We start from the raw sequence: 144179 nt of genomic DNA on the forward strand, positions 1-144179 counted from the left end.
ATTGGAAATTTTGTAAAAACGTTTAGTTACTTAAATAATTCATTATACTTATTAATGAGAAAGGGTTGCCCTATCATACCCGTTCGGCTAACGACCCTCCACCAATCAAGGAAGCGGTGGGTGAGAGTGGACACCCATTAAATGACCATTTTATAGGCCATAACCTTATACCCCTTTATAGATCGGCTTCGTGAATGAGGCCTACTAACGGTAAGACTAGCATTTTAGATTATACATATATACATATTAATCTTATAATATTATAAAGTATAAGGTCGAATTTTAAACTTGTAACATTCTAGGGTTTGAAATTTAAATAGTTCAAATTAAACATTTTAATCACAAATTTTAAATTTCAAAACTTGAGGACAAGTTTTGAACTTTTCAAAACACAAAGGATCAAATAGCAAATAATTTTAAATTAAACAATTAATTTAATGATTAGCTAAATTTGACCTAATCAAGATTATTTAGAAGATAATTCACCAAATAAATTCAAATAATCAAATATTATCAAATAAGGAATTTATTATTTAAATAATTGGTAATTATCTTTGGTTTTGTTAAGGAAATTGACAAATAGGTAATAAAATTCAGATTTTATTAAACCAAAACAATTTAGGAACTATCCTTAAGCAAAACAGCAAGAAATCCCGAAAATCTTTCTATTTGACAGCTAAACTCGTCGACTCCACATTGGAACTCGTCAAGTTCATTAGCCAGTTAGCATAAAAAACGATTTTAAAGCTTGAACAAATAAACAAGGCATCAATACAATAGAAACCAAACAAGGCTCTGATACCACTGATGGGTTTGAGCCACAAGAACATCCTATGTGCTCATGCAAACCCTAATGCTTGGATCTAGGTTTCTCTAATTGTACATGAATTCATCCAAGTCTTTCTAACCCTAGATCTAATGATAATAATTCGAAATTATAATGACCAAATAAGATTTAGAAGATTACCTCTTGTTGCTTGCTTGAATCTTCTTGTCTTTGATGCTTAGAGTCACAAGTGTAAGTCCTCTAATGGCTTACAAACACCAACTAGCAAGAGGGTAGTATTTGAGAGAGGGAGGTGTGACAACCCTATTTTTCCCAAAAAGCATTATAAACACTCGAAAGCTAAAAACAACGAAATTAACCTCGAAAATAAAGTGTTCAAGTATCTAAGTTGGGATGCATCGAATATTAGATATCATGCCAAGGTTTCCAAAAACATAAAGAACGCTCAAAACCGGGTTACATTGAAGAAATTATAACCACTCGTATATTTACGACGCGACGTTAAAACATTTTTTTGACGTAAAAAGTAGAATCTCAATAAAATGCATTTTTAAGCCTTAAGTATCTAAACAAAAGTCGTAGATCTCGTTGAAAGGTGAACGTACATAAAAGGATCGCCCAAATTGGACCTCGTATGAAGAAGTTACGAATTTTCAAAGTTTCGTAACAGTAGTAGAGGGCTAAAAACTCGGATTGAAGATCGAGTGTTATTTAGCTAACGCAACCTAAACGAAAGTTGAAGATCTCCTCAGTAGTAATAAAACAATAAAAAGACAAACGAAAACCGACGTCGAATAAAGGACCTATGAATTTTTAACGAACTTTAGGAGGCCCGGCCTATTAAAAATATATCATTAAAAATAAAGTCAAAACTAGCCGACGGAGTCTAAAGGAAAGTTGTAGAGCATAATCTCACCTACGCGTGGATATAAAGAACGCGAAAAACGGAGCTCGTACGCAAAAGTTACGGAATTTAGAAGTCGGAAGCAGGGATTACGCCCCGCGTACTCTGGGAGTACGCCCCGCGTACTAGACCCAGAGTCGAGTCCCATCGGCCCGCCCAAGCTACGCTTAACTAGCCAGGAGTCGTAAGCCATGACGCCATATTACGCCCAGCGTAACGACGTACGCGCCGCGTACGTGAGTACGCCCAGCGTACTCCAAAATTACGCCCCGCGTACTCACTCTTCCAGCACTATAAATAGATGGCATGAGCTCGAGTCTTTGCACACCTTTCTCAAATCCCCAGTTACTCTCACACACTTCCAAGCACAAGAAGCTATCCCGACGACCTCGGTTTCCGCACTCGAGCCCCGACGAAAGATTTACGCTGCAGAGATTCCCGAAGAGCCCGACGACGCAACCATCCGCGGACGAAGTTCTGCTCAACCCTAGCCTCTCTCTTCGAAACGAGTGAGTTCATACCCCTACTTTTCAATTCTTTTCACATTTTAGGGGGGGAAATACAAGTACATTACAAATCAAAGTATTATTTTTATAATATCGTTCTTATAGAGTGTTGATACAAAAATAACTTTATGTTTTAAAGGGATATTATATCACCAAGTTGTTATTACCAAATGGGAACATACTTTTGACAAACTATAATGAGCATAGTATTCAAGTGATTCATACATTTTACATATACATCTCGACAAATGAAATGCTTTCAAAAGAAGTACAGTCTTTTATCATCGTAAAATCTGTTTATACCTAGTAATGTGAGACAGCTTCACGTACGTTCGAGTATGCATTATTAAGTCCTGTATTATATACCATAATCCCTTGTAGGGGGAGCGTGATACTTGTGTATAGATCTATACGGGATTGACAATCCCACACCTAAGCTGTTAGCTACAGCTAGGCCGGCGGGCCTGGGGTGACAAATGTCATAACAGTTCCAACGCCTGAAGAACGTTGTTACAGGCCAACAATGTCATTAGCATGGTTATAAAACTCACATAAAAGTATAAAAACAAGTTAGATTTACGAGATTCATACATGCATTTCAGTTTTCCATTTTATTGTTAATACAAATGTTATCACTATTATTCAAGCATGGAAAACACTAATGCACTCCAACACGGGAAACTTTTCAAATCATCTATAGAAAATATTGGATTTTCTGAAAACCTCGTTCATCGATTTACTATCAAAAAGGACATACTTTTCAATGCAAAACACTTATGAACTCACCAACTTAATTGTTGACACTTTTTCGAAACCACTTGTATTTCTCAGGGAATCAGTAATACAGGTAACTACCAGCTTTTGGAGAAGGAAACACTAAAGATGTTTTATTATTGAACATTTATCATCTCATTGTAATATTCTTTTGCTATTATGTATAGCGCAACAACATACGTTTTCATTATATATGTGATGGTTGTGTTACTTTCTTTACAATATTCAATGGTTGTGATACTACGTGAAGTCATCCACCCCCGAATGTTTCCGCCATTCTGGTTTGGGGGTGTGACAGATTGGTATCAGAGCATTGTTTATAGTGAACTAAGTATATCGAACCACATACGATATACAAACTATAAATGCAAAGGGGACCAAAAACCCTCTGGTGAAGCATTTTCATGAACAAAATACATTCTTTTAAAGATATACATTTTTACAAGCATGCATAAATCTCGTATCATAACAAGTTTTACTAAAAAGTATTACGGCAAGTTACGACACTACGATTGAGCCTCGGGGTATGTAATCATGTCGAGAATAAATATAGCCTGATCAACTATATTTATCCTGGATTTGACCAACGTACGTCGAGGAATGGTCGTAGTGGACAACAAGCCGAAAACTTACCAAATACAAAATTGTTCTAGTTTCGCCAAGTTGAAATAGTATAGAAGTATTATTAAAAATAGTTGTACAATAAAAATTATAGTTAAAAATAATAAGTCGCTAAATAGAAATTTCTTTTCTTATAACGTTCTCATACATCTATCCTAGTACAGACAAATGGCCGGGTTCCATTTACCAGGAGATCCCTACTACCCAAACCAAGGCAACGGCGGTTGGATAGAAGAAGACCCGGAGGAAGACCCAGAGGAAATCGAAGAAGAGGTCGAGGAAGAATTCGAAGTCGAAGTCGGAGAGGAGTTCGAAGTCGACGAAGAGATCGTGGAGATTTCTAGCGGGACAGACTCCGAGCCAGAAGTGTACAACCCTCCCATCCCTCATCCTCCCGTAATCAGACCAGATCAACCGGGACCCATCCCCATCTGGGGAAGCCACCTCTACTACTGGAGCCGCCAACAAGGTGTACGCCCTCCATTCGGCATGTGTCGGGATTTTTACAACGTCAGTGGGGGAGGCTCAGCAGATCGAGCACTTCCTGTCGTCGTGAATGCTATAGCTAACCAGAACTACCAGGCGGACCAACAAGCAGCCAGAGTTCGTGAAATCAATGCTGCTACCCAAGGTAACGCCGCTGACATCTGCCGTTTGGAAGGACTACATGAGAATACCCAAATCTACACGGGAACACTTCAGAACCAAATGATAGTGGCTCTGGCAGAAATAAGAGGGATGAAGGAACAACAAGCGGATTTTGAGAGGCGACTAATGGGAGTCAAGCGGTCGGATGCCGAGTCTAGCTCCAAACGCCGCAAATAGAGCTTGTTCGATGCCCAACAATTTTGTTATAGATTAGGATTTCGGATAAAAGTTTTTCCTTTATTTCCCTGTTGTATCCGTAATCGGAGATCTCTAGGAGGATCAAATTTTTCCCGAACAAGATATGTAATGTAACACACCTCAAGTGTGACCTATATGAATGAATATGAAGTATTTCTTATTATATACCTCTCAAAAATTACGAGTTTTAAATTTCTATGCCTACCTCGAAACCATAAACTAAAGTCAAAACAAATAACAACTAACACACGATTGTCAAAACATTAGAAACTTATAATATTCATTCTTATTTTTCTCTACCAGAACATGCCTCCTCGTAGATCAACACGCAGAAACTCAACTTCAACACCACCTCCACCACCTCCTCCAATTATGGACACCGTTATGTTCCAGACTGCTGTAACCGCTGCTGTAAATGCAGCAATGGCTCAAATGAGCAACAACGGATCGGGGGGAGGAACAGACAGTTTTACAAATGGCCAAGGTCAAAGCCGTTCAGGGGTATGCACTTACAAAGACTTCACCAACGGAAAACCTATTCCCTTTTGCGGGACTGGGGGGGTATTGGCTCTATCTCAATGGATAGAGAAAACAGAAGCTGTATTCGAAATCTGTGCATGTCCTGAAGAAAGCAAAGTAAAGTTCGCCGCTTTTACTTTCTCTGAACGCGCCCTGACATGGTGGAACGGCCACGTCCAGACACTAACCCTGGTGGTGGCAAACTCCATGGGTTGGGAAAACCTGAAAAGAATGCTCCTTCGAGAATACTGCCCAAGAGGCGAGATTCAGAAGCTTGAACAGGAACTGTGGAACCTCTCGATGGTAGGATCGGACATAGCTGGTTACACCAACAGGTTCAGTGACTTAATAACACTTTGCCCAGGAATGTTAACCCTGGAGAGCCAGAAGGTTGAGAGATACATTTGGGGACTATCACCCCAACTTCGAGGAAGTGTGCTAGCTTCCAGACCCTTGACTTTCGCCAGCGCCAAGGAACTAGCGCAATCTCTTGTTGATCATGGTGTCTGTCAAGGAGTCGCGGCGATTATGGCTGAACCAACCAAAGGGAACAGCAACAATGAAATCAATGCCAACAACAACAACAAGAAGAAATTTTGGAACAAAAGGAAGGGGCAAACTTCACAAGAACCTTCAAAGAAACAAATGGTTACGGTTTATGCTGCTACTACCCCCACCACAACTCCTGCTACCTCTGCGCCAACAAAACCATATGCAGGGATTCTGCCCAAGTGCAGCAAGTGCAACTACCATCACCATGGTATTTGTCGCGAGATGCACTGCAAGAACTGTGACAGGAAAGGGCACACAGCCCGTTTCTGTAAAGCACCGGCACGACCAATTACTCAGGTTCCTGGAACTGGGGTAAGCCGGGCATGTTATGGGTGCGGAGAGACTGGACACTTCAGGAGGGATTGTCCCAAGGAAAGGAATATTGGCGGTGTGGGGAGAGTGCTGGCAGTAGGACAGAGAGAAGCAATAGCGGACCCCACGGTGGTTACGGGTACGTTTCTACTCAACAACACTTATGCATGCATACTTTTTGACTGCGGTGCGGAGAGAAGTTTTGTGAGTCATAAATTCAAACACCTACTTAATCAAGAACCCCAACCACTCAATAAAATATTCACTGTAGAAATGGCAAACGGTAAAACAGAACACGCAAACGATTTATACGTAGGGTGCACACTAAATTTAAACAAGCACTTGTTTCAAGTCGATCTTATGCCCATTTCCATAAGAAGTTTCGATGTCATCATCGGTATGGACTGGTTGAGCCTTCACCATGCCGATATCCTTTGCCACGAAAGGGCTGTTCGCTTAAATCTGCCAAACAGTGAAACTCTTGTCATTTATGGCGACAAACCTAGTTCAAGTTTACAAATCATTTCCTGTATTAAAGCACAAAAGTATCTTCGTAAGGAATATCATGCCTTTCTAGCCCACGTAGTAGACAAGAAACGAGAATCGAAAAACATTAAAGATATTCCGGAAGTCTGCAACTTCCTGGATATTTTCCCAGAAGATCTTCCAGGAATCCCACCGGAACGTCAAGTCGAGTTCAGAATCGACTTAATCCCCGGGGCTACCCCTGTAGCAAAGTCGCCGTACCGTTTAGCTCCAGCCGAGATGCAGGAACTATCCAGTCAATTAAACGAGCTGCTAAGCAAGGGATTCATCAGACCAAGTTTCTCACCATGGGGAGCGCCAGTCCTATTTGTGAAGAAGAAGGACGGATCCTTTCGCATGTGCATCGATTATCGGGAGCTAAACAAACTCACAATCAAGAACCGATATCCCTTACCGCGCATAGACGATCTATTCGACCAACTGCAGGGGGCAAGCTACTTCTCAAAGATCGATCTAAGGTCTGGTTATCACCAACTACGAGTACTGGAAGGAGACATCCCCAAAACGGCTTTCCGAACACGTTATGGTCACTACGAATTTGTGGTAATGCCCTTCGGATTGACGAATGCTCCAGCAGTGTTCATGGACTTGATGAACCGAGTATGTCGTCCCTTCCTGGACAAGTTCGTGATCGTGTTCATAGATGATATACTCATCTATTCAAGAAGCCAGGAAGAACACAGCAAACACCTCCGCCAAGTATTGGAAACATTAAGGGCAGAGAAACTTTACGCAAAATTTTCCAAATGTGAATTTTGGATTCGGGAAGTGGATTTCCTAGGACATGTTGTAAGCAAAGAAGGAATACACGTGGACCCCTCCAAAATAAAGGCAATAGATAGTTGGACTACTCCAAGAACCCCTACAGAAATCCGGCAATTTTTGGGACTCGCCGGGTATTACCGAAGATTCATACCGAACTTTTCAAAGATTGCCAAGCCACTTACCACCCTAACCCAGAAGAATGTGACCTTCGACTGGGGAGAAAAACAAGACAGTGCATTTCAGACACTAAAGCGAGCCTTATGTAGTGCGCCCATCCTAACCTTGCCAGAAGGAACGGAGGACTTCGTGGTCTATTGTGATGCTTCAAACCAAGGACTTGGGTGTGTCTTAATGCAAAGAGGGAAGGTCATCGCCTATGCCTCAAGACAACTAAAGACGCACGAAGTGAACTACACAACGCATGATCTTGAGCTAGGAGCAGTCGTCTTCGCTCTGAAGATATGGAGACACTATCTCTACGGCACAAAATGTACCATCTTCACTGATCATAAAAGCCTCCAACATATCCTCAACCAGAAGGAACTCAACATGAGACAGAGGCGATGGGTAGAACTACTAAGTGATTACGAGTGCGAAATCCGATATCACCCCGGAAAGGCTAATGTAGTGGCTGATGCACTCAGTCGGAAGGAGTACTCAGGTCGCCGAGTGAAATCCCTAACTATGACAATCCATTCACACCTGTTCACGCAAATCAAGGAAGCCCAATTAGAAGCCTTGAAAGCCGAAAATGTGACAGGAGAAGCCCTAAGAGGAATGGATAAGAACCTTGAGACCAAGAACAACGGAATTCGTTATTTCATGGATCGAATTTGGATACCGAAGTTTGGTGGATTCAGAGAAATCGTTATGGACGAAGCCCATAAAACACGATACTCCATACATCCCGGCTCCGATAAGATGTATCTCGATCTCAAGAAATTGTACTGGTGGCAAAACATGAAAGCCGAAATTGCTACCTACGTAAGCAAATGCCTAACATGTGCCAAAGTCAAGGTGGAATATCAGAAGCCCTCGGGTTTATTACAACAACCAGAAATACCCGAATGGAAGTGGGAGCGGATAACCATGGATTTCATAACAAAGTTGCCCAAGACAACAAGCGGACTCGACACCATTTGGGTAATTGTCGATAGGTTAACTAAGTCAGCACATTTCCTACCGATCAAAGAGACGGATAAATTGGAGAAGTTAACAAGAACATACCTCAGAGAAATTGTACGACTGCATGGTGTGCCCATGTCCATTATCTCGGACCGTGATAGTAGATTCACCTCAAGGTTCTGGCAGTCGCTACAAAAAGCTTTGGGGACAAGACTAGACATGAGTACCGCTTATCACCCACAAACCGACGGCCAGAGTGAGAGAACTATACAAACCCTAGAAGACATGCTGAGAGCTTGCGTAATCGACTTTGGCAAAGCATGGGACACACATCTACCATTGGTCGAATTCTCGTACAACAATAGCTACCACACCAGCATCAAGGCTGCCCCGTTCGAAGCCCTTTATGGCCGCAAATGCAGGTCACCTTTGTGCTGGGCCGAAGTGGGGGACACGCAACTAGCAAAAGGACAAGCAACTGACAACACGCTCACTGGACCAGAAATCATAAGGGAGACTACGGAGAAAATTGTTCAAATCCGAGAACGTCTAAAAGCATCAAGAGATAGACAAAAGAGTTACGCAGATAAGAGACGCAAACCCTTGGAATTCCAAGTTGGAGACCATGTCCTACTCAAAGTCTCACCTTGGAAAGGCTTAATACGCTTCGGAAAACGTGGAAAACTGAACCCTAGATACATCGGACCATTCGAGATCCTTGCCAGGATCGGTCCAGTGGCTTACAAACTTAGACTACCTCAGGAACTCCACAACGTACACCCTACCTTTCACGTATCAAATCTAAAGAAGTGCTTATCCGACGAGACCCTTGTCGTCCCTCTAGACGAAATTGCAATAAATGAAAACCTTCAATTTGTGGAGGAACCAGTAGAGATCATGGATCGGGAAATCAAAAGGACTAAACAAAGCCGCATACCCATTGTAAAGGTCCGCTGGAACGCCAAGCGAGGACCTGAATACACCTGGGAACGCGAAGATCAGATGAAACAAAAGTACCCGCATCTTTTTCCTAAAAATGTAAACTCTATCTTAGATTAAATTTCGGGACGAAATTCCCTTAACAGGGGGATGATGTGACAACCCTATTTTTCCCAAAAAGCATTATAAACACTCGAAAGCTAAAAACAACGAAATTAACCTCGAAAATAAAGTGTTCAAGTATCTAAGTTGGGATGCATCGAATATTAGATATCATGCCAAGGTTTCCAAAAACATAAAGAACGCTCAAAACCGGGTTACATTGAAGAAATTATAACCACTCGTATATTTACGACGCGACGTTAAAACATTTTTTTGACGTAAAAAGTAGAATCTCAATAAAATGCATTTTTAAGCCTTAAGTATCTAAACAAAAGTCGTAGATCTCGTTGAAAGGTGAACGTACATAAAAGGATCGCCCAAATTGGACCTCGTATGAAGAAGTTACGAATTTTCAAAGTTTCGTAACAGTAGTAGAGGGCTAAAAACTCGGATTGAAGATCGAGTGTTATTTAGCTAACGCAACCTAAACGAAAGTTGAAGATCTCCTCAGTAGTAATAAAACAATAAAAAGACAAACGAAAACCGACGTCGAATAAAGGACCTATGAATTTTTAACGAACTTTAGGAGGCCCGGCCTATTAAAAATATATCATTAAAAATAAAGTCAAAACTAGCCGACGGAGTCTAAAGGAAAGTTGTAGAGCATAATCTCACCTACGCGTGGATATAAAGAACGCGAAAAACGGAGCTCGTACGCAAAAGTTACGGAATTTAGAAGTCGGAAGCAGGGATTACGCCCCGCGTACTCTGGGAGTACGCCCCGCGTACTAGACCCAGAGTCGAGTCCCATCGGCCCGCCCAAGCTACGCTTAACTAGCCAGGAGTCGTAAGCCATGACGCCATATTACGCCCAGCGTAACGACGTACGCGCCGCGTACGTGAGTACGCCCAGCGTACTCCAAAATTACGCCCCGCGTACTCACTCTTCCAGCACTATAAATAGATGGCATGAGCTCGAGTCTTTGCACACCTTTCTCAAATCCCCAGTTACTCTCACACACTTCCAAGCACAAGAAGCTATCCCGACGACCTCGGTTTCCGCACTCGAGCCCCGACGAAAGATTTACGCTGCAGAGATTCCCGAAGAGCCCGACGACGCAACCATCCGCGGACGAAGTTCTGCTCAACCCTAGCCTCTCTCTTCGAAACGAGTGAGTTCATACCCCTACTTTTCAATTCTTTTCACATTTTAGGGGGGGGAAATACAAGTACATTACAAATCAAAGTATTATTTTTATAATATCGTTCTTATAGAGTGTTGATACAAAAATAACTTTATGTTTTAAAGGGATATTATATCACCAAGTTGTTATTACCAAATGGGAACATACTTTTGACAAACTATAATGAGCATAGTATTCAAGTGATTCATACATTTTACATATACATCTCGACAAATGAAATGCTTTCAAAAGAAGTACAGTCTTTTATCATCGTAAAATCTGTTTATACCTAGTAATGTGAGACAGCTTCACGTACGTTCGAGTATGCATTATTAAGTCCTGTATTATATACCATAATCCCTTGTAGGGGGAGCGTGATACTTGTGTATAGATCTATACGGGATTGACAATCCCACACCTAAGCTGTTAGCTACAGCTAGGCCGGCGGGCCTGGGGTGACAAATGTCATAACAGTTCCAACGCCTGAAGAACGTTGTTACAGGCCAACAATGTCATTAGCATGGTTATAAAACTCACATAAAAGTATAAAAACAAGTTAGATTTACGAGATTCATACATGCATTTCAGTTTTCCATTTTATTGTTAATACAAATGTTATCACTATTATTCAAGCATGGAAAACACTAATGCACTCCAACACGGGAAACTTTTCAAATCATCTATAGAAAATATTGGATTTTCTGAAAACCTCGTTCATCGATTTACTATCAAAAAGGACATACTTTTCAATGCAAAACACTTATGAACTCACCAACTTAATTGTTGACACTTTTTCGAAACCACTTGTATTTCTCAGGGAATCAGTAATACAGGTAACTACCAGCTTTTGGAGAAGGAAACACTAAAGATGTTTTATTATTGAACATTTATCATCTCATTGTAATATTCTTTTGCTATTATGTATAGCGCAACAACATACGTTTTCATTATATATGTGATGGTTGTGTTACTTTCTTTACAATATTCAATGGTTGTGATACTACGTGAAGTCATCCACCCCCGAATGTTTCCGCCATTCTGGTTTGGGGGTGTGACAGGAGGAGGCACACAAAATCGACTCTAGGGTTCTTAGAGAAGCAATCCCCGATTTCTATAACCTAGGGGATCTATTTATATTGTGAGCAGCTAGGGTTTCAGTCAAAACCCTAATGGATAGCTTAAACATTAAGTAGCCCATGGAACCTTCTGGAATGAGACCATGGACGAAAATATGATGGGCTCCCATCATAATTTCGTTCACCCCTTAGCCCATTAGGTTTCCCAGCCCAAAATACAACTATCAAACATTTGACAGTTTAAGTCCGGTCCCTTTATTCAATTAATCTCTTTTAGTCACCAAATTAATTCCTAATTAATATATGACTAATATTAATCAAATAATATGATTTCTCATTTAATATATTATTCTTATAAGATATTAATAAACCATAATATCTTCTCTCTCTTCATAAGTTACCCTGTCAAGTTGTTATGGTGAAGACAACCCAAAAGGACCATGCACAACCGGGTCAAGTACTTACCAAATATAGTTATGGGCGTAGACACTAATCCAACAGGCATGAAACGATTCAACTTTGGCCAGAGATCTAGAAATAAATCATTGTTTCTTTGTTTGCCAACATACGGGGGTTTATGAGAAAGTCAAATACCTGGTGTGAGAACGTCGCATAAATATTGGTTTGTGTATAACACGCCTTAATGCTTATATCACCCTCTTCAGGTGGAGAGTTCCTTGGCCACGGGTTTATTTCAAGTAACGTAACACTCTTATGGTGGAATCTATATGCCTTTGGTGTGGGTTTCCTAAGAATTGACCGAATATATTAACTGCAAAGAAAATATCCATATGTTTTTTTGTAAGTACAACAATCTCCCACTCAGTCGTATGTATTATGCAACATCAACCGGTGGAGGTTTTGTTGTTAACCAATATATTTCAAAATGTCTAATGTGTATTTTCGCTGACTTAACACTACATATGTCATTTATTTCTTGTACGTGAAGAGGGATTGGTCTGCATGGGATTGTTGAAAGTCGAGATCCCTAAGTGAATTTTAGAACCTGTGATACCAGTTTTTTATATTTGTCCCCACGATAAAAGTCTAGTGGTTAATGTGTGAAATTTCAAATAAAAGGTTCGAGATTCAAACTCTTGGACATTCAGATGGTATGTTTACCTTCTTTTTTTTTTTTTTTTTTTTTATAAATAAACTAACATCAAAAGTATTATAAATTTATACATGTTGATTTTTATAGTTGTCTTAGTAGGTTTCCTTTTTAATGTATGTGTGTGTGTATATGAATGTATATATATATATATATATATATATATATATATATATATATATATATATATATATATATATAGGGTTAGGTTAAAATGTGGATGACATTTATTGTGCGGACGTGTGTGGAAAATGTTATTTTATGAGAATAACTAAGAGAATAAGTTGTTACTAATGTGAATACATTCAACCTAACTATTGTTATCATCATGCATTCTCATTAATTCTTATTTATTTTTGTCCTCACGTATCGTTTTTCACTTATTTTTATTTTTATAGAATACGATTATCAATAACACATTCTGACCGAATGAGAATCATACAAAAAAAAGTCTGTAATACCCATATAGACGATTTAATTAGTGAGAATACGTGATAATGACAATAGTTATGTGAGGCCAAAAATATATCATTACCAAACATCATATTTTCTTAGTCTTTCTCACATAATAGTATTGTCCACACGTCCGCACAATAGATGTTCATCCACATTTGAATCTTGCCACATATATATATATATATATATATATATATATATATATATATATATATATATATATATATATATATATATAATCAAGATCAAATAAGAAGGAAATTTTTGGTAGGAAGGTAAGAAGTTTTTTTTCTACATATTTTTTTCGCAAACAAACAAAATGAATCATTAGATGATTCATTTGTAAGATGATTCACAAGAAAAAATTCTCAAAAAAACATCTCGATAATTCATTTATACAATGATTTTGTTGTTATTCACTAAAATTGTCACAAAAGCGAATTTTTTCTTAATTTACTTAAAAATGAATCATAAAGATGTTTTTTTGGGAATTTTTTCTTATGAATCATCTTACAAATGAATCATCTAGTGATTCATTTCTTTTGTTCGTCAAAAAAATATGTAGAAAAAAAACTTCTTACCTTCCTAAAAAACATCTCGATGATTCATTTATACAATGATTTTATTGTTATTCACTAAAATTGTCACAAAAGTAAATTTTTTCTTAATTTACTTAAAAATGAATCATAAAGATGTTTTTTTGGGAATTTTTTCTTGTGAATCATCTTACAAATAATTCATCTAGTGATTCATTTCTTTTGTTCGTCAAAAAAATATGTAGAAAAAAAACTTCTTACCTTCCTATCAAAAAAAATTTCTTACCGGATCTATATCCTATAGAGTCAAGATCAAATAAGAAGGAAATTTTTTCTTGTGAATCATATTACAAATGAATCATCTAATGATTCATGATTCATTTTGTTTGTTCGCAAAAAAAATATGTAGAAAAAAAACTTCTTACCTTCCTACCAAAAATTTCCTTCTTATTTGATCTTGACTCTCTCTCTCTCTCTCTCTCTCTCTCTCTCTATATATATATATATATATATATATATATATATATATATATATATATATATATATGAGAAAAATAAATATACCCTAGAAGCTATATAAACTTAGGTACCCAAACCCACCATACTATATTGTTTTTTCTATCATATATGCATTGTAATCGTCCAAAGTTTTTATAATTTAACTCCTAATTTGATTTACTTCCAAAACTTTTAGAATTTTCATTATTATTTTTCTCTTACGTCACACCTTTTTGTCGAACATCTATTAGACTATATATATGATAGTTCCTAACAAAAATGATGTTAGAGGAATACAATGGTGAATGTTCTAAACTTTTTGGAAGTAAATCAAGTTAGGAATTGATTTATAAGAACTTTGGACGATTATAATGCATATATGATACAAAGATAATATAGTATGATTAGTTTGGATACCTAAACTTATATACTTTCTAGGGTATATTCAATTTTCAATATATATAATGAGTATTAATTAAATTTTCAACATTTAATACGCATTAATTATTTTTTTAAAATAACTAAAATGATTGGTCCATAATCAATCCTACATACACAATAGATAGTAGAAACATTTGAATATATATATATAGAGAGAGAGGGGGGGGGGGGGGGGGGGGGGGGGAAGATGGGTATATTGTAACCCAAAGGTTTTCCATATTTTCTCCTATGCAGAATACTATCAATTTAAAATTATATATATACAAGCTAAATAGAATGGCATATTTCTCTATTTTGGCTAATGCTTTTTTCATTATAAATATGTTCAAGTCGTGATCATAGTGTTGCCATTCCTTTTGATTTGTTCTTAACAAACAAGTTGCATTACTATAATAAATGTCGGTTTGCATTTACCTTCAAAATTAGTTTTTTGATATATTTTTAATTTTTAAAATAACTAGCTAATATGTTATTGAATAAATATTTTGTCAATTTGCCTGATGTTTTTATTGTCATTTACTTATTATATAAACTTTTAAATTTACAGAAAATATAATAATTATAGTTTTAATTTCTATAACTTTTAATTTGCACGAATTACATTTTTAATCGTTCAATTTTAAGAAATGGTTGAATTTCACTTTAATCCTTGTAGAATTTATGTATTAATTCCATTTTTGGTCACTATGGTTTTAATATGCCTTAGTTATACATATTTGGTCAGTGTGATTGGCAATAAAAAAAACACCGCATGTCTTTTCATAGGAATTTTGGCCACAAAAGTCATATGAACATAGCACATTATTTTGGCTAACCATGTTAATTTTTTTAGTCTAATGTGAAATTACATATTTGTCTATTCTACTGTATGGACCATTTATGTAATTTGTCTATTATATATATATATATATATATATATATATATATATATATATATATATATAGGGCCAGTCCAGACGGTGGGCAATCCGGGCGACCGCCCAGGGCCCACATCTCCAGGGGCCCAAAATTTATGGTTTATATATAAAAAAAATTATCATCTAAATGAGTTTTAGGACGTAAAGTTGGTTCAAACTCAAATTAGCTCAAAAGATAAACGATTTGACTTGTTTTTTATTGCTAATTGAACACGTCTATATCAAAGAATAAATAATATTTTTTTTAATCTTTATTATATTTGTCTTTGAGGTACCCTTTCTTTCTTTTCGCCCCGGGCTCCATATACGTTTGGATCGGCCCTATATATATATATATATATATATATATATATATATATATATATATATATATATATATATATATATATATATATATATATTGTTTTTCTAGACAACACTCCAAAAAAATGTACCCATGATTTGTATTTTTCAGGAAACATGTCTAAACCTTGAAATTTTTGATAGATGGTCATTTTTGAGTATCTTTCGTTGTGTATTTGATTCCTCCGAAAACTAAAATGACTATGTTATCCTTTTAATTTATTTGTCCTCTTATTTTTCATCTTTATTGAATATATTAAATAAAACAATCAAATAAGACGCCTACCCCACCCCTCTCCCCCTCCCCCAACCAACATATTCTTAATCTTCTCCTCCTCTCATTTATACCTTCTGCCGCGAATCAACCCGCCCACATTGCCCCCACCGTTGTTAGACACTAAATGAGCTTCACCCCTCTCCACTTTGATACATCTCTACTCCACACCCTTTTTTTTACCGTTTATGTCCTCCTTATACCTTGAAATAGATTTAAGGGTTGTCGACCCTAAGACCGCCACACCATACACAAAATCTACACAAAGAGGAGAATTTTTCATTTTCTATCCGCTATGAGAACCCCTCGAAGTCTCCTTAGACTTCCCACTTGTGTATCTTGAGAAAAGGACTTGAACATTCAAGAAAATAAGAAAACTGAGGAAATCCAGGGCTTGAAACAACCAGATGAAGGAAAACAAATGATTAACGTGGAGGGGTAATGAACTCACGAAATTAGTGGCAATGGAACATCTCATATATGATGAAATCAGTGGCGATCATGTATCTTCTGGCAAATGCGACATTCATTTGACATAAATCAATAGTGATGGTGCATCTCTAAGGTGATTAACTTACAAAATTAGGTGTTCTTCTATGTGATAATCAGGAAGTTAACAGTGATAATCAGGGAGTTAACGGTCTTGGTGTTTACAATTAGAAAAAAAACACAACTACCACCCTTTTCATGTTAGTCTATACTTCTCCATCTCTATTGTATGAATTTGATGCTAATCCATGAAATTGCAAATTGCACTTTATATAAGTCGTTAGTGGAGTGTGTGTGGTTAACCAACACACTAACATGGACTAATAAATGGTGGCAATGGGTGTCTTGTAAATTATCATTGATTAATGGAGCATGTGTGGCTAACCGGCACATTGATTAGATGATAAATGACAACGAGAGTACTAAACTAATTTGCATGGTTATTCATATCTTGTTTGTGATCCTCAGTATCCCAGTCACAAATGGAAGAGCATAATCAAGATTAAATATGCCATTGAATAATTCAATGAATCTCAAAAGATTTAGGAATTTCATTAAAAACCTAATTCGTTCAAATTTTGTTTTTCTTGGTGAAATTGGTAAATCGGCATTTACCTACTTTTATTTATTTCACATCTAGATTACGGAATCCATCTTCTAAGTTGTGAATTATCTAGTTGGACCCTAGCCTTAATATTTCATTTGGGTGTTATATTAAGGATTACTTCTATCTAAACTAAAACTTGTCCTTCTTCTCTTTTAGATGTCAACTACCAACGATGCTTCTGGTTCCTCTAACTACAACAAATCCTCAAAAGTGCTCTTCATTTCGAGGACAAAGAGTATGTGCTCGAAAAGGAACTTGTCGAGATTGATGACACCAAAGCTACTGTCATAGAACTAGCTGAGTATAGCAAGCATTGTAATGATGCGACTAAAGTTGCATGCATCATGGTGGCTACTATGACTCCTGAGCTTCAAAGGTTCTACGAGGATTATTGGCCATACGATATGAACAATGACTTGATGGAAAAGTACCATCAACGAGCTCGTCAAGAAAAATATGAGGTAGTAAAGTCACTCATCACTAGCAAGATGAAAGATTGAGAGTCTGTCAGTAGCCATGTGCAAAGAATGCAACGATACGTGGAGAACTTGCTAAAGTTGAATGTGAACTTTGATGAGCAATTGGCTATTGACATAGTCTTACACTCATTTCCCAATTGTTATGATCAGTTTGTCTTAACTTATCATTTGAACAACCAAGAGACCACATTAGCTCAACTTTAGAACCTCATGTGAACTACTGAAGCATGAATGAAAGGAAAAAGTATTACCTCTACCCCTGCTATTGCTCCTATCTTGTCCATTGGGCAAGGAAAGGTCCTCCTAAACAGAATTGTAAGGGAAAATCCCAAGTTGGTTCCTCAAGCAATGGATCCAAAGGAAAAGCCAATTTTCACGCTCCCAACCCCCCCCCCCCCCCCGGCGCGTCTCTGATCCTAAAGAGGTTGCTTGCTTTTACTGCCACAAGAAAGGGAATTAGAAACGAAGTTTCCCTAAATACTTCCAAGAGATAAAGGATGTCAAAGTGAGGCCAAACTCAGTAGGTGTTTACACTATCTTATCTAAAAACTCATCATATTCTCATTATTGGGTCCTTGATACAGGATGTGACTTTCACATTTGTTCTGATTTGCAGGGGATAAGAAAAAGTGAGGATGTGGAGTGTGGGGGAATAAACTTGATCATGGGCAATAGGAGACCGTCACTTGTTACCAAGATTGAAGTTTATAACTTAGTGATTAGTAGTGGGTTGTGTTTAGATTTAAATAATTGTTGCTACTCTTTAAAGATGACTCGAAACATCATTTCATTTCATGCTTTATATAAACAAGGTTTTAGATATTCTTTTGACAATGATAATGGATCTATTTATGCTTATAAAAATGGTGTATTTTATTTTGAAGTTTTACCTTGTAACGGCGTGTATGAGACTGTGATGGTTGTAGACAATTTAGGTAATAGTGTTTTGCAAATTGATTCGTCTAATGGTTTAGACAAAGGATGCTTGTGGCATTGTCGACTTGGACATGTCAACAAGAAACACATTGCCCAATTCTAAAAGGAAGGAGTGTTGGAATCATTTAACTTGAAGTCAGACGATACATGCGAGTCTTGTTTACTTGGAAAGATGACAAAATCACCTTTCACTGGTTTTTTTGAAAGGGGTGAAGGGTTGTTGGATCTCCTACACACATATGTGTGTGGGCCCTTATGATCCACCACAAGGGATTCAAATCGATTCTATATGACTTTTATTGATGGTTATAGTAGATATGGATATATCTACTTAATCAAGCATAAGTCATAAACCTTTGAAAAGTTCAAAGAATTCAAACAAGAAGTTGAGAATCAATTAGGCAGCAAGATCAAGATGCTCAGATCTGATAGAGGTGGTGAGTATCTTAGTATCGTATTCCACAACTACCTCAAGGAATGTGGAATGTTTCACAATTGACACCTCCTAGGACACCACAACTTAATGGTGTGGTTGATAGGCGTAATTGAACCTTGATGGACATGGTTCGTTCCATGATGAGTCGAACTTCACTTCCAATCTCATTATGGGGGCATGCCTTAGAGACTACCACCCACATTCTTAATCTAGTCCCAACTAAGAAGGTTGCCAAAACACCTTACGAGATGTGGACAGGGAAGGTTCCCTCATTGTCACATATCAAGGTTTGGGGTTGTGAAGCCTTCGTTAAACGAAAGACTCACGGAAAGCTTGAACCTCGAAGTGAGAGATGTGTTTTGATCAACTACCCACGGAACTCCTTTGGATATTTGATTTACAAACCTAGTGAGAACATGGTCTTCGTAGCACGAAGGGGAGTCTTTCGCGAGAGAGAGCTCATATGCAAAGAGGACAGTGGGAGTACAATTGATCTTGAAGAAATTCAAGTGTCAACCAATGAAGAAACCTCTAATACTAGAACTCAACCTGAAGAAGAAATTCCAGTCAAACCAATTGATGAGTCATTACCTATTAGACGTTCTAATAGAGCTAGAATGCCACCTGAGTTTTATGGTTTTCATATTAGTACAGATGGCGATACATTTATCAGTGATAGTACATGGGTAAATTTAGATGAGCCTTCTAACTACAAGGAAGCCATGGTGGACCCTGAGTCTGCCAAGTGGAAAGAGGCAATGGACAACGAGATCAAGTCGATGTATGACATCCAAGTTTGTAATTTGGTTGATAATGTGCCAGGTCGCAAGATAGTTGGGTGCAAATGCATCTTCAAGAAGAAGACCGACATGGATGGAAAGGTGCACAATTTCAAGACTAGACTGGTTGCGAAGGGCTTTACTCAAAACCCATGGGTTGATTATGATGAGACCTTCTCACCAATAGCTAAGATTAAATCTATTAGGATAATGTTAGCGATAATTGCGTTTCATAACAACCTGTAGCGAACCTGACCTTCGACCTTTCGGGGAAAAAGCTCAACATCTGAGCACACTCAATTTCGGCTGTCCAACGTCTGGATGCAATGGGGTCCTTCACCCCAAAGAAATCTGGTGCCCTACATCCCCTGAAATCCTTAAAGGAGATTGTACGGGCCCTCGAATGGCTAGCAGCCAGATTGGCCCTAAAGATCCGAAGACGATCCTCCATCAACTCCGTGATACTTTCCTTGATAGACTCGAACATTATAGGGGCCACATCAAGGATGCCTCGTATAATCTCAGATGCAATGAACTCTCGCAAACCCTCATCAATTGGTTCGGAGCCCATTCCCGAACCAGATCCAGATCATGAACCTCCTGCTTCATGACGTGTCATCACCATACTGAAACATAATCACATACACAATTAGAATACACACGAGAAGGTTCACATTCTTGAGTTTCCCATATAAATCCTACGCTTCTAGTAGTACCGGCCCAATACTACCTTCCACGTCTATCTATACTCTCCTCAAGGACTACCTCGACTCCTCCAAGTTGCTCTTCCAAACTAAAACACTCTTAACTATAAGGCATCCTATGCATCAACATATCATAAGGGGTCCCTAAGACTCCATTCCTCACCCGAATCTGTTATCAGCTGTAGAAGGAACTTCTACAAGTACTACATAACTACTGTATGAATATAGTCACATGCTACCAGTACTAGATAATTCTTTGGATGATAGGCTCCACCCTATAACAGTTAGACTCAAACAAGAGTTGTGCAATAGTGTTAAACCTATCCTTCTAAAATTATCCAATGATTGTAACATGTAACCCGATGCATTCATCCACTAGTTAGTTAGTACCAATAGAACTCCCTAAAGCACGAAGCATGCAGCATTCAAGCATCAGGTAAGTTAACTCAGAACATACCCTATACAGGCCATCATAACAAGTAACTGGTATAATACTAGCATGGAAGTCTAAGAGCTCATACAAATAGGCACATACAAGCATCTCTCCTAGCATTCTATCATGAAATCCTGAGCGGATCCTAAGTCCTTATTCTAGCATGCGATTCGCATATTATAGCATAAACATATAACTTGTATGGGTATTTGGGGAAACTTACTTGATCACGGTCGATTGAACGCATCACACCCCTTGTATTTTATTAAAATCTTTAGATCTAAATGTTTTTTTTGTGAAAAACATACCAAACCCTCGATTTGAGTCCAGGCACACCCGAGAGTATGGCTGAATCACTCAAACCAAGGCTCTGATACCAACTTGTAACATTCCCCTCTGGCACGTTTCATAATATTGTCCGCTTTGGGCTCCCGACATGAAAACTTCCCAGGGGGTCTCCCATCCCTGGTACTATTCTCACCGAACACGCTTAACTGCATAGTTCTTATGTAATCTGCTTCCCTCACGACTTTAAAATGCATTGTGATAGGGAAGGTATACACACCCCTTATAAGTAAATGTTTCGTTCTCCTTCCCAGTTGATGTGGGATCTAGTGCAGCTAACCTGCCCGCCTTCACACCCCCCCCCCATTATAAGTTTTGGCATCCCCGTCAAACACATCGACCCGTGCCCCAGCTCTAATACCAACTTGTAACATCCAAAAAATACAGATAAAATATTTGTTTATAAATTCATTCCATTCATAAGAAACTGATACCAAAATAAAAAGTCATATTGTAGCATGACATCAGCGTACGAATCCTAAAATCACTAAGTGTGGAAAAACATGGAGTGATGTTGTGCAATCAAGTTGAGCCCTTCCCCTTCGAGCTATAGATACCTGAAACTAAAACTAAAAACTATAAGAATAAAGCTTAGCGATTTCCCCCAACATACCACATACAAATCAAACATACTACACACCATACTAAACAAACATGGTGCCAAGCATATCTGGGTGTCGGCTTGCCCATTTGGTCTATTTCAATCGGATACTGCCAAGCATATTTGGGTGCTAGCCTACCCCTTCGGTCTATCTTAACCGGATACTGCCAAGCATATCTCGGTGTTGGTCTTCCCCTTCGGTCTATTTCAACCGGATACCGACTCTATTTCACCCCTACCAATACCACATACTATCATAACAGTAATCACTAAGTCATCATACACATATAGACATGACCGACAGTTATCATAAAGACAATCATTATGCTATAACATAACTAGTGGGTCTGCCTTGGTGCCTTCGACCCACGGCTACTGCGAAGGAAGACTCACCTCAAACTGTGGGTATCAAATCGTACTCAGTGGATGACTCACTAACTCCTCTCCCTATCGCATAAGCATAAAATCCTAATTAATAATTAGATCACATTCCAACCTGAAGGTCCAAATCCCTAATCCCCGACTTAAGGCAAAAGGTTCATTTACCTTTGCCTTATTGGGCCTCCTCCCTCCAAGGCCCAAATCCATAACACCTAAAAGTGTCGAAGCCAAACCAAAAAGGCTTCTAAGGCCCAATATGGACCACAGACATCTAACATGGTCCTAGGGCCAAAATGCATTATTACAACAGGTGGGCTTGAGGCCCAACCTAGATAAACCCAAAACCCAACAAAACTGAGAGCTCAAAAATCCATTTTGGCCACTACTTACGTACGTGTGGTGTACATAGCATGTACGCCCAACGTATACAGTCTTTGACTCGGAATCGGGGTGTTGACCTAATACGAGTAGCGTACATGGTAGTACGCCTAGCATACTGGTCAGCCAAACCAAAACCACCTGCATGACTTATTCCGTTAATACCTAACGCCCAAAACTTAGATCCAGACCCCTAGAAACGTCCTAAGCCATAAAATGTCAAACTTTATGCTTTTGCATGCATGGATGGGGCTCAAAACATGAATCAAGTCCATACACACACTTGGTTGGTCTCTAACACTTGCATGGTTAAGGCTTAACCATCAAAATCCAATTTTTATGACTCATGACACCTCCAAGAGCTCAAAAGGACAATTCATATGGATTGAAGTTCTTTAACTCCAAGAATCCAAACTATGGGACCAAAAGATTACATTTACCACCCTAAAACTAGATCTAAGCATGCAATGGTCAAGGTTCAAACTTTATACCTTCCAAGAGCTGGAAATGGTGCTAAACTTCTGGATCTACAAGCTCCTTCCTTGCCCTTGCTTCTTCCCAAACTTCCTTTTTCTTCAAAACCAACAAAGATCAAGAAAATCACCAAGGTAAGCTCAAAAATGCATGCAAGAGGGTTAGGGTTTGAGTTTAACACTTAGAGGACAAGGGAGGTTGAGAGGGAGAAGAATATGAGGGACTTAAGGTCTTTAAATAGGGTGCAAACCCTAAAAATTAGGGTTTGCCCCTGCCATGAGTACGCCCTGCGTAACCCCACGTACGCCCAACGTATGTGGATGATGCTTGCGACAAAGATTCAGCTAGTACGCTAAGCGTACTCAAAGAGTATGTCCCGTGTACTAGCCAAACAACCATTTTTGCAAAGATTTAGCTTGAGGAGGGTTGAAAAGGAAACTTACAATGGTATGGATGTTACATCAGTAGATAATTAGGATATCTGATGATTGAAGGGTATTTGTGGTAATTCTGGAAAATAAAGAAAGAAACTTTTGTGGGTTTTAGCAATGGTTTGGATGTTTCCAACTTAATTTAAAAAACATTATCGTCTTAATGAGTTTTAATTAACAAAAAAATGAAACATGTCCATATCATCTAAATAACGAAATTATTTTAATGTATGATGTTATTTGTGAACTTCTTTTCCAAAGTTCAGTACTAACTTTTTTTATTATTTTTAGATGATGTGGACAAGTTTCATTTTTTTGTTCATTAGAGGTCATTAAGAAGACATATTTTTAAAAAACATATTGTTAATGGAAAGTAGATTGTCGTTTTCTTTCATATATCGCCCATTTATGTATTTCATTTAAATATGGACCATTTATGTAATATTTTTTCAAAAATTGACTATTTATGTAATATACAATATTATATGTTTAATAAATATTAAAGTACTACTTTTAATGAAAAAGTTAGTCAACAATTTACTTGGTTCTCTTATTCGGCCAAACAACATTTACCCATCAAGACAATAAACCCTAACAATATTGGTTACAGAGCAGTTTCCCACAAACATATGGCTTTTCCGATTAGAAGGATATGAATACTTACCTATGTGACGTCTAAATTAGAGTGATTAATAAGAAGATATGTTTGTGGGTGATTGAAGACGAAGCAATTGAAGTTCTTTCTACCTCTCAGAAGAATAGTATCGGTGCAGTAGCAAAGCAACAACAGAGGAAACAGTTCAGTAGAAGGTTTGGGTTTTGAAATCTTGTAATTTTTGTTTTTGATTTCATAAAGTTAATGAAAATTTTGAACATTGGATTTTAAATTCGTTGGAGGGAAGGATAAAAGGATTTAAAAATAGTTTTTGAATTTAGGATTTAGTGAAACGATATAATGAAATACTTACCAAAAAATTATTATCAATATTCAATGATTATATTGTTATTTTTGGATCGAGCTCAATTATCCATCTCTGTATTTTCGGATCAATATTATCAATAGATGTTTGGTGCTTATTGTTTATCTATCTTCTTCTCAGATTATGATGTCCACATATTTGATTATAAAAGACAAATTGATATATATATATATATATATATATATATATATATATATATATATATCCTAATTATCAAATTATTTACTTAGAATTATAGTTACTTATTCACTGCATTTAGATCTCTTGCTTTATATGATCTTTTACACTGGCACCATTTCTATTTAAATACGATTTTAAACATGGAGAATTTATGTGATCTTTTACATAGGCACCATTTCTGTTATCATATTTTTTTTCTAGTTCTTTGTCACCTCTATGGTATTTTTTGATGAAATGGCAATGTACTTTGATTTAGTTTTTTGCTTTTCTGTCACTTGGTATGGTTTTTTCCATGAAAGAGCAATGTAGTTTCATTGTTTTGGAATTTTTCATCTGGTTATTGTTTTGGTAATCAAAGTAATCAAATAGAGTACTTAAAATTTTATTTCTTAATATCTTCTTAGTTTTCCTACCAAAGTTGACTTAGTAAGCAACCTATCGCAAATAACTTTACCATATTTCTCTACATAAAGAAGTTTCCTTTTGTCTTTAAACATATATAAACTTTAAGTTTCTTTAAACAATCATAAATTAATCATTTATAGCATCCTACTCTGTAAAATGGCCCCTTTTGAGGATTTCAAAACGGTGTTTTCTTATATTTGTAATGAAATCGGGATACTATATAGAAAATAAAACTACATTGTTATTTAGTATCGATAATTAAGGGTGTTTTTTGAATTTAAGGGTAAGATGTACATACATTCAACTCTTTTACTATCGGGCTATCTGGAGTTATTTTTTTAAACTCTTTTAAGCTCCTTTTATGTTGCTACTTCTTGATATGATCAAAGCTTCGAACTATTTAATTAGTTGATTTATTGTCTATTATACTTTTTAGGTTTGTTATGATATCTATTTTGTGAATTTTCAATGTTGACTGATGTTAATTTACATGTTTTAGTTATGATTATTAGTCTATTATGATGTTTTTCCTCATGCAACAACTGGAATTGATTCATTGGTATATAGGATGATGTTGATCAAGTAATTCAAAGAAAGCCAGAACTAACGGTCACAAGGATAAAAAAACCTGCATTTAAAACATCTCAATGTGTTCGCTCAGTTAAACTCTAGAGTTCAAGAAAGGTCCAAGTAGAAAATGTCATTCTTACCCTTTCACTTCATTTCTATTATGTAACAAGCGATGTTTTTGTTTAAATTATATAACAAATGATTTGCTTTGCAGCTTGAATAGTTGAACTCCTAAGCAGGTTCATTTTAGTTACTCCAGGAGCTAAGGCTTAAATACAGAAAAATGATCAACAACAAGTTCATTTTATCAGTTGTATCGTTAATATATGAATTTAATAGATATTTTTTCTTTTTTTTTTATAAAAAAGTTAATTTAACTTGTAAGACTAAAAACAATGTTGGTGGAATATTTATGTGGTTTTTGCAAATTTAGTATTTATACTTGATGTTTAAAATATCAAAGAAAGTGGTATGTAAAATTAAACATATAACTAACTACCAAAACACACATATGAATGTAATTTTTCAATAATTTAGGGGAAAAAGCAATGTACTCTAAAATCAGTTGTATCACAAACGAAATAACATAGCAAACGACATTATAGGACTGAAAAAAAACCAATGTAGTTTCAAGAAACAATTATGAAAACCATCAAGTCCCAAGAAAAACCCATTCAAAAGCAACAAAGTTAAAATCTAAATGGATTAGAAGTCTACGATTTAGAAACAAAATTAACCACGAACTAAGTTTGTTTGTAGAAGTATAATGTATTTACTTTTCTCTCGTGGGTACCAAAAGAGGTGTTGGTTGTTCATATGGTGGTGACAATCGATCAGTTTTAGAAGTAAACAAATTCTTTATTTTATCAAGATCTATGCATCTAGCAAGGTTTTTTTTTCAAGTCAGTTGGTGTAGAAATCAACTTTCTAGGACTTGTTGCAGTTGAGTTGTCCCTAGCACATGGTGTTAAATTTGCAGCTGTCTGTGAAAAAAATCATCCTAGAAAATTTTTTAGTTAGCTGTTATACATTAAAATGAAATATTTGAAAATTATAATTTAAAAAGTACAACCTTGAAAACTTTAGTCTCTTGGGAACCAATATCTGAAGAACCAATCAAGAATGAATCAGAGTTACCAGGATGTACCATAAGAGTAAAACAAAATGCTATCGAGTCAGATATAGTTAGGTCAATGGGGTAAAAAATAAAGATAAGTGTTGAAAAAAAAACAATGGAATAAGATTCTTTTTCTTCTGGTTCGTCAATTATTTCTGCATTCTCAGTTAATCTTGTTATCCCATAAACATTACTTTTATTATTGACATTGTAACTTGTTATATTAATCTTAATTGTCAACTTCTTGTCCACCACAACTTTCAACTCCATTGGAAACAAATCCAAACTGATACGAAGCTAAGATATAAATAAATATTGTTAGAAAATTTATATGTAAAATATGTAATATATAACATAAATAAGTAATTAACTACTATAAAAGAATACCTTCTTGTATTTTTCATATAACTCGTTAGCTGTAAATTTGAACTTCTTTGATTGTTGATCAAAGAAGGTTAAAGTCAAGATTCATGTGTTGTCTTGAACTCGAAGTGGGATTTTAAATCTAAATAAAGTATAAAATTATATTATATTACACAAATATGATAAACATATATTGTTATTATGTAAAATAAATATGTAATACCTTGGAATAATCGAAATATGGATATTTTTTTTCATATAGGATTAACACATTCATAAGTAATGATTTTGTCCACTTCATGAGAACCATCAACCTTATCAACAGGAGACCGTTTTTCTCTTACTAACTTTTTGCAGTTGCTACAAGCAAGGTAATACCAACGTATGTCTTGATGTTTTCCCTTAACAGTACCAACAATAATAATCGTTTTTTCCTGGAAATTTAAATAATGTTCAATGTTAATAAATGTTAGTTTGCGAAAGTGTATGTTAGGTCAGTTATAACAATATACTCTATTTGTTTGTTACACTTTTAAAATAGGAAATACAAGTGCATTAAACTAACAAATTTAAAAATAATGTCAAGTACCTCCAAAGGTTCAAACAGATCATCAATGTTAGAAAACAAATGATTTTTCAGAAAGTCATCGTGTTCTGTGCCTTGTTTTGATGCAAGCATCTTGATTCCACTTGATGAAAGTTGTTGTCCATTTTGAGAAACCAATCTATTCATTTATAACAAAGAAATGAAGTAAATTTATTATAGTATAAAAAAAGTAAATTTGAAAATACAATGGAAAGTATAAATGAAAGTACTTCATTTTTGTAGCTTGTAATTTCATTGAAATCATTGTTTATGATCAACCTACTAACATCAAAGTAGTTGGATAAAAAGGACGAACTGCAAAAAATAATAAATGATTATTTAATTATATATATATATATAATTTTAGAAAATGGTTGTTAAAAATAATTACAAACCATTAATTCACTCTGGCAAACTGAACAATAACAACAACTGAAACAAGGGTGTTATTGTTATCAAGAAATCACACGTGTAGTAGGCATTCTAACCCCATAAAGTTACTTTAACCTTAGTATCCCTGAAACAATAAACAAATATTGGAGATAATATAAAAGAAGTTGTATTATTTGAATGAAATAATGGTGAATACTCTATATCTTGAAGATGCAATACCGTTTTATGTTTTGATTTATCTTATTCATAGGTATCCATACTCCCATATTCAAAAATGTGTCCAATAATATCTACAAAAGCAATAAAATATAGGCTTAAGTTAATAAAATGACCAATTTTGTATTCCAAAGAAAGAAAGTAGGATGTTATATAACAAATTTTCATACTAAATGAGCTAACCAAAAGAGTTTGACTCTAGGATGTTGTTCGAAACGATCGTATTGAAGTCAACAAAATCAAAGTCATGTGCAGATTCAATAAAGTTTTCACAAGCTTTAACAGTTGTATCGAGGTAAAGTTAAGTTTTCTTTCCAGACCAGTAAACTTAAATTTTGAAGTATTTGTTGCCACATTTGGTTTCTTGATGTATATTAAACAATCTTCTTTAAGATAGCATTGGAATTTTGAAAACCATTTCTTAACACAAAATGCATGAATTTTGCTTCCCAAAAAAAGCAACAAATAACAAATATTTAAATATAGTGGTTTATGAATATGAATAAATTGTTACAAAAATAATAATTAAATATATGCATCTTATACCTCCTCGTCCATCAGAATCATTTATATCAAGTATGTGTCGTTTGGATCATATTTTGACTTTTGAGTCCAAAGACATATAATCTGAACTTTTATTGTGAAATCCTCATTGATTGTGTCTTCCTATATAGGAGCAATATGGTCCATTGTACCTTTCAATTAAAAAAAACTTGTATATTTAACAAAAATTAAACAAAACAAGTGAATAAGGGCAATGTACTAATTTGGTTAAGCGATAAAGTATTTAACAAGAAGGGAAATATTCAAAGCAAAAAGTAAGAATAACAAAGTAAACTAAAGGTTATTTATTAAAAAGTAGGACAAATTTATATGAAGTGATGTGAAAGTATAATGTTATTAATAGTAAGTCAAGTTGCTTTCGTGGTGGATTTGGTCTTTAAAAGAATCGGATTTCAGATTTTTAGAAAATAACCATTTTGTTCAAATTAAAATATCATGCTATTTAGTTGAATTTATAAGGACCAAAACCAAAAATATTCTGGTTTTGGAATAAACAGAGTAAAATCATACACCACATGTGGAAATAATACTTATGCACTTCTCTTTTTGGTATATAAAAGACAAAACATGATCAACATAATGATGATATTACCTTTTCAAAATTTAATAATAGAAAAATTATAAAGAACAACAACGTATTTTACTCTCACTACTATATAAGCAATGTACTTCTATCAAAACATCTTTGACTAGTCATGATTTGGAATCACAACTGCTAACAAGTTCTATTTTTTATTCTTAACTTTAGTAACTATTCCTTAATTAATGTTGTTTAAAAGTTTCATTGATCATGAAAACTGATTGATAAATATATTAATCATTGTAAAAGAGAAAGTGATCATTTTACATAGTAATTTTTCTTCATGAAAGTCAACATCAGATTGTTTTTATGTTAAGTGTTTTACTTTTAGTTTGTATGAATATGTGTATTAAATATTTTTGTTACATTGTTGCTTTAGAAAATTATATGTTACACTAAGGGTGTTGTATGATATGATAATAATAATTTTTTTTTTGCTAAAATTCTATTTTCTGCATACATTCCAACCATTTTCTAGAAAAACTTAAAATTGACAACAAAAATTATATAGCATTGTACTTTCATAAAATCTTATTTCTGCTTTTTTGTAAGAAACATACATGAAAATGAAAAACTTTTATGTTGTACATTATATAACATCATATTTTTGGGAAATGAAAATAACCCAACAGATATGAGTAAATATTAGGGGAAAAAGGGTCCAAATCTAATGAAGTCAGATGAATTCGTTGTATATTGACTTCATTGATATTAACGACTTCATAAGATGAAAGAACATGAATGTGTTGTATTAAGTTTACCGGTAAATTAAGGGTAAAAGGGATATATTAAACGAAAAAACATTCAGTTTTAATCATTCATGATATTGCAAATGTATATATTCAAACAATGAACAAACACCGCTTTTATGAGAAGATTTGTACCTGATATTGCACTCCACAAAACATGTAGAACTGCTGAATGCACAAATAATAAAGAAAAAATGATTGTATGATATATAAAGTCAAGCTTGGAAATTGATACCAAACAGACAAATTTAAAACAAGAATTAAAAGAGGAAAAATGTAAACGTGTATATGTATATATACGAATGGGAACTGTAAACCCAGTTTTTTATATGTGAGATAGAAATATCGGTAATTTAGGAATGTTTAAATGTTTAAATTAAGAAGAGATGATATTTCATTATTTTACTAAGTATGAGACCCATGTAATACATGAGTTTATTTATAAAAAAAACTAAATATAAAATTCTAAATATTTGAAAAGTTTGAATTTATAAAAACAATGTGAAAAATATTAAATTATAAAAATTATAAGTGTTTTTTTCTCTAAATTTAAACAAATAATTTAGATAAATAAATAAAGAAAATCAATGAAACTTTAATTATAATTTTAAAATTAAAAGCAACGTTCATTAAGGAAATCAACATGCATTTATTATTGCATTTAAAAACTATGTGAAATTATTAAAATAGAAAAACCATAAAATAACATGTAAAACAAAAATTAATTCAAAATAACCACAAAATGATATTTGGAAAGTTGATAAAAGTGTGACAAGTGGCAAGAAAACTTTCATTTATTAAAGTATATTGTTTTAAATGGAATTCAAATTGACTGCCCTGACTTCTTGGGATTGATATTCCGTAGATAGAGTATGATAGAGTGTAACACATATTTTTATCCAGATTTTTTGCATATATATATATATATATATATATATATATATATATATATATATATATATATATATATATATGCTTTAATTGAAACTTCAAATTTGAAAATTCCAGAAAAAAAGGAAGACACACTAAAATTTTCGAATGGAAAGGCAAAGTCGGAATTTAACTTTCATGTTTTTAGCGAGAAAATTCAAGGTGAAGGTGCTAAGGGAATGCCACATGGAGTTTTGGGTAATGTTTTATTGGAAGAGAATATATATATATATATATATATATATATATATATATATATATATATATATATATATATATATATATATATATATATTCAAGGTAAGAGTTCATTTGAGAAAAACATAATTTTGTGATACCGTAAGACCAAATTTTTTTAGTGAGATATTCTAATATTCTATTGTTCGTAAAAATAGAATATGGAATATATTTTAACATTATATGTTTTAGAATATTTCAATGTAAAATATGTTAAAATTATTGTTTTAGAATATTAGAATATTACACATATTTAATTTTTATAAACACTAAAATATTAGAATATTTCATTAGAAAAAAAATAGTCTCACGGTCTCATAAAATTATTATTTTTTATGCATTTTTTTGATTTTTAGGGTTTTTTGTTTTTCATAGAACCTAAACCTATATATATATATATATATATATATATATATATATATATATATATATATATATATATATATATATATATATATATATATATATTTCCAAATCACAGTTGTAATAAAAAATGGTTTATATTAAAGACCGTCCTTTTTCAGAGAACATAAGTTTATATTATTATAGAAAATCATTTGTTGATCTTTTTAGTAATATTATGATGAATATAGATATAGTTTTGAGTATGAAATTATTCTTCTTAAAGAACGAATGAGTAATGAATAATTATAAATTATGCTACATTGCATCACTTCTTTCCTAACCATGCGGTATATAATAAAGTCGTAACGTACCAATTATAGGTTTTGTCCGGTTCATTTTAATGCGATTTTAAAAATATCATTGTTGTTAAACATCGTAAATTATTTTGGACGGTTTGGGTGTCGTTTATAATTACAAGATCTTTTCGTTTTTATAATATAAGAGTACATGAAAGTTACTGACGTTGGGTATCTCGTGATTCTATTTGCTGAGCATCACGATCAAGGGTAGCTTAGTTGTTATTGGTGGCAACATTGGTCCAACATCGTGGCAATATCCAATATTTTAAGTCGGGTTTGACGAAAATGTTACAAAAGTTACTTTGTCAAATAATCAATCTGGTAGATGATTATACTACGCGGAGTGTGGCCTCGGTAAGACTCAACAAAAGCCGATGTACGCTCTATAAACATCAAACCACCAACTCGGCATACCGAGTTAGGTAGCCAAACTTGGTAACATCTAGTCGATGAGAGAGAGTGTGGGCGTTTACCATTTTAAGAAAACTATCTATTTTTTAACCTATTTTTTAACCGTTTTTTTTTAATTCAAAATTTACCCATTTTTTCTACCTATATAAATACCATTCGCTACCATATTTTATACCACACTACATTCTTTTATTTTTCACTTAAAAAGTTTTCATATTTGTGAAAGAATTGTTTCCCTTTTTTAACTCAAGAACTTCAAATATTAACAAAAAAATACCCAAAACACAAACTTAATACCTTCATCACCTACATTCATCTGAAATCAAAGTGATTACTATATTTATTCACCTCCTAATTTCCACTATCTCGGTGCATACTACATTACTACTCATATCATATCCAAAACCAACCAGAATTCCAAACTCAACTACAATTCCAACCTTAATCTTAATCTCAGCCTCAATTGCAATTACAATCTCAAGTCCAATCACAAATGGAAAATGACTTCAATTCATTTGATCATCTTCCCAACTCGTCATTCAAATTCCAATCCCAAAACCAAATCCAAACCTAAACCCAATTTCAAACTCAATTACAACTCGAAGACATACCCGAAACGGATTCCATGCCGGAAACGATTCTGTCGGATCCCAAGAAAACTGGAAAGGCACCTACCAAGCAATGGATAACGGAGGAAGAAACGGTGTTGGCTGGTGCGTAGGTAGATGTTTCGGATGATCCAAGGGTCAGGAAAAAACAAGATCCCACCTACTTTTTTCCAGAAAATTACTAGGTGTTTTCTCATGGAAATGAATCGTGAAGACTACAGGAAAAATGACCGAATTTACTCAAAGCGGAGAAACGAAAATGGCAAATATGGTGAAAATGATGAATTAATCTTGCAAAAAGCTCTTTCATTTTACGGGAGTCAAAAAGGGACAACTTTCAAATATCTTCAAGTTTGGAATATCATGAAGCTGTCAAAAAAGTGGCAAGATATCAAAAGTTTGGAAACATTCACGGATGGTTCTTCTAAATAAACAAAAACTTCTGAAAGAACTTATAGTCAATCGTCCAATGTGCACGTCAGGATTGACGTCAATGAATGGGAGTCTATTGAGGTTTCAAGAGCCACTTATCCTATGAGGAGAGACCAATCTATGTGGCGATGACAAGTGGTTCGAGTGACATCGATCATCTAACAAACAAAATGGACAACATGAAGTCGATGTTGAAGCAATACTTGGTTGTCGCACAAGAGAAGGAAAAAATCGTGTCACAGAGATTTTAACAAAAAAAACAATAGCAATCTTACCGGACGCGAAAAAAATTGGCGTTAAAGGCCAAAAAGTAAATTGCAAAAAGATATAATATATAGGTTTTGTATTTAAATTTCTAGGTTTTGTAAGTTTAAATTTTATGTTGTATTTTTTTTAGGCTTTCTAGTCTCATGAAATTTTAGTTTTTATAAAAGTAATTTATTTTAAATGTTGTATTTTTAGTTAGTTTTAGAAAAAAAATAAAATAACATGGTACGCGTCCTAACCCATACTCTCTAAATGACACATTCTACCTGGCGCCTACATGGACTGTAACAAATATGTCATCACTCTATCTAAACTTATATAGTTGATAAATATCCTATAGATGAGTATATAATTGATAAAGTCCGGCTTTTAATACAACTAGTTGATATGTTGAATTGCATATATATATATATATATATATATATATATATATATATATATATATATATATATATATATATATATGGTCAAGTTCATATGAGACTATCATATTTTGTGAGACATGGGGACGTAATCTTAACAATTCATTTTGAATATCAAAAAAAATATTTTTAAAATGCAAAATGAATTTCTTATAAAAAAATATTATTTTCATCATTTATATTATCCAAATAAAATAAAAAAATTACCTTTTTTTTTTCAAAATATACATGAAATATTATAGTAGAATGTTATATGCTATAAATATTTAAATCAGATGTTTAGAATGTTAGAATATCGTAGTAGAATATTAAACTATAAATATTAAAAAAATTCTAATACAATATTAGAATATTCTAACAAATCTAACAATTCTAGTAGAATATTAGAATATTTTAACAGTATATATTAATTTTAGTAAAATATTAGAATATTCTAAGATTACAAAATTTGATTTTATTATTTACAGTGTAATATTCTATTAGAATATTTCATGTATATTTTGAAAAAAACGGTAATGTTTTTTATATTATATATATATATATATATATATATATATATATATATATATATATATATATATATATATATAAAATTAAATAACAAAAATAATATTTAAAAAAAGAATTGTCCGATTTTTCCTTTTATTTTACATTTTACAGTTTTTTTATCCCCAAAATGAGCAGTTAGGATCGCATCCCTATGTCTCACAAAATTAGCATGATCTCAATCTAACTTTATATATATATATATATATATATATATATATATATATATATATATATATATATATATATAATATTTAAAATATTTGATAATGAATATTATGATATATTTGTAATATTTTATGGGATCAATGAATTTATTAATTAAGTTATCTTAAATAATTTTTTAATTAATTATCTTAGATATTTTTTAAAATTTTAGGTTACAATGTATTAATAGTCTCACTAGATACTAAATTATAATATAAACTTAAACAATAAATTAGTATATAAACTAATTTATATGTCAAATATACTTTTTGCGTAAACTTTCAATCTCTACGACCTTCGACTGGAGGGTGGGGGTGGGAAACTCTCCTCATTTTTTGTGGGCAACAACACATTTTTCTCATTTTCCTTTCCTTCACCTAAACCTAAGGAATGTGTGGGAAACTTCCCTCATTATTTTTTATTTTTTTTTAAAAAAATATATTTCCTACAAATATTTTACTCATTTGGTAGGGAATTAAAAACCATAAGTTTTGATATATTTTTTGATAATTTTTAATAGGTATATAATTTAATAAGTATTAAAAAAGATAAAAAAAAATTGGCTAATAGGAATATAAGAGAAAGTGCGATAATGGGCTCCCTCACCTCTTTCTCTCACCACCTTTCCCTCAGTCAATGAGCGGTGTTCAGGTGATAGGGAAAGATCCCCACATCCTTTCCCTCACCCTGACCGTCCGACCTTATGGTCTATGAAACTTTCAAGGGACTAAGAGGGAAGAAATAGAGTCGTTCTAACCCACTTAACTCATTGTTACATCAATTTTTATTTATTTTTTTATTTTTTTGAGATTGGCCAACCCATAATACATGAAAACAGTATCTTTTTCAACCCACCGTCACATCACTATTTATAATTTAGTTTATTTGGAAAATTCAAAAAAAAACATAGCATTTTTATAATTTTTTAAATCTTTAAAATAAACCTTTACTAATTTTAAACCAAAAAATATATTCAACAATATTAAAAACAACATTTAATTTTAAAACCACACTAACATTAAATCCTAAAACGAAAAGCAAAAACTAAAATAAATACTTAAATTCTAAAGAAAATGATGATTTTTTAAAATATTCCAAGTTGTCTAGTGACGAAAATCTTTCATGTTAAGGTATTCGCAATACTCATTTTGTGATGCATTTAAAACTTCTTCGATGAAAACTGTAGGCTCGCGGATATTCATCATGAGGGAGAAAATAACATTATACTCTTTCACTTTTACTTTCATATCTTTCCATTTTGAAAAAAAATGTGTTGAACGATCCAAACCCTCTAAGTTGCTTCTTAAAATGATCCAGAACTGATCACTAGAAATATGACGATCCATGTTGACTCAGGTGCCTATTCTCGAATGTATCAATGTATGCTCGAGCCAACGCTACTTCCTCGATCTCGAACCATTCTACAGATACAACTGGTCTAGGTATGAAATACATTTTCAAAATTTAAGTTGGAATTTAGAGAGAATAGAGTAAAATATAATGGAGTTTGAAGAGAAAGAGGTAGAGAATGTAGAGGAAAATGGAATGGAATTGAAATTGGTAGGTAAAGGTTTTTAGAATACATACATACATACATACATATATATATATATATATATATATATATATATATATATATTAATAAAATGGAGCCATTGAGAGGATTCGCAGGTTACTTAACCAGTGTTACATGTCAGAACTCCAACCCATTGCGCGACGAAACCATGTCCCCGATGGTACCGCCATCCCGATTCCGGCCACCCCGAGCCACATCGACCGCGATAATGGGATATGTTTTAGGGTGATTTGGCATACATACATACCAGTTCAATTATTATGATTGGGTTATTTTTAGGTATCCGTTGGAAATTTCTAGGTTAAAAGAAGTGTTAGAAAAGTTGACGTTATATTTACTCATGATCGGAGGTGAGTTCATGCGAATTAATGAAACTAAATACATAATTTTGTTGATGACTTCAAATGACTTGAGCTACGGAGCTCCAAAATATCTCTCTCTCTCTCTCTTAAATATTATTTACTTTTTTCATAAAAGTGGTTTTAACATCCGTTTTGAAGGTATTATTCTTTTGGTTGATTATTTTAAGTCTTGATGTTTTTGAGTTTTTGACTGACCGCAGCGTGGTGATGTAAGGCCACTATGGTACGACAATGTCATTTAATGAGCGACATCATGTAATTGGACCATGGTATTGTCAGGTATTAGCCATGGTGCGGTGGCAGCTGGGTTCAAAACCCTAGCTCTCAGGCCTTGGGTCCTATTTAAGAAACCTTATGATTAGGGTTGCCCTCACTACCGACCTCCATCCCCCAGAGAGTGAAACCTTGGTGTATGTGTGTGTGTTATTGGTGATTTGCATGTTTTCTTGACAAGTTCAAGCTCTTAAAGGCTCTTGGAAGAGGAGGAAGGTGTTCTAAGCTTGTTGTTGAAGTCGTTGTTGATAAAGGGCTGATCTTTCATCATATCTAAACTCCAAAAGGTATAAATCTCATACCTTTCTCCTTAGTAATTTACTTTTCATGCTTAAGAGTTAATTTATGGTCTTTATAAGAGGATACTTTGGATTCGGAGAAACTCCAGGGCCTTGGATGTTGTTTGAGGTAGTCTCTGGACCTTAGGTTCCCATAAAGTTGGATGCTTACTCAAAACTCAGCCATGTATGGACCTTTTGGGTCATTTTAGTCCCCATAAGTGTTAGGGTTTGAGATATAAGCTTCTTGAGGTTAGGGAATGGATAAAGTTTGAAACTTTATCCACGTACGTGTTGGATTAGTTGTCTAAGCCCATAACTATAATTGGTATGTACATGACCCGATAATAGCATGGTCCTTTTGGGTTGCCTTCACCGGAGCAATTTGATAGGATGAATATTTGAGAAAGAGGTTATTTGTGATTTATTAATATATTATAAGAATAATATATTAATTGAGAAATCATATTATTTAATAGGTATTGATCAAGAATTAATTTGGAATTAATTTAGTGATCAAAAGAGATTGATTAAATTAACGGGGACTGATTAGGTAAATCAGTAATACATATAGTGTGGGATAATGATTCATGTTGATTTGGGATGGACTAATTCTATGTGAAAGTCCATGAAGAGTTAGTCCAAAGGGCCCATCAAATGAGTTATTGGATTAAAGGCCTAAGTGAATGAATTAGGGTTTACAAGTTGAACCCTAGGAATTCCACACTATAAATGTAACCCCTAGCACTCCAAAAGTTGGCCAAGACTTCCAAGAAGAAACCCTAGCCATTTTTGGGTGCCTCCTAACCTCTCTCTCATATTCCTCCATTGTTATTGGTGTTTGTGACTTATTAGAGGTATCACATTTGAGGTACTAAGCTCTTGAAAAGTTAAATTATACAAGCTACAACAAAGAGGTATTCATCTAACTTGTTTTATGTTGTAAATCTCAAAATTGTATGCTAGTTAGGGTTCATGCTTTGGATAATATGAAAATTGCATGTATAACTTGAGAAAACTTAGATCCAAAGCATTACGGTTGTATGTGCACCATAGGATTGTTATAGTGCTCAAAACCCATCGGTGGTATCAGAGCCTAGGGTGTTTTTTGTTATATTGATGCATTGGTTAATTGTTCAAAGTTGAAGAAACTGAAATCTACTCTTTGCATGATGAACTCGACGAGTCCATGATGGGACTCGACGAGTTGGATCATCTGTTTGCAGATTTTTGAGTTTTTTGGCCAGAGTTGGATTAGGATCATTACCACAAACTGTTTTGACTGATAAAAATCGTTTTTTATGATAAAGTAATGATTACCCTCATCCAATTGAAGGATAATTGTCAAATTTTGAGATAATTACTTGTTTATGTGATAAATTAATTACTCGTAGAATTTGATGTGGATTATGTTGCTATATGAAATTAGATTAGGTCAATTTTGTGATATAGATAAATCATATGATTGATTTAATTGTTTTCAAATTGATCCGATAAGTTTTGAAAAGTTTCAAAACTTGCCCTCAAGTTTTGAAATTTAAAAAATTGATTAAAAGTTTTAATTGTGAAATATTAAATTCTAAATCCCTAGTATTTAAATGTTTAAAATACATCCTTTTGGTTTCATAATTTAAATTTAGAATTGAAAGGTTTTAATTTTGGCTTTGTTCATAATTAATTAAAAGTTTAATCAAAACAGTATTAATAAATCCATAATAAAATGGTTTAAAGTTTTAATTAAATTAAAAGTCTAATTTATTTAAAAGATTAAACCTCCTAGTATTTTAAAGATTTAAAATACACCCTTATACTATATGTAATGCCCCATTTATGGTATGTGATTTAAATATAGTATTTTCCTTCCTTAAGAGGAACTCGACGAGTCAGTAGCCCGACTCGTCGAGTAGAGACGGGATTTGCATGCATTTTAACTTAGCGACTCGACGATTCCATATTCCGGACTCGGCGAGTCCGTTTGTCAGGAAGAAACCCTAACTCCCAGGGTTTGTACCCTATTTAAACGTCATTATAGCCTCCCACCCCAGCCTCCAACACCTTTAGAGCATTTCTCTGTAGAAACCCTAGTCCCTATTGTTGAGCTTGAGTGTTTTGTGATAGCTTGGGAATTTTAAAAGAGAAGGAAGGAAAGAAGATCAATAGAAGAGAAAGGAGATCCAAGAACTAGCATCCATATGCTTCATATTCTGGTAATAAAGTTATTACCTTGTTTATTCTTCCATTAAACCCTCTTTTATGCTTGTTTATGTCTCTTTTGGAGCTTTATATGATTTAAACTAGAGATTTGAGCTCTCCTTAGGATGGAGACCATAGATCTAGATGTTATTGAGCTCTAGGAACTATGTAGCTACCTTTATGCATATATAGCCTTGTTCCAAACCCTAAGTGCTTAGTGTTGGATGATTTTGGTGTTTTAGCCCCATTCTCGTGTGCATGCATATAAAGTTGGAAACTTTATGTGCAAAACCAGCCCTAGAAACCCAGATCTATGAATTGGATGCACTATAGTTGACTAGAATCGACTGTATAGTAATGGCATGCAGGAGACTTGGCGAGTCCATATTCCGGACTCGGCGATTCCAAGGCAATCTTCTTGTCTCAAGAACAAACTCGACAAGTTGTTCATACAACTCGGCGAGTCACAGTCTGGACGTGTTCATATGATGAAGGAGAACTCGACGAGTTGTTCATACAACTCGGCGAGTCAGACGAAGTTAGATTGGACGTTAGTATGGAAGAAGAACTCGTCGAGTTGTTGCCAAACTCGACGAGTTGAAGCGAGTAGAGGATTAGAAATGGTGTTAGGGGCTTGGCGAGTTGGCGGCCCAACTCGCGAGTCCGGTCAACTGAAAGTTGACTTTGGCCAGGAAGTTGACTTTGACCAGGGGTAAAGTAGTCATTTTACCCTGAGAACAGTTATCAGTATCTGATTTAGTGTTTATGGGATTTGTAGCCGGGGAGTTCCAGAGCAGCAGTTAGCCAGTTTCAGATTTAGCATCTTAGCAGCCAGCGTTACGAGGTGAGTCTTCCTTCCAGTTGGAACGGGTCTACGACCACAATGCCGGCCCGTTTAGTTAGCAGTAGTTCTGGACTCCGGTCCGATGCAGTAGTTCAGTTTGCTTGATGTCTTTGTAATTAAAGCAAGTCGTTGTGTTATGTGTCCCGTACTTCAGTCCGATGCAATATGCGGTATATGTGTTTATGCTAGTAGTTATGATTATGCTATGCTATGTTCAGTTAGTTTCCGGACTTTGGTCTGATGCAGAGGGCAAGGCCTTGGTTAGTTTCGGACTTCGGTCTGATGCAGAGGGCAATGCCCTGGTTAGTTTCGGACTTCGGTCCGATGTAGTTTCCGGACTTCGGTCTGATGCAGTGGGCAAGCCCAATAGTTGCTTTATATGTTATTGTATGGTATGTGGTAGTTTGGGGGAGCTTACTCAGCTTCGTGCTAACAGTTTCAGTTTTGGTTTCAGGTACTTCCGCTAGCAAGGGGAAGAGCTCGGGATGATGGCATGACACACACCACAGTTACAGTTTTGTCCTGGGAGTTTTATTAAGATATTTTGATATGATATTGACTTCAGTTTTGATTTGCTACAATTGCTATGGCTTTTGAGACATATGATTCATGGTTTTATTATATAACACTTGATATTGTGGTTTTTAGTAATGTGAAAACAAAAATTTTGGGGTTGTATTTTTGGGACGTTACAAGTTGGTATCAGAGCCTTGGTTTGAGGGATTCAGGCACACTTTCGGGTATGATTGGACTTAAACTAAGGAAATGGTAAAAGGTTTTCAAAAAGAAAAATGTTTTCAAAAGAATTTTTGAAAAAGAAACTTAAAAGAAAAGAGTTTTGAGAAAGAGAAAAGGGTGTGGTGCATGCGATCAGCCGAGCTCAAGTAAGTACTCCTGAATTACCCATACACATTTATATTATGATTATTTGTTTCAGTTTCAGTAGAACAACATGCTAGAATAGGACTAAGGATTTAGGAGGATGCCTTATGTGCGTGCATATTGCACTTCAGCTTCATGAGAATTGTATGCTAGTGTTGAGTAGACAGTAGTAGGATAGCCTGTTAAGGTTATGTCTGATAGTATGAGCTTAGCATTATATGCTAGTACAATTTCTCTTTATGAGGATAGATATGCTTGAGTAGTTTCCTGTGTCCGAATGATGCTTGCTTTGTGCTTTGTGGGACTCTGAGTGATAGGAGTTAGCCATTAGGTGAATACGTCACGTCACATGTGATCAGGGTTGAATAATCTCAGAGTGCTGGATTTGGCCTTATTGCGCAGCTCTTGTCTGAGTCTAACCGTTGTAGGGACGAGTCTTTTACTCGAAGGATTATCTGAGCCTCGTCACATGTGATGGTATTTAGGTGATGGCTAATTGGTATTACAAGGAGTCCTTCAACAACTGAGGACGGGTTTGGGTGGAGTCAGAGGTTTCCCTAGGGTAAGCCTAGGATGAGAGTAGCAGAGATCAGTAACAATAGTAGTGACTTGGTGGAGTCGAGGCAGTTCTTGAGGAAAGTACGGATAGATGTGGAAGGTAGTATGGGCATGTACTACTAAAAGTAGAGGATCCGTACTTGAACTAGGGAAGGCTGAGATGAGACCAGGAAACTTGTGGTAGTAGTGATCCCTTGAGATATATCAGTGTTTCTGACGTTTATCATGATGTGTTTTCAGAATGGTGGTTTTACGCTTTAGGCCAGCAGTCGGCAGTTCAAGAGCCGATGAGGGATCAGGATCAGGCTCGGGGGCCAAGCATCTAGATGAAAAGACAAGAGAGTTCCTCACCTCAGAGGTTACTCTCACTATACGTGAGCAGACTCCTGTGATCTTCGGTTCGATCAAGGAGGGTATTCTAGAGCTGATGGACGAGAGGTTGAGCACATTCCGTGTTGAGGTGGCGGCCATGATGGGGCCGCGCACACTCACCTTTAGGGAGTTCTGGGCTTGTGGAGCTCCAGACTATCATCGAGCTGGCATCCCATTGCGAGTACCAGGTGGTTGGCAGATGTCGCCAATGCGTTCCGCACCAGCAGATGTCCCAAGGGGGACAAGGTCAGACTAGCATCCTGTCTTCTGAAGGACAGGACACGAGATTAGTGTTATATTAGTGTCTAAGTCTATAACTATTTTGGTATGTACTTGACCCGATGGTGCATGGTCCTTTTGGGTTGCCTTCACCAAAGCAACTTGATAGGATGAATTATGGAGAGAGAGAGAGAATTAATTATGATTTATTAATATGTTATGAGAATAATATATTAAAGGAGAAATCATATTGTTTAATTAATATTAGTGAATATTTAATTAAGAATTAATTTTGTGGCTAAAAGAGATTAATTAAACTTAAGGGACTAGAACTGTCAATTGTATGATAGTTGAATATTGGGCTAATGACTCCATATTAGAGGGATGGACGAATTCTATGGGGAAACCCATTAGAAATTGTCCAAGGCCTCTAAGAAGGGAGTCCTTGGGTTGCTTAGGGCCTAAGCAGTCAAATTAGGGTTTCCTTGTTAAATAACCCTAATAGCCTCACTATTTAAGGATCCCTAGAGCACCAAAAACGTGGCTAAGAGTTTCCTTAGGGTTTCTACACGTTTTTGGGTGCCTCATCTCTTATCATTCTTCATCCTCTTGCTCTTGGTGTTTGTGATCCATTAGAGGAGTGACACTTGTGACTCTAAGCTTTCTAAAGTCATTATAAGGAGGATTTGAGATTGTTATTGCTACATAACAATCAAGGTAAGATCTAAACCCCATTCTTATGTTAATATGATTAATTGTTTGCTAGATCTAGGGTTTATAGCTTTGGATATTCAATTTCATGTTCATTAGACAAACTAGATCCAAAAGTTATTAGGGTTTGCATGTACACCATAGGAATGATGTTTTGCTCAAAACCAATCAGTGGTATCAGAGCCATGGGTGTTTGTTTGATGTATTTGATGATATTATGGATTATCCTTGCTTAAAGATCGAAATTTAGGGTTTCTGGGGGCTGGACTCGCCGAGTCCATAGATGCACTCGCCGAGTCCATAGACGACTCGACGAGTCAGCTGGTTAGAAAGAGGGAAAATCGGGATTTTGTGCTATTTTGGCTTAGGATTATTACCAAAAACGTTTTTGATGAATAAAATACGATTTTTATTGATTTTGGGTGAATATCCTTACCAAAATAGAAGATAATTACCAATTAATCAAATATTTGTTACCTTATATGATTAGATTTATTTATTTGAATTATTTGGTGAATTATCTTGCAAGAATTTGGACTAGGTCAAATTAGATAACCACCAATTAATTGTTAATTGCCTTATTTGAATTTTGTGATCTAGAGTATTCTTGACAAATTTTGGAAAAGTTTCAAATTAATCCCTTTAGGTTTTATAGTTTAAATTTGAACTTAAAAGTTTGTTTTTGAAATTTAAATAAGTTAAACCCTAATGTTTTGAAACGTTTCAAAACTTGCCCTCAAGTGTTGGAATTTAAAAGTTGATTAAAAGTTTAATTTAGAAATGTTAAATTCTAAAACCCTAGTATTGTTTTGAAAAGTTCAAATCACACCCTTATGGTTTTATTAATTAATTAAGGTATATAATCAAAAGAGATTTAATAAATCCATAAAGTTTTGGTTTACATCTAATTAAATTAAAAGTATAATTTATTAAATTAGACCACCTAGTATTTTAAAAGTGTAAAATACACCCTATACTATATATAACATTAAACGTCTACTATTATATATGTATGAGTAAACAGTCGGTCTTACCGTTAGTAGGCCTCATTCACGAAGCTGGTCTATAAGGGGTGTTTAAGGAAATTTCCTATAAAATGGCGATTGAATGGGTATCCACTCTTACCCACCGCACTCTTGACTAGTGGAGGGTCATTAGCCGAACGGGTAGGATAGGACAGAAACCTTCCATTATAAGTATAATGAAGTACAAAAGTAACTAAATGCTTTTAAAAAATTCCCAATCTTAGTTACTTCAGGAAAAAGTGAATTGATGCAATTCCATGAAATTACACTTTGTGCCCTTGCGAAGACGTTAGTGGAGCGTGTGTGGTTAACCGACACACTAAATGGTTCTAAGCAAAGGTATTAAAGGGTGAGTCATTGTTTGTCATAGTTCGGTGGAGCGTGTGTGTTTAACCGGCACATCGAATAGGTGATTGTAACATTGGGGGCACCATGTAAGTTTGCATGGTTATTCATACCCTGTTTTGTGATCCTCGGCATCCCAGTCAAAAATCGAGGGGCATATCGAGATTTAAACATGCCATTGAAAGGTTCAGTGAATCTCATTAGATCTAGGAATTTTCAATATATTTAACACTTAAATTTCTTTTTCGTTTTTCATGGTGGAAATTAGTGAATCGTCATTCACTTACCTTCAAATGTTCTGCAATTTGGGTTACGGCATCCCTCTCCCACGTTGTAGAGTATTGTGTTGGGTCCTAGCCTTAATATCTCATTTGGGTGATTTATTAAGGACTCAATCAATCAACTAACTTGAATTTCTCTCCCGTTTTGTAGATGTCAGAGTATGACAACTATGGTCTTCCCAAATCCCGTGGAACAAGCTTTTCACATGAAGATGATACTCCACGATTCGATCGAGGAACACGAGATCATGATTCACTTCCTCCACCTCCTCCTATTGTTCTCCCTAACCCACAAGTTCAAAAGATTGAAAAGTTCAAACTCACTCAAGCCCTTTTGGCAAGTAAACATAAAGAAGGAAAGTCAGTGTGTGCACACGTCCTAGAGATGAAGTCACACATTGATAGGTTAAGAATGATGGGATTTGTTGTATGTGAGGAGCAGGCTGTTGACTGGGTTCTTCAGTCACTTCCTGACTCATATAGGGAGTTCGTAAGAGAGTATTATATGATGAACCACTACGTGACCCTCATCGATCTCACCTATATGTTGCTGCTGAATCAACAATGATTTGGCACACTGGAAAAGCAAAGTTGATTGGTAGATCTGCCTTCCAGACCTCTATAGATATAGGCAATGGCAACGAAAGGCATGCCATGATCGAAAAGTTTGATCATAAGAGAAAGGCAAAATCAGAAGTAGTTCCGTGTGCTGTTCCAAAAGAGTCAATTTGCTTTTATTGTCAAGAGAAGGGGCATTGGAGACAAAGCTGCCCTATTTACCGAAGAGATCTAAGAGATGGGAGAGTCAAAATGTATGGCTCTACTTTAAAATCCATTAACTAACTCTTTTAAGTTCCTATTATAGATTCTTAATACATGATGTGATAAGATTGCATTTTGATGTTTTGAAGGATCGAAGAAAAGAGAAGAAGCTTAAGGGAAGGAGTTAGCTGAATCTAATCGTGAAGAAATGGATTTTGTTCGCATTGCTTGAAGATTAGATTCTTAAGCTACTACTTGGAGTTAGAATAGATTGCTTAGGAATATGTAACAACATAGTTTTTCATTTGAATTGCATTGTAAGGACAAATTTTTCCGCAATAAAATAAATTTTGATTTTATATTATTTATTTATCCTTGCAATGGCGTGTATGAAAAATTGATGTTTGTAAGTTTCTATTATAAGCAATAATGGATTTGATTCTTAATTATGTTATTTGTGGAAAGGTCAAGAATTTACCAAATAGGGAAAGTTTCTCATCGCCCAAGTTTCAATTGGACAGAAACTTGGAATCATACAACTTGGTTGCATGATGAATGAGAAATTTCATTTTTGGAAATTAGACTAATTTGTTGACAAAGTGTCAAGTGAAGGACTAGGAGATCGAGTACATAAGGTTGTGTTTTGATCAATTCCACCACAAGAGTAACAAAGATATTTGTCATGATTTACTAAGGTTAAGTAAATATGATTATACTTATGAAGATTAAGTGTAATTCTCAGTTGATTAAAAGAGTTTCAATAAATAGCAGAACGAATAAAGAAGAATCAAGTAGGCAGAAAGATAAAAGCTTCTCTACTCTAAGAAGAAGGGAGAGTACCTTTTATTATGTTTTATGATAGGTCTTAATGATTAAGAACCATATCTCAATTGATCCTCTAAGTGAGTCTTAGTGCAGTTGTATGTCTGAGAAGAGGAATCAAGAATTGAAGAAATGGTTAAATCAAGAAGTCAATCATACTTCGTTCCAAAACCAAGTCTTAGAGTTAAGATTGTGACATTGAGTGACAAGTCTCAAGAAGTGTTTTGTTTTGATAAAAGCTACACTAACTCTTGAATATTTGTTTGTCAAGAAATGTTTATTGACAAAAGAATCTTATATGTCAAGGAGTCAGTGAGAGTCTTAATGGTCTTGAAAAGTTTCAAGAACTAATCAAGAATAAACCTTATCGATCATCACTAGCACACGACTTGTGGTTTACAACCTATCGTGTTGACATTATTTTGTTTCTATGCCTTTCCAATTGAGTTAATTATGCATGTGAGTTCTATGAGTTCTCATTTGAATGCATAAAAGGCAAGCACCTTGATCAATGAAACGTACATTGATAGGAAATGGTGAGCTGCTTAACTACTTGGAAGACATGGTGGGCACTCGTGTTACCATAAGGCAAGATATCAAGATTGAGAAAGTTCAGTCCATATGAGTTTGGATTTGTCGCAAACTTTGGTTTTGACAAATTCACATGGATAAGAACACATACACCATTAAAACCTAAGTGTCATAAGATTCCCTCCTTCATGAAAATGCTTGTGAGGAAATGCTTTCACTAAGAGAGATTTTAAGAAGATAGTGATTGTGAAAATTGTATTCTCGAATCCGATTATGGTAATGGTATCCCTTTCCATAATTCGAATTGTGAGATTTGACAATTAGTCTGAATTGTTTAGACACACATATGAGCTTTCTAATGCAAAGGTGTATAAGTTTGAGAAGCGATAAAGGATTATCAAAGCATTAGGTATTAGAAACATGAACTTAAGAAATTCAATAGGTATTGTTTTCTGGAAGTTAAGTTGTTTTCTGAATACATGTCAAAGCTAGTGGGAGCATAAGTGTTATGCTTATATGATAATAATCATCATGATAGTGGGAGCATAAATGTTGTGCTTGTATGATTATTAAGGCAAGTATTGCAAGTTAGCAATATTAATTATTGAAAACAAGAGTTATACTTTGCAAAGTCGTAAGGGTTGAAAAGTTGTTTTGCTATAATTAAGGGAGAGAATATTGTACTTCGTTTCAAAATCTAAAGCTTAGATTGAGAAATTTTAATAAATTTAGTCAAAGGATACATAGTGTGTTCTTAAATTTCGATTATGATTATGATATCCCTCTTCATAGTTCGAATTGTAAGAACGAGACACATAAAATATTATGGCAGAAGATTGATAAAGTATCATATCTTTATGTAAGACATTATGCATCGTGTCCTATACGCTTCGGGTAAAGGATCGATTGCAGATGCTATAAAATTTGACCATTCTAAAATTTTCCAAATGTCTAGCGCATTAAGAGGGAAAAAGATCAAGAATCGGTTTTTTGACTAAGATAATTAAACAACTGTCAAAGGACGATCCAAAGCTCGCTGAGGATTGGTTGCTTGTGAGTAGTTGGAAGTATGGTATTGGATGGACCATATCGACATTATTATGAATAGATAAGATTCTATTAAGAATGAATCGTCATATGGAAAATATGGAAATGTTTCCATATTGGGAGTTGGATATTGAGAATCTATATCTAGATTAGAAACTTTTATGCAAGAAGGATGTTCAAAGGAATGTACTTTGAGTGAGAGACATCATATCTATAGAATTGTTTCTGATAGAGATTAGCCAAGTCTTGATGATTTTGAGCTATGACTTTACGAAAGAATCATTGCATAAAATGTTAGAATCTAGCATAAGTAACAAGAATTTGATATTATTATACTTATGATAAGGATTGGGAGTTGTGAAATGAGTATGATTGGAAATGTGTTCATTTGATCTATTTCAGAAAGTAAGGACCGTAGGTAAACATTGTGTGCATGCTGAGAGCATGGGACAAGTGTAGTAATAATTAAAGTAAGAAGTTGATTACCCGAAACAACAAATAATGAGCAATCAATATGGTGATTAAGTAAAATGTTTTATTTATACCCAGAGTTTGGGGCCATATGGGATTAGTATTATTCTTGTGTTTCACTTTGCATGTTTTGACTTCTTGAATAATTAAATTGGTTCGGAACAATCAAATTATTCGAACGGACCACAGTCGTTCATATGTTGGAAGTAGGTATGAATGAAGACTGTCATGAATTGGAGTGTGGATTGTCTAAAGTGTATTAGACATAAGAAAATGTTTGTTGCAACGTTCATGAGTGCTTATGAATATGATTTGAGCATTGGATTAAACCCACACTCACTTGGATCACTTCATGGATTTTATCATGAGTGATTGGTGAGACGATAATATCTTATATTTTTGAAACCGAGATGTGTGAGTTGTATCTTGCGAGTCGATTACACATTGATAATATGTAAACGCACCAGTAACTTGGTGTCATAAACATTGTTGTGTATGATTCGGTGAGTGAGTGCAAGCAAGCATTGAATCAAAGTTTATCCGTTCCTTTTATCCAAAGTGGGATGAAAGTGATATCTGTGGGCCCCTCGATGATTTAGTGATGGACCCTAAGCGCTTGGCCAAGCCGAGACTAATTTGATGTGTTCAATTGTAGTCTGTTGTCAGTTGTCATAAATCGGAAATCGGGAAACAAGACATAGACAGAGAGAATGATTTAAATCCATGTCTCATATCTATATGATATCTAGAATGGAGGAATATATGATCCCTTATCTAAAGGACACGCTTATGATAGGATCAGAGTTGACAGCGGTTTTTGAAAGCTACGATTGCAGATCAGGATCTGAAGTCATACGCAGAATAGTTATTAGACTTATCCAAGTGGGAGATTGTTGGATTAGTGTCTAAGTCCATAACTATTTTGGTATGTACTTGACCCGATGGTGCATGGTCCTTTTGGGTTGCCTTCACCAAAGCAACTTGATAGGATGAATTATGGAGAGAGAGAGAATTAATTATGATTTATTAATATGTTATGAGAATAATATATTAAAGGAGAAATCATATTGTTTAATTAATATTAGTTAATAATTAATTAAGAATTAATTTTGTGGCTAAAAGAGATTATTTAAACTTAAGGGACTAGAACTGTCAATTGTATGATAGTTGAATATTGGGCTAATGACTCCATATTATAGGGATGGACGAATTCTATGGGGAAACCCATTAGAAATCGTCCAAGGCCTCTAAGAAGGGAGCCCTTGGGTTGCTTAGGGCCTAAGCAGTCAAATTAGGGTTTCCTTGTTAGATAACCCTAATAGCCTTACTATTTAAGGATCCCTAGAGCACCAAAAACGTGGCTAAGAGTTTCCTTAGGGTTTCTACACGTTTTTGGGTGCCTCCTCTCTTATCATTCTTCATCCTCTTGCTCTTGGTGTTTGTGAACCATTAGAGGAGTGACACTTGTGACTCTAAGCTTTCTAAAGCCATTACAAGGAGGATTTGAGATTGTTATTGCTACATAACAATCAAGGTAAGATCTAAACCCCATTCTTATGCTAATATGAGTAATTGTTTGCTAGATCTAGGGTTTATAGCTTTGGATATTCAATTGCATGTTCATTAGACAAACTAGATCCAAAAGCTATTAGGGTTTGCATGTAGACCATTGGAATGATGTTTTGCTCAAAACCCATCAATTGGTGGGAGGAGATCGGGCATGTTATCAGAGATGGCGCAGCTCTTCATGTGATGACCTGGACTGATTTTACTACCAGGTTCAGAGCCGAGTTTGCATAGGTTATTGAGGTACAACAGTTAGCCAGGGAGATTCAGGATCTCACCCAGACTATAGAGACAGTGGCGGAGATTACCGCCAAGTTCAGGGAGAGGGCTCTTCTCGTTCCTCAGTACACAACTGATGAGGAAATGAAGAAGGCCAGTTATCATGATATGTTGCGGAGTGATATCCGCCAGTTTGTGAGCCGGTCCAGCTGTAAAACGCTTGATGATATGATTGCGAGGGTGAGAGAGAGAGAGAGATAGATTTGGAGATGGAGAAGAAAAGGAAGCCAGAGGCGGCATCTGGCACAGGGAGTTCGGGAAAAAAACCCAATGTATCAGATCACAGATCTAGAGGACAACAGAGCCACAGTCGGTGTGGTAAGTGTGGGAGATTGCACGATGGGGCGTGCAAGGCAGGGTGTCCCGGTTGCTACAAGTGCGGTTGGACCGGGCATATGAGTAGAGATTATACAACTACTCCCACCAATACCGCAACATCTGATTTGATTTACTTCCATTACAATCAGAGGGGACATAAAAAGTCCCAGTGTCCAAGTTTGGCAGCAGCAAGGAAGGTGGCGGCACCTGCCCCTACTAGATTGAGGATTACAGATGGTCATCAGGGCCGAGGTGAGGCACTAGTGGCGAAGAGTAGAGCTTTCCAGATGATAGCAGAGGAGGCGCGAGCGACTCCTGATGTGGTGATGGGTATGTATTTTTCCTCTTGTCTCTTATTTGATATTGTTTGTTTCTCATAGTTATATGTTTTCATATAGGGTCGTTCTTAGTGAACGACATTTCAGCTACAGTATTGTTTGATTCGGGGGCCACCCGATCATTTGTTTGACTTGTGCTTAGCAAGAGGTTTAGTAGAGCTCTAGGGGAGCTTGATTGTCCACTGATGACAGGATCGTCAGGGTCGTGAGAGTGCATAGGGGGTGTTCGCTGCAGTTATTTAATGAGTAGTTTTCAGTGGACTTGGTTCCTATTCCCCTGATACTGAATAAGGTTATAATAGGTATGGATTGGCTGAGCTCCAATGGGGCAGTGATTGATTGTGAGTTGTATTTAGTGAGGGTTCGCACTCCCAGTGAGGGAGAGTTAGTGATTCAAGGCGAGCGACCACAACGCGGACCAATTCTTTGTTCAACAGCGAGAGCGAGGCACTATGTTTTAGCAGGGTTGCGCGGGGTACATCGCCTATGTTATAGATGCTTGGGGGAAGGGTAAGGCGACAGTTGACGATGTACCAGTAGTGCGAGATTATTTGGATGTATTCCCAGAGGACTTACCTAGGATACCTCCGAAAAGACAAGTTGAGTTTCGGATTGACCTGGTTCCAAGTGCGGCTCCGATAGCCAAAGCATCGTATCGGTTGGCTCCTCCAGAGATGCAGGAGTTGTCTGCGCAGCTGCATGAGCTGCTAGACAAGGGTTTCATCAGGCCGAGTAGTTCATTATGGGGAGCCCCGATCCTGTTCGTGAGGAAGAAGGATGGGTCGCACCGTATGTGCATAGATTACCAGAAGCTGAACAAGGTAACGGTGAAGTACCATTACCCACTCCCGAGGATAGACAATTTGTTTGACCAGCTTCAGGGAGCATCTTGGTTCTCCAAGATTGATCTTCGGTCAGAATATCACCAGATGCGGTTCAGGGATAAGGAAGTGTAGAAGACCGATTTTAGGACCCGCTATGGTCATTATGAATTTGTGGTGATGTCGTTCGGGCTTACCAACGCTCTAGCCGCATTCATGGATCTCATGAATCACGTATGCAGACCGATGCTAGATCGGTCAGTAATAGTGTTCATTGATGACATCTTGGTTTATTCCAAGACTCGGGAGCAATATGAGGAGCACCTGAGAGAAGTGCTAGAGACGCTGAGGAGGGAGAGACTTTTCGCAAAGTTCTCCAAGTGAGAGTTCTGGTTGTGTGATGCGACATCGACCTCCAACGAGTCTTCTGGTCTTCTGTTGCGGTGGAGATTTGGATATCACAATCAGAGAGATGCGTTAGAGCCGTCCCAGGGATTGTGCCCGGGAGCGGACTCCGACGATCAAGTTAGATCAGCTAGAAGATCTGAGATGGTCCTCCATAGATGGAGAGAACTATCTTGGTGTTGGTGGTGGTGTATGGTGGCTGACGGTGGCGGATGGCGGCTGAGCCACCTGGCCGGGGTATAGGGCGGCGGCTGAGCCAAGGGAAGATCCCTCTCCATGGAGGAGATACTATTCATTATATAGGGGAGAATTAGGTCAAGGGGAATTAGGTCAGGCCTTGGGCCAGCCCAATTCAGGCCCAACTAGCAAGGAGTTGGGTAAGGCCACTCTGAGGCGCCATGCGAGACCGTCGGGCGCGCACCAGGAAAGACTGTCAAGGGAGCGCCAGGCCGGGCCGCCGGAAAAGTCCCCAGCAAGGCTGGCAAGGGAATGCCAGGCAGGGCTGGCAGGAGCGCACCAGGCCAGGCAGGCCTTGGACACCTCGTCAACCAGAAGGTTATACTAGTAGATCCAGCCAAGATAGAGGCTGTGATGCAATGGGAGGTCCCGAGGTCTCCATCTGAGATTCGGAGCATCCTAGGACCGGCAGGGTACTATAGGAGATTCATCTATGATTTCCCCAAGATAGCAGTTCCACTCACCCGACTAACCAAGAAGTCGGTGATGTTTCGTTGGGGGCTTGAGCAGCAGGTAGCATTTGAGACCCTCGGACATAGATTGTGCGAGGCGCTGATTCTTACCCTGCCAAAGGGAGTAGAGGATTTTGTAGTTTACTGTGATGCTTCGATCACAGGTATGGGAGCAGTGTTGATGCAGCGAGGGCATGTGATAGCTTATTCCTCTAGACAGTTGAAGCCTCACGAGGCTAACTATTCGACGCACGATTTAGAGCTGGGGGCAGTGGTGTTTGCCCTCGAGATTTGGAGACATTACCTCTATGGGGTCCACTGTATCATTTACACGGATCACAAGAGTTTGAGGTACCTCATGGATTAGCCGAATTTGAACATGAGGCTGCGCCGATGGTTAGACGTGGTAAAGGACTATGATTGTGAGATCCTTTATCATCCGAGTAAGCCCAACGTAGTGGCCGACGCCCCGAGCTGCAAGGTGCTAGCGGACCCGATCAGGGATATTTGTCTGAGGATGACCGTGATTACTCCCTTGTTGGAGCAGATTAGAGAGGCACAGGTTGAGGGCCTGAAGGAGGATAGGCACAAGTATGAGAGGATTATGGGCCGAGTAGCGTCCTTTGACTATGATAGTCGAGGATTGTTGACCCTTCATGGGAGAGTTTGGGTACCTTACTAGGGTGGAGTACGACAAGTTTTGATGGACGTGGCTCATAAGTCTCGTTTCTCCATCCATCCAGGGGCGATGAAGATGTACAGAGATCTTCGACACGATTATTGGTGTCCCTGCATGAAGCGGGACTTAGCTTGGTATGAGGAGAGATGCCTGACCTGCAGGAAGGTCAAGGCGGAACATCAGAGGCCCCACGACAAGATGCATCCGTTAGACATTCCCGTGTGGCAATGGGAGGATATCACTATGGATTTCATCACTAAGCTTCCCAGAATCGCACGTGGAGTTGATTCGGTTTGGGTCATAGTGGATCAGCTGACCAAGAGCGCACATTTCATACCGATTCAGGAGAGCATATCGGCTGAAAAGCTAACCGATATTTATGTGCGCGAGGTAGCGGCATGACATGGAGTGCCTGTATCAGTAGTATCAGATCGAGACGTCCCGTTCACTTCCATGTTTTGGAAGCGGTTTCATGACGAGATGGGGACTCGTCTTCACTTCAGCACCGCTTTCCACCCTCAGACGGACGGGCAGAGTGAGAGGACGATTCAGACTCTCAAGGACATGTTGCGGGCATATGTTCTAGATTTTGGTGGCAGTTGGGATACGTATCTTCCATTAGCGGAATTTTCGTATAACAACAGTTACCACGCAAGTATTGACTGCCCTCCTTTCGAGATGCTTTACGGGAGGAAGTGTAGGACCCCGATTTTTTGGGGTAATGTCGGTCAGAGGGTCATTGGGAGCACTGAGGTGGTGCTCAAGACCACAGAGTTGATCCAGTAGGTCTGTAGCAGACTGTAGACTGCGTAGAGTTGGCAGAAGAGTTACGCCAACATGAGGCGTTCAGACTTGGAGTTTCCGGTGGGCGACATGGTCCTCCTAAAAGTATCACCCTGGAAAGGGTGTTATCAGGTTCCAGAAGCGGGGCAAGTTGGGCACCAGATTCATTGGTCCGTTTAGGGTTTTGTCCTGGGTGGGCCGGGTTGCTTACCGTGTGGATCTTCTAGCAGAGCTTAGCCAGATCCACAACACTTTCCACGTTTCTCAGTTACGGAAATGTTTGGTGGATGAATTAGCAGTAGTACCATTGGAGGATATCCAGGTTGATAGCAGCTTGAATTATATTGAGAGACCCGTGGCAGTCTTGGATCGGAAGACGAAGTCCTTGAGGAACAAGGTAGTCCAGCTATCCAGAGTTATTTTTGGATTCAGCAGCAGAAGACTTCGAGGACGAAGTCTAAGATAAGTGGAGGAGAATTGTAACACCGTATTTCTGGTATGTGATTTAAATATAGTATTTTCCTTCCTTAATAGGAACTTGACGAGTCAGTAGCCCGACTCGTTGAGTAGAGACGGGATTTGCACACGTTTTTAGTTGGCGAATCGACGAGTCCGCTTGTCTGGAAGAAACCCTAAATCCTAGGGTTTGTACCCTATTTAAACGTCATTATAGCCTCCCACCCCAGCCTCCAGCACCTTTAGAGCATTTCTCTGTAAAAACCCTAGTTCCCATTGTTGAGCTTGAGTGTTTTGTGATAGCTTGGGAATTTTAGAAGAGAAGGAAGGAAAGAAGATCAATAGAAGAGAAAGGAGATCCAAGAACTAGCTTCCATCTGCTTCATATTCTAGTAATAAAGTTATTACATTGTTTATTCTTCCATTCAACCCTCTTTTATGCTTGTTTATGTCTCTTTTGGAGCTTTATATGATTTAAACTCGAGATTTGAGCTCTCCTTAGGATGGAGACCATAGATCTAGATGTTATTGAGCTCTAGGAACTATGTAGTTACCTTTATGCAGATATAGCCTTGTTCTAAACCCTAAGTGCTTAGTGTTGGATGATTTTGGTGTTTTAGCCCCATTCTCGTGTGCATGCACGTAAAGTTGGAAACTTTATGTGCAAAACCAGCCCTAGAAGCCCGGATCTATGAATTGGATGCACTATAGTTGACTAGAATCGACTGTATAGTAATGGCATGCAGGAGACTCGACGAGTCCATATTCCGGACTCGGCGAGTCCAAGGCAATCTTCTTGTCTCAAGAACAGACTCGACGAGTTGTTCATACAACTCGGCGAGTCACAGTCTGGACGTATTCATATGATGAAGGAGAACTTGACGAGTTGTTCATACAACTCGGCGAGTCGGATGAAGTTAGATTGGACGTTAGTATGGAAGAAGAACTCGTCGAGTTGTTGCCAAACTCGACGAGTTGAAGCGAGTAGAGGATTAGAAAAGGTGTTAGGGACTCAGCGAGTCCGATCAAATGAAAGTTGACTTTGGCCAGGGGTAAAATAGTCATTTTACCCCGAGAACAGTTATTGGTATCTGATTTAGTGTTTATGGGATTTTTAGCCGGGGAGTTCCGGAGCAGCAGTCAGCCAGTTTCAGATTTAGCTTCTCAGCAGCCAGCGTTACGAGGTGAGTCTTCCTTCCAGTTGGAACGGGTCTACGGCCACAATGTCGGCCCGTTTAGTTAGCAGTAGTTCCGGACTTCAGTCCGATGCAGTAGTTTAGTGTGCTTGATGTCTTTTTGATTCAAGCAAGTCTTTGTGTTATGTGTCCCAGACTTCGGTCCGATGCAATATGCAATATATGTGTTTATGCTAGTAGTTATGATTATGCTAGGCTATGTTCAGTTAGTTTCCAGACTTCGGTCCGATCCAGTATCCAGACTTCGGTCCGATGCAGAGGGAAAGGCCCTGGTTAGTTCCGGACTTCAGTCCGATGCAGTTTTCGGACATCGGTCCGATGCAGAGGGCAAGGCCCTGGTTAGTTCCGAACGTTGGTCCGACGCAGTTTCCGGACTTCAGTCCGATGTAGTGGGCAAGGCCCAGTAGTTGCTTTATATGTTATTGTATGGTATGTGGTAGTTTGGGGGAGCTCACTAAGCTTCGTGCTTACAGTTTCAGTTTTGGTTTTAGGTAGTTCTGCTAGCAAGGGAAGAGCTCGGGATGATGGCATGACACACACCACAGTTACAGTTTTGTCCTAGGAGTTTTATTCAGATATTTTGATATGATATTGACTTCAGTTTTGATTTGCTACAATTGGTATGGCTTTTGAGACATATGATTCATGGTTTTATTATATAACACTTGATGTTGTGGTTTTTAGTAATGTTAAAACAAAAAATTTTGGGTTGTATTTTTAGGACGTTACACTATATAAAATTAAATGTCTAATATATTATATATGTATAAATTAAAAGTTAGTCTTACCGTTAGCAGGCCTCATTCACGAAGCTGGTCTATAAGGGGTGTTTAAGGAAGCGACCTGTAAAATGACCGCCATTGGGTATACACTCTTACTTACCACACTCTTGACTAGTGGAGGGTCGTTAGCCGAACGAGTAGGATAAGACATTAATTCTCATTAAAAAGTATAATGATAATTATAAAAAAGTAACTTAATGTTTTTCTAAATTCCCAATCTTAGTTACTTTAGGAAAAATGTGAATTCGGAGCTAACCTATAAAATTGCACATTACACCTTATTGGTCGTTAGTCGAGTGTGTGTGGTTAACTGACACACTAATATGGGACTAATGAAGGATGCCAATGGGTAGCTCGTAGGTTATCATAGATCAATGGAGTGTGTGTGGTTAACTGACACATTGATTAGGTGATAATTGACTTCGAGCGTACCAAGCTAATTTGCATGGTTATTCACACCTTGTTTGTGATCCTTGGTATCCTATTCACAAACTGGAAGGGCATAATTGAAATTAAACATGCCATTGAAAAGTTCAATGAGTTTCAAAAGATAAAGGAATTTCATCTAAAACTTAATTCGTTTAAATTTCGTTTCCGTGGTGGAATTGGTAAATCGTCATTTACCTTCCTTCAAATAATTTACAATTGGATTACGACATCCCTCTTCCGAATTGTGAATTATTGTGTTGGATCCTAGACTTAATATTTCATTTGGGTGTTATATTAAGGATTGAATCAACTTACTTGAATTTATCCCCTGTAGACGTCTAGTTCTGACAACTATGGTCTTCCTTATCCTTTTGGAAAAAGCTTTCCTAATGAAGATGATATTCCACATGGCGATCAAGTGAAAGATCAATCTCTTTTTCGTGCATTGGTGGAACTGGAAATCATAATTCTCTTCCTCCACCTCCTCCCGTGATTCTCCCCGACCCACATTTTCTTTGACTTGAAAAATTCAAGGTTACTCAAGCCCTATTGGCATGCAAGCATCAAGACGGAAGTAATGTATGTGCATACGTTCTAAAAATGAAGTCACACATTGACAGACTAGGAATGTTGGGTGTCGCTGTTCCAAGGAAGTTGGCGGTTGACTTGGTTTTTCAATCGCTTCCTGAGTCGTATAGTGAGTTCGATAAAGATTACTATACGACAGATCACGACGTGACCCTTATCGATCTTACATATTTGCTGATTGCTGTTGAATTAGCAATGATTTGGCGCACCGGTCAAGCAAATTTGATTGGAAGATCAATCTCTGAAACTTCCATGGAAATTGAGAATGACAACATTAGAAGTCCATAAAAGTTTTCTCATCCTAGTGGAAAGGGCTCAGCCAAGGTCAAACCGTTTGACCAAATGGTAAGAGAATGGCCAGTTATGGAATTGTCTCATGCGCCGATGCAAAAGAAGCCATATGTTTTTACTGCCATTTGAAGGGACATTGGAAGTGAAGCTGCCTTGACTACCTGAGAGATCTAATAGATGGTAAAGTCAAATTGTATGACTCTACTCCAGGTAAGTCCATTATCTAACTCTATTAAGTTCCCATTTAGTGATTCTTATTACATGATGTAAAGTTACATTTTGATGTTTTGCATAATCAAAGAGAAAGAAGGAAGCTTAAAGCATGCTGAGTCTAATCATGTAGAAGTGGATTTCGATCGCATGGTTAGATGATCAGATTTTTGAGTGGCTGCTTAGGAGTTATGATAGATTGCTTAGGAATATTTTGAAACATAGTTTTCATACGTATTTGCATTGTAAGGACAAGTTTTCTGCATCTTTATAAATAAAGAATTTTTTTTTATTTTTGTCTTATTTTATGATATCATTGAAATGGCTTTAGTGAAAATTGGTGTTTATATATTATTAGCAATGTTGGAAATAAATTTGGTTCTTGGTTATATCGTTTGTGGTAGTGTCGTAATTTACCAAGTTTGGAAGGATTCTTATCACCCAAGTTTCAACTGGACAGAAACTTAGAATCATGCAACATGTATTGTGTGATGTATGAGAACCTTAATCTTTCGAAAATTAAGACTAATTCCTTGTTCACATATATATGTGAGTCAATTGAAAGACTAAAGGATCTAGTACACATTGATGTGTACAAGTCAGATCCACCACAAAGAATGATATAGATTATTTGTCCTGATTTACTAATGGTTCAGTAAATATGGTTATGCTTACAAGTTTAAGTATAATTCTAATACCTTGAAAAGTTTCAAAGTACAAGTAGAATGAATAAGAAGAATCAATTAGGCAGAAGGATAAAAGTTTCTCTAATCTGAAAGGAATGGAGAGTACTTTAGTGTCGTGTTTTATGATTATCCTAATGATTATGGAATGGTTAAAATCAAAATGATGGGTCATACTTCATTCCAAAATCCGTTCTCAGAGTTATACTCTAGTTACTCCAAGTTGTACTTTGAGTAACATGTTCTAACTAGGTTTATAACACCTCATGAAATGTGGAGTAGAAATGTTTCTTACTCTTACACATTTGGAATTGATAGTTGTGATGTTTTGGCTAAAACAAAGACCAACTAAGACCAATTGAATGAAGTATTTTTCCTTGATAAGAACCCGCACTAACTCTTGAATATTTGTTTGTCAAGGAATGCTTCTTGAAAAGAGAATCTTATATGTCAAGAGGTCAGTGGGAGTCTTAATAATTTTGAATAGTTTCAAGAACTAATCAAGAACAAACCTATTGTTTACCACTAGCACACGACTTGAGGTTCGTAACCTTTCGTGTTGACACATTCTTGTTTCTTTTCCATTCTAGTTAATTTGACTATGCATGTGAGCTCTATGAGTCCTCATTTGATCGTATAAGGTAAAGCACCTTGATCAGTGAAAGTACATTGATATGTGTGGGTAAGCTGCTAAATAATTTGGAAGCAATGGTAGGCCCTTATGCAACCAAATGGAAAGAAATTAAGATTGAACAAGTTTAGTCCATATGAGTTTGGATTGGTCACAAACCTTGTCTTGTGATTATGGGTATAACGAATTCACATGGATAGGAACACATACACCATAAAATCTAAGTAACATAAGGTTTCTCTCCGCTTCATGAATATGATTGTGAGGAAACTCTTTCACTAAGTGGATTTTAAGGTATTAACAGTTTTGATTGTGTTCTCAAATTCGAGTATGATTACGACATCCCTCTTCATAGTTCAAATTGTGAAAAATGGAAAATAGTTTGAACATTCGAAATTTATTATTCTAAGTTTAGAAATAGTTTAGACACACATATGAGCTTTCTAATTAAAGGTGTATGAGCTTAGATAAGGATTTATCGAATCATCTCATATCAGGAATCTGAACCTTGGTAAGAAAGTCAAGAAGTATTGATTTCTGAGTACATGTCAAAGCTAGTGGGAGCATAAGTGTTATGCTTGTAAGTATGTAATTATTATGCTAATGGGAGAACAATTATTACGTTAAGTGTTGCAAGTTAGCAAAGCTATTTATAGGAAACAAAATTTTAAATTTGCAAGGTTGTAGAGGATGAAAAGTTGTTTCGCTATAAAAAGTCTAAGGGAGAGGAACTAATACTTCATTTAGAATCTAAAAGCTTAAATTGAGATTTTAATAGAATCTAGTCATGTACATATGTGAATGTTATGTTGAAATGATTTAGAATAAGGAAATTCTGTATGTGGAAGTATTATAGCAAAGGACTGGTCAAGTATCATATCTTTATGTAAGACATTATGAATCGTATCCCATATGCTTCGGGTATAGGATCGATTGCATATGCTATAATATTCACGTGTTCTAATTTTCCAAATGCCTAGGGCATTAAGAGGGAAAAAGGAATAGAACTTGATATGACTAAAGAAGTTAAACAACTGTCAAGGATGATCTAAGGTTCGCTAAGGATTGGCCGCTTGTGAGTCGTTGGAAGTATAGTAATGGATGGACCATATTGATATAATTATGAATAGATAGGATTCAATTAAGAATAGATATTCATATGGCAATATGAAAATGTTTCCATTATGGGAGTTGGATATTAAGAATCTATATATAAGATTTGAAACTTTTATGCAAGAAGGATGTTCAAAGGAATGTACTTTGAATTTGACACTTCACTTCCATGGAATTGTTTTGTAAAAAATCTCCATTGGAATGTTTTGTAATATCATTGGCAAAGTCTTGGTGACTTTGGTGCCTTGACATTACAAAAGGATCATTGCATGTGAGTTTAGATCTAACAAGATTCTAGTAGTGGCAAGAATTTGTATTGTTACACTTGTAATGAGGATTAAGGAGTTGTGAAATGAGCATCATTAGAAATGTATTCAATTGATTTATTTCACAAGGTAAGGACCATAGGCAAACATAGTGTGCTTGCTTGGAGCATGGGATAACTAATGTTTTAATTCAAGTATTAAGTTTATTAGTCGAAATATTATACAATGAATAATGTGTAATCAATATCGTGATTAAATAATAAATTTTTTTATATTCAAAAGTTTTGAGACCGTATTAGATTAGATTATTCTTGAGTTTCAATTTCCATGTTTTGACTTCCCGAATAATAAGATTATTCAAACAACCACAGTCAATCATACTTTGGAAGTAAGTAATGAGGTAAGACTATCATGAATCTGATTGTAGATTGTCTAAGTGTTTAGACATAGCACAAGTTTGCTGCAGTGTTCATGAGTACTCCTGTAATAAGATTTGAGTAATAGATTAATCCCACGCTCATCTGAATCACTTCGTGGATTTTATCAAACAGAGACATATGAGTTGTAGTTTGCAAGTCGGTTGCGCATTGATGATGCGTAAACGCACCAGTAACTTGGTGTTATAAACCATAATGTTGTGTGTGATTTGATGAGTAAATTGAGCAAGAATGTGAGTCAAATTTTATCCATTAATTTTACCCAAAGTGGGATAAAAGCGATATTTGTGGGCCCCTCGATGATTTAGTGATGACACTCTAAGTGCTTGTCCAAGCCCAGACTAAGTTGATGTGTTCAATTGTAGTCTGTTATTGGGCGTCATAAATCAAAAATCAGGAAACAACACATGGACAGAGAGAATGATTATAATCCATGTCTCAGTCCATATGATATCTTCAAGAATGGAGGAATATTTGATCCCTTATCTAAAGGATGTGTTACTGATAAGATCAGAGTTCGACAGCGGCTTTGGAGAGCTACGATTGCTAATCAGATTTTGAAGTTACATTGATAATTATAGTTATTAGACTTATCCAAGTGGGAGACTATTGGATTAGGTGTCTAAGCCCATAACTATAATTGGTATGTACTTGACCCGATAGTAGCGTGGTCCTTTTGGGTTGCCTTCACCGGAGCAATTTGATAGGATGAATATTTGAGAAAGAGGTTATTTGTGATTTATTAATATATGATAATAATAATATATTAACTGAGAAGTCATATTATTTAATTGGTATGGATCAAGAATTAATTTGGAATTAATTTAGCGATCAAAAGAGACTGATTAAATTAATAGGGTCTTATTAGGTAAATCAGTAATTCATATAGTGTGAGCTAATGATGCATGTTGATTTGGGATGGACTAATTCTATGTGAGAGTCCATGAAGAGTTAGTCTAAAGGGCCCATCAAATGACTTATTGGATTAAAGGCCTAAATTAATGAATTAGGGTTTACAAGTTGAAACCCTAGGAATTCCACACTATAAATGTAACCCCTTGCACTCCAAAAGTTGGCCAAGACTTCCAAGAAGAAACCCTAGCCATTTTTTAGGTCCCTCCTAACCTCTCTCTCATATTCCTCAATTTTTCTTGGTGTTTGTGACTTATTAGAGGTACCTCATTTGAGGTACTAAGCTCTTGAAAGGCCAAATTCTACAAGCTATAACCAAGAGGTATTCATCTAACTTGTTTTATGTTTTAAATCTCAAAATTGTATGCTAGTTAGGGTTCATGCTTTGGATAATATGAAAATTGCATGTATATCTTGAGAAAACTTAGATCAAAAGCATTAGGGTTGTATGTGCACCATTGGATTGTTATAGTGCTCAAAACCCATCAGTATGGCCTAAATCGGTCCAGATTTGAGCTTTGGAGATATGGAAATAAGGGTTAAGAGTTTAATGTGTTAAGCTAGTTGGATGATGCCACGGCGTGATGGGTTATTGAGTCTTGCAACCGTTCTACCTTCTTGTTACCACGGTGTGGTGGCATAAAGGTTGACTTTAATCGTTGAGTTTTCAACTAAGTCTAACTTTAGGTGAAACTTAAGGGTATTATGTCATGGGTTGACAATTGAAACCTTTGATTACATGTTTAGGTGGTATTTGTACTCGTCTCCTTGTTTTTCCAGCTATATGAGTTTTCTACTTTATCTATGAGGTGAGTATTCTCATTGTATTACTTATATCATGTGGTGTAGTTGATTTGTTGATAACTTTGGGCTGTTGATAGCCCAAAGGGTTACTGATAACACATAGTTGTTAGAGTTATTGATAGTTCAAGACTTATGATAGCCCACGGGGCTGTTGATAGCCTATAGGGTTGCTGATAACCTATAACTATTAGAGTTGCTGATAACTCAGGGTTGATGACAACCCATCATTGTTGTATATGTTTAGTTGTGTTGTGTTATATGTGATATTATGGGGAACTCACTAAGCTTTCGCTTACAATTTTGGATTTATATGTTTCAAGTACTTATGATTTTTGGGAGATGATTGTTATGATACCCTGATTGTGATTTCATATTGTGAAACATATGTTTTTAGTGGTGATTTATTTTTATGAAAATGGATATTATTATCATTAAAATTTGAAAATATTTATATGGTTTTTGGGACATTATAATTTGTTATCAAAGTCCTGTTTGAGGGATTTTGATGAATACTCATGTGATTCCAAACTCAAACTAAGGATCTGCATAATTTTCACAACTATTTTTCTAAAAATAAATTTAAGGAGGAAGAGGATGTGTCGCGTACAATCAGCCGAACCCCAAAAGAAAGTGAACCCTAAAAGTATTCATACTTGTTATGTGAATATCTGTTGATATGTGTATATCTAAAACTGTATGATAGTGAACATTATAATATATGATGCCTGATAGCCTAGGGGGATTTCTTGTATGTTAGATGGGATTCACATCATACTGTATTTTATTAGTGTGTGCATCATAGTTGTACATAACTAAGATTTTATAGCCCGAGAATGTTTCATTTAGACTTAATTCCTAATCCTTATCTGGTTGTGGGCTTAGGGTAGAATCAAGTATTCAACTGTAGTAACATCCTGTTTCAGATCGTCTGTGACCAGGATTCGTGGGCTGCAAACCAGGCATTGGGAGGTCTTGGGGTTGCGACGAGTTGCTAGGAGCTTAGGGCATCTTGTCACCTTTCCGTGGGTTTGAGGTTCATGGGAATCGGTGTTAAATCGAGGAAGCGATGGAAGTTTGATGGTGTGGCAGGATAAGTCCCTCATTTGAGAAAAGTGTCAGCTGAGTATGCTGGGCGTACATATGTGTACGCTTAGCGTACTCATGTGCGTGATTTTCAAGAGGAGCCACCTAGTATGTTGGGCGTACTAGTCCCAGAGTGAAAACCCTAATTTAGGGTGAGCCCCCTATATAAAGGATATGATGGCCTTATTTCTGGCCACAATTCTCAGACATCAAACCCTAAGTGTGCCCCAACCCTCATTTTAGAGCTTGTGAGTGCATTTGTGAGCCTTTGAGAGTGTTTGTGTGTTCTTGAAGAGAAGAGAAAGATTTGGAGAAGAAGGAGTGGGAGTCCAAGCTCTTGGATCTGAGCAAATCTGAGTTGGGAGCTTCATATAGATGTATAAAGCTTCAAACTTTACCACTCTTTTGTTATATGCATCGTAGATGAGACTTTTAGGGTTTTCTCCCAAAAAGGTGGAGAATTTATGAGATCTTGAATTCCAGAGACTAGGACCAACCCCTTTTGAGTATATTAGTGGTGTAATGTCATAAAAATATAATCTTGGTCGTTGGAATCAAGCCATGCCTGTGTTATGAGCTTTTTGAGATAAGGGAGTGAGTGTTTTGGGTGTTTGTGACCTTTCCAGCCATGCAAAGGATTAAGGTCACTGACTTTATGGAGTAAGAGCCGTTAGGGAGTCTAGATCTAGGATTTGAGTTAATGTCTTAACTGATTAAGACCAATGAGTAGGAAGAGTGAATATGGGGAGTACGTTGGGCGTAATTCCTGAATGCCCCGCGTACTGCCCCAGTGTCCCCGATGGCCAACCTGGATTTGTGGGTACGCAGAGCATACCAAGGGAGGTACGCCCCACATAACCTCACTGTGGACTTTTGGGCTAAGTCTCATTTTGGGCCTTGAGTGTTGGGCCTGGAGTTTGGGCTTGTTGCAATAGGGTATTGGACCAGAGGAATATATATATATATATATATATATATATATATATATATATATATTCGTGATTGTGCCCTTGAGTTGGGCGTGCCATTTAGTTTTGAGAGTGGGCGTCGGGTAAGCCCATTTATTATTGGGCCTTGGTGGGCCCAATGGGTTTTAGGCTATTAATGGGCTAGTTAGTGGTCTTCATTTAGACCTAATGGGTTAGAGTATGGACTTAGTTCCTAATTGGGTTAATTGTGGGTTTTGGCTTAGAGTTAGAAGCCGGTGCGCAACAACAGTGTTTTGAAGGGCTAATCTTCATCCGATGTGAGTCTTCTCACTATACTTTACCTAGAGTGGTACTTATGTCTGATCGGAGGGTCTTATGTGCTTACATGGAGTATTATGTTATCTGCCTTATGTTGTATGTTGTGCATTATGTCTTTGTGATTTATGCTATGCGGAGTTTTACAAACCGGACCAGAGGGTCCAACGAACCGTGGGACTGGAGGGTCCCACTGAGACACATTGACTGGAGGGTCTTACAGTGATATAGCCTCGAGTGGCTAATGAGTTGTGTGTGTGTTATTTTAGGGAACTCACTAAGCTTCGTGCGTACCGTGTTATGTGTTATGTGTTTCAGGTTTTTCTCATCGGCTCGATTGTACACACCAGAGAAGGAGTTATGTTTTGAGGATCCAGGATTATTAATCAAACAATTATGGAGATGTGTTTTGTAAACTAAACAAATGAGATTTTGTGAAATGCGTTATGAAATCTATATGATTTTAAAATGAAAATTTTGTTTGGAAATTTACGGTGTTACAAGTTAGTATCAAAGCCTTGGTTTGAGGGATTCGGATGTACCTTCGGGTATGTCCGGACTCAAACTGGGGATTTGAGAAAAAATTTCAAAAGAAATGATTTTTCTAAAATGAGGAAGAGTTTCTAAGAGAAAACGAGAAGAAACAGTATGTACAATCAGCCAGAGCCTGAACGGCGATTTCCCAAAACACCCTTACTTATTTGTTTGTGTTATGAGTTCTTATTGAGATATTAGTAATGCATGCTAGAAGATAGTCTAGGTGTTTTGTATTTTAGGGCTAAAGTTTCCTGATTTGTTATGCCTTAGCCTAGGAATGTTGCTATCTATGATGTGCTTTGAGTAGTGTGCGGAGTAAGAGTATCCAGCAAGAATCTTTTAGAAATAGAGCTTTGAGGAGTAATCTAGGAGAGATACCTAGATGAGCATCGGAGGAGCCTACTGAGAGAGTAGTTAGACGCCCGCAAGGGGTAGAATTTCTTGAGTTCGGTGATAATTTTCGAGAGCGAGTAGAGCAATAGAGTTGTAACCTAGAGTGGTTTTACGTGTTAGTGGAGATTATTCGATGCCTGAATGTCACTTTCTTTGTGCTTTGTGGAACTCTTCATGAAGGGAGGTAGCTACTAAGTGAATATGACGATATTCAGGAGGTAGATGACTGGAATCATAAGGAGATCTTCAGCAGCTGATGGCGGAGAAGTGAGGGGACTTAGGAAGAGCCTAGGGAGTGGCCTTAGTCAGATGAGTACGCTGATAGAGGAGAGTATTCGCTGGGAAGCAACCAGGTTTAACGAGATTGGTGATCGAGAGGGTTGAGGAGCTACTTAGGAATTCTGGGACGATACGTGTGGAAAATACGGTTAGATGTGGCAGGTAGTATGGGCCCGTACTACTGAAAGAAGAGGACCCGTACTCGAAACAGGGAGAATACCAGAGATTCTAAGTAGAAGATTGAGAGGAGATAACATGGTTCGAGTACCATGATTCGTGGCGGTTAGTGCTTCTGGTTTTACCAGTTGTCCCATGGTGGTTGACTAGTCTGAGATCAGGTGATAGAGTGTGGGGCCAGAGGGCCATGTCGAGCAAGTTTTAATGGAGTATACCTGAAAGGGGAAATCGAGTTTATTTCCAAGGAATTTTATTGGTGAGATGTTAGTTGGAGTCGCAAGGCTCAGGGATGAGTAGAGATGATGCTTATTGGAGGATCGAGGTCTGATTTGAGCCATCGACTGATGAATGAGACGACACATTCTGTGGCAAGAGTTGCATTATTCTCATTTTCCGGGAGAAGTGAAGGAGATATCGAATTTCCGGTTTCAGAGTTTGGAGGAAAACCCCATGGGGGTAGCATTGGTGGTGACCTTTCCATCAGAGTATGTGGTCAATTTGTCTGATGTGAGGTATTTCTGTTACCAAGAAGTCATTAGTGGAGGCTGAGATGGAAGAGACTCAGGAAGGTGCCTTTATGAGTGTGGCACGATTTTAGCAGCAGTTGTAGGTGGTTAAGAGGAATATATCGGGTCGGTGGCCCTCGTTGTTATGTTGTGTATCGGTTGTGAGAATGAGGTTTCGTGCTTAGATGATGATTCTCGTGTCGGGAGGCTGGTTGAGGAGTCAGAGACGTGGTGTGTGATAGGGCATTATTTCTGGACTGAGGGTCAAGATTTTCGGAACAGTTGAGATGTCCGGCGGAATATCGGTCTAAGATTTCTAGATGACTAGAGGCAGTCGTGCTGGGAGGATTTTCTCACACCCCGAAAACCGAAGGCGGAAACATTTCCGGGGTTGACTCCATGTTGAGTATCAAATCCAATGTACATAGTAAGTAAAGTAAATCAAGCATTACATTACATATATGAAAGTTTTACATTCGTTTCAAAAGCATAAGTTATACAAGTGATACATATCATATATAAACATTACGAAACGAGTCTTCTACGCACTTTTTCTTCACCAAAAGAGATCGTCGGGTACCTGTCTAACACGGACCTGAGAATACAAGCGGTTTGAAAATCAGCATAAAGCTGGTGAGTTCATAAGCGATTAGTTTTTCTAAAATTGTACGAGTTCCTTTGTTTTCCTGAAAAAGTGGTTATCCAAGAAAATCCCATATTTTCTTATCTAAAGTTAGTTTCCAAATCAGAAAGTAAAGTAAACGATGTACAATGAAAACATGATTGTTCTTGTGAATTATAGTTCAGTTATTTAACTTGTTACACTTTTCTAGTTTCATACTACGGTTACTCAGAAAGAACCCCATGTTCTCCTGACTGTGTGTGTGTGTGAACTATTACCAATTCTAATTATGTTCAGTGTCCTCCCCCCAGGAAAACCCCATGTTTTCCTGACTGTGTGTGTGTATCTTTACCGATTCTGATTATGTTCAGTGTTCTTCCCAGGAAAACCCCATGTTTTCCTGAATGTGTGTGTATGTGTGCCTGTCATCCTTGATCGTGCATTAGTTTTATTACGTACATAAAACTAATAAATACTCTTAAAGTGTTAATAATCCTGATTGCGAGTCCTTAACCATACTCAGACTAGATATGACTCGGACCAGAGCCAGTATCCTTTTTATGACTTTCGTCACCCTTGAACCTTTCGGTTCGGCTGTAGCTAGCAGCCAGGTGTGGGATTATCAGTCCCGTATAGATCTATACACTCAAGCCACGCTCTCCTACGTTCGGAGATTCTGGTTACAGGGTTAGTCCTCCACTATCTCGTGCCAAGGAAGTGTTACAAGGACGTGTCTCCAATCTTTAAGATTACTCTTTACTTTTCGACTAGGAAAGTAGTATTTACGACTAGCTATGTTCTATGTACCTGTCCTTTACACTCGAGCCTAGGTGTTTTATTAAGGACATTACACTCGAGCCTAGGTGTTATCTAATGATGACTGTCCTTTACACTCGATCCTAGGTGTATTATTAACGACATTACAAATGATATATATGCGTTATCTTATGGTGATTTTCCTTTACACTCGATCCTAGGTGTATTATTAAGGACATTACAATTGATTTGTGTATTATGATTGTATTTATCTATCACACTCGAGCCTAGGTGTATTGTTAAGGACATATAGATGTTTTATGTTTTCTGATGGTGTCTGTCTTTTACACTCGAACCTTAGTGTTTTATTACAGACATTACAATGGTTTATGTGTTCTATCAGTTTAAATGTGAACAATCAAATATAAAGTGTACAATACGTCAATGTATATAATAAGAATTGAAAATCGGGTTAAAACAAACAACTCTGCAAGTTAAAACAGTTTGTTAAAAGGTTTTCAATTCTTAAAAATGTACAATTATGAAACCATTTAACTGAAATCATGTGATTAAGTACAAGATATTCTTGTACTTTTGCTTGTATTCCCCCCCCTAAAAACATTGAAAAACCATTGAAAAAGGGTAGGGGTATGAACTCACCGGACACGGAAGTGTGTCGATTTCGGATGCTAAACGTCGAATCGAGGCCTGATAACACGCGAGGTTCCTATGTAATATGAAATGGAATACAAATATATCTAATTAAATTCATAAACTCTAATTATATATGAAGTCACACTCCAACGAACGAAAACACCTCAAAACGGGTGTTTGGAGTGACCCGGGTGACATCTACGGACAGGAATTGAAGCGAGGGACTTGGGATTTGAGTTTACTCCCCAAGAGTAAACTTCCTAATGAGTTTACGGCCTAAACACTACCCACACATGAGTTCACGGCCGTGAACTGATGTTGGCAAGGGTTATGGAGCTTAATGGGTCACAAATGGCTAATATCACTTGGAAATGCTTGGAATAATTTTTCCTAAGGCTTGGAATTAATTTAAAACATCAAATAATACACTTAAGGGAGTTTACGGTCTTGGCATGGGGCCTATGGCCGTAAACTCTCATACTCCTTTGAATACGTATTTTTAAGGTCCCAAAGTTAATCACATGTGATTCTAAAAATTCCTACAAGCCTTGAAATGATTTTTGGGCCTTGGAGCACATTCTATGGCCGTAAACTCTCAAATGAAGAGTTTGGTTGTGTTTAAAGCCCCTAAACTATTTTTGGTTGGTTCTATGATTTATTCCAAGCCTTTTGGTGGTGTTGGATGGCTTTCTAAGACCTTAAAAATGAGTTTACACCCATGATTGAGGAGTTTACGGCCCAAGCACATGCCTTGGCCGTAAACTCATACAAACCCCTCAAAATTCATGTCTAAGGTGTTCTAGGTCCATTACCAATATTCTAAAAGTCGTATCTAAGTCTTGTTTGAGTCATGGAAGGGTTTAAGGGCTTAAAAACCCTTTAAATATGGGTTTACGACCTAAGAACCTTCCAGGGCTGTAAACTCATATATAAGGCTCTAAATCATGGTTTGAGGCATTCTAATTCCATTTCATAAAGTCATCTAGCCATATTCAAGGTCTAATTGTGGTTTGGAAGGGTTTTGTTGCTCGAAAAACCCCATTAATATGAGTTTACGGCCTAGGACTATTCTAGGGCCGTAAACTCATGATAATGGTCCTAATCCATAGTTTAAACTCGAATTTGAAGGCTAGAGAGGTTGCATAACAAATTAGGGAAGGTACCTTGGTGATTTGAAGCCTTAAACTTGAGATTTTAACCCTTAAATCTAGTTTGAGGAGAGAGGTTGGAGTGATAGTTGTAAAATGAAGCAAAAGCTTCAAAATGAAGACTTGGATCACTTTAAATAGTGTCCAAGTTCGGGACACGGTAGAATTCTACCCGATACCGGCGTTAGACGGGGCTTTTGGTCGCACCCGGCCAACTTGCCGTAACCCGATATGGTTGATTCTAGAAATGTTCCGATCATTAATATGAGGCGTTAGAATGAGTTCTAAGGGTATTAAGACACTCATTAAGTCATAAAATAAAATCCACATTAATGACTTAATAAAATGCCGGAATCGGAGACGAAATCGGAATCGGCGATTGGATGATCAGAACGAGTCACGAAGAGGGTTACATTTAGGGATATAAATTTCGGTTTGTTACAGATTTTGAGATTTTTCCTGAGTTACGGGATATTTGGAGTTGCTTGGTTTCCTTCGGGAAGATCATTGAATATTTCTGTGGTACGTTCCAAGAGTCAAGTGTGATGTACCTGGTGAAACAGTCCATCGAGTAAATTGTTGGTATGCCGTCTGGTGAATGTTCAAACCCTGAGTGGGGGAGAACTGGGCATTCAATTGAGAAGATCAGCAATTCGTTCAAGTGCGGTTAGAGAGCTGGTTATGAAGGACCACGGTGCGGACACATGAAATGTGGGATATTGGTGGATTCAGCAAGGTGCGAGGCGGGATGATGTATGAGTACATGCTTAAGGGGGGATGAGTGAATCCACGGCCGGTGGCCGTTGGTCAGAGGATATATTATGGCTAGAAATTTTCGGATTTGCAAATGTTGAGTTCAAGGCGGATCGGTCGCTAAGTTCAGGGTGCAATAGCTTAGATTTGCAGGTATATTTATAGACTGTAATCTATACCCCAGAAGAGGGAAGCATTTGGTTTGTCGACCAATTTTAGAGTCGGTATGAGTAGTTCCTTTGGGCGGTGATCAGTAGAGGGTGGAGCTTCGGATTTTCGTCAACGTGTATTCAGTCGTTGACGATACCTCCTTGTTTCAATTTGGGAGATGAGAGTATTTCTAGGTTTCGATTTGTGTAAGTGAAATATCAGTGGTAAAGGAAAGTCCGCGCGAGACGCTGTGATGGTGTACAGAGGTACCCGAGTATGATGTCTAATTTTGGTCATTATAGGACTCAAGTTGTGAGATGGCGAGTAGAGTACTGAGTGATTTTGTTCCCGTGGGAACCCATCAGATAATTGTCACCGGGATGAGACTTTCTAAGGGTGTATCCATGTTGAGACTAGTACCTTGCCTGCGAGAACTTACATCAGGAGTAGGGGTGCATAAGTTGGGTGGGTGTAAGCACCTATCTATGTTGAGCTGCGGAGCATGAGTTGGTGAACTCAGTGTGGCGACTTGTGATCATGAGGTTATGAGGTGATAAGAAAGAAAGTGGATCCGGGTGGGAGTATTCACTTGGGATTATCAGGAGAAACCGTGGAGTGAGCCCATGGTGAGTCAGTGAGCGAGAGAGTGTCGTGATACTGCAGGGAGCCGTAGTATTCACAGGTTAGAGAGAGTGTGTTGTGATGCTATGGGGAGCCGTAGTATTCACTGGATAGTGGGTGAGGATTGTGATATTGTAGGGAGTTGTAGTATTCACTAGTCAGATGTGACAACTGTCAAATTCAGGTCATTCTCGGACTCATGCATCCTTATAAAAACCATTCATGCACAACATGCCATGACCTAGTAGTATAAATTAGGTCAAAATCTTGCATAAACTAGGATCCAACTAAAATCTAGGACTAATATACTTGACTCTTACGATTCTAGTAAGTTGTTTAGCTACAATAGGAAATGTCAATACCATAATTAGAATAAAACTCCAAACATTTGTTACAATTGAAAAACGGTATAAAACCCTAAAAATAAATTAAAATATTCTAATTTCATTCCAATATGATAGTGAATATCAAACAATGTTCCAAAAACCCTAAAGAGCCAAAATCCAAATTTATAAACCTTAAAGCTTAAAAACTTTATAAAATTGGCTATAAACTTCCTAATATCAAATTTTTATTAATCAAATTATGGATTATAATCAATGAAATAGAAATTTAAATTATCATACATTAATCATAATTTATTAGTTAAAAACAAGATTTTTAAATAAATCAAGAATTGCTTTAATAAACACTTTTATAAAAATTAGATTTTTATAAAAATTTAGGAGGGAGTTTTATAAAGTTTGAATTTTGGAGAGAGAAGGCTTTAAAGGACTCAAAAATCCGGCCATCCCCTCTCCCCATGCTCTCTCTCTCCCCAAAACTCAATCATTAAGATCTAATCCCCACTCTTCCACTTCTCTCTTCACTCTCTCTCACACTCCACCCTTCTAACACTCAAACTCTCTTTCTCTCTCTCTCTCTAAACTCACGAAAATCAGCAGCCAAGAACACCTCTCCACACTCAAATCTTCATCTTCTAAGGTTAATCTTCAAGGTATACACGAAAATCCTTCACCTTTCCTTACTTTTCCTTCTTGTTTTTAAAGAATTTTCTTGTATTTCTCTTCCTTCTAAACCATTCTTTATGAACATTCATGAACATGTTCATGAATGTCGAGTTTGATGATGATGGTGGTAGGGTTTCACCCAAAAACAACATGCATGTTGTTTAATGGTGAAATCCAAGGACCAAAACCTATGTCAAACACTAAAAATTCGGTTCTTTACAAGTTTTAAAGTTTCAAACACCTTATGCATTCAAGTATTTCTTTAAAAACATCACTATGACAAACATATGTCCATGCATGGTCTTCAAACCGTGATGCATGTGATGAACACCAAGCTAATGAGCTTGATGATCAAAGTACATTGTTAATAGTGCATGTAAACGATTTTGTCTATAAAAATATCTAAATTTATTTTCTGTTCAAACCAAAATTTTTCCAGATTCCCATTGAGGTAATATGAACATCTGGAAAATTTCAAAAGCTTTTATTATTTCCTTGATTTACTAAAATTGTTGCAAGAAAACAAGGGCATAAATCACATAAAATACTTCCAGAGGTCTATAAATCCGGAATAAATTCTTGGATGTCCCCTATGGTGAATAATGACCTCTCATTAGATTTCATGGATTTAGGTTTCTGTTTATTATGATTTTCTATTTTCTTTTTGTTTGGGTGCAATAAATCACAAACCCACTTTAGAGAGTGTGAAAATTGTATCTAACAATTTTATCAGCCCTTAACTGTGGTGGGAGACTCTGAAAAATAATTTCAGAATTTTTCATCATGCCTTACTATTTTTCCCAATTTTTGGTAATTATAATGGCCTAAAAATAGGAAAAATAGTTCTGTTTATCCAAAATTCATGAAATTTTACCAGAACATCATGTTTTAAAGTAAGAGGTTACATAAAAATTTTGGATGATTTTTATCTACTGTAAACTAATTGTCTCCTATTTTCTAAGGTTAAGTACACTTAAATACACTTAAATACACATAAATACCCAAAACCGGATTATACAATATGAAAACCACTTTTGGTATTTTTCCCAGATTACTTACACTGTAAATGATGTTACAAAAAGTTTTGATAATTTATTTTAGCTGTTTAATATTTATTCTTCAATTAATGATTATTTAAGGGAATAAAACAAGGCAAAATAGAAATACCCACTGAAAAATATCTTTTATATTTTTTTCCAGACTATTTATGTATAATTACAGTTAAATAAAAAGTTTGGGTAATTTTGGAAGCGGTTTTCTATTTATTTCAAGTTTTATTGGAATAAATGCTCAAAAATCATAAAATACAATTAAACAGCTTGGAAATCCATTTTTACATTTTTCCCAGCTTAGTTACGTGTAATAACAGTAAAATAAAAAGTTTGAGAATTTTTATTCTTTGAATGCTATTTTTGTGAATTTATGTTGTTTTGAAGACCTAAAAAATTGGAAAATAGTTAACCATATCAAAAATTCAAGGAAAATTTTCTGGAAAACCTATATTGTATTTAGAATGAAAAATACAAGGTTTGACAATTTTTGGAAACTGTTTGATAATATTTTATATTTTTAGGAATATAAAAACACCTTTAAATGTGTAGAAATACCTAATATTTATATTACTAAATCTGGAAAATTAATATCCCAAAATTGTATTAATTGCATGACTTGTAGAATTTCATCATTTCAGAAAAATTGTAACCAATTAATATAAAACCGATATTAGAACATAAATTTGGCATTTCACTATATGTAGAGTTTAGTATATTAGCAATAGATTTCGACATGGAAACTCACTAGTGTGTGTTTGATGTCGTAGGATCCTGGTAGTAAGACGTTGGTGTATTCCGAGGCACCACTTGTATCTACTCGAAACATTATGAGTATTCACGCACTCCCCTATTTTCAGTTTTTATGTTTTGGGGTGGAAAAGCATGTCCAGAAAAACTACTGTTTGCATGTTGTATTTAAATTGATTATTATCAAACATGATTGCTATTGTATTGCTATGTCTCTTTATGTATGTCTATGCAACACGGAACATGAGAACTTATCGTAATAAGGCCCTTCCCTTATCTCTAACCATTAACTCTTTGAGCCAATGGTCATTATGGATAGCGCTATTATGAATTGACAACTCCTCACTCGCCCTATTGCTGGAGTGGATGATACCATATTCATCTATGGAACGATAAGCATAGATCTTGATAGGGCTTCAGTCATAGGTTTGGTTGAGACTCATTGTTTGCTCATACACATACAAACTCGTTTCTCATTATAGCAATAAACTTGTATTCATTAATAGCAATCAACTTTGTTTCTCATTAAAGCAATGTACTTGTATTTACGAAAAGCCTTATTTCAAGCTCGATTTTATAAACTTGTGATCTCACCAACTATTTTCATAGTTGACGCTCGTTTTACATGCTTTTTTTTGGAAATAATTAGTAAGTGGACATAAAGATTCATCATCATAGAGCATGCTGCATCGTGTTGAAGTTATTTATGAAGTTATATTTGAACAATGTTGTTTTGGAAAACTTGTACTTTGTTTCTTTTTAAGCTATGGGTTGTAAACTTTTAAATACTGCTATGGTGATGTATCTTTATCTTTTGCAATGAAACCGTTATCGCTGTCATATCTTACGTTTCCGCTTTAGCGGGGTGTGACATCAGAGTATGGCGTAGAGGAGTTCTTAGGCTTGGGTAGCCTTACCGCTTGAGTCTTCGGGAGCCTGGTTGCCGAACCAGGGGGAGACGGGGGTCTTCGTATCATTCGGGAATTGTTATATCCCAGGTTGAGTGGGGTTTATCATAATTGGAAGGAATTGGAGAGATGGTATGTGCATAATCCGCAAATTTTGGGTCATGAGTTGAGTACCAGATTGGAAATGAGTGGTTCCGGTTCTGTTGTTGAGTCAGACTCTCGAGCTCAAGTCTGGATCCATTCGTATGTTGAATAGGCGTGATGAGGTTTCAGATCCGTATATAGGTTCATTTTAAGGGGGGGGGGGGTTATTGACCTCCATCTGTTATCTTAGGTCGGAGTGGATCAGTTTCGTTGATATGAGGAGTACCACGAGATGCGGGGAACCAGTGGGTGGTAGTCGATAGAGGTCGAAGGTGAAACGATTTCATATGAGTTGTAGCATTTGCTTGGGGTAAAGAGAACTTATTGACTTGTGTGTTGTGATGAGTCGAGATAATTATCATGAAAAGGAAGTCAGTGAGACGTTTTGGTTTGAAATGAGTAACCTTTGGAGGTTCATCTTTTGGGTCGGCAGCTGACCTGATGCTCAGTGTTGAAGGGGATAATTGAGACGAAGTTGGGGGTTATGTCTATAGATATCATAGGATACTTCCAAGCGAGAATGATCTTTTCTTGTGTTTGAGTTTTGAGGTTCTCTCCTTCCGATGAGTTCTGATGGTTGTTCAGGCGGTGGGTCCTTAGGGGATTATGATCTTTCTGTTCCTTTTGAGTTGCGATCGGGATCGATTAGAGGATCAGAGTTGGAAGAGTGTTCTTAGAGTCTATTAGTAGATGGGCGATTAGCAGGATGATGTTTTGCGAGGGTGTTCTGGCAGGGAGATAGACCACTAGAGTTTCAAGTTCTGGAGAGTCAGATAGAGTATCGCAACGGCAGTTGGGTATGTCCTTCTTCGGGGACGGGAGTCCCTGTCGGGTTCATGTGCTTTTGGTGGAGATTGTTGTAGTAGATGGGGTATTTTCGGTATTGCTTCTCAGGTTTGGGTTCGATCTTTGTGTTGATAAGGATGGATTTCAAGGGCCAAATCTAATTCAAGTGGGGGAGAATTGTAACATCCTATTTCGGATCGTCTGTGATCAGGGTTCGTGGGCTGCAAACCAGGCATGAGGAGGTCTTGGGGTTGCGACGAGTTGCTAGGAGCTTAAGGCATATCGTCACCTTTTTGTGGGTTTGAGGTTCGTGGGAATCGGGGTTATATCGAGGAAGCAATGGAAGTTTGATGTTGTGGCAGGATAAGTCCCTTATTTGAGAAAAGTGGCAGCTGAGTACGTTGGGCGTACATATGTGTACGCTTAGTGTACTCATGTGCGTGATTTTCAAGCGGAGCCACCTAGTATGCTGGGCGTACTAGGCGCAGAGTGAAAATCCTAATTTAGGGTGAGCCCCCTATATAAAGGATATGATGGCCTTATTTCTGGCCACCATTCTCAGACATCAAACCCTAAGTGTGCCCTAACCCTCATTTTAGAGCTTGTGAGTGCATTTGTGAGCCTTTGAGAGTGTTTGTGTGTTCTTGAAGAGAACAGAAAGCTTTGGAGAAGGAGTGGGAGTCCAAGCTCTTGGATCTGAGCAAATTTGAGGTGGGAGCTTCATATAGAGGTATAAATCTTCTAACTTTACCACTCTATTGTTATGTGCATCATCGATGAGACTTTTAGAGTTTTGTCCCAAAAAGGTGGAGAATTTATGAGATCTTGAATTCCAGAGACTAGGACCAGCCCCTTTTGAGTATATTAGTGGTGTAATGTCATAAACATCCAATCTTGGTCGTTGGAATCAAGCCATGCATGTGTTATGAGCTTTTTAAGATAAGGGAGTTAGTGTTTTGGGTGTCTGTGACCTTTCCAGCCATGCAAAGGCTTAAAGTCGCTAACTTTATGGAGTAAGATCTGTTAGGGAGTCTAGATCTGGGATTTGAGTTAATATCTTAACTGTTTAAGACCAAATGAGTACGAAGAGTGAATCTGGGGAGTACGTTGGGTGTAATTCCTATACGCCCCGCGTACTGCCTCAGTGTCCCCGATGGCCAACCTAGATTCGTGGGTACACCGAGCGTACCAAGGGAGGTACGCCCCGTGTAACGTCACGTTGGACTTTTGGGCTAAGTCTCATTTTGGGCCTAGAGTTTGGGTTTGTTGCAATAGGGTATTGGACCAGAGGAATATATATATATATATATATATATATATATATATATATATATATATATATATATATATATTCGTGATTGGGCACTTGAGTTGGGCTTTCCATTTAGTTTTGAGAGTGGGCCTCGGGTGAGCCCGTTTATTATTGGGCCTTGGTGGGCCCAATGGGTTTTAGGCTATTAATGGGCTGGTTAGTGGTCTTTATTTAGACCTAATGAGTGAGAGACTGGAATTAGTTCCTAATTGGGTTAATTGTGGGTTTTGGCTTAGAGTTACAGGCCGGTGCACAACAACAACGGTTTTAGGGGCTATTCTTCATCTGAGGTGAGTCTTCTCACTATACTTTACCTAGAGTGGTACTTATGTGTGACCGGAGGGTCTTATGTACTTACATGGAGTATTATGTTATCCTACCTTATGTTGTATGTTGTGCATTATGTCTTTGTGATTTATGCTATGCGGAGTTTTTTACAGACCGGACTAGTGGGTCCAACGAACCCTGGGACTGGAGGGTCCCACTGAGACACATTGACCGGAGGGTCTTACAGTGATTTAGCCTCGAGTGGATAATGAGCTGTGTGTGTGGTATTTTGGGGAACTCACTAAGCTAATTGTTTACCGTGTTATGTGTTATGTGTTTTAGGTTTTTCTCAAGATCGCGGGAAGGCACCGGCTCGATTGTACACACCAGAGAAAGAGTTATGTTTTGAGGATCCTGGATTATTAATCAAACATTTATGGAGATGTGTTTAGTAAACTAAACAAATGAGATTTTGTGAAGTGCGTTATGAAATTTATATGATTTTAAAATGCAAATTTTGTTTGGAAATTTACGGTGTTACAACTGTCTATGAAATGTAGCGTTATGTATGATTATCTTGCCTGAGCGACTGCAGGGTTGGTCAAAGTTTCTTGAGTGGGTGTAGATGTATTAGGCCAACTTGAGGGATGATCAACCACTCTCGATGGAGTAGGTTTATGATGTATGTGTATCCTAATCATTGGGTTTTGTATTCGGGTGGTCTGTGATGATCCTTGAGACAAGGTATGGAAGGTAGTATGGGCCCGTACTATCAGAAGCATAGCACCTGTATGCGTAGCTTGGAAGTCACAAACCTTGAGGTTTAGTCTATCTGTGATGATTGTAATAGTATGAATTGTGTCATTTCTAATATATGTTGGTTCATTTATGTATGGTGTACACGAGAAGATATGCATCAGGAGTTGGCGACCCGGATAGGTCAGGTTTGAGGGATGATGACATTCGTGAGATGATCGCCACTCAGGTGATCGTGGCTGTTCGGGAGGCCATCATGGGTTTCTTTTGGTATATCAAGACCGTGATGATTGAGCTGTTTGATGAGCGTTATGTCGACCTCACTGAGACTGCTACTGATGTAGCGACTACAGTCGTCGCCTTCAACAACACGAACCCCCGAAGTTCGATAGGGTCAAGGACCAAATAATTTCTATAAGGTGGTTATCAAATGTGGAGGGTTGTTTCTTCACTTCTTCCTGTCTAGAGGACTGGAAGTTAGGTGCACCTTGAACCTTCTTCGATTGGGCACGAAGGACTGGTGGAACCTGGTGACTGGTTCTTACTGTAGGATACCATTTTGACGATCGGCTTGTGCGGAATAATATGATCTTGAGATTTAACGATAACAAAATATATGAAGAACATAACGAGATGAGTAATCAAATGATTTACTAGAAAGAGAGAAAATTTAACTATGAAGAACACTTCAATGGGAGAGATCCTAACCGAGAGTTTCTCTCTAAGTAAAACAAAAGACTACATTTTGTGCACGCTAATAAAAATGACCACTCCCTCTCTATTTATAGAGAGAGGTAACTTACAAACAATAAAAGGGAATAAAATAACCTAACTTGTCACTCATAATTTGTGGAGCATTTCCATGCTCCGACAATGTCTCCCTAAATGCTCACAAATGATGAGGGATACAAATACAATGATAAAAGGCTAGAATACATAGTACTAACTAGAAAGTCTTGTAATAAAAATGATACAAAATGAGAACCAAATGCTGAAATGTCTCTGAAACTCTGAAGTGTCTATGATATCTGAGACTGGGCGATGAATATCTTATAGTGTCTAAGTCCATAACTATATTTGGTATGTACTTGACCCGACCCGGCATGGTCCGTTTGGGTTGCACTTCACCCGAACAATTTATGGATAATCTTTTGAGAATAGTACAAGTTATGATTTATTAATATATTATAAGTTCTAATATATTAATATAAGATCATATTATTTAATTAGTATTGATCTATAATTAATCTAGGATTAATTTAGAGATCAAAGATATTACTAATTAAATATGGGCTTCTATATTTATATAGTGTGGGCTAATGCTTATTTGGAATGGGCTAGGCTTGCATGGAAAGTCCATGGAGGTTTAACCCATGGATCTCATGGAAATGAAGAAACATGGGTATTAGGGTTTACATGGAGTAACCCTAATCCACCACACTATATAAAGGAGGCTTTGGTTCTTGAAATAAAACTAGTTGACACTAGTTGAGTGCGTAAAGCAAGAGGGCCGATTTCAAGATAGTAGTGACTATTCTCTCAAAGTTCCAAGTTTGTGGTGATTTGTGATTTCCATTTGAGGCATCCACACTATTGGTGCTAGGCTCTAAAACTCCAATGAATCAACTACAACTACAAGGTAAGTATTTCTACTAGCTTTATTTGATTCAAGTTCCCCATGCCATGCTAGTAAGGATATGAACCTTGGAAAAATAATTATTTGCATGTATCTTAGACAAACATAGATCCAAGGTTTATTAGGGTTGCATGTACACTTAGGAAGTGTTAGAATGCTCAAAACCCATCATATTTGTCGTCAAATTCTCCTAAGCATCGAATTCAACCATCTCCGGTGTTGAAGAGTGAGATTACAGTCTACAGATGTGATCAGTGAACCAAGCTGATAAACTTCAAAAGTGTACCAAGAACTCTTGAACTGCATGTCCCATAATCAAGTCACACTTCATATTCAAAAGTCTGAAACATCTCAAGTTCTCGAATCATAATATACCTAAAATTCTTCAAAAGAATAACCTGCTAAAACTATGACATATCCTGAAGTAGAGTCTGAATAATAAATAATTTGGATCCAGGAATCATCTAGTGAGGTCAAAAATTTGATCATGATGACCGAAAACCAGTGCCATGTCGCATTACTAAATAGATCATTGTCTTTAGAAGTCTCAAAAATCCAATCTCAAACAATCATAAAATCGGATTTGGATCATAACATAATACTCTCTCCTTTTTTTGATAATCAATGCCTGTATATCAAAAATAAATAAATCAAGCAGGATGGAGAGTGTCGGATACCAAGAGCTTCACATGCTCTCCCTAGATGTATGAAAGGTCTCGATAAAACACAAGAATGAGAGTAAAATAAATACTCTCCGGTCATCTGTAGTCGATTAATTATGTCGCTGAAAATTGTCTAAACAAGTACCGAAGTAACAATAAGAACCCTGCATGAAAAGTCTCTCCTCTGATGAAAAATGTTGATGTACCGAAACTACAGTGTCGGAACTCCTGAAGTGGTCTTCAATAAATAAAATCCACTTGCTCAACACACATGGTTCGTCAACCAAAGATCAAGAGCGAAAAGTCATAAAAAGAATTCATAGAGCGAAGGTTGCAAAGCAACATTGTTGATCAGACACAACTGCGGTGAAATCATCGCGAAGAAAAATATGATGTCTGACTGCGATATGGAGGATTACTGGTTCTTAGACACTGGTCCAGGGAATGTTGGTCGAGGGATCTTCATTAAAGGGCAATCCTCATGAAAAGAATAATAAAATTATTCCAATATAATCAACACGAACTAATTCATTATGATGATCGAAGCTTCAATAAATCTTTGAATAATCTCTTTTGTGAAGACAATAAATGAAATCGTGTACAAATTACTCTTCAAAAAAGTGCTTCTGATCATGGGTTGTAGTTGTAACAAAATTGGTGTTAATAAAAATAATTGGTTTTAAAATAAATTAAAAGAATAAATTGGTATTAAAAAAATAATAAGAATGAAAAGGCTAAGGTATTTGTTAGGTTTAGCGAAAGAAAAAGAATGGCTAAATAAATAAATGGTGATAAATAAAATAGGATTATATTGGTGTTAAAAAAGTCTTTAAAAAAAGGGGGCTGTGTTTTTTGAGAAGGGTGAAGAGGTAAGGGTGGTGAAGTATCAGAAGGTGATAGGAGGGCTGATATTTGAGGGGGTGATGTTGAGGAGTAGGCGGGGATGAGGAAAGAAGGGATTTGCAAAGAGTGGGTGTAGCAGGGTGTGCGAGGGTATGCGGTATACACGAAGTGAAGTAGCGAGGAGGGCACCGAGGAGCGGAAAGTTGATTGCGAGGAGACGGACATCAAAGAAGGATAGAGAGGATTGCTCTGTGACATGCTTAGCGAACACATGACACAGGGTACGGGTACAGTCTCTAGTATGCGAGGACGGGCCAACAATGTAGTCGGTTGCAGTATGAGGCTTCAGTGTTGCACAGTGAAGGGTACCGCAGAGGCTGCACATGCGTGAGTTTCCCGCAGACTTCAGTATGGCAATTAGCACCACAGAATGGGCAATTTTTTGGTCAAATTTTGGTCTTCGGTGTTGGGCACCGAGGATGAGCATGCTAACAACAAAAAAACCATTTTTATATGAAATTTGATACCGAATAGGCTATAACTTTGTGTTAATCCATCTAAATGATTTCTAAAGCGTGTGGGGATAAGGTGGGTTGTTGGGAAAGGTAAAAATGGCAGAAAGTAGGAAAGAGAATGGGAAAAACTATAGGAAAAAAGGTCGGTTGATGGGTAAAGTCACAAGGATTGTCAGGAAAGCATGGGTAAAGTAATAAATGGTGGATTACTCTTTCATTAAAAAGAGTAAAAAGACGTAGAATCTTTTAAAAATTCTTCCAATATATCTATTAATTAATAACCAACTTTAAGTAAAGAGCAAGAACATCATACCTTCTGTGAAAGAAAATAATGAATTCAAAAGAATGAGCTGATGATGTCTTCAAGAAAAATCGTTACTCTCTCCATAATAACCAAGATATTGTGTCTTCATTCCATAGCATCAGATGCCTGGAGTAAAATCTTTAAGTGTTTTAGACCCCAAATATCATCTTCCTTCTTCTTTTTCTTCAACAACAAGATACAAAGTTTCATAAACTTGGATTTTTAGCAGAAATATGAACAAGACAGCAGCAACATTTATTCTTGAAATCTTAAAAAAGCTTAAATCAATACTTCAAAAATCGAAAAATCATCATAGAAATATCTAGTTGCGAACCCATAAACTTCTGTATGAAAATCAAAAAATCACAAGATGAATACAGTCGATCGGGAGTCATTCCCTTGAAATAATTGCTTAAATATTCAAGGTAAGGCTCTGATACCAATTGTAGGAATCCATTTTGACAATCAGATCATGCGGAATAATATGATCTTGAGATTTAATGATAACAAAATATATGAAGAACAAAACAAGATGAGTAATCTGATGATTCAACTGAAAAAGAGGTTACAACTATGAAGAACTCGTCAGTGGGAGAGATCTCGACTGAGAGTCTCTCTTTAACTAAAACAAAAGACTACATTGTGTGCACACTAGTAAAAATGACCACTCCCTCTCTATCTATAGAGATAGCTAACTTACAAATAATAAAAGGGAATAAAATAACCTAACTTATCACTCATAATTTGTGCTTGTTCGTGGCGTAGTTCGATAGGACCGTAGCACCGTGGGGATTTCCTCAACCGAACAATCGTTCGATTTTCCCATTCGTTTCTTTAATCCTGCTATGATTTTTTGGTTAGAATTTTTTTTTGGCCGTTATCTTGATTGTGGGCTATGGATGTGAAACATTTTTCGATGTTTTGTTGTTTGCACCTGTCTTTGAAGGGGGTTTTTCGTGAATTGTAGCTCATTGTCACTGACTAGAATTATTGGTGTGCCAAATCCGATAAGGATGTTTTTCCACATGAACTTTATCATGTTCCTTCCTGTAACTGATGCTACTGCCTATGCTTCAATCCATTTTATGAAGTAGTCAACTGCAAAGACCAAGAACTTTATACGCCTTGGGCTTCTGGAAATAGCCCCATGATGTATATGCCCCATTGGTGAAAAGTCCATGGGGAGGTGATATTTCTTAGTGATGTTCATGGAAAGCAGTGCAAGGGGAATACATTTGGTAAGGGTTGCATTTGTTTGTGGCTTCGGTGGCGTCTTGGTGTATTTATGGCTAGTATACTCCCGTGCGTAGTACTTTTCTAGTTAGCACTCTGGCTCCTTTATGTGCACCTGATTCTCTTGCATGTGCTTCTTTTAGCAAATTGTTTCCTTCCTAGCGTGTTATGAACTTAATACATGGTGTCGTGTGGCTTATACTATAGAGTGTGCCTATCAGTATAGCAAATTGCGATGCTTTGATTCAAACCTTTCTGGTGTCCTGGTAGTCTTTTGGTAGCACCCCATGTTGTATGAAGTCGTAGTATGTTGTCATCCAGTTTGGTTGTTCCTCTCTCAAGTCTGCCACCACTTTCATGTCTATGCTTCGAGATGGCAAGACTTCAACGAGGACCTTTTTGACAGGTGATTAAAAGTAGTATATGTTAGGGAAAAAAGAGAACTTACCTCCTGGGGAGGTGATCTTTATCTTTATATAGTTGACTTCAATCGTACTCTTGTCTCTGGGGGAAAGAGTGTCAACCTTGATATGGCCCAAAGTAGGCCAATGGAGGAGATGTCCTTTGGCTCCAACTATGAGCTGTGATTGGTTCAGACAGTGTGTTGGTAATACCTGCACCACTAAGTTTGTCGGTTAACCCTGTTTTGTCTCTAAGAGACTTTCCCATTGTGTGTCGTACTGGAAAGATAGTTGGAGGACTTCCCTCGCGGGCGTAGCCCTCCAGGCTAGTGCGAGAATGCTCCCACCTAGTCTCTAGTCAAGGATTCTAAGGTGTCGTTGCCTGGAATAACCCTATGGTCCGATATCAGTAATGATGTTGCTAAAAGGAGAACTGAATGCTATATGGTTTGATCTATGATGAATCATGCTTTGCTACCAGTTATATTTTTTGGGAATAAACACTTGAAATAGTATAGAAATTTTTAACCTTGTAACTAACTAGGTAGTTTTGAAGACACGTCATGAAATGTGGACTTGGAAAGTTCCCTCACATTTAGGTATGGTGTAGTAAGGTCTTTCGTTAGACGAGAAACCAATGACCAAATTGAATTGAATCTAAGAAGTGTTATACTGTCGGGTATCGACTAAAGACTTTTTATATTTTTTTTTTAAAGACCTATGAGATTGTGTTGCTTATAGCTCAAAATAAGTGTTCCTTGAGAGAAAGAACATATACATATCAAGAAGTCATTGCGAGTCATATTAACCTTGAAGAAATGCGAGATATGACCAACAATTAACCTATACTTGGCAGTGGCTATCAACTTGAGGTTGAAATACTAGTTGAGTCAATTGACATTGCCTTACCGCTTCGCATATCTATTAGAGTTAGAGCGCCTCTAATTTTTATCTAACTGCAGAGGGTCACACGTTGGTTAATGATAAAACACTGATCAATTTGGATCATCTAATAGCTACTAGGAAGCAATGGTGGGCTCTAAGGATGCCAGTGAGAAAGTTCTAAGGATAGCAAAATTCAGTCCATGAAGGATAACCATGGTTGAAATTGCTTGATCCAAAACCTAGTCTTATGACAGCGGGTTGTAATTAGATCTTCTATGTAAAGACTAACATGGATGGGAATGTACACACATTTAAAGATAGTAGGGTGGGAAAGGTTTTCACTCAGACTCAAGAAATTGATTATGAGGAAACATTTTCACTAGTAGCAGATAAAAAGGTCTATTTGGTTATTTGTTAAAATTGTTGCCATCTTTGATTTAAATATATGGTAAAGTGGATGTTCAAACAATTTTCCTCGACAAGAAAATTTTGAAGAATGTATGACACATCCTTAAAGGATTTAAACATATAATATATCTAAACAAGGTGTGTGATCGTGATAAGTATATTCATAGATTTAAACAAGAATCGCGTAGCATGAATTTGTGTTTTCGTAAGAAGAGTCAACGAATGTTGTGTTTCTAGAGGTCCACATAATTCTTGTGTAAATGTCATATATAGTTGGAGTGTCGTTATCTTCCTGGTGTTGCATGTTTATGACAATACTTCTCATTGGAAACACTGTCCCTAAGTTGCAAAGTGGAAAAGCTCGAAATTCTTTCGCTATGATGCACAAAGAGGAAGTGACATTGATACTTGGTATTTGGATCTAAAAGTACGGATTGAAATGTTCAATAGGAGTCAGTTAAAGATCAATGTGTTGAAAGGTTTCAACATGGAAAATTCCTAAGAAAGGAATTTCTCATATGCATCATAGCAAGGACTTGAGTGAATCTCAAAGTTTCGTTTTATTCATGAAAATGATAGGATGAGTCGCGCCTCACATGCTTTGGATATAGGATCGATCATGTATGATATAACTTGTTCTTATTTTGATGTCTTATATGTTTTGAACATCGTGAGATTTTATCAGAAGTTTGCTCAACTGAATCGCTAGAAAACTGTCAAGGAAATTCTAAGGTATTTGAGAAATACTATAACGTCCGCGTTTCCTACTAAAAATAGTCATATTCTATAATAAATTTGGTAAACTATTGTAATCTTTTTATAAATGAATAAGAAATGATTATTCATGCATTTATGTGCTTAAGTGTTTTATATGATGTTTTGGGTATAATATATATAATACAATAAATAAGATTAAAATACGCATCAAAATAGAATAATAATTAGAATAAATAACCTTAATAAAAGATGACGTAGTCACAATAAGGATCCCCGAGATATAACGATCGCTCATATCTGACTTAGAATGAAGAAGTTATGGTGTATTCAAGTTTTGTAATTAAATCGACATTAGTCTACATATCGTAAAAAGTGAATTTTAGATAGGTTGCTTATTAGCCTAAGCAATCTAAATGAAAGTCGTCGTAGTCGTTAAACCGAGAGTGTGCATATATATATATATATATATATATATATATATATATATATATATATATATATATATATATATAACGTCCAAATCTAACTTCGTATAATGAATATATGATTTTTTGAAGTTTCAGCATAGCAGTATACGACTTAGAAATCGAATTTTTGATTGGCCGATTTTTAGCCGAAACAATCTAAACGAGAATTGAATATCTCGGTTATAGGAATCCAACAATATAAATAAAATCGAAAACGGATGCCATATGAGAAAGTTATGCATTTTATATGGGATTTAACAGTCTAAGTCAGTGTGAAATAAATAAAGTAGAAATTAGCCGACGGAATCTAAATGAAAGTTGTTAATCCCATTGATAGCTACACGCGGATATAAACTACATCAAAAACGGAGTTTGAATGAAGAAGTTACATAATTTTAAAACTCTAAAAACCGTTACGCGTACAGTGCACGACGCACACAGAGTTCTAGAAGTAGCGACACAGCCCCGCCCGTTATTGGACAAGTGTCAACTAAGCTATGGTGCCACATTACTAGGCAAAACGCGCATTTCAAAAAGGCTATAAATAGGCCTCATTTTGTATATCCTCTTGACTCCTTACCCCTACAACCCCTCTCTCGAAGTTCTCCCTCTTGTAACCCATTTTTCCTTAAGTTGTCCAGCTTTGCGGTGAAGCCTTGCGACCTCTGAGTTCCCAAAAATAAGTAGCTATCAAGTAGAAGCCCTACCAGTGCATTTTCCATACTTTTGTCTTGGAAATATATGTAAGCTAAATTACATTCATCCTTATTCTAGTGTGATTTATATTTATAGTCATAGTTGTTATGAATCTATAAATATGATTCGTCATTAATTCTATGTCGTTATACTGATTGATCTTCTTACGGGAGAGGTACCTAGAATGGTCACGTTGTCTTGGTTGTTGGATTTCAGAAAGGCTATATGCCAAAATGCTCATGCATCCCAAGTTTCCCACCTAGCTGATCCTTATTTGATAAAACTCTCAGTGTTCATTGGGATTATTGAGCAATCTAGACTATGGATATTATAGTCACAAAGAAAATGAAACTAGACTAAGACTTGGTACCATTTAAATCTAGGTCTTTTGACAGGATAAGTGTTAAGGCGAAGCGCTGCCCTAATCTTGAATCACCTACTTGTATCAGGTGTGTGTGTGTGTAGTTGCTTTCAAGAACATAATTTAATAAAAGTATTTATTTCATGATAACTATACTATTTGCTACTTGTATAACCATAATAGTACTAGTTTTTAGGAATTGTGCTAGATATAGTCTAGGTTGGTTAAGGACTTATAAAAGGTACTTAGTTCTAAATAAATTGGATATTGGTTAGGTCTATTATGAAGGTAGAGTGTGACATCTGAGCAGAGTCTGGTAGTCCTCATTCTTGGATGACCAGAGATGGTGGGTCGAGATCAAATAACTGGCAAGTATGTCTAGTGAATTATTTTGCTAGTGTGGACTTATAACACATAGGAACAGGTAGAATGGAATACCATATCTATCAATTACTCTAAACATTGGTTGCCTTTATATGACTTACACTGGCCAAGTACTCCCTGGCTGTGTAGTCAAACAGTTACTCAAACGATTTATCAGGTTGGGTGATTCATCTAGATAATCTTTACTTTAGGATTTGTGCGAAACGATTGGGCATCATAGATGGTCTTATGGTCTTATATCAGATTATACCAATATTAATCATTTGCATGAATGTTATTTTGTATTATTATTATTATTATATTATGGGCTTGAAACTCTATGCATCTCACCACGTTTCCCACTCATTTTATATGCATCACATGTAGCAAATGTAAGGCTGTCGAAGTCTTGTTAAGATGATGAGTGGAATAAAGGGATGTTCCTGTAATAAGTAGTTTCTGGTTCTATTTTATTTATGCTGTAATGCATGTTTGGATATGAACAATAACATCCTTGAAAGTTTTAATAAAATGAAATAACTTTTGTTATCTCAAAAAAAAATTATAACAGAGAATTTCTGCATCACAATTTATTAAAGCGTAAATAAAATGTTTTAATTGGTTCTGAAAAATGGGGGATGTCACAGTTGGTATTAGAGCATTAATTTAAGCGAACTAGGAATTTTTCTAGATTTATAGACTTAAACATAGAAACTAAGTATGATCGGTGAGTTAAGGTGATAGGATGCTTTAGGATAGATGCATAGATTGTCATAGACTTAAGCTTTAGCAAGCTATAGGAAGATGCCTTAATTGCTAAAATACCTTAACTGCTATTATGTGTTATATATATATATATATATATATATATATATATATATATATATATAGTGGCGATGAGTCTTGTGTGTATGTCAAAGCTAGTGGGAGTATAGTTACTTTCCTAGTATTGTATGTTGATGACATACTACTTATAGGAAACAACATTCGAACCTTGCAGGAAGTTAAGTCTTGGCTTGGAAAGTGTTTCGCTACAAAGGATCTGGGAGAGGCTACTTATATTCTGGGAATAAGGATTTTAAGAAATAGGAGTAGAAGACTAATTGGACTTAGTCAAAGTACATATTTGGATAAGGCGCTAAAGCATTTTAGCATGGAGCATTCAAAGAAAGGGGAGTTACCTATCCAAAGTAATACCAAGTTGAGTAAGACTCAGAGTCCGAGTACAGATGAAGAAATAGCAGAAATGAGTCGAGTCCCATATGCTTCCGTCGTTAGATTGATCATGTATGTTATGACATGTACTCACCCTGATGTGGCTTTTGCTGTGAGCATGGTTATTCGATATCAGGGAAATCCAAGAAAAGCTCATTGGATAGCGGTTAAGAACATACTTAAGTATCTTCAAAGAACTAAGGATTGGGTCCTTGTGCTTGGTGGTAATGATGACTTAAGAGTTACTGGGTATAGTGACACCAAATTTCAGATAGGCAGAGAAAACTTTCGTTCTCAGTTTGGCTGGGTGTTTACCCTTAATGGAGGAGTAGTAACTTGGAAGAGTTCCAAGCAGAAGACCATGGCTGCTTCTACTTGTGAATCAGAGTATATTTCCGTGAGCGAAGCATCGAAGGAGGCTATGCGGGTGAAGAACTTCATTGGAGATCTTGGAGTAGTGCCATCCATTAAGGAGCTGATGGAAATTTTCTGCAATAATGAAGGAGTGGTTGCCTTAACCAAGTAACCAAGAGATCATGGTAGATCAAGACATATCGACAGATAATATCACTTTATCAGACATCATGTAGAAGAAGGAGCCTTGTTGTTAAGAGGGTATCACCAGAGGAGAATCCTGATGATCCCCTCACAAAGGGTCTGAGTAGGATTAAGCATGTTCAGCACGCAGGGAGCATTGGTCTGGAAGATGATATTAGTTTTAGTGATTAGATAGTTATTTAGAAACTTGTAACAAATAAATGTAATTGACATTTGATGATCAAATATAGAGATTTATTTATGAGTATTGTTTACTATCTTTTATGAATTGTTTATCTTTGTGTTCCTTTCACATGTTTTACTTCCCAAATAATTGGATTATTCAAACATCCATAGTTGATCATACTTTGGAAGTAAGTAGTGAATTAAGACTGTCATGAATTGGATTGTAGATTGTCTAAGTGTTTAGACATAGCAATGGTTTGCTACAATATTCACGAGTACTTTTGAAATAGGGATTTACGTATTGGATTAAACCCACGCTCAGTGAATTACTTCATGAAATGTATCATGAGTAATTCTGAGATAATAATATCATATAATCTTTAAACCAAGATATATGAGCTGTTGTTTACAAGTTTGTTGTGCATTGATAATGCGTAAATGCATCAATAACTTGGTGTTATAAAACGTATATTTGTGTATGATCTGATGAGTAAATAGTGCAAGCATATGATTCAAAGTTTATATTTTCCTTTTTCCCTAAGGGGAAAAGCGATATCTTGGGCCCCTTGATGATTTGGTGTTAACTTATGTGCCAGGCCCGGTCAGGACTGAATTGATGTGTTCGATTAAGTTCTTTGTCGTTACAAATCAAAAATCGGGAAACAAACTGTTGAACAATGAGAATGATTTTGTTCCATGTCATTTCTTCACATCATATCTTGCAGAACGGAGGATTATATAATCCCTTATCTTAGGACATGCAATTGACTCGGTCAAAGTTTGATAAAAGCTATGAGAGCTACGATTGCTTATCAGTTTTTGATGTCATACTTGCAATTATAGTTATTAGACTTATCCAAGTGGGAGACTGTTGGATTAGTGTCTAAGCCCATAACTATAGATGGTATGTACTTGAATTCATAGTGGCATGGTCCTTTTGGGTTGCCTTCACATGTGCAAGTAGACAAGATGATTAATTGAGGAAGAGGAAGAATTTATTAATTTTATTAATAAATTGGAATTAATGATTTATTAATATCTTATGGAAATAATATATTAATTAGTAATCATGTTATGAGTTAATATTTAATCAGAAATGAATTTGGATTAAAGGAATTAATTAATAGTGCAGGGACTAAAAGTGCAATTGTTCAATAGTTGAGCAAAAGGATTCAGAACCTTCCTAGGGAAGGGTGGACGGTTTTGTGATGATTTATGTAAGATTATTCTAGATTTTCTAGAATATCTTCTCATATATGGATAATTAAAGGAGGTGGATAATTACCATATTTGAAATTAGGGTTAATCCATAGCATCCTTGGTGCACTATATAAAGAACTAGGGGTGGCAATTTATGACACAACACGACAAAAACACACGACACGAAACGAAATTGGGACAAAACTAAAATTTGAATTCTTGTTCGTGTCGTGTTCATGTTAGCTGTAAAAAACACGATGTCGTGTCATGTCGTATTTGTGTGCAAAATTCGACACGAAATTGACACGATTTAGCAGTTCTTTATCGTGTTTTTTGTGTTTGTTGTGTTTATCGTGTTATATTTGATAAAGTATTCATTAAATATACTAGTTTTTTGTATATGTTATATTTTTCGTGTCGTATCATGTTTGTCGTTTTTTAATTCGTTCGTTTTCGTGTTAGTTAAAAAAACCACAACATCATGTCGTGTCGTGTTCGTGTTACAAAAAACCTTGTCATGTCGTGTTAGACAGAAACACGAAACATTAGCACGATTTGCCACCCCTATAAAGAACCCTTAGGGATATGATTTTCGGCCACTCTTTGGATGAAGCAATAGCCAAAAATTTGATCTCCTCCTCATCTCTCATATCATTCTCTTGCATTGTGTGTTTGTGAGCCATTAGAGGTGTTACACTTGTGACACTAAGTTCTCAAGCTTCAAGATCTACAAGGGAATAATTGTTATTAGAATATAACAATCAAGGTATGTAACCTAACCCTAGTCTTATATGAATTTCGAAAACAGTAGACACTTCCTAGGGTTTCTACTTTTGTGTTCAGGTTTGCATGTTCAATTAGAGAAAACCAAGATCCAAAGCATTAGGTTTGCATGCACATGTAGGAATTGTTGTTATGCTCAAAACCCATAATTATTATGAGTAGGTGACTTTGAGGATTCGGGATGATCCTTGAGGAAAGTATGGATAGGTGTGGAGGGTGGTATTAGGCCCGTACTACTGAAAACACATGATTTGTACTTGAATTGAGGAAAATCACGAGGATTCTAAGAAGTTTTTAGAGGATTGATGTGAGGGTTTCTGATCAGGGGGTAATGGTATAGAATGTTGATGTTTGGATGAGAAACAGAGTCCTCGGAGATTGATACAGATAACGCACGACTGCATGATTGGATTGCCACTTAGGTTTCACAAATTCTACTAGAATAGTTTCCTGGTATCATTGGTCGGATCACTGACAAGCTGATTATCAAGTTTGAGGAAAGGACTACAATTTTTCAGGATGAAGAAGAGATTGTTGAGGCGACTAGAGAATGAGATCTTGATGTGGAGTCACAACAAGGGAAAAGAAGGCGAACACATGATTCAACACTACTGGCAATGGAAGAAGACTTCGATACAACTAACCTTGCTTTGATATCTACGGCAAGTGTGGTGGAACCCACGGGTTTTCTTGTCACCAGTTCAGATGCTTTGAGTGTGGAGAAAGAGGACACGGGTACCATGATTGTAAGAAGTCACAAAGATCTTTTCATTGTCAACAATCGGGTCACTTCAACTTCGGCTAACCTGCGTGGGTGGCATAGGGGGTACAGACCCCACCACCCTAAAAGGCCTAGTATGCTCAAGAGTCATATTAAAGTGATATTACTAAATAACATATGATGGTAATGGGTCACACTAACAACAACTTGATAGAATTGATTATTTATTAGAAATTGATTTTAATAAATATTTAATAAAACTCTTATAATTAAATTGGAAGTTATTTATTTCATGGAAATAATAAATTCCATTAGCAAGTAACTTAATATATGTCATATGGTATGATTTATAAGTCATGTACAAATTTTTTGACTAGTTGAATCCTTTTGTCTTTTTCCTAAAAGACAAGGTTTATATTTTATAAAAGAGTTTATAAAAGTTTGACTTTCTTTCTTCTTCTTTATGTAATTTTCGAGATATTCATAAAAAGAAGAAGGGTATGACTTGTCTAATCATGCTTTAAAGGCATGGGAGACATGTTTATGACAAAGGGGACAAGCTTGCTTAAATTGTGAAGGAGTAATGGTTAATAACTTCACTTTATGCATATAAATAAGAGAGCTTGAACTTGGATTATTGGTTCATTCATTCTTTGATGCAAAATCCAAATCCTCTCTCCCCTCTCATTTTTTCTCTAGTTTTGGTTAGAAAACTTGAAGAACACTTGCATCTTCAAGCCCTCTTTAAGTTTATATTGGTTATGAACTTAAAGCTTAGGGGTTTAAGAGTTTTGGACTAACATCTACATCAAGTTGAGTCATTGTTGGTGTCTTAAAGGTTCCACATTCTTCATCAACTTCCAAGCCTCCCGAGAGGACCCAAAGAACTACAAGGGTTGTTATTTCTTCACCTCTTCTTTGGTTGGTGTTTTAATCTTTCTATAACTTGCAAGAAGATCCTTGGTGTGTATAAAATGTTTATGTTATTTAAAAAAATTAAAGTCTTTCGTTGCCATATTTTTAAGTTTATCAAACTTTTTTTGAACCAAAACCCAACACACCCATCGTCCAACAGGAGGTCAAGGTCGAGCCTCAAGAAATCGTAGTTATGTATTTTGATCTTCAATTTTGTCATCATTTTTTTAAAAGTATGTTCCTGGCTAGTTTTGTGTCAGGGGATAGGTGTCCCTTTTGTATGGTGAGTTTTTTAGACTTTATTTGTGATCATTGCAGTTTTTAATGTATCAGGATGCAGTCCACATGGTGCCTCATAAATCAATGGTAATTAATTGTTTTTGTTGGGTGTGAAGTCGTAACGCTAGGTTCATATTCTAAGGCCTCCATCTTAGGCTTTGGGCTCCTTTATGATTGTTTGGTCATTATTCGAAAGATTATCAAATGTCATTTTCGTATACCAAGAGTCGTGTTTATAGGATATATGGATGAACTGGTTTTAGGCTTTAGCTCAGGAGACATCGACCAATGAGAGAGTTAGCCCTAAGTAGGGGGGCTGACCATTCTACTTGGAGGATTAACAACCGGATTGATTTTGGTGGTCTCAACGCAATGGATCCAATGAAATTGTAATGGGAGTGCATTGGATTTATGAATTCAAGATTAATCGAGATCTTTCATGGATGCGAGGTAATGAAGTATTGGTTAGGGTGCAAGTGTAGGGTTAGTTACTGCGAGGTTCATGCCTTTGGATTTGTGAGTGTGGTCCTCGCATTAGAAGCTGGTAACCAAAAATCTCGCCGTGGTTAGTTGTTCTTTTTTGGGACAAAAAGGATGGGATTAATAGGTGCTTGATTCGCTCTAGTTGAATGTCAGGTGAAGGGTTGGTTGGACCATTGAATCAATTGTTATCTTTAGTATGGGAAAAGTTATTGTCGATCTATCAATCAACTTCAAGGCGGGGTTGATGCGTTTTTGCATGGGCATTTGTTTAGTAGTTGAGATTTTCTTGGGGGTTTTCAAGTTGTATCAGTTTGACGGTGCTTTGGGGTTCAATGATATTTCATTAAGGGTGGAATGATGGATATTTTTTTGACTCCTAGTAAGGGTTCGGAGCTGTGTTGTTCAGATTCCAGGAAGGTCCTCAAAATTATGCAGGATCCCACTTCGGTAGGTCATGTCAAAAGGTTGGTAAAGGATTCGAGTTGATCGTGGTAATGATAACATTCAGGTTAATTTTAGAGTTTTCATTCAAGCAGGAAGTTATTCGATACGTTATGCATTTGTAGGATTTATTCGGTTATTTAAGATTAGGGTATTTCTTTGAGTTGAGAAAGTTTTATGGTTGTGTTATTCAACGATATGGATTGTGATCTCAAGTTGAAATCATGGGGTCTTGTCGCCATGGACTATAGTCATGTACGGGAACTCATGAAGTACTTAAAGGGTAGCTAATTCCAAGTGGGGTAGAATCTCTTGGGATTAATATAAATATTTCCAAGTTTGGATCAACTAGAAGTTTCATATCCAACGATAAGTGGATAGCCAGTTCTGGTTTTGGATTGAGTTGAACCTTATGCAAGGAATAATGTCCATTAGTCAGCTATAATCAGGGGAGAAAATGTTATGGTTCATGATACATCGTTCAGGGACGTGAAGCATTGGTAGGGGCACATCTTGGGTTCTTTACTAGGTTCAGGTTGAGTGTTGTGTAAGGACATATCTGCATGTTCTTGTCTGAGGAAGGTTATGGGGTTCAAAGAACGACCCAAATGCTTGATAGGGTCCAGCAGGGTGGGGATTTGACTTGTATTGATTTTATAAAAGGTATTCTTGTGGGTAGTTGGCAAGACCATGGGATGGGCCCATGGCAGTTGTGGAAGTGTTGTAAGACTGCGGGGTCCTGTAGCATTCACTAGGTTGGTAGGTAGTTGTGGAAGTGTTGTAAGACTGTAGGATAGTCGTAGCATTCACTAGGTTGGTAGGTAGTTATGGAAGTGTTGTAAGACGGAGGGGAAGTCGTAACATTCACTAGGTTGGTAGGTAGTTTTGGAAGTTTTGTAAGAATGTGGGGGTGACTTATAGCATTCACTAGGTTGGCAGGAGGTTGTGGAAGTATAGTAAGTCTACGACTTGGCTTGTAGCATTCACAAGGATGAGTTAGACCATTTAAAGAATGGTTGTGATACTGTGGTGGGCCACATCATTCATTGTATTAGGATAGATCACATGTGGATTTCGGGCCAAGTATGATGTAAGACTACGATTTAGTCGTAACATTCACTTGGAGTAAAATAGAATTGTTGATGGTAGTGTGTTGGTTGGTTAAGTCATCCACTGTTTGGATTGGAGGGCAGTTGGATCCATGTTGGCGAATAGGCTACGTTAGCCTTTTTCAATTAGACTTTTGGTCGGAGTCTCGTTGTGCGACCGTGTGTGAGGTTGTCAGTTTCAGCAATCAGTCAGGAATTTTGCATCTCAGTTTGATTGTAGAACAGTATGGAACCAGGAGATCTCGAAAAGATTGATTTTGCAAACTTTTAGTCAAAAGGATGCAATTTATAGTTTGGGCTCGTGATGGGAGTCACCTTCGTATTTGATAGCAAACTTGTCTACATCGGTGAATGGTCTGTGATTCTGTTTCCTCATCATCAGTGAAATATTCAGGGTCGTAGGGGTTTTGGTTGGTTCAAGTTGCATATTAGAGTCATTATGGATATGGCTGGTCAGTTATGTCTATCTGGAAGTGAGGCACGGTATAAGATTCTCATATATCGAGTGGAGTCGTTGGACTTCCTATTGGTTGGATAAGTGTGGCGTGATAATGTTTGTTGTTTCATAAGGACGTGTGATTTCTTCTAAGAATGGATCCAACAACTGTATTGGAAGGTGGTCATTTGTGCGTGATGATTTCTCAGATCTTTTTTACATTTGGGGTGTTCAGGCAGAAACAGTTGGTGTAGTGGAGAAAGTGGTAAGGAATGATTCCAAGGATGAAATCTAATTCAAGATGGGGAGATTTGTAACACCAATTTTCCATATTGCTTCAAGTTAAGACTTAAGGGATTAAAGATGGAGTTTTTGGGAAAAACTCCATGCCATGATGTGGTGCTTGGACACCCACGACGTGCATAACTTATATGGAACATGTGGATCTGATGAGTGCCACGACTTGGCAGATGTTCTGGCCCAAGCCCAAATTTTTTAGGGTTCCTCTCGTATCTAAGCCCATAATCTCCTAATTGAGTTTCATTTCTCAACCTTCTTCACTCTCAAACCCATGAAACCTTTAACCTTATCCTTTCAATGAAGTTCTTGACTCATTTTTTATGATTTAGTGACCTTGGAAGGAAGAAGAAGGATCTTTTGAGCAAAGATCAAATAAGCTACCTATCCATACTCCTTGTGTCCATCTGATGGACCAATTGTGAGTTCCCAAGTTCTAATCTTGATAATATCATCCTTATAGATCTTAGTTATATTTCAAGTTTTGGTCCATAGTTAAGTTTTGTTTGGATGGAAGAGATAAAGTTTGTAACTTTATGACTTTCTTGGGTTAAGTTTTGTTTGGATGGAAGAGATAAAGTTTGCTACTTTATGACTTTCTTGGGTTCCTTCGTCATTATATCTTTTGGATCTAGAAGTTGATGTAGTTTTAATTGCCATGCTTGAGTTTTAGGTCACTTATCTCTCTTTATGAACTAGTTTAGAGAAGGACATGCATGGGTCTTGCATGTTCATAAAGTTGGGATTTTTATGGACCTTCTAGGTCCTAGGACCCTTACTGGAAAGTTTAGGAAAAAGCCTTTCATATTAAGGACTTAAGCCATTAAGATTTGTCTAAATGTGTTAGACACGATGTGGCGAGGGGAAAATCTACGACTGAGCTCCTTGGTCGCTGTCACGGTGTGGTGGCATGTCTTACATGGAATGGTGTTTTTTTATCACGACTATGATAGGCGGCCATGGTATGGTCATGGGTTGGCCACAACGTGGAGGTCAACGGGCGTTGACTTTGACCATTGACCTTGACCATTGACTTGTGTTGACTTTTGGTCAAATTGCTAATTTGGTAGGTGAACTAAGGTTTCATCTTGTATGGTTTAGGTGGTGTTTAACACCTATTCCTTGACTGTATGAGAGTTGTTGGATTTTGACTACATTTGCAAGGTAAGTCTTTTCATTATACTATGTAGGGTGCTAGTTGTCTTTGTGATATTTGCATGGAAGACCCTAAGTTTAACCCGTGGCATTTGTATGAAAAATCATGGGGGTAGCCCATGTCAATTGCATGAAAGACCATGGGTTGGGGTAGCCCGTGATATTGGTATGAAAACCCATGGAGGTAGCCCATGACAATTTCATGAATGGCCATGAGGGTAGCCCATGACACTTAGATGTTAGACCATGAGGGTAGCCCATAACATTTCAAGGAATGACTATGGGGGTAGCCCATGACACTTAGATGTTACATCATAGGGGTAGCCCATGACATTCAATGAAAGACCATGGGGGTAGCATATGATATTTTGGGGGGAAAGACCATGAGGGTAGCCCATGACAATTGCATGTATGGTATGTGGTATTTTGGGGAACTCACTAAGCTTTGTGCTTACGGTTTATGTTTAAATGTTTTTCAGGTACTTCCAGTTCCAAAGGAAAGGGCCCGACTTGACTTCACAATATTTCCCCTTGATGATTTTCCGCATTGATGATTGTTATTGTACTATGATGATTATGATACATTTTTACTATGATGGTTAGGAAAAATACTATGTGAATTAATAATCTAAAAATGAAAACTTTTATGTCTGTATTTAGGATGTTACACAAAATCTTGGGTTATGAGATTGATTTATATCCATGTCTCATGTGCATATGATATCTTGTAGAACAAAGAATAGTTGGTCACTTATCTTATGTCCAACGTTTGATATGATTCAGAGTTCGACAATGGATTTAGAAAGCACACTTTGCTGGTTATTTCAAGTCTATATTTGCAGTTGTAGTTGATGACTTATCCAAGTAGGAAACGGTTGGATTAAGGTATCTAAAGTATTAACTAAATTGGTATAATCTTATGAATAAAAATAAAGTTATTTTTGGGTTTCCCTTAATAACTAGAAATAGCTAAAATGATTTTAAGAGAGAGATAAAATGATTTATTAATTTATTATATGATTAATAAATTAATTAGAAATCGTTAGAATTAATTAATTATATCTGGAATTAATTTTGGATTAATTGGAAGTAATGAAAAGTGCAATGGTTGAATTATAATTATTCATAATTCAGCAAAGAAAGAGAATTGCATAACCATCCATGCTATAGACGCTTTTGAGATAGTTTCTAGGGTTTTTAGAAACGTGTTATAGCTGATAAGTATACTGCCTATAATATTTTAAATCTAATATTTAAATATTCAAATCAGAGTTCTTGAGAACATCTGGCAATAAAAGCTTCTTAGCCTCCAAATTCGTGGTTAACAATTCAAAGAAGGAGAAATATGAATTTCTCTTCTTACCTCCTGTGTCCTCTTAATTTCTAGTATTCTAGGATTTTTGGTGTGAAACATTAGAAACATCCACACCATTGGTTTTTGTTTTCCAAAAGAGATTCAAAGAGAATTGTTTGCATTATTCGATTTTGACAATAGGTATGTAATCTAACTCTGTATTTTTTTTCGATTTACATAGGTTAAAATTTTGTTTCATAAGTATGTTGTTTGAGAAAATGACATAGACTTTTAGATTGCATGTACCCATAATATGATTATAATTTTACTGCATAAATATTTTTTTTTAACCTAAAAAGCTTTATCAAAAACACCATTCTCTTTATAGCTATGCTATAACAATCACTCTTTTTTATTTAAACACATCTTTTTTCTAATACACCTAACCAATAAAATAAAGCTCCTGTACTATGCAATATTTAATTGTTACGGGTAACACTGTATTAAAAGAAATATAAAACAAATACTTAAAATAAAATAATTTAAAAAAATTTCGAGCCACCAGTTTAATGATTTTTGTCATGCCACTCCACGACAAGACACGAAAGCAACTTGTAGTTAGTCTACATTTCCCATGTCCGCCGTGTACCTAAATCACATATACTTCTTCATTTTTACTTTGAAAATTATATATATATATATATATATATATATATATATATATATATATATATATATATATATATATATATATATATATATATATATATATGTGAGACAGTCTAATTTTGTAAGACCGTGAGACGCAATCCTAACCACTCATTTTGTAGATAAAAAAAACATTTTTAAAAGGCAAAATAATTGAAAATTTTTTATTAAATATTATTTTCGTCATTTATATTTTCCAAAAAAAATAAAAAAATACCAAAAATAGATATAAATAAAAAAAATATTGTTTTTTACATATTCTAGTAGAATATTAGAATATTCTACGTATCTGACAAATCTAGTAGAATATTCTAAAATTCTAAAAATCATATTAAAATATTTACAGTATAATATTCTATTAGAACATTTCATGTATTTTTCAATAAAACGGTAATTTTTTTATTTTTTTAGGTAAAAAAGTAACGAAAATAATAATTAAAAAGAGTTTTCGGATTTTTATTCCTATTTTATGATTATTGTTAGATTGCGTCTCACGGTCTCACAAAATTAGTATGGTTTCAAATGAATCTAAACACACACACACACACACACACACACACATATATATATATATATATATATATATATATATATATGAGATGATTCACTTGATATTATAAAAAAGTAGAGATCTTGAGATCCAACCTCAGTCATATATTTCTTATTTTCCGCTCTAACGCTCCAGTGTACCGACAACAACAGGTTATGCCTAATCATAAATGATTATACATATATGTATGTTCATAGACTGAGTAATAATAAATGATTATGATACGTGGTGGCAGAAGTGGTGGTGGTGACAGAGGTGGCGGTGGTATAAGTGACAGTGGCGGTGTTAGAGGTGGTTGTAGTGGTGGTTATAGTGGTGGTTGTGGTGGTGGTGATGGTGGTGGAAGAGAAATGAATGGACGGCGTTATATAATCATTTATGATCATAACAGAGTTTTCGCGCTGATACGTCGGAGGGTTAGAGCGGTAGATGTAAAATATGTGACTGAAATTGAATCTCAAGATCTGTATTTTATTTTTAATTTCAAGAGAACTCACCTATATATATATATATATATATATATATATATATATATATATATATATATATATATATATATATATATAGACAAAATTGCAAAAATGGTCCATGTGGTTGGCATATTTATGTGTTTTTGGTTCAAAACGAAATGTTGGTTCACCACTATTCCAAAATTATATGTTTATATTATTTTTGGTCCCTATCACCATAAAAAACTATTATACCCTTATATTTGTTCTTTTTTTTTAATTTTTTTTATATCTATTCAAATGTTTTTCATTAATTAACATTGAGAAAAAGGTCTCTCTCTCTCTCTCTCCCTCTCTTTCTTTTATCGTCTTCTTCGTCCCTTCCAGGACAAAAAACACCACGTAACATAACTTTAGAGCCACCTAAAAAAACCTTAAGCTACCACTATCATTGAAATGATTCCTTAGAAATCAATCAGGTGCAACTTGGAGCAGTTTTCAATCCCAAATGGAGTTCCCCCAAAAAAACAATTCTCATGAAAAATGGGGTCTTGATCTTCTAAAACATCCTAACCCACCCCTTCCCAGCTGGTAACCCCCACCCCTCCCTTTCTCTATTGGATTCATCACACAAAAGAACAACCACGAGCTAAAACCCATATCTGCAACACCTTCCAATGGAGAACTTGAGTCACTATAAAGAATCAGAATCTGCATATTGGACCTTCAAGAAATTGAATCAGAATTTAAAGATTAGGCCTTCTAGAAATTGATGGGTCTATATGGATTTGGGGAAAATCAAAACGGGGTCAATCATGTCTTGGAATTGGAATCACAAACAAGATTTTAACAAACAAGATGCTTAAGCAGTGATCTACAAAGTGGATGGACGGAAGGCGGATCCGAGGGAGCAATGTAAGTAGCAACTTTCGGTAGTATTTCTTGAACGAAGGAGGTGAGGAATGCGAGGGGTGGCATCGATGATAGTGGGGACTGCCCACCCAACTACGGCGACGAGTGGTGGTTGCACGACAGTTCTGCTACTTCCGTCTTTCTAGTCCAATAGTGATTGACGAGGAAGAGAAACAGTACCAACGATGTATGGTGGTGGAGGTGTTCGTAGTTGGGCTTGATCGACCAAAATAGTGGCGGCAACGGGTGGTGTTAGGCAGTAGGAAGTAGTGGAGTGTGACCGGAGCGCGACAGGGGAGGTTCGGTAGTCACTGATCGTCGATGAATCAAGAACTTGAGGGAGTAGGTTATAATGTTGTATAAAGTCAAATAAGAGAGAGAGAGAGAGAGAGAGAGGATGGTATTATTTATTTTTTATTTTTTTATTTGTAATGAAAATAATAATAAAAGTTAAAAATAAAGAAAAAAGAATTATCAAAGGGCATATTCGTCATTTCAGATTGGGTCAGGACTAAAAACACACAAAAATGCCAACCATAGGGACCAAAATCATACAAGTCATCTAAAATTGGACCAGTGATGCACCAACATTTCGTTTTGGACCAAAACTACAGAATTTTGCCAACCATAGGGACAATTTTTGCAATTTTGTCATATATATATATATATATATAAAACAAATAAAAAAATAAAACAATCATGGTTCTAGTAATATGTTTTAACAATTTGCATACTTTAAAAAATAATAAATTATCAATGAGACATAACAATTTTCATACTTGATATACATCAATAAAGCTTTGGCCCAAATGGCACAGAAGACATACAACTTCGGGTTAACATTTTGGTAGATTTCGGGCTTATAGCCCTGTCTAACCTTCTGCCAATATCATAGAATAGAAATCATTCTCTTACGGAGATATGTTCAACATGGCCAGAGGCTACATACCAGTACCAACGTGAATCTAAGTCCTTTCACTGATCACATGGTCAAAGGTATTTTTTTGCTATTAAAAATAGCGAATAAAAATAACACGGGAAAATAACCCGGAATAATAACACTCAAAAACACATAGCACATATAACACATAACATACAATTATTTCTATATATTAAACTCACCGTGAAATAACTGGGGGTTAAAATAGTAATTTGGACAGCACTTCGTTACTATAATTAGCTTTCTTCGTTGAAAACCGGGCTCTACGAAGGTAGAGCTTCAAACCGAAAAAATACATTTCTCGGGCTTCTCGGGCACTTCGGGGCGTGTTTCGGGTGTTAAAAATAATATCGGGGCTTTGAGGGAAGTGGAAATAGCCAAAATATGGAATAACGGGTGAAAAAGTGGCAAAAATCCAAACTTACCCGGGAGGTCTCGCACCCCTTATATAGGGTTGAGGTTCGGATCCGAAGTAAGAGGGAGAGGGCAGGTGACTGCGAAGCTGCGAGGCTCGGTACACGCGGCAGAAGGGCGAGGCTTGGATGCGAGGGTTAGGACAGGTGTGCGCTTCAGATTGTTCCAAAACTTCGGACACGGGGTGAAGTCAGAAGCGAGGCGCGTTGGAAGGCCATTGGACCGCACCCTCGGTAAAATCAGCAAGCGACACACGTCGGACTCAGCTGGTGACTCACCAAGATGGACTTTATCCAGGTGAAAATTCTCGGAAATTGTGCCCAAATCTTCTAAAATCCATAACTTTCACATACGGGGTCCGTTTTTGACGTTCTTTATATGCACGCGTAGGAAAAATTATGCTCTACAACTTTCGTTTAGACTTCGTCGGCTAATTTTGTCTTTATTTTTAATACTATTATTTTTAACAGGCCGGGACAGGAAAATCCGTTAAAAATTCATAATTTCTTCATCTGACGTCCGTTTTCATCAGACTTTTTACCGTTGTACTACTAGTGATGAGACCTTCAATTCTCGTTTAGGTTGTGTCGGCTAAAAATCACTCGATCTAAAATTCGAGTTTTTAGTTGTCTACTGCTAAGCTGAAACTTAGAAAAATCATAACTTCCTCATACGAAGTCATATTTTGGCGTTCTTTTTATCGAACTTCTCGGTTTAACGAATACTATGACTTTCATTTATATTACTAAGGCTAAAAATTAGTTTATCAAAAACTCACTTTTTACGTCATTCGGCGCCGTGCCGGTTTTGTCGCGGATCTTCGATTAGTCATAACTTCTTTGTTATAACTCGTATTTCAATAAGGTTTTCGCCTAAACGTTTCTAACGAGATTATCTACAAATTTCAATAATAAAATTTTACTTATTACAAATTTTATATTTTCATTAAATTTCACTATTTGACATTTGATTAAGACTTCCAATATTTTCTGAATGATTCTAAGCATAGTTTTACTTCATTTCTAGTAAAAACCACCTGTTAGAACTCAACGTTCAAATTCACATAATATTTCGTAATATTATTCACTTTTATAATTTACAACACACGATAACTGAACGTGTATGTTACAAATACCTCTTCCTTTTTAGGATTTCATCCCCGAAATTATATCGATTAAAATAAATGGGGATATTTTGCTCTTATATCATTCTTATTTTCCCATGTACAATTTGGGCCTCGATGGTGTTTCCACTTGACAAGCGCCCACTCTACTTCTTTATTATGTATATTAGTTGTTCTTTCATTCACGATCTCTTCCGGCTCTTCTACATATCTTAACTTATTATCCAATTTTACCTCGGATATAGGAATTGTCTCATCATTGATGCTTAAGCATTTGCGTAGATAGATCACATGAAACACATCATGAATTCCTGCCAAATCTTCCGGCAATTCCAAGCGGTATGCTTGTTTACTAACTCTCTGGATGATTTTGAAAGGACCAACAAATCTAGGGCTTAGTTTTCCTTTCTTCCCAAATCGCATAATGCCTTTCCACGAGGATACTTTTAGCATTACGAAATCACCCACCTGGAATTCTATGGGTCATCTCCTCTTTTCTATATAGGACCTCTGTCGATCCTGGGCCGCTTTCATTCTTTCTCGTACAATTTGAATCTTGTCGGTGGTGTCTTGAATTATTTCAGGGCCTCCAAGGATCCTATGTCTTGCCAACACAATGGCGTACGACATTTGCGACCATATAATGCTTCATATGGTGGAATTTTGATTGAAGCATGGTAACTGTTACTATACGAAAATTTGATAAGAGGTAAGTATTTATCCCAGTTACCACCGAAATCCAAGACACATGCACGAAGCATATCTTCTACTGTTTGGATTGTTCTCTCCGTCTGACCATCTGTCTGGGGATGATAAGCTGTGTTGAGAGAAACTTGAGATCCCAATTCACGTTGCATACTCGCCCAAAAGTGAGAAGTGCAGCGAGTATCACGATCAGAAATGATCTTTAGTGGCACACCATGTCTTGTAACAATTTCATCGAAGTATACTTGTGTGTATTTCTCCATTGGAGCCGTTTCACTCATGGCCAGAAAACGAGCGCTTTTAGTCAGGCGGTTGACAATTACCCAAATGCTATCATGCTGTCTAGCAGTCTTTGGCAATTTGGTAATAAAATCCATGGACAGTTCTTCCCATTTCCGTACAGGAACACTAAGACTTTCTGGGGTTCCATAAGGCTTTTGGTGCTCTGCTTTGACTTGTAAGCATACTAAGCATTCCTGTACATATCTTCCAATGTCTATCTTTAATCCAGGCCACCAATAATCAACTCTTACATCATAGTACATTTTATTTGTACCAGGATGTATTGACAGTTTAGATTTATGGGCTTCATCTAAAATCTTCTGTCTTAATCCACCAGTCTTTGGAATCCATAGTTGATTCTTGAATACTGTTAATCCTCGCGAATCATCAAGTAAAGCATCATTATAATGTATCATCCCTTCTTTCTACACATTTTCTGGCTTTAGGGCCTCTTCTTGCCATTTCTCTAATTCATCTATAATAGTGAATTTTACTGTAGTATGAGTAATAGCATAACACATACTATTAGGATAAACCTTTATGCTAACTGCATCGACAACTACGTTGGCTTCTCCAGGATGATATAGGATTTCATAGTCATAATCTTTGATCAGCTCCATGACTCGTTGTTGTCTCATATTGAAAGTTTGCTGACTGAGTATGTACTTGATACTTTTGTGGTCGGCAAATAATTGGCATTTTGTACCAAAAAGATAATGCCTCCAAAGTTTTAGGGCAAATACCACTGCAGCGAGTTCGAGATCATGAGTGGGATAATTTTTTTCATAATCTTTCAGTTGTCTTGAGGCATAGGCTATCACTTTGCCATGTTGCATCAACACACAACCGAGTCCCAATCTTGAAGCATCGCTATATACGGAGAAATCATCATCACCTTCTGGGAGTGATAAGATTGGAGCATGAGTCAAAAGATCTTTTAGAGTTGAGAAAGCTTTTTCTTGGGCTTCACCCCGTTCGAACTTCACTTCCTTCCGTGTAAGACTCGTGAGAGGTACAACTATACAAGAAAAGTCTTTAATGAATCTCCGATAATATCCCGCGAGACCCAAGAAACTACGAATTTCGGAAGCATTACGGGGCACTTCCTAATTTTGAATGGCTTCGATTTTGATAGGATCCACGGATACACCATCACTAGAAAAAACATGGCTGAGAAATTGAACTTGGCGAAGCCAAAATTCACATTTCGAGAAGTTAGCATATAGTTTCTCATTTCGAAGAAGTTCTAATATCGCACGAATATGAATGACATGATCAGCTTTAAACTTGGAATAGATTAGAATATCATCAATGAATACGATGACTAATTTATCGAGCATTGGGCGGCATACCTGATTCATCATATCCATGAATATAGCAGGAGCATTTTTGTTAAACCAAACGGCATAACAAGGAATTCATAATGCCCATATCGAGTACGAAAAGCAGTCTTCAGTACATCCTGCTCGTGAACTTTCAACTGATGATAACCAGATCTTAAATTAATCTTCGAGAAATAACTAACTCCCTGAAGTTGATCAAATAATTCATCAATGCGAGGTAGTGTGTACTTGTTCTTGATAGTCACCGCTGAATCAATGCACATCCGCATCGATCCGTCCTTCTTCTTGACAAACAATACCAGAGCACCCCAGGGAGAGGTAATCGGTCGGATAAAGCCTTTGTCAAGTAATTCATGCAATTGGATCATCATTTCTTTCATCTCTGCTAGCGAGAGACGGTAAGGAGTCTTTGCAATCGGAGCAGCACCAGGCACAAGGTCAATTCGGAATTCTACTTGCCTTTCTGGAGGAAGTCCAGGCAAGTCATCGGGGAAAACATCAGGATATTCGTTAACAACGAGAACATCATTTACCATTTTCTTCTCCTCTTTTGAGACATCAACTGTGTAGCCCAGATAGATAGAACATCCTTTCGATATGAATTTACGAGTTTTGAGGAAAGAGATTATTTTTAAGATTCTTTGTTCACCGTAGACATAGATAAGATTCTCCCCTTTAATAAGAATAAACACTATTTTTTTCATAGCACAAGAGTTCTGCATGGTTCTTTGATAACCAATCCATACTGAGAATAATATCAAAGTTGGGCAAGGAGATAGGGATCAGGTTAGCAAGAAAATTATAACCTTCAATTTCTATAACACAATCCCTATAGACTTTATCAGCAAGTAATGATATACTTCCCGCAGTATCTACGTGAAATGGTTGCGCGAGTACATAGCAAGAAATTTGAAAGGAATGCGCAAATTCATAAGACACAAAAGAATCTGAGGCACCAGAATCAAATAAGATGTAAGCAGGTCTAGAGTTGACAAGAAATTTACTCGTCACAACATTCAGGTCCTCGCGTGCGTCTTCTGAGGTAATCTGGAATGCACGACCCTTAGCTTTTGGCACCTCCTCCTTTTTAGTTGGAGTTCCCTTTGATTGTTGAATAGGGACTTGACTTCTCGCCGGTTGTTGAACAGAAGCTTGACTTCCCGTCATCTGACTAGTAAGATTAGGGCAAAAACGCTTCTTGTGGCCAGTAATACCACATGCATAGCAAGTAACATCCTTTCTTGGGCAAGCTAGATTTATATGACCCTTTTCTCTACATCCATAACAGACAATGGATTCCTTGTCTATTTTTCATCGGCCCGGATGATTCCTTCCACAAACATGACATGAAGGCGATTGAATAGAAAAAGATTGTGATCTACCGTGTCCACGAGAGGCATTTTGAGTTTGCACTTGATTACCAGGTTCAGTCTGAATGGATTGAGCTGGTAGAAAAGAAAGAACAGGAACAGTTCTTTCGGTACGTGAATGCTTCAGAACAGTAAAAGTGGCACCACGTATTTCTAAGTCATGCTCGCGTTTTTTTAGCATACTCAACGACTTTATCAAATGACAGAACTTATCGATTGGCAACGAAATCGTGGATTTCGTATCGTAGTCCCTCCATGAATAACTGAATTTTCTCATCTTCAGTTGGAATATACTTTGTAGAAAACCTTGCTCTTTGATTAAACTGAGTTTCATACTCATTCACAGTCATTCCTCCCTGCTTAAGCTCGAGGAATTCCTTCTCCAATCTCCTCCTCATGTCTAGAGGACAATACTTCTCTAGCAAATGAGTTTTAAACATTTCCCAGGCTAAATTCTGCTGGTCAAACCCATTGAGAGCTTCATATGTTGCTTCCCACCAGACCAAGGCTTCTCCGATGAGCATTCGGGAAGCATAATTAGCCTTGTCTTCATTATCCACATGAGAAATACAAAACACTTTCTCTACGTTCTGGATCCAGGTAAGAACAACAATGGGATTAAGAACATCGGAAAACTTTGTAGCACCATTACTCTTGAAATCTTTGAACGAGGGACGCTTCACCTCCCTTTTGAAGATTCTCTAGTGGATTTCTATTTTCCTTTATCACCATTCTTTTTGTGTTCTTCGAGAGTCTGTTGAATAACACCGGTAAGTTTACCCAAGAGTCGCTCCTCACGAAGAGATACTGGAGTATTCACTTCCTCGGGTTGAGGACCTCCACCAACCTCAGGGGTATGACTACTAACATGTTCAGCCATTGCTCTGCAATATGGAGTAACATTTTATTTTAAAACATTAGGGTTTATTATTACCTAATACTTTTACTTAAATATTTCCTATGGTTTGTATCCATATACTTACGATGAATCAGTTCATATATTGAACTTCCAATAGTTTAAGTCTAAATACCAATCCGTGGAATTTAGTTCACTCAAACTACTGCTCTGATACCATGATTGAAAGACCCTCACTTTCGTATTTCTGAAAGACCCAAACTTTCATACATGACAATATAGTTACTCAAAAACATGCTACATGCATATTCATAAAAACAATATTTTACATTAATAAAGAGGTTACAAACTACTAGATACAAACCGACTATTTCAAAGTGTTATATATTACATAACTTCCCAGGATTCTATAGCTTTATACATATGGGAGTGCAAAATACAATAGTTTCAAACTATTCATGATCTTCTATCAATACAATAGTTTCAAACTATTCAAAAATCTTCTATCAGTATATAACTATATTGGATGCTTATCTCCTGCAATTTGTTAAACATTAAGAGGGTAAGCGGTGACGCTTAGTGAGTTCAATAATAGATACAATATAACGTTATGCCATATATATACTTCAATATGGCAGAAGCAAAGAGGAATAAGGACAACAAAGGCATATGTGAATCATGTGACAAACTTTTCATATCAATCATTCATATGTGAATCATGTGACAAACTTTTCATATCACTCACTGATTTGATTCAAAGATATACAATCAATGAGATATAACAATTTCCATACTTGATATACATCAATAAAGCTTTGGCCCAAATGGCACAGAAGACATACAACTTCGGATTAACATTTTGGTAGATTTCGGGCTTATAGCCCTGTCTAACCTTCTGCCAATACCATAGAATATAAATCATTCTCTTATGGAGACATGTTCTACATGGCCAGAGGCTACATATTAGTACCAACGTGAATCTAAGTCCTTTCACTGATCACATGGTCAAAGGTATTTCTTTGCTATTAAATATAGCGAATAAAAATAACACGGGAAAATAACCCGGAATAATAACATTCAAAAACACATAGCACATATAACACATAACATACAATTATTTCTATATATTAAACTCACCGTGAAATAACCCGGGGTTAAAATAGTAATTTGGGCAGCACTTTGTTACTATAATTAGCTTTCTTCGTTGAAAATAGGGAGTTTTTCTTGAAAACCGGGCTCTACGAAGGTAGAGCTTCAAACCGAAAAAATACATTTCTCGGGCTTCTCGGGCACTTTGGGGCGTGTTTCGGGTGTTAAAAATAATACCGAGGCTTCGAGGGAAGTGGAAATAGTCAAAATATGGAATAAGGGGTGAAAAAGTGGCAAAAATCCAAACTTACCCGGGAGGTCTCGCACCCCTTATATAGGGCTGAGGTTCGGATCCGAAGCAAGAGGGAGAGGGCAGGTGGCTGCGAAACTGCAAGGCTCGGTACACGCGGGAGAAGGGTGAGGCTCGGATGTGAGGGTAGGGACAGGTGTGCGCTTTGGATTGGTCCAACACTTCGGACACGGGGCGAAGTCAGAAGCGAGGCGCGTCAGAAGGCCATTGGACCGCACCCTCGGTCAAATCACCAAGCGACACGCGTCGGACTCAGCGGGTGACTCACCGAGATGGACCTTATCCATGCGAAAATTCTCGGAAATTGTGCCCAAATCTTCTAAAATCCATAACTTTTACATACGAGCTCCGTTTTTGACATTCTTTATATGAATGCGTAGGTAAAATTAACTTTCGTTTAGACTTCGTCGGCTAATTTTGACTTTATTTTAATATTATTATTTTTAACAGGACGGGACAGGAAAATCAGTTAAAAATTCATAATTTCTTCATCCGACATCCGTTTTCATCAGACTTTTTACCGTTGTACTACTAGTTACGAGACCTTCAATTCTCGTTTAGGTTGTGTCGGCTAAAAATCACTCGATCTAAAATTCAAGTTTTTAGTTGTCTACTGCTAAGCTGAAACTTAGAAAAATCATAACTTCCTCATACGAAGTCAGATTTTGGCGTTCTTTTTATCGAACTTCTCGGTTTAACGAATACTATGACTTTCATTTAGATTAATAAGGCTAAAAAGTAGTTTATCAAAAACTCACTTTTTACGTCATTCGGCATCGTGCCGGTTTTGTCTCGGATCTTCGATTGGTCATAACTTCTTCGTTATAACTCGGATTTCAATGAGGTTTTCACCTAAATGTTTCTAACGAGATTATCTACAACTTTTAATAATAAAATTTTACTTATTCCAAATTTTATATTTTCATTAAATTTCATTATTTGACATTTGATTGGAATCTCATAAGACTTCCAATACTTTCTGAATGATTCTAAGCATAATTTTACTTCATTTCTAGTAAAAACCATATGTTATAACTCAACATTCAAATTCACATAATATTTCCTAATATTATTCACTTTTATAATTTACAACTCACGATAACTGAACGTGTATGTTACAATTAAAATGTATTACGTGGATTCTTAAGTGGCTATTACACCCCCTCCTCAATTAATTAGGGTTCGTCTGCTCCAAAAACTCTTTGATTAACAGTTTGGGATAAATCGATACAACAAATCGAAGGTGAATTTGAAGATTCGAGTTGAAGTCGACTGTACCATGGCATCCTAATAATCTACAGGTATGTATGCTCTTGTAGATTTTCATTACAATGGGGTATTTGCACCAAAGTCGTTGGTATACTTGGACCACGTAAAAAAACTATTCGTGATGTGGATTTTGGTGGATTTATGTACAAAGAATTTCTTTTGTGGATTACGAAATTAACCAAAGGAGACTGTGATAATCTCTACTACTATAATAGAAAGGAATGTTTGGCTGAGGGTATAAGAAGAACTGACAGTGGTGCTAATTATTAAGAGTTTGTAGAAGTTGTTTATAGTGATGCGGAGTTGGATGTGTACATTGATCACCAAAATGAACCAATTCTTGATTGGGCTAATAACGAGGTTTTAGCAGATTATATAAGTGATGATAATGAGTATGACTTTGATGAAGAAGATGACAAGGACTCATAAATTTATGATACTACAAAATATAAACATGAATGTGATGAAGAGGTTTATAGTTTTGACAAAACTGTTGGGGACAAATTGTTGAACAAAATTTCAGGTGACATAAGTGATGATGATGAAGCCAACAATTGAAAAGATATGGAGGTTGTGTTCCTTATCCATGATGAGAACCAAGAATGGGATCAAATGATGCCAGTTGTAGGTATGAAGTTTTCTAACCCGTTATAATTGAAACTATGTCTTACCAACTATGCAGTCAAGAATGGGTACGATTTATGGTATGAAAAAAGTGATAATCAGAGGTTATTGGTAAAATGTTGTAATGGTAAGAAGAATAATCAGAATAAAGGTTGCCCCTTTAGGTTGTGGGCTACCTGGATGTCATCTGAAAAGTCATTGTAGATTAAATCATTAAATGATAACTATAATTTCTCAAGAGTCTTTCAATTTGGGTCCATTGTTACCTATAAATGGATAGGAACTCATTTCATGCGATATATACTACACAAACCAAAGATGAGTACAAGGAAATTGAAAGCTAAAGTCAGCAAGAAATTTAATTTGATTGCAAGTGTTGGACAGTGCAGAAGTACTAAGAAGTACGCATTTAAGGAGATAGAGGATTCTTTAAAAGAACATTATGCCAAAACATGGAGCTATGGGGAAGAAATAAAAAGGACTAACCCTAGATCAACAATGAAGATGGATGTAGATGTCATGCCTGATGGAACCACTTACTTCTCAAAGTTTTATGTATGTTTAAAGGGTTTGAAGGATGGTTGTATTGAGGGTTGTAAGAGGGTAATTTGACTAGATGGTTGCTTCTTAAAGGGCATATGTAGAGGGAAATTACTTTCTGTTGTAGGTAGAGATGCAAACAACCATATATACCCAATTACTTGGGCTATGGTTGCAGTGGAAAGTAAAGAAACATGGAAGTGGTTTATTGAACTTTTTATTGATGACCTTGGAATGGGAGTTGGGCATGGACTAACCCTAATACAGACCAACACAAAGTAATCAATCTATTTTATCTCTATCTTAGTACTACTTAATTTATTTAAGCTTATGTTTTTTGTCTAATGCTAACATGAGTTACTTGAGGATGTGAAAGAAATGGTTCCAGCAGCAGAGCATAGGCAATGTGCTAGGCACATATGTGCCAACTTCATGAAAAGATTTAAGGGCCAATAGTTTAGGAAGCTTTTCTGGTATGCTGTTGTAGCTACTACCCAGGAAAATTTTGAGCAACATATGAAAGAAATCAAGAAATTAGAACCTCTAGCCTATGATCATCTGATGGAAAGGGGCCTTAAAACTTGGAGTACATCATTTTTTCAGACTGATAGGGCTTGTGATGCATATGAAAATGGTATATCTGATAGTTTTAACTCAGCCATTCAAGCTGCCAGGAAGAGGCCACTAATGACCATGTTAGAAGAAATTCAAATTTATGTGATGGAGAGGATTTGTAAATTGAAAAGCAAGGGACAATATTGGGATTTAACCATGTGTCCTTCCATTAGACTGAAGTTAGCCAAGCTTAAGGAACATCAAAAGTAAGTGATTTAATATGTATGTCCTTCTATATGTATGTCCTTATATATATATATATATATATATATATATATGACATTCATTATATGTGTATATGGATAGATTTTGGAAAGTTGTACCATCTGGATATCAACAATTTAAAGTGAGGCTTGGGTATGATGCATATGCTGGAGACCTTGGTAGCAGGACATGTGCATGCAGAGGTTGGAAGTTAACTGGATACCCTTGTATGCATGCATATGCTTGCATTTCAAGCCTCAATAGGGATGCATATGACTATGTCTCACCATGGTTTACCACAACAATGTTCTTAAGTTGTTATAGGTATACAATTAATCCACTCAATGGTAGTGACATGTGGCCTCATGTAGATTACTATGACATCCCCAAAATCACGGCCAGAAAAGACCGATTTTGTTTATGCTTTATAAAAATCAGAGTACTTCATTTTATAAAAAGGTTGCGGAATTTGTTCCCAGAAAAACATGGTAAATACGTTATTAAAACATTTTCGAAGAAACGTATTTATTTCATTTTAAAATGTTTGGGATGTCATCGTTAATACCGAAACATAAGCATAAACAGAACTTACAATGATTTACACTAGTGATCTACATCTCTTTTAAATCTCTCAGTGTAATGTCACTTCACTTCGTCACCTGTGATATACATAAACTGAGTGGGTCGGGTTGGGAAACCTGGTGAGTACATAGGGTTTTCAACCCACAATAATATAATTATTATGTTCAATCAAACAATCAACCCAATTACCCATCCCCATTATCTTCTTTACTCTTTAAGGATTTAACCTAAGAGTCATCTATCCTGCATTCGTTTATTCCGAAGTCCCTTACTTCTAGGGTTATGGGACTGGCACTAAATCCATAGCTGCCAATGTTCGTTCATAAAGCACTAATTCCATAGCTACTATAGTCTATTCATCGGGTACTAAATCCATAGCTACCAGTCTTTATCTAATAGGTACTAAGTTCATAGCTACAAATGTTCAACAGGTACTAAGTCCATAGCTACCAATTCCTACAGGTACTAAATCCATAGCTACCAACGTCTAAAAGGTACTAAGTCCATAGCTACCGGTGTTTGTCCCATAGGCATTAAGTCTGTAGCTGCCAATGTATACTCACGTCATCTTCTATCTCTCATCATTCATCTACCCATCTCATACCCAACATTTTCGTATATATAAAATACGTATACAGTTTAAGTCCTTTAAAACATGTATAAAACGTTCAACCAGCATAGACAGCAAGTATTCAGATAATGTGCACACATAGCACGTAGTTTATATAAAATACTTCATATCTATGTGTAAGATGAAAGTAACTATGCACTCACTTGAGAAGGTGGTGATTCCAAAATCGGGCAGCACTTGCTTCTAACGATTCTATTTTCCTTCGACGAAACCTAGCATTATTATCGCTAAATTTTAGTCTAATATTTAGCGTGACCAACTATTAGTCTTAGTATTATTATTATTATATAAGCGTTAAACAATATTTTCCAACCACTATGTACAGACAGGGGCCAGACATAAAACACCGGAGGGCAGGACCATTTTGGCATATAGCACTTCTGAAATCCAACAACCCTATGCGGCCCTTTAAACCAGATTCCCCGTACCGCGAGTAGTTAAAAAAATATTATAACGACACTTATATAAGTTATAATAATAGCTCAAATATTTATTATAAGTTCATAATAACAATACTAATTTTAAATATAAGCTATATTAAAATAAGGTAAGCATAACTTACTTACAAGGGGGTTTTAGCTAGGAGTCGGGCTCTGCAGGGGCAGAACTTCGTCGCTGAATCTTTCTAAGAAAGATTCGTGCAGCGCTTCAGCGCTCACCTTACTATACTAAAACTACAGAAAGAGAAGTCGAATCACGAGGGACCGAAATGCTCGGGGGATAAGGAGAGAAAGACTCTTGAATCAAGAGAATGGTGCAAGAAATATGAGAGCCCAAGCCTCTTATTTATAGTAATTGAATTTACAAAAACTACCCCCCATAATTACTTAATGACCTTATAGTTATATAAACAACTAAACACCCCTTTATAATACTATTTTAAATAGATTTAAAGATATTTGTACTAAACTAATGTCGAAAGAACTCAACATTAGTCTTATAATGACCGCATCGTCGATACCTTTCTAATGATATATACATATGTATATATATGTGTACGTATATATGATTTATACTTTATTTTAATACGTAAATATGCTATTATAATTTGTAACTCGTTCATACGAACTCCGTTTTTGACGTTCTTTATATCCATGCGTAGGTGGAGACGCACTCTACAACTTTCGTTTAGACTCCTTCGGCTAATTTTGAATTTATTTTTAAAGTTATATTTTTAACAGGCCGGGACAGAATTGGTCCGTTATAATCTCATAACTTCTTCATCCGATGTCCATTTTCGTCTGTCTTTTTATTGTTACGCTACTAATAATGAGATCTTCAATTCTCGTTTAGGTTGTGTCGACTAAAAATCGCTCGATCTAATATTCGAATTTCGGACTGTACACTGCTAATCCGAAACTTCGAAAAATCGTAACTTCTTCATACGAAGTCAGATTTGGGCGTTCTTTTTATCGAAGTTCTTAGTTTAACATATTCTACGACTTTCGTTTATCGAAGTTCTTAGTTTAACATATCCGACGCGAAACTTCGACGGGTCATAACTTCTTCGTTATAACTCGGATTTCGGCGTTCTTTATATGTACGGAAACCCTGTGACATATTCTACAACTTGGTTAAGATTATTTATTCTAAATAATCTTTTTGTCGAAAAGTCGTTTTCGACCCCTATTGCCTCTAAATTGACTAGCCTGGATCTGCGGGCATTACAATTACATCAAGTCATTGCCACCCAAAAGGAGAAGGATACCAGGAAGACCATCAACAAAAAAAAAGAAAAAGTTCAGATTGAGAGGGAAAACCAGGGAAGAAAGCATTCAATCACAAAAAAGGCTCGTTGGTGAGATGCAGCAGATGTAGAGAAACATGGCATAATATAACCAAATGTCCTCAAAAACCAACTGAAGAATCATCAAATCCACCATTATAGAAAAAGAAAGCCAAAAAACATGGTATGTGTGGCATAACTTAACATATGTGAAATTGAATTAACTTTTCAAGTCTTGCAAAACAAGTAAACTGAAGGGTAAATTGGAGCATGAAGTTGAAATGGAACCTGATAGTGAAGTGGATTCTTTTGAAGGTGAATTTGAAGATGATATACAACTTGAAAGTGAAGACGATATAGAAGTAGAAGTTGAAGTCTCAATTCAAGTTCAACCTGAAGTGCAAGCTGAAGCAGAAGCTGAAGTGCCAGTTCAAGTCCAAGATTAAGTAGAAGCTGAAGGGCCAGTTCAAGGTCAAGGTGCAGTTCAAGTACAATATGAAGTACCAGCATTTCAAGTTTTAGTGGGTCGGAGGATAAGAAAACCTTCAGAAAGAATTACAAAATTGAAATAAGAAAGAAGTGGGAGGGGAAAAATGGGAGCACTAGTAACAATCCATATGTTTCGGATTAGCTTTTGGCATCTTGGACTCTTGTTCCTATTTTGGCATCTTTGGCTGACGTCTTTAACTTTTGGAATCTTTTGGCAGTATTGCATATTTAAGTGTCTAATGTTTAACTTTTCAAACATGTTTTGACAGTAATGCATATTTAAATGTGTAATGTTTAACTTTAGCATGTCTTTTGTAACAAACTTGTTCCATGGAATCTTTTACCATCTATTAGAATATTTTAATCATGATACAATCCAATTCCATTACATTTGTAATATTTAGAAATCCAATTCCATTCCAATGTTTCATTACAATTCCATTCCAAGTCCATTCCACTTAACCAATTTTCCATACAATCAAACTTTTCATTTAAAACAATCCAATTCCATTTCATTTGTAATATTTAGAAATCCAGTTATATTCCAATGTTTCATTACAATTTCATTCAAAGTCCATTCCACTTAACCAATTTTCCATAAAATAAAATTTTCATTCAAAACAGTCCAATTCCATTCCATTTGTAATATTTAGAATTCCAAATTTTCCATTACAATGTTTCATTACAATATTACAATTCCATTCCACTTAACCAAAACAACATTTTCATTCAGTCATGATACATCATCATCTACATAATGCAAAAGGATCCCTAATTTAAAACAACATTTTCACATATAATAAAAACAACACAACCAACACAACTGTATGACTAAACAATTTCCAATTGACTTTCTCCAACTCATATATGTTATACAAATTGGTGTTCTTCTCTTCTTCGATCTTCAACCTGCATATACTAATTTCATTCTCTAAGGTATGAAGTTTCCACCAAAGATTATAGTCTTCTTCTGATTTCATACTCTCATGGATTATTCCATCTGTCCTCCCTTCATCCTCATCCACCCATTGCCAAATTTTACATCTTGGACTTTTTCCATTCTTCAAGAAATTTTTAAAAAAGGTTAAATTGAAGGATGAAGAAGCAAAAGTTAACAAAAATTCACAAAAAATGATTTACAGTGAGTTTTGATATACTCTAGATGGTCTTCTAGGATTGTCGAGTGTCCTTGAAATCTTCACATGAGATGGTCATTTACAATCACATGGATGATCATCTAGCAATACGCCTTGTCGTTAGGAAAAAGGAGAAGAAGAAAAGGAAGAAGAAAAGAAGCCATTGATCGATCTAGGGTTCTTTTGGATCAGTAGTCGTCGTATACTGGACCATTTATATTGTAAACGACGACAAAAACGTACACGACCCGTCTAACATGCTTAATTATATCAACATGGACACGACCCATCTAACATGCTTAATTATACGGGCTTGCAGGTTTGTGTGTTAGATTCGGGTTCATGGGTTGGGTGGTTGACCCATGAACCCGTATGTTATTTGTGTAATATTGAGGATCAGTTGATTTAGGGCTCGCAATACGCATAAGGTGATAGGAGTAGTAGAATAACTTAAATCTAATATATTATACGGTGAACCACCTCCGTGGAGCTTTCTTTAAAATGATAATATCATTTCAAAAATTAAAATGATGATGATGATGATGATGATGATGATAATAATAATAATAGTAAATTATACGAGTTGACTTGTGAAGTCATTTACTAACCCGAACATGAATCGTTTATTTGGCAGGTTGGTGAGTCAAAAGATCTCAACCCAAACCCATTTATTTTCATGCCGGTTTCGTGTCATGTCACAGTTTGTGTCGAGAATTGTCACCCCTAGCCCAATGGGTTTAGGTGGTAGCAGATTAAATCCATTAAGTACATAAAAATAAACGGCAATTAGAAAGTAAGTGAAAATATTAAACGACATTATACATGTTGAACTCCTATAAATCGGCTACAGGGGAAAGGAACTCCTCCTTATTGGACTGACGAGAGTATTGACCATTAAACATATATCTAACATGTACATGAGACACAATCGAAACACATCCTCATCCAATGATTTTTCAAATATGTTGAAACATCACCAACTCAACCCCTTTAACTAATGGAAACAACTATATTTTTGGAACTCCGAATACGACATAGTAGTTGAGGAATAATCATAAAACCTCAAACCCTTTATAGAGCAAAATTCTTTCTTCTCAAAGAAGAGCTCATACTCATGTATTTGGAAGAACATTTCACCCACTTCGTTTTGTAGATTTATAACAAGTTCTTTAAAGAACATGTAATGCATAGTCAGTGGGTCGCGTTCTATGTTGTCGGGGATATCAAGACACCTCCTAAAACATGAATTTCAAAAAAGACCCTTGTATGTCAGACACTTTTTCTATGTAATACATACACCATTTCGGACTATGACATCTCGGGGTGTTCATTGAACTTTTGACTATTCATTGTATTATGGACTATTCGTTACATTCCATAGATGATATTCTTGTTCCAAACATGTTGAAATGTGGGTTTAAGAGAAGGGACAATTAAACACCATATTGCTAATTCTATAAGACATCCAAGACTAACTAATAACCTACATAAAGATTCTTTGTTTTTTTTATTCGGAAAAGAACGGTTATTTCAGACTAGTTCATCATATTCGAACAAGGATAATACATTTATGGAGTGTGTTTTTAAGACCCTAACTAGTCAAAGATAACAGTAAAGGAAACAAGAACACATTCGTAACACCACAATATTTTCACCACCGGAGGTCATTTTCGTCCAAGAGCTAGGTCTGAAATGTTGTTCTGAAAAATTGTTCTCATTCCAAAAGATATTTAAGTAGAAGGGACATGTCAACTGTCTGGGTAACGGTTGGTAAGCGGACCGAATTCAAATCTGAAGTAACCCGTTTCGAATTCTTTGGTTATTTATCCAAATTGTAGTGCTGTTATCTTTAACATTAACTTTAATTGTAATGAGGACGACTACGGTTCAATAATGAGGGGGACTATAGTTCAATAATGTATAATTGTGAATGATGCAAAACATAGCGACCATCAATGATGAAATAATTAAAAATGTACCTCTATCCCATTCGAGGTACACATATCGTCTCTGGGAGTCTTATTGATAAGTTTTAGAACCATGGCTAAAGTAGTTTCATGCTCTGCTAAATGCTCATCTTGAGACGACAACTGCTCGCAACATTCACAAACCTCATATTTCAATTGAAGGACCTCGTTTTGCAAGTCACTAATAATTCGGTCATTGTCAGTTGATGAGTCAGCGGTCGACGGTGGTGGTGGTGACGGGTGAGATGGATCATCTATCAGTGCCTTCTTTTCCCGAGGCTCATGGGTAAGAGAGTTTTTGGGTGATGGTGTTAGGGAAGGTGCCATGTGAACTTCAGTGTTGGAAAAATCCGGGCGATCAATCCACGCGTGAGCTAACTATCCACCATTCAGCATGCATCTCATCTTCTGTCGGCTCCAACTTCTGTATGAGTCTATTATCCTGCTAACAAAAATATAAAATTATAAATAAACATAAATTATAAAATAAATAAATATTTAAATAATAAAGTAATCATACGTCGTCAATTTGTAAAAAGTGGTTGCAACTAGTCTTTTGTAAAGGCCTCATTTTTTACCATGCAACAACCCAAGGGATCACATTATGTAGTCGGGTGGTACCAAACAAACTGCATACCTATTAAAGTCTCAAGAATCCATATTTGAATGTTAGCAAACAAATAAATAAAAATTGTTAGAATGTTAGCAAACAAAAATAAATAATAAAATTTTCATCATATACTTACCTTAAAAGCGTATAAAAACTCATGTAGGGTGTAGGTCAAATTTTGAGGTTGGTTCTATTTCAGTTTGTCTAGATGTATAAGTTTGTCAACATTATTGAATACAGTAGATAACTGTTTGTACAATTGATCTCATATTATCCTCCCCCATGGATATCTGCCACGTAAAAAAATTAGTTAACAATTAAATTTCTAAAAATTATTAAGTAATTATAATCAATAATTATAAAATAGACGACATTATACATGTTAAATTCATCAAGGTTGGATAGCACAGCGAAATACTCTTTTGTAACAGGTTGTTTAGCCAACCACTCATTTAAACCCTTCTCTAACAGGTATAGAAGACATACACAAACGGCATCCTCGTCCGATAACTTGTTAAGTGAATGTTGAAACGCCTTCATAACATCGTCTAATTTGATCGAGACATTCGTCGGGACCATAGGAAAGGCATGAGAACGGAAGACGGTGTCGGATGCAGAAGCACGAAAATAGTCACCAAACTAGAAGTCGGTGATACGACAAAATTCTTTCTTCCCGAAAGACAACTTGTAACCCCCAATCTCAAAAACCATTTCATGTACTTGGCTGCGGGGTTCGGTGTCAACTTCGTGGCAAAAGACATAATGTAGAAGCAAAGGATCCTCATCTACATTAGGAATGTCTAACCACCTCCCAAAACATGTATTCCAAAACATAGTCCTGCATCCCGGTCTGTCTCTATATGTCGTAAGAATTTTCTCGCCGATTTTGGGTTTACACGAGAGTGTAATTGATGCATCAAAAACCATATCGTGCTGCACAAATAAAAAATGTGTTATCACTTCAGTCTGAAACGAAAATCACCAATATTATGGACCAATTCCAGACTAGTTCCTCATGTTCCAGACGAGTTCATCGTGTTCCTGAACAATTCCTCGTGTTCTGTAGGCTTCCAAAATGAACTTTTAAGATCCATAATATGACATTTCGATATAAATCAACAATACATAAACATCTAAACTACTTTTCAGTTGATCCTAAAGCAATGACATCTTTAATTTAAACTCCAAAACGTTTTCAATACATTCCGGATGTGTTTTACGAATTCTGGAACAATAACAGTAGATATGTAGTTATCCAAACAAAAATAACCTGAAATACGTTCCGTAACAACCCATTCCGAAGTATGTAGTTATTTTGCAAAATAATAAAAAATAGATTATATTTTTTAAAAACACCCGCAATAAAGAATAAAGGTTAGATTACTCAATTTCACTTTCTAAAGCTTTTCTTCAATAATAAATATACTCATTCTCATCTATTTGATACACTTATAAACATCCATCTTCTAATTTGTTGTTCTTAAAGCGCCCTCGTTATTTATATTGCTCTTATTTTAAACGATTGAAAAGTATTAAATGGTTGATAAATAATCATAAAAATATTAAGTGGTTGATGGTAATATTTGATTAGAATATGAGTACGGAAGAAAGAAAAAGTATTATTAATAAAAATAATATAATATAATACCACTATATATAATTAAATGGTCGATAACTGATAACAAAATAAAATATATTTAACTAATAATTAACAATTTTAAATGATAGATTGTTACCAAAGGGTTTGTAGCCCAGCGGTATCCTGTTGTCTTTTCTTCGTGAAGTTGAGAGTTCAAGTCCTCTTGTGGACATAGATGGATTTAAGGTGTAGTTTAGGAGTAGGTTATATTGTCGTTTCGAAAAAAAATGATATATTGTTAAGAATAAATAATAGCAAAAGCTCAAAAAAAATCTCTAAATATAATTAGTATAATTATTAACCGAACTAAACAATTAATAACTATGGAATTAAGTAATCCAACCATCTTTTAATGTGTATTTGAAAAAAATAACTAAATTTTTTTAGCAAAAATAATCATTATTTCTGGAATTTCCAGACCAAGAAAAACACATTTTTTAATGATTTTGGATCAACATTTCAGATTCTATACTAAAATTTTGAATTTCGAAAAAAAATCCGGAATTTCAAGAACAATTTCGGAATTTCGAGAAAAAAGTTGTTTATTATTTAAATTAAATAAAAAGTTAAAAAAATATAATAATATAAATTATATACAATATTAATACGTAAACTTAGATATTTTATATAAACCGGTAACAAAATAAATAAAATGATTTCTTTGACAAAAAAAACATCTTTTGAATTTGAACAGAATTCCATAATGCAAACATTTCTATTATCATTTTTCAAAAACCAAAAAAAAAATTATTTTTTTAAAATCTCATTTATAATATTTAGCCCTTAATAATTAGACCTGACAAACCTAACGTGTCGTTTCGGGTTCGTGTTGTGTAAAGACATTAAATGGTTTGATAGGGCTTGACCTTAACCCGACCTGTTTAATCATAGTATCGTGTCGTGTCAACCCGTTTATTTTCGTGTCGGGTTTTGTATTAAGGTTTAGACATTGTAAATATGTTGTGTCATGTTTGGTTGAAATACTTTAAAGGTTGGAAAGTAGAAGTTGTGGAGGTAAAAAGAAAAAAGTAAAACAATGGAGTTATAAGATGAAATAACAAAATTTATAGTAAGTTTAGAAAGAAAAATACAAAGAATTAAAGCTATGGAGCAAAAGGGATAGATGGTGAAGATGACTAAAATTAATTAACTTTGAAAATTTGAATATAACTTCTAATTATTGAGTTTGACCCACTACAAGTCTATAACATATAATACAATTATAAAAATATGAAATTTATTATAAATAATATGTAATTAAACGGGTCATATTCGAATCATCTTCAAGTTGAAAGTCTTGACTCTAACCTTACCCATTTAATTATCGTGTCATGTCGAAATTTCTGATCCTAACCCGATAATTTCGTGTTGGGTTTTTATATTGTGTCATGTTTTGTCCAGACTATTAATAATTTAGGAAAAATATTTATTAACAAAAGCAAAAGTAATTCCTTTTCGTACCAGTGTACTAGTTTTCATGCACACTTTACACACCATGTATATGTGTCTCTTCTGAATTAAGTAACTATCGATAAGGAAAAAGTAATTTACCTAAACTTACAACCAAATGTGTGGCAAATGGCGGCCTACCAGACTACCAGTCCGTGTGTCATTGTCCACGTTCTCGTGGCAGCAACTGGCTACCCAATATTGCTGTACCTTTGCCGGCAGCCGCCCTTTTCCACCACCGACCGCATATACTTCCAAACCTTTTTATTTTATTTTAAAATAAATTACAGAAATTATCGATATATAAGATTTTGAAGAAGTACCTCCATGGTATCTTACGATGGGGTCAGGTGGAACATCATACTGTTCGATGGGGTGAGTTCTAGAAGAGGTCAACACATTCTTCGTATTCAAAATTTATAAATTGTTTTTATGTTTTTATTTTTAATTATTATTTAAAATTTATAAAATAACGTGTAAAAGGAGAGTACACCTTCCACAATCTAGCAACTTTTTCAAGGTAAAGGCTTTCAATATTTTAGAAAGCTACAGTGGAAACTTTTTTATAAAGCTTGTAAAATAAGAAGCTCTATGGTATATGGTTAGAGATTTTTCATAAAATGAAATCAGTTTATTCATTTTTTTTATTAAGTATATTGATTGATATAGTGAGACCATAAGAAAAACTATGTAAAAAGTTTTTTTTTATAGTAGGAGTTTGTGAAAGTTTTTTAGGTTGGTGTCGTGACAATAACGTGACACAATTTTTTTTTTTAATTTTTTTTAATTTTATAAATGTGGTTTTCTTAACCGACTTCTTTATAATTTATATTGAATTATAACATTGATCATATTCCAATTGTTTGATTTTGTTTCGATTTTGATCCATGTTGAGTTAAATAGTTTTTATGTTTAATTTTTTATTATTATTTAAAATTTTTTACATAGTAGGAGTTTGTCAAATGTTATTTTTCATAAAAACAATTAGAAAAACATATATGGATTCAAGGTGAAAACAAATTATCGGTAAAAACTCACCCCTACTGGTGAATCCCCCCTTCCCCATCCTTCTCCCGATAACAAACCATGTTACTCTCCTTTTCCCAATCTCTTTCCCCATCGACAAACTATATTGTCTCATAGGATCAGTTTCTTGTTCGATACATGACCAATCAAGAAACTTGATCTCTAAACTGATGTCTATTCTTGTTGATTAAGTTTGAAACATCTTCAATTGATATAAAGGAAACTCTTTGGGCATGCAAAGGGTATGGGTAACTAATTTTCAAATGTTAACGAGTCTATTTTATGGTCCGAGCTACATCTGATTTCATGGAGAACCCCATTTCTAAATTTGAGGTTAACTCTATTTACAACATATGTTCGATAGTATGGCCTTCAGAAACAACAAGATGTTGAAGTTGGATACATAATATCATCATCTATAACATATGTTTCTCTTAATTAATAATAGTAAGAGTGTGTAATACTTCTATAAGTTGAATAAATGATTAAGACAAACATTTTACTTGAATTTATGAAAGGGTGAATGTAAAGTTTGTGTGGGTGTGCAGTTTTGGAGGATGAATAAGGTATACCCTTTGGTTTATGGGATCATAAGTAAAAATATAATCTTTTTTGGCAGAACTAATGAAAAGAACATTATAGTTGACTCGAATGCGAACACATGGATATAAAGATCATTAAAATTTGAGTACGTATAAAGAAGCTATGGTCTTTCGAAGTTAAGGTAAAATTTATACGAGAACGTAGTAAGTCCACTTGAAGTACGTGATGCATTTTCGAAGCTGATTAAAAAATACAGATTTTAAAGGCCAAAAATCGATATTTTATCCGGTTTTTACACATATACTTCCAGAGAACATAAGGTACTACCCCTTATCAGTTATGGATCTAAAAACATTAAATCAAAGGGGAAATTGAAGGGGATTTCACCAAGATTCATACATTACCTCTATATTGAAGGTAACCTCTATTACTACTTGTTAATCCCTTCATAAAATGTTGAATTGAGTTGAGGATGGAGAACCTTATTATTGTATAGCCATGTATATGTTATGAACTGATATGTATAAGGGTGATTAGGGCGGTGTACATCATAATCTACAAGCTTATGGTGTATAATTCATGATTGAATTCTTTATTTTAGATGATGAGTAAGATAAACCCTAATTGGTGAATTGGTGATTTCGTAGAAATCAAAATAATATTTGGATGAATTAAGTGGTAAGGATGAGGATTGGTGAAAGTATAATTAACTTTGGATTAATGGGTTAAGTCATGGTATTAAGTCGTGTATTAGCGAATTGTACCTTATGCAATAATGAGTTGTATATATGCACAAATGAGTATTGTCTTGATTGATTAAGTCGTATAAGTAACCTTATCATGGAGAATAACTAGAATATGAATGCTATTTGTGAATATAGTTTGTATTGTTGAGTTGTGCATTGGTGATGATGCTTATATATACGTATTATTTTAGTGAGTGAATTGGAAGGAAAAAGAAAAAAGGTTGGAATATTAGAGTACCATCCATTTGAACCTTCATAAGGTGAATATCACATTCCTTTTTCTAGATTGTTGATATCTAAATAAGTGGTGTTTGTTATATATGTGAGGAGTAAAATATAGTATTTAAATTATTATTGATTGATATTGTGTAAATAACTATGTATCTTGTGGTAATAAGGTAGTGTTCTAGTATGTGAAATTTGGTGTATGACTTAAAAAATGTTATATACAATAGTTTGATGTTAAATGTGGTGTATATCGAATGGGGTGTGTTACACTTTTGGTAATTATTAATGAGAATTATTAGTGTTATAAGGTAAACCCCATTTAGTGTGAATTGTTGACGAGCCTTACTGGTTTCATAAGGCAATACCCATTCGGTGTGACTTACTAGTAAACCTTATTAGTATCGTAAGGCAATAACTATTGGTGTGCAATAACATTAGTGATATTTTCGAGTATACTATGGTGTCATGAGATAATTCCTATTTGGTATATATATGTTGTTTATAAGTTAATTTATTTTGTGTTGTATGTTTGGTGTAACAATGACGTTAGTGTTAACTAATATTGATATTGAGTTGTTGATAAGTAGTTAGTAAGGTTATCTTAATAACTCGGTGTAATAGATGGTTGTGTTTAATCGGCGGTGTCTAAACAAGGAAAATAAACAATTGTGTTTAACTTATGATGGATTAATACAAAGAAATCTCCATTAAAGTATCAATATTTTGGGCCAAATTACGGTTTAATGATAAATTAATTTTTTTTTACAAAAAATGTCAGATTACCGGCTAAAACTTCGGAATAACCCTTTTTGGCCGGTTTCACAAATTTAGTCTGTATCTTGTCTTTTTTCGTTAATTTGGTCAAAATATTGAGAGTTTTCTGAAGATTACGTTATTGTTTATCAAAAACCAAAACATTGAGACTTTTTGAAGATTAACCTTGAACTAATGTACATTATTATTAACAAATCATTTATAAAAAAAATACAGTTGTTGCTAATTTCAAGGAATGGAAAGCTAGACTAAGTACCACTCCCCATATTTCTTGCTAACAACTTCAATTATGTTCTTCTTATGTATCGTTATAGGTGTCATGATGAGATGCAATATATGGTTGTTCCTTTGATGTTGTTGTTCCTCTGATGTGACATTTTCTCTGATGTCGGTGCTCCTCTTATGACAACTTCTATTAAACTTCTCATTTAAAGTTCATTTTTTCACTCTCGATGGATGTGTGTTAGCCAATGGTTGTTAGCAGATAAGGTATACAGGTTAGGTGATAGTTAGGTTAGAGAACATAAAAAGAACACCAATATGAAATGAACCAATCAACAATAAATATACATTAGACTAAGTACCCCGCGCCCCAATATTGTGTGCTAAAAACTTCAAACTCTCTACTTTCCTTTTATATATCAGGTTGGGTGTCATAGTGATATGCACTATGTGGATGTTCCTTTCATGTTGGTGTTCATCTTATGTTCTCTAACCTAACTACCACATAACCTGCATATCTTACCTGGTAACAACCATCGACTAACATACATCCCTAGAGAGTGAAAAATAAACTTTCAATGAAAATTTAAATAGTTGTCATAAGAGTAACACTAACATCAAAGGAACATCAATATAAGAGAAACACCAACATCAGAGGAACACCTACATAGTAAATCTCAACATGACCCCTTTAAGGATACATAAAAAGAACGTAATTGAAGTTGTTAGCAAGCAATATTAGGGGTGGGGTACTTAGTCCACCTTTCCATTCCTAGAAATTAGCAACAACTATATTTGTTTTGTTTATATATGATTTGTTAATAACAATGTACATTAGTTCAAGGGTAATCTTAAAAAAAATTCTTAATATTTTGGTTATTGGTAAAAAATAATTTAAGACTTTTTGAATATTAATCTGCAAAATCAACGGAAAAAGATAGGATACCAGATAAATCTGTGAAACCAACCGAAAAAGGTTATTTCGAAGTTTTAGCCAGTAACCTGTCTTTTTTATTAAAAAAAATAATTTTGGTTTAATCCATAGACTAGCCCAAAATATTTGGATTTTATCGTATATTTCCCATTAATAAACAATCGTATCTAATAAACTACCACATAATAGACTGTTGAGTTTAATAACTAGTGGTATGAGATATAGTTATACTTGTTGGATTGATTTGTTGGAAATTGATGGGGATGGTTGTTCTAATGTTAATATTTTTTATAGAGGTGGTAGGTGAAAATCATACATGATACACGTGGAAATGGATATCTACCTTGTGATTTAATAATGGCAATGCTCTATGCAGGTGGCTACGGGTATCCATTTGGTGTCAGTGTTAGCCATATATTATTAATCGTGACAATGATGTAAGTCGTAAGTTGAGTACCTTGTAGTTACAGTCGAGTATGTTAATTATATTATGTTCAGTATAACTATGTAGTAATATTAATAAGGTGTCAGTTACTGCATAAAGACTACTTTAGGGTGCTGTTTAACGAATAGGCCAGTCACACAACGGGCATTTCATGATTACATATGTTATGTTGGTGGACCTTATAATGTGAACATTGGTGTTAATACTCGATGAGTTTTATGGTATGATCAATTGAAAGACATTATGATATTAAAATGGTGGAGTTATTTATGATAAAAAAAATGTTGAAAAGATTATATGTGTATAATGTGTAGATTTTTCACTAAGCTCTTTGCAGCTTTTTATTTTGTTGTTGTGCATTTCAGGTTATAGACTTAATCAGGATGTAAAGTTGTAACAGAGAGATGGTAACACCCGGTTCGGACCGCCGTTGTAATTTATTTTATACGATACTTAATGATAGATACTTATATCTAACTATTTATCATTACACCATCTGACTTTATATTTTTAAAAAGCAAAAATTTTAGGTGTACTTTCTTTTAAAAACTCGTGTATTACATCATCATCTTCATGAACACCTTGTGTTCTTTGATAGGACAATGATGGAGGTTGATGACATTGGTGGGTCATGCATTATGACAAAGAGGATGATCAGAAGGTCATGGAGAAGTATATTCATATGTTATCTGTAACGAATCGAATTTCTATACATCTAATCTAAGGGAAATATCAAAGTTTCAGTATATTTGCAGAATTCTACTTTATTTAAAACACTTTACTTCCCAAGACAAATCATGAGTTTACAATAAAATCTTCCATACATAAAAGAACAACAAGGGAAATTACATAAATAACAACCTATTATCTATTTTTCCTTGTGCTCGTGTCTTCTCTTCTAGTACAACGGATGCTACAACCTAAACCTACAAAACATAAACATATATGTAGTATCTGACACAAAGGGTTTGGTGAGTTATTCTTCTATCTCTCTTATCTTTCCTTCCTTATTTCTCTTTCTAATACTCTGTCATCTAACTCCTTCTATTAATAGAATACACTGCTATTCTTCTCATTCATCTATCTCATCCATCTTTCTCTAATCTTTCTCTCTTTCTTTCATAGCATACACCAGTATCTTTTCTTTAGTCATCTACCTCTTTCTCTGCTCTATTCTTTCTTTATACTCTCTCTTTCCCTCTCTCTCTCTCTCTCTTTCTCTCTCTCTCTCTCTCTCTCTCTCTCTCTCAGGCCTCTTAACATGCTCTTTTCATACTCTTATCTTAGCCTCTTAACAGGCTCTTCTCATACTCTTATCTTAGCCTATTAACAAGCCATTCTCATACTTTGTATATACTCTAACTCAGCCTCTATCTCTATCTCTTCTCTTAGCCTCTTAACATGCTTTTCTCAAACTCTACATATACTCTATCTATGTCTCTTCTCTACTCTTATGCCTCAACACACTTTCCTCATTTAGACCCAACGACCACATCTCATACTCTAAACTATGGGAACAACATCTCACTTTCATTTTGGGAACGCTCACCCATTCTTACCCTTCTATCTTATGATCCCTTGTGGATCCTTAATCTTTCTTCTTACTCTTGAATCCCTCACGGACACTTAACCCCTCGTGGGTTACATCTAAGTTCTTTATAAAGAACTCTTTTATCTTGTTCCTCACAAGGAACCTGTGTCTTTTTACTCTAACCATACATCGTATGGATTCTCGCAAGAACTATCTATCTATACCCCAAAAGGATCATCCATCTCTTTCCCCGTAGGGACGTAACCTCATTCCTGAAGGAACCATACTCATTGTCCCCATATGAGCATCTACACTATTCCTGAAAGAGTCATACTCTATTTATTGTCCTCGAAGGAACCATACTCTTGTCCCGAAAGGAACCATACTCTTGTTCCTATAGGAACCATTATCTTATCCCCGAAGGAACATCTACTCTATTCCTGAAGGAATCATACTCTACCTATTGTCCCCGACGGAAGCATACTCTTGTCCCCGAAGGAACCACACTCTTGTTCCCGCAGGAATCATTATCTTGTCCCTGAAGGAACCATACTATTGTTCATGTAGGAACCATACTCTTGTTCCCGTACGAACCTTACTCTTATTCCTGGAGGAATCTCTACCTCTTTATCTATGTCTTTGTTAGGTCACTCATAACATAACACTTGTCCCTTGGACAATATATATTCTTTATCTCATATAGAGAACTACTAATATTTCTCTACTAGTAGTTACCTCATTAAGTACTTATGCTTTATCTATGTCTAGTATCATATAGTATTCTACACAATACTAATGCTAGTTGGACATACATCCTTACTCCTATGATTATATTGTATATAATCATCTTCTATCTCTTAGTTATTTAGCAAATAACATTCTTATCTAAACCCACATATTCTTTGTACACATACATGATCTACTACATGTATCTTGTGTATACCTCTTACATACTCTTAATATGTGTACATGCTCTGATCTATGTTCTTACACACATATTCTTCATCTTTCTTCATCTTTACTTGGGGATATTCACTTAGGTGCTGTTTGTTTTTCTATAAAAACCTCTTCAAACCACTTATTGCTGCGCTGCGCAACACACGCGCAGTACTTTCCCTCTCGCAGCAGTTTGTTTTTTCGAAGATTTCAGACTACAAAACCTCTGCGCGTGTGCTGCGTGGCGCAACACTTGACTTGCCTCTTCTAACCTCTTCAACTTTCATTTTTTCTAAGTGTTTTTTTAAGAATTTTTGTATAACTTTTTTTTTTAATTTTTTTTAAACTTTGATTTTCTTAAATTTTTATTTACGGATGTGACACAATTTATTTTTATAATTTCCACGATTTTTTTTAACTTGATTTTTTTAATTTTTTTACCGTTTTATTAATAATATTTTCAATTTCAGTTGTATCTTTTTTAGCGTGTGTAATTTTTTACGAACTTTGTAGATAACATTTGCAATACTTTCTTAATTTTTTTATTATTTTCTTTTTTTAATGTTTTTTAAAATTAGTTTTTTTTCTAGAATAAAACTATTAGCTTCTTTTACCATTTTTTAAAGTTTTTTTTAAAAGTTTTATATTTTTGTTTTTTTACATGTTCTTTTTATTATTATTTCAATGTTTTAAAACTAGAATTATTAAATTTCGATGTTGAGAACTATTTTCAGTTTATTTAAATTTCAGTTTACTGCAGCAGTCTGCAGATGTTAAAAAACAAACATGCTTCTTATTATAGGTTGCAGCCGTTTGTTCCACCTCTTCTGCTACAGAGGATTGCAGAGGTGGTTCACAGAATTCATGAATTTTCGCTTCGAAAAAACAAACAACACCTTAGTCCCCCAAGCTCTAATATATATATATATATATATATATATATATATATATATATATATATATATATATATATATAACATAATCTAAAGAGAGAGAGAGAGAGAGAGAGTGAGAAGTAATAACTCACCTTACTAGTTAGTGAAGACTAATTGTCCCACTTTGGCTCCTTTCCTTAACTGATGCATCTTGATCCATCTTCTTTGCTCTTAGTTCTATTCATGCATACATACAAGTTCTTAATAATTCTCTTAGCCTATTAAGAGCTTTTGACCCTCTAATTTAACATAAACAGTTAATGGATCATTAATATATCTTTTCATTCTCTATATCTTAATCTCAATCAATTAATGAGTTAGGCATCCCTTATGTTCTATCTTGTAACCACGTCGTGGTTACCTATTAAGTACGCCGCGATGACATTTAAACCCGAGGCCATTGGTTATGTAAACTATTGCCACGTCGTGGCTTGCTACTTACCACGCCGTGGTACTCTACCTCCACGACATCCTACTTTGGCCAACACGTCATGGTGCCCACACACCGCATCGCAGAGAAAAGTACATTGCCCTTTCTCTCTTAAAAAGAATGATACGTCTAACCCCTTTTACCTATCTTCGTGTCGTGGACATCTAGTTACCGCACCGTGGTAAATGCTTGACAACAGTCCCTTGGCTGATTCCATTCCATCTTTGGGAAACTTTTGTCTCAACTTCTAACCTTCGTTTCTTACCGTTTTTATATGTTATTTAAATCCGTGAGGAGGTGGGAACATACTCTACACTTCTGTTAAGTCATATCTCACTGACTTAATACGGGTCTTAATCTATTAAGTTACAAAGTTGGCCTCAAAAAGCATAGAATTTTCAATTTACCCTTTTAGCCAAAATGCATCTTCTCATGCATTATTTCTCTTGAAGTTACTCATATAAACTCTACTAAGTGACTTAAACCCTTATTTGCCATTTTCATTAAGTTACCACTCCATATTCTTATCTTTTACTCATAAATGACCAAATTTCCCTTTTGGTCCATATTTGACTAAAAGTGAACTTACTCTAAATTTCAAGTTCTTATAATCTCCCATCCTTTATGGGATTCTGCAGCACCCATACACTACATGCACGTCATACTTATCATGTTTCAACTTTACCAATTCATCACTTGATTCACAACTTTTATATCTCTTGTCTCATAACCCACTTTCCAACATACAAATTCTTAGGGTACTTATCTTCTCTAGTCCCCAGCTGCTCGCAAGTAAGCTGCTATAACTTTCTTATTTCTTCTTTCTTGCTATATACTTGATACATCTAAAAGATGTATCTTCTCGTACATACTATTTTCTTACATTAGGAGTTCTTACACTCCCAATCTTTCTAACTTCTCTTTTCTAGATGACATTTAGTCATTATATTCTCTATTGGGACTCTACACCCAACTCTAGACTCTTTTCATGATTTTGTTATCTTCTCACTTCCATATGTTGTTTCTTAGTCTTTTTCTTATTGTCCCTTATTATACATAAGGTTCAATCTTTCATACTTCTCTAACAATTATTCGCAAATACACTGTCATAACATACATATGCATATCGTTACATACTCTTACGGGTCCATCTTTTCCCATTGTAGAAGCTACACCCCCTATTCTTTCTCTCTTATAGGCACACTAACAAAGTGTCCTGTTACTCTACATACTCTACATCTTACGTCCATAGAAGTATTGACCTGTCATTCTATTGTTTCTTAGCTCTTAATACAACTATAATGGAACAATTTCTACTATATTTCTCTTTCTCTTAAGTGTCCATCATGACACTTGTTGCACCATTTTTTATTTATCTACACATCCTTCTTTGTTCTTCTCTAATCTATCTCTAGTCAGTGTTATCTCTATTGCATTTAAGAAAATGGTGCAATCTCTACTCATCTCGTACATTGCCTAAATGGAAATGTACTTTCTTCTATACATGGCCAGTTGCTCGCAAGCAATAGAAATATACTCTAGTACTCACAAGTAATCTTATTTACTCTTTAGATCTTACTAAGATAGGCTTACTCTATATTTCTTTTCTTTCTATGGGTATAAAACCCTCTTACTCTTTTGTGTCCCCATTTCTATCTTTATCCTTTTTGATCCCTCTTTCTGTCCCCATTCTTTACCTTTATTTCTTTTCTTCTTTGGTACACATACTCTATCTAGTGTCCATCTACAAGGACACATTATCTTTAACACATCTTTCTTAATGATACATTACTATCATTCTTTCTACATACTCTTGGCATCTATTTAACTATAAAGTCCATTTTTGGTCATTTTGCCAAATGACCCTTCTTTCTTTATTTTATTCACATTCTAGACCCAAACCATCAAGGCTGATCAATCTATTACTCTTTAACTATTTAGGTTCTTTATCTTCACATATCTTCATCTGTGTACCATAATCTTCTTGCATGATTTCTCACAAAACAATCCCATACTCTCTTCTTCTCATCTATCTTCCACAGTTTGAGACTAGGAATGGCTACACCCAAACCTAATCCAATCAAACTATGGCTCTGATACCAAGTCTAACGACCCAAATTTCTATACATCTAATCTAAGGGAAATGTTAGAGTTTTCATATAGTTGCAGAATTCTACTTTATTTAAAACGCTTTACTTCCCAAGAAAAATCACGGGTTTAAAATAAAAATATTACATACATAAAAGAACAACAAGCAAAATTATATAAATAGCAACATATTATCTATTCTTCCTTATGATCTTGTCTTCTTTTCTAGTACGACATCTACTACAACCTGAACCTACAAAACATAAACATATTTGTAGTATCTGACACAAAGTGTTTGGTGATTTATTCTTCTTTCTTTCTTATCTTCCTTCTTTATTTCTCTTTCACGTACCCTGTCATCTAACTCTTTCTCTTAATAGCATACATTTCTATTCTTCTCATTCATCCATATCATCCATATTTCTCTAATCTTTCTCTCTTTCTTTCATAGCATACACTGCTATCTTTTCCTTTCTCATCTACCTCTTTCTCTGCTACATTCTTTCTTTTGACTCTTTCTCTTAGGCTTCTTAATAGTCTCTTCTGATACTCCTCTCTTATCCTCTTAACAGACCCTTCTCATACTATGTATACACTCTAACTTTGCCTTTATCTATATTTGTTCTCTTATCTATCTCTTCTCTTAGCCTCTTAACAGACTCTTCTAAAACTCTACAAATACTTTATCTCTATCTCTTCTCTAGTCTTATGCCTTAGCACAATTTCCTCATCTTGACCCAACAATCACATCTCACACTCTAATTTATGGGAACAACATCCAAATCTATGTATTGGGAACGCTCACCCAATCTTACCCCTCTCTCTTATGATCCCTTGTGGATCCTTAATCTTTCTTCTTACTCTTGAATCCCTCACGTATTTCTTACACTTAACCCCTCATGGGTTACATCTGATTTCTTTACAAAGAACTCTCTTATCTTGTTCCTCGCAAGTAAGCTTTCTCTTTCTTCTCCAACCATATATAATATGGATTCTCGCAAAAACCATTTATCTATATCCCTAAATGATCATCATCTATCTCTTTCCCTATAGGGACATAACGTAATTCCCAAAGGAATCATATACCTTGTCCTTGTAGGAACATCTACTATATTTCCTAAGGAATCATACTCTACCTATTGTCCCCAAAGGAACCATACTCTTGTTCCTATTAGAACCATGATCTTGTCCTCAAAGGAACATCTACTCTATTCCCGAATGCTTCATACTCTACCTATTGTCCTCGAAGGAACCATACTATTGTCCCCGAAGGAACCATACTATTGTTCGCATAGGAACCATGGTCATTTCCCAAAGAAACCATATTCTTGTTCCCATAGGAACCATACTTTCTTTCCCATAGGAACCTTACCCTTATTATTGAAGTAATCTCTACCTCTTTATCTTTATCTTTGTTATGCGACTCATCAAATAACACTTGTCCCATGGATAATCTATACTCTTTATATCATCAAGAGATCTTCTAATCTTTCTCTACTAGTACTTAACTTATTATGTACTTATTTTTTTTTTATCTACGTCTAGTATCATATAACATTCTACACAGTACTAATGATAGCTAGACATACATACTTACTCTTATGATTATATTGCATATAATCATCTTCTATCTCTTAGGTATTTAAAAAATATCCTTCTCATCTAAACCCACATAATCTTTGTATAAATACATGGTCTGCTACATGTATCTTGCATATACCTCTTACATACTTTTAATATGTCTACATACTTGTTAACGTATCCCACTAAGAATACATCAAGTGTAACAAAGCTCATGTCTGATAGATGTGGTGGCCAAGGATCAATGTACACCTAGCGCCGAGACCGCTCCCTCGCCCTCGTGATCTCAATGATTATTCCTTGGCTCCTAAGCGCTGAAGCGAACTCAAAGACAAAAAGGTACCAGTTGTCTCCCAGAGCGACAAGTGTAATACTTAGGGCCATGCCTACTACGGGTCATGCACCAAAGACAACTCAGCACTAGGGGAGCACCATCCACCAATGAGACGCTTGCACGTCCTGTCGGCCCAACAGGGACCAAAATGTATCATCAGGATCTTTTCCCTTCCATGACAGGTATAAATAGAACCATTCTCCTTCACGAGAAAGGGTTACCTCTTACTCACTCTTCTGCTAAACCCATACCCACTCAACTAGATACTAACTTGACCATCGAAGCTTCGTTCTGAGAGCCCATCCCGAATGACGACTGACGACCTTTTTCTATGTACTATGATTCTCAAGATTAACCCATTTGGGACAACAAGAGGCGACGTTAAGTATGGGGCACATATCACAACATCTAGCGCCATCTGAACACGTACGCAGAGCTACACAACCTGTGAAACGACACTAGACTTCGACAATGGCGGATAAAGGTGCCACGCTACCATATTGATGGCAAACCTAGTATGCACAAGTAAAGCAACCTACTAGCATCTCTAGGTTCACCCATGCCAAAAACACAATCTTCTCTTAGCACACGAGTGAGGTCGGCCCATAGTTTCGCATCGGACCATACATCCGACCCGTGACCTTGGTCATCTACTACAATGATCTTCTCAACCATAACAGTCAACAACGCCACCTGGTCAACCAAACCCAACACCAGCATGAAGAACGTGAAACTGCGCAAAAACCTAGGCGAAGACCAAAAAAAGTGGGAAACCTTAGCAAACAAAAGGTCGCGAAACGAGCACACACATAGTCAAAGGAATGACGTAGACGAGCTATCACGGAGCGTTGAAAACATCGACTTCTCATCAGCAGACCCTCATCCCTAGACCTGGGACCTGGTGGGCCCACTCCTCATTACAACATGCATACACTAAAAGTGGATCCACCCGTCTACATAGATAATGGCAACAACACCAACATCCTATACGAACACTGGTTCAGGTAACTACCAACCTCTTGGAAAGAAGACCTAAAACCATAAACTAGGAGCCCATTGGTGGGCTTCACAGGGCACAACCTATGGCCACTAGGCACCATACGACTCCCTCTCATGCTAGTTAGTCATGATGGAGAGAAAGCATAACACAGGCAATCGAGATCTATGTAATATGATACCTGGCAGAACAAAACATCTTGCTGGGACGGCCGACACTATTCCAACTACAAGCCATACCGCCAACCATTCACAAAATAGTCAAATTCAGCACACACGCGAGCTCAGACACAATCGTCGCTAGTATGCCATGTCGGAAAATCTGCCACCAAATCCTCACAGCCCTGGAGTTGGTTTGAACTACCAAAAAATCCAAGGAGGACCACCCAACGGAAAACCAAACCATACACCCGGATCACACAGACCGCGGTATGATCGAGCATAGTCTGAATATCGTGTCGGGTAGTGCCCCAGTATAATAGAAAAAAGGGGGCATGCGGGCGATAGAAGCAAAGTAATCAACGAGGAAGTAGCAAAGCTAGTAAGAGCAGGAATCCTCAGAGAGGCAATTTTCCCAACATGGATAGCAAATCTAGTGATGGTAAAGAAGCATGACAGATCATGGCGGATGTGTATTGACTACTCCAAACTAAACAATGTGTGCCCAAAAGTGAAGGGTTTTGAGCATTCTGACACTCCAATGGTGTACATGCAACCCTAGAAACCTTGGATCTATGTTTTACTATGATACATGCAAAACTTGTTTTCCCAAGGTTTATATCCTATCTAGCATACATGGGGAACTTTTAAACATAAAAGTAAGCAAGAAAACATACCTTGTAGTAGATTGGATTCCTTGAAAACCCTGTGAGCCTTGCACCTCAAGTGTGATGCCTCAAATTCCTCACACAACACCAAATGCACTTGGAATAACTTAGAGAGAAATGAAGAACACTTAGAAATCGGCTAGCCCTCACTTGTATGTCTTAGTCGCCGATTTTGGTGAACAAAATGCTTATATAGTGTGTTACAATTAGGGTTACACCATGTAAACCCTAATTGTCATGACTTTTCATTTCCATGACCCATGGGTTCTATAAACACCATGGAGCATCCTATGGGTTTTATCCCAACTTGACAATCCACGAAGCATTAGCCCACTATATATGTATGGATGATTTACACAATCAACCCATCTATTTAATTAGTCTCCTTTTGATCACTTAACTAATTCCAAATTAATTCTTGATCAATACTAATTAAATAATATTATTAATATATTAGAACTTATAAACTATTAATAAACCTTAAGTGTTATTTCTCTCATTTTAGTCAATTCATATGCATGATGCCATGCAACCCAAATGGACCATGCTAATCGGGTCAAGTACATTCCAGAAATATTTATGAACTTAGACACCTAATCCAACAAAAAAACCATCACCCCTTACCAGAAATAAACCAAAAAGTAGAATCCTTGGAAGTCTTCCGACTCACATGTTTCCTCAAGGCTTATAAAGGATACCATCAAGTTCAGATGCGAAGGGAAGACGAAGAGAAAACGACCTTCCTCACTAATCGTGACACATTCTGTTACCAGAAAATGTTGTTTGGCCTAAAAAATGTCAGAGCGACGCTCCAACGTCTGATGGACAAAATTCTCATAGACCAGATTGGAAGGAATTTCTAGGTCTATGTCAATGACATGGTCATCAAGAGTCGTGACGAAGCAGCACTGCTTTAAGATATCGAAGAAACCTTTATCACCCTGGCCCTTTCATAAATGAAACTCAACCCAGGAAAGTGCACCTTTAGGGTGGAAAAGGATTAGTTCCTAGGATACCAGATAACCAAAGAGAGGATCACCCCGAACCAAGCCAAGGTTCATGAATTCCTTGACTCCACGACTCCTCACAACATAAAGGGGGTCCAGGAGATAAAAAAAAGACTAACAACGCTTGACAAATTCATCGCTTGGTCGGCAGGAAAAGCTCTTCTACTTTTCCACACCTTAAAGGGTGTGTCGAAAAAACCCTGTTCAAATGGATGGTGGAGGCCAAATAAGCTCTACAAAGTATGAAGGGAGCCCTCCATCAAGTACCAGTCATGGCAAGCCCGCTGCCAGGAAAAACCCTCTAAGTGTACCTTGCAGCATTCGACGAAGCAATATCTTCAGTGCTAACAGTTGAAAGAAACAAAAAACAATTCCCAATCCATTTTGTAAGCAGAGCGTTGCAAAGCCCCAAGGTCAACTACCCGGTTTTAGAGAAATTGGTCCTCGCATTGTTCTACGCAGCCATATATCTCATGTGCTACTTCCAAGCCCATAAAATCGAGGTCCTTACTAGTTTCCCGGTGAAACAGATCTTGCTAAAACCAGAAAAGTCAGGAAGAGTTGCGAAATGGGCCATTGAGCTAGGTAAACATGACATAGAATACTAGCCTCGGATTAGCATCAAGGCCCAGACCATGGCGGACTTTCTGGTAGAAATCCTGACATGCTTAGAAGCATGACAACTGTCGTAGCCATAGACCCAATGGAACTAGAGGCAAGCAAAGACATATGGGAATTAAACACGGATGGTGCTGCGAGTAAAGAGGGATCTGGGGCGGGATTGATCCTCAAGAACCCTAATGGGGATGAAATCATGTACGCCATGAGATTGAACTTCCAATTTCTAACAACGGAGATGAGTACGAAGCATTGCTCGTAGGCCTTCTCCTAGCACAAGAGGTCGGAGAGAAACACCTTTTGAATCTCAACGAATCTATGCTCATAACCAACCAAGTGAACGGCACATACAAGGCTAAATACCAGAGAATGCAAAAGTACCTAGAAGCAATGCGGAAATTAAGATAATCATTCAAGAGCTTCTAGATCAAGCAGACCCCCCTGGGGAGAAAACGAGGGAGGACGTTCTTAGTAAGCTAGCATGAACATCATTCAACTAAAAAGGTGTTGGTAGAAGTTCTCGAAGAAAGGAGCATCAATAACAAGCAGATTGATACAATAACAGAAACCCCGGACTTAACTAAACCATACTTAGACTACCTTCAACATGGAGGCCTACCCGATGATCCCGAAGAAGCAAGAAGAATAAAGACCAATGCCTCACAATTTGTAGTAAAAGTTGACAACTATACAAGAGAGGAAACTTGGCACCATGGCTCAAATGCGTCGCCCATGAGGAAGGACGAATGCTCTTGGGGGAATGCCACGCAGGCGAGGCTGGAGCACATGAAGGCACGCGAGCGCTCAACGGGACGATATCCGCCTAGGAGTATATTGGTCCAACGTATATAAAGACATCGCTGGCATCACAGATAAATGTCCAAAATTTCAGGCCTTCACCCACTTCCAAAATCAGGCCTCGACGACCCTGACCATCATCATCAACCCTTGGTCTTTCCACCAGTGGGGCATAGATATCGTCGGGCCATTCCCAGCAGCCCCAGAGGGACTGCAATTCTTGATAGTCACTGTCGATTGCTTTACCAAGTGGATTGAAGCCGGGCCCTTAGCCACGGTCACGGGTAGAAAAATCATAAAATTTATGTGGAAAAACATCCTGACCAGATTCGGCACATCGGAGTCCTAATAAGTGACAATGGGACATAGTTTACCTTCGTAGCACACCTACAGGCCAACGGACAAACGGAAATATCAAACAAGATCATTGTCAATAGCCTAAAGAAACGCCTGATGAGATCCAAAAGGGCCTAGGTTGAAGAGCTATCGACAATACTCTGGTCATACCGGACTACCTCGAGGTCCAACACAAGGGGAATACCCTTTAGCTTAACATACGGAATAAAGGTTGTAATCCTACTTTAAATTCTAAGTAAATCGTTGTGGGTGATAAGCTTCAACGCAAACACCAACGACGAAGAGTGATCTCATGATCTGGATGCACTCCATGAGAGTCCGCCCAGCTTCGGCAGGCGGCATACAAGGCTCACGTCGAAAACTTCTACAACAAGCGGGTGCGAGCAAAAAAATTTAAGATCGGAGAATGGGTACTAAGGAAGAATGAATCCAATCACTCAGAGTTGCAGGGAAAGCTAAGCTTTGTCTAAGGAGGACCTTACAAGGTCACCGACATACACCGAAACGAAGCCTATTCCTTAGAAGCCTAAGATGGAAGATCAATTCCCCGGACCTGGAATGCACAGAACCTCTGCCATTTCTACTCTTAAGCAGTAGATACAAGCAAGTTCGGCAAGAACCTAAGCAGATGGTCAAATCCTAGTGGGAAAGCAGGTAAATGCCATAGTGTAGCCGACCGTCGGCTCCTGCTGGGTAGCATTACCATCCCGTGAGGATGTTATCGACCGAGGAACGGAAGCTGGCAATTCCCAACGAAGCACACGCACATGTATGTGTGTGTGTGTGTATATATATATATATATATATATATATATATATATATATATATATATATATATAGGGATGAGAATTTGGCCCGAAAACCCGAACCGAACCGAAAACCGAACCGAACCGAACCGAATCAGACCCAAATAAGCAATTCGATTCGGTTTTCGGGTATCTATATAAGGCTTATTCGGTTTTCGGGTTATTCGGTTCGGGTTACCCGAATAAGGGCTTATTCGGTCCAAAAGGACCGAACCGAATAAGAAAAGTCAAATTTTTTTCCACTTGCACGATTGCTGATTCGGTCTTGTGTTCTATTGATCGTTACCCAAAATACTCAAGTAATGTTTAATGTTTAACTTATATACCTATAGATAGATTTTTGGGTGTTTTAGATATTAGTGTTTAATAGGTTGCTTAATAACTATATCTTAAGAATGTGGTGGTTGGATTTTACATTTTATATATCAAGAATAGTTAATCCGCGTTATTTGTGTTTATCATAAGCTAAAAAAGTCATACAAAATACACTATTTATAATCACATTGTAAATGTTATTTGGGTTATTCGGGTTATTCGGCTCCTTAATCATCTTGTACATGTTATTTGGGTTATTCGGGCTGGAACCGAACCGAATCAAATAATACCCGAACCGAACCGAACCCGTATTGCTTATTTGGTTCGGTTTTCAGTTCATATAATTACCCTTATTCGGTTTTCGGTTTATTTGGGTTCGGGTCGGTTCGGTTCGGTTCCGACCCGAATAACATCCCTATATATATATATATATATATATATATATATATATATATATATACGTCACAAAAAGAGGAAAAATAACGATAAGGGTCCTCTTTCCTAAAGCTTGGTATACGTCACAAAAGAAGGTCACACACATTTACTAAACGACAACAAGGACTAATCATCCATGTCGTTCGAGAGAAAATATTGCAAGAAGATGACCATAGGTTTTAAAGGCTCATCACTTTTCTCTAAAAATATGTTAGTAAAATCTAAAGGGCCACGACTCCTGACTGAAACTAAATAGAGGATTCAAAGGATCATAACCTTTCCCTCGAAACACATAATACCTAAGTCCATGGGCCTCGAGGTCACGATCTCAGCCTGTCTTAGACGATTGAGGCCAGAGTGCGACTCTCCTAGGCCCAGGTCTTAAAGCAAAACCCTGTAAAGCGGACAAACTAAACTTTGTGTCCAAAGATAGGACGATGCCTTGACCCTATGAAGGCAAACCGATTACTCAAATGGGAGCCATACTTAAGGTACTCACAGTACAAAAAAAATGAAGAGCACGCGCACCACAAAGGCCAACATTAACATTTGCTGTGAACCGCCCGGGACGATAGGAAAAAGCACAATAAGCCAGAAATAATGAATGCATCCAAAGTTAAAATTGGTAAATTATCCACCGGACATGCCAAGATTTCAAGGCCACACATGGCCATAAAACGAAACAACAACAAAATAACGCTAGCCTGAAGTTGACAAAGCTCAAATATCACGAGCAGAGAAGGATAGGGCATGATCACCAAAGTCAGAGTCACAACACAGCTGGTGAACTCCGACAAAATCCAATTCGCCCAAGCAAAGATCTATGGTGAAATCCGTCTCGCCAAAGGCCTTCACAGACGAATGCATGGCATCGGAAAACTGCGCCACAAAACTCGGCCTCGATGGATCATACTTACTGGCGGCCACCTGCTTCTACACGATCTCCTTGCCACTCTCCACATCGGCGGCCATACATGTGGCCTTCA

Source organism: Lactuca serriola, chromosome 6 (genome assembly GCF_051521515.1).
Source record: "Lactuca serriola cultivar US96UC23 chromosome 6, Lser_US96UC23_V15, whole genome shotgun sequence".
Classification (NCBI taxonomy): Eukaryota; Viridiplantae; Streptophyta; class Magnoliopsida; order Asterales; family Asteraceae; genus Lactuca; species Lactuca serriola.